Source organism: Passer montanus, unplaced genomic scaffold (genome assembly GCF_014805655.1).
Source record: "Passer montanus isolate IOZ18808 unplaced genomic scaffold, ASM1480565v1 scaffold29, whole genome shotgun sequence".
Classification (NCBI taxonomy): domain Eukaryota; kingdom Metazoa; phylum Chordata; class Aves; order Passeriformes; family Passeridae; genus Passer; species Passer montanus.
The window spans coordinates 1-106,823 of NW_024367596.1; the positions used below are offsets into that span (position 1 = coordinate 1).

The 106,823-nt window shown below is 39.4% G+C and overlaps 6 protein-coding genes across 20 annotated transcripts; 3 read left to right on the forward strand and 3 right to left on the reverse strand.

Moving 5' to 3' along the window:
• Positions 1-18,881: 18,881 nt before the first annotated feature.
• Positions 18,882-36,011, forward strand: GYG1 (glycogenin 1). 5 transcript variants are annotated; one of them, XM_039713524.1, is made up of 8 exons: positions 18,882-19,286; positions 22,637-22,772; positions 24,641-24,815; positions 25,135-25,297; positions 29,129-29,255; positions 32,387-32,606; positions 33,226-33,276; positions 33,499-36,011. In XM_039713524.1, exons 1-8 carry the CDS (start codon positions 19,280-19,282, stop codon positions 33,658-33,660), a joined length of 1,041 nt encoding a protein of 346 aa, XP_039569458.1. In that variant the 5' UTR covers positions 18,882-19,279; the 3' UTR covers positions 33,661-36,011. The 5 variants fall into 5 exon arrangements, with proteins under 5 accessions (XP_039569458.1, XP_039569457.1, XP_039569454.1 ...); XM_039713520.1 differs by lacking the exon at positions 18,882-19,286 and adding an exon at positions 19,293-19,687; XM_039713523.1 differs by lacking the exon at positions 33,226-33,276 and having other exon boundaries at positions 19,129-19,286.
• Positions 36,012-42,403: 6,392 nt separating this feature from the next.
• Positions 42,404-47,293, forward strand: LOC120504435 (tubulin alpha-3 chain). Of its 5 annotated transcripts, XM_039713952.1 has the most exons (6): positions 43,438-43,644; positions 44,022-44,081; positions 44,235-44,457; positions 44,985-45,133; positions 45,464-46,144; positions 46,369-47,293. In XM_039713952.1, exons 3-6 carry the CDS (start codon positions 44,355-44,357, stop codon positions 46,663-46,665), a joined length of 1,230 nt encoding a protein of 409 aa, XP_039569886.1. In that variant the 5' UTR covers positions 43,438-43,644; positions 44,022-44,081; positions 44,235-44,354; the 3' UTR covers positions 46,666-47,293. The 5 variants fall into 5 exon arrangements, with proteins under 5 accessions (XP_039569884.1, XP_039569886.1, XP_039569883.1 ...); XM_039713950.1 differs by lacking the exons at positions 43,438-43,644; positions 44,022-44,081 and adding an exon at positions 42,404-42,809; XM_039713949.1 differs by having other exon boundaries at positions 43,438-44,081.
• A 196-nt stretch (positions 47,294-47,489) lies between these two features.
• Positions 47,490-67,047, forward strand: HPS3 (HPS3 biogenesis of lysosomal organelles complex 2 subunit 1). Its single transcript, XM_039713947.1, has 17 exons — positions 47,490-47,869; positions 48,743-49,237; positions 50,480-50,666; positions 51,641-51,726; positions 53,423-53,615; positions 53,862-53,943; positions 55,712-55,866; positions 57,289-57,397; positions 57,604-57,785; positions 58,147-58,324; positions 58,990-59,220; positions 60,859-61,044; positions 62,216-62,404; positions 62,944-63,051; positions 63,412-63,618; positions 64,924-65,014; positions 66,145-67,047. The coding sequence occupies exons 1-17, from the start codon at positions 47,647-47,649 to the stop codon at positions 66,270-66,272; spliced, it is 3,030 nt and encodes a 1,009-aa protein (XP_039569881.1). The 5' UTR covers positions 47,490-47,646; the 3' UTR covers positions 66,273-67,047.
• On the reverse strand, positions 56,077-85,221 carry LOC120504433 (ceruloplasmin). 7 transcript variants are annotated; one of them, XM_039713941.1, is made up of 20 exons: positions 84,965-85,221; positions 83,113-83,357; positions 81,989-82,201; positions 81,293-81,466; positions 80,464-80,718; positions 79,096-79,261; positions 78,007-78,146; positions 77,312-77,452; positions 76,980-77,191; positions 76,324-76,474; positions 74,497-74,709; positions 73,982-74,189; positions 72,703-72,842; positions 72,138-72,266; positions 71,465-71,571; positions 70,573-70,789; positions 69,786-69,925; positions 69,213-69,375; positions 61,138-61,222; positions 56,077-56,495 (listed from the first exon to the last, which is right to left on the reverse strand). In XM_039713941.1, exons 1-19 carry the CDS (start codon positions 85,117-85,119, stop codon positions 61,152-61,154), a joined length of 3,240 nt encoding a protein of 1,079 aa, XP_039569875.1. In that variant the 5' UTR covers positions 85,120-85,221; the 3' UTR covers positions 56,077-56,495; positions 61,138-61,151. The 7 variants fall into 7 exon arrangements, with proteins under 7 accessions (XP_039569875.1, XP_039569874.1, XP_039569876.1 ...); XM_039713940.1 differs by lacking the exons at positions 56,077-56,495; positions 61,138-61,222 and adding an exon at positions 66,946-68,147; XM_039713942.1 differs by lacking the exons at positions 56,077-56,495; positions 61,138-61,222 and adding an exon at positions 66,946-68,438.
• A 3,568-nt stretch (positions 85,222-88,789) lies between these two features.
• TM4SF18 (transmembrane 4 L six family member 18) lies at positions 88,790-94,008 on the reverse strand. The gene is made up of 5 exons (XM_039713749.1): positions 93,618-94,008; positions 91,912-92,001; positions 91,112-91,254; positions 90,835-91,015; positions 88,790-90,424 (listed from the first exon to the last, which is right to left on the reverse strand). The coding sequence occupies exons 1-5, from the start codon at positions 93,792-93,794 to the stop codon at positions 90,410-90,412; spliced, it is 606 nt and encodes a 201-aa protein (XP_039569683.1). The 5' UTR covers positions 93,795-94,008; the 3' UTR covers positions 88,790-90,409.
• On the reverse strand, positions 90,883-102,221 carry TM4SF1 (transmembrane 4 L six family member 1). The gene is made up of 10 exons (XM_039713747.1): positions 101,985-102,221; positions 100,141-100,230; positions 99,903-100,051; positions 98,344-98,524; positions 95,651-95,736; positions 95,078-95,275; positions 93,606-93,828; positions 91,912-92,001; positions 91,283-91,371; positions 90,883-91,015 (listed from the first exon to the last, which is right to left on the reverse strand). Exons 1-6 carry the CDS (start codon positions 102,159-102,161, stop codon positions 95,257-95,259), a joined length of 702 nt encoding a protein of 233 aa, XP_039569681.1. The 5' UTR covers positions 102,162-102,221; the 3' UTR covers positions 90,883-91,015; positions 91,283-91,371; positions 91,912-92,001; positions 93,606-93,828; positions 95,078-95,256.
• Positions 102,222-106,823: the final 4,602 nt, after the last annotated feature.

Genomic DNA, 106,823 nt, shown 5'->3' on the forward strand with positions numbered 1-106,823 from the left:
AAGTTAGGTGAGCACTGCTGTCCTTACCACGATCCCCCGATGGAGCCATGCTGCAGAAATGAGCAGCAATGAGTCTGCAGATGCCTTCCCAAGGTGACAGAGCTCGCCCTCCCTCCCATCTGCAGTCAGGGGATGTGAAGGTAACCATTGCTGTCCTCAGCTTCATCCTCTACAGTGCAGCCAAGCATAGTATAGACAGTGAGTCTCTGTCAAGTGAGCTGCAGCAGCTGGGACTGCCCAAAGGCAGGGGAAACTCTCAGGGTGGCACCATGAGCCAGACCTGGTGGGATGTTGCTGACAGTTCCCAGCCCTGCCTTCTTCACACCCAGATGGAGGGCAGGCTGCCTGCTGTGCTGTCCTCCATCACCTCCCTTCTGTGCCACTATGAATAGTAGTGTGATAAATATATCGTAGGCTTTAGCAAGATGTTAAAATAGAAACTAAAGTACTTCTATGTAACTAACTCAGAAAATGATATAAAGCAATTATTCTGTTTCTTGTATCTACAGACTGGACTTCCCAAGTGATAAGGTAACAGAGACAGAAACAGATCTGGGATGTGAAGGTAACCATTGCTGTCCTCGGCTTCATCTCCAGTGCAGCCAAGCACAGCATAGACAGTGAGTCTCTGTCAAGTGAGCTGCAGCAGCTGGGACTGCCCAAAGGCAGGGGAAACCCTCAGGGTGGCACCATGAGCCAGACCTGGTGGGATGTTGCTGACAGTTCCCAGCCCTGCCTTCTTCACACCCAGATGGAGGGCAGGCTGCCTGCTGTGCTGTACAGGTGCTGTTCCCAGGATCAGACTGGGTTGGCATGCTCCATGATGATTCCCCATACAACCATAAGCAGCTGCTAAGGGGAGTGGAGTGGGATGGAGACACCAAAACCAGGCCCTGCCAAAATCCTTGCAGGGGCAGCAACCTGATGGTACTTTGAAGCTGATTAACTGCATAGTAGCTGTGAGAGAGATGTCTTGCTGCCAAGCCAGCAACTGTGGCAGAACCACTTTCCTCAGATGAACGTGGTTAATTATAACCTAATTGTAATATTAATGCACACCTCTATCCCAGAATTACCTGCCTCCAAGTAACGACAGCCTCTCACTGGGCATGAGTTCTGTACATTTTTTTGACTATCTTTGCAAGTGAAGTGAGAGGATTTTACACCAATCAGTAGCAAATATATGCATGAGTAGAGTCAGTCAAGCTTCACCTAAATACAAAGAAATACTATAAAAGCAAGCCAAGAATGGAGAAAAAGTTAGTGAAGGCTCCATCATAACTGCTGGGATCAGTCAATGGGCTGAACCTGTCTTCTCCCCCATAGGAATGCCTGTTGGGTTAGAAATGCACTCTGCCTGCTGAATGTTTTTACTGGGGACTACAGCTTGTCTGTATATCCCTTTGAATAAGTTTTTGCAGTCAAATACTATCACTGACAGATACTATCACCCCGAACATTAACCTGTCATAATTTTATATTTATAAAGAGTATAGTTCCATAAAGTTCCAAAGTGTGACTCCTTCATGGATGCTAGCAGGTGCCAGCAGCAGGTAACATATTCAAGTAGGAAGTCCTACTGATGGGTCATAAAGTGGAAAGACCTGCTGAGGGGTCTCCCTTATGCTCTTGGCATCTTTCCCTGAATGTAGCCATGATATTCTATGAAAAATCCTTTCCTAGGATTTTTCCTGTCCTGAGGAGCTGAGAGCTCAGGAAACAAATGTAAACAATAACTATCTGCTGCTGTGGAAGGCCACAGGTGCATCTTCCATTAGTCCATGTAGATTGTTTTCAATTAGTGACCAATCACAGCCACCTGTGCCAAGGCTGTGAGCAGTCACAGGATTTTGTTATTTCTTTCCTATTCTATTCTTGTCTTGGTAGCCTTCTGATCTTCTCTCTCTGTTCTTTTAGTATAGTTTTAATGTAGTATTTTAATATAATATGTAACATAATAAATCAGCCTTCTGAGCAAAATGGAGTCAAACCTCCTGTCCTCACACAAGAGGTCTCAGCCGAAACAAGACCTGAATGTCAGTCTGACTTCCCTCAAATCCAGCAGGACTACTTAATGAAGGGTCCCTGTAACAGGACACTGACAGACTGGTCAGGCACAAGGGTCTCAGCTTTCCTGGGGCTGAGACAGCTGGGCAGCTTGTTCTTCCTGGAATTTCTTGAGCAGCAAAACTGCTCCATAAGTGCTTCTCAAGTAATAGCCTCCTGTGAAGGACATCAAGGGAAGAACTTCTCAAAGTGGTCCCAGTCACAAGTACAGCCAGTTTTCTTTGAGATACATAAATATGCACAGAGAGGCACCCAGCCACACACGTAGATATGAGAGTCCCTGTATTCTACTGCCAAAATATTTACACAAGGAAAACAGCTCACTGGCCTGCAAAACACTGGAGGGTATGTTCTCAGCTGCTTAAAGAGATGTAGTGGTTGCATGTGCTCCATATTACACAGCAGTGCCCATGGCTGGTTCCTCTTGTACTGAGGAAAGCTGATTCCTTAAATTACTCCTGTCAGTCCTTCACTCCTGAGTGTTTACTCCTCCACTCTCAGAACACCAGCTTTATTCTAAACAATTTCCAAACACTGTTTTGGTTTCTTCCCAAGCTTCGGAGGTGGATGAAATAAACATGGCTGTTCAAACAAAGTAAGACAGTCTACCAGTGTTCATCAACTTAAAAGCAACCACCCTCAGTGGCAATAAAGCAACAATTGAGTGCAAGATTTGCACTCTGGAATCATCCCAAAAAATTGCCTTTGTTTTTAAAACAACAACTGATCTGTCACCTTCTTAGCATTCCCCATAACATCCAACTAGTTCAGGAGATGGTGTGTACAGTCCTGCATACTCCACTTTTATTACAGGAGTAGAGAACAAATTAAAGCCACAACAGAGTTGCCAACGTACAAAAAAAGCTGCAGGGTCTCAAGAGTCTCAGTGGGAGGTAACAGTCCTCAGCAACCAGAAGAAACAAAAGACATGCTGTCAGTCTTTTCTTTTTAAAGTCAACTATTTGGGTGAGAGCATTCAGGTAGCGGTAGCACAGTCTCTTCAGAGGCATTCAGAGATTCATTCTATGCCCATAGTAGTATTTTCTGTATTACTGATAGCATCCCCTCTCAGCCTTTAGCTTTGCAGCAAAATTAACACATAAAATTCATGGAAGACCTATTAGACAAATTGGACAATACATTACAGTTGAAATGCACAACCCCAAAGCATTAAACAATTTTTTTCTGCACAGTAGAGCTGAGCTAGTGCAAATGACAGGCCCAGCCAATGAACGGACTTCCTTTGCTGCATTCAAAACAACACGGCAATAGTCCAGTAAACCTTTCTGCTTTTCAAACATGTTAATGATCTCCAGCTTCACATCTCAAGTATCTTCCATGCTAAGATTCCTAACAATGCACTAAAGGATGCTCTGTACCCCAAGCAAGGAACAGACTAGTGCCAAATTGAAGGAACCACGGCATGAATTCTCTCAGGCATACTGGCATGCAAGAGGATATAGCAATTTCAGAAAGCCAAGATATAGCAGGAACAGGAAACATATGCATACCTAAACAGCTGAACTTGGCTGCAAGAACCTTTAAACTTCCCCATAAACCTTTCAGATTCTGGGACCTACCAGGGCCTTGCAGAAAACTTTGTTTAAAATGTTACCGTGGAAACAGCAAGGAGGCAGATTTCCTTGCCTCTAGCAGACTTTAGCCCTCATTCTAGAAATGAGGCTCAGAAAACATATTCCTAGGGTTCATAAAAATACTTTGTGAGAAATAAATATTGGGAAGAAACAAAGATCATTAAAAGGGGGCCCTATTCTCAAAAGCACTTCCGCAAAGGTGCAAAGGAGTCCCCCAGAAGTTTTCACAAAGCACCGAACCCAAGTCTCATGATGTGCCTCACAATTAACTGTGTGCTGCTCCCCCATAAATCCTTTCAGGAAATTTTCAGGCACAAAAGGCTAATACCATTTGGTAGCTGTGCAGTGCATGTGTTTGCCTGCTGAGTCAAAATGGGTTGGAAAGAACATATTTTTGCTCATAAAGCAATACACAACAGCAGATTTTCAGGCCACTGGGGCTTGTGCTTGTGCTCTGCAAGCTACCCAGCAGTGGAAATGGTGACGCCATTCTCTTGTTACACTAGCAACATCACTGTCATTAGGTGTCTAGTTAACAGGATTCCTACTTAAAAAAAGAGTAACAGCAAGTGTGCTGTTCAAACAAAGGAAGAGGAAGAACCACCCCCCTTACTAGTCCTCCATGAAATTCTAGTAAAAATAAAATAAATAGACTGCCTTCTCCATGAAGCAAGGATGGATCCAGCATTTCCATCATCATTCGATTTCAGTGCCCAGCTCCAGCATATCACACTGGGCTAGCACATATGTCAACACAGACATGAAGTCATCAGCTCCATACGGCTTCCCTGGGTTGAAGGGAACACAAGCAGTGAGAGACAAACCACATTTTTTTACCAGTTTCCATGTTCGAAAGGAGAGCACTCTTTTGTGCCATCTCTACCCAGCATGTCTGTATTACTCTAGAACTCCCTGTCACCAATGTGCAGCAAAGAGAACATCACCTGACACTCACTGCATGGGAGACCAGCTCCATTTTGTCCTTCAAACAAGCACAAATCTCAATCCTGTCCTTCAAACAAGCACAAATCTTATGTTGCACACCTTGAGGCATGCAAGGGAAATTTAGAGATGGGGCTCACCCTGGCACCAGCTCAACTGGTGAATTGCTGAAAAGGCTGCCATGCCAGTCTGGCCTGACCTTCACATGCACTGCTATCATTGCCTAAGAGGTGATGAATAGGCTCAGTTTGCCAACACCACAACACTCCAGTGTGGGATCAGTGCGCCAGCAAAGGGCTGGCCTGAGCCCCAGCCTCTGTGTCAGCAGCAGTAAGCAGGTGGAACTCACCTATTTCTACATTCAAATCCCTTTGTTTGTCATTCCTACTTGTTTCTAGGCAACGAAAGCTCATTTCAGCTATTCAGAGACAGCACTAACTGGTCCATGGATTTAAGGATGCAGCCAATCTTTGGGAATGTGTGTTGGTGTTCTAGCCTTGTCCAACAAAGGGGCATAGTGGCAGAGGAGGAGGACACGAAGTTCTCACCAGGCCTGTGCTTGTGGGCTGCAGAGGACATCTGCACTGAGGAGGACATGGAAATGGGAAAGAGAGAAACACAACCTTATGGGACGCAGTTCTGGCACCACATTTCTTCTTGTTCCTGCTGTCATGGAAAACCACAGGTAGAAGTCCCTCAGACCTTGCATCCCTGAACACCCAGGAGAGGTGGAGTTTTACCTAGATCACAGTTCTACCTGCCTGGCTGCACTGACAGAAGCACAGGCCAATCACTTCACCCAGCAGCATCCCTCATTTTCCTCCCATTGCTTCCAAATCCCACCTGCATCTGTACTGGGGCCAGTGCCTGCTCCCAGCCCAACCAGAGGCTGTCACCCAGCCTTGCACCAGCTGCCACCCCTGGGAGAGCTGGGAATACACCAAGAGCTCAGCTCCCTGTGCTCCTGAACCCTCAGACCAGTCCTTAGATGCACAAAATAAGCCCAACCTGCCCCTCTGGGCACAGCCGAACACCACAACACCAAGGAATTCTGGCATTTGCCTCTTCACCTCTGCCCTCTTCCAGCAGACACAGGTAGGACTGGGTGTCAGAAATGGCAGACAGGAAAAGAGGAGCCCTGCATCCCTCTGACTTGCCCTGCAGTGTGGGCAGAACGAGGGGCCCTCCACTGCAGACCTCCGGGGCCAGAGCCTCTTGGCTTCAGCTCCTCAAACACCAAAGCTTCTGACATCACTGGGCCCACTTAAATGGTTCTTCCTGTCCTGAAGGAGAGGAAAAAAAAAATTAAGCCCACTGTGGAAGTCAAAGGATGCCATCTTTCACACCTCCCTTTTGATTGCTCACTACAGGGGTTTCTGCTACAGAAACCACTGAACTGGACTTCACTGAGCTGCTACACAAAGTTGCTCACAGCAGGCAAAAGCAAGAGGTGCACATAGCACTGAGAAGCAGCACCTGAACTTTGGGGAACACAACTTCATCGAGTTCCAGAGCCAGGGGATGACATTTGGGAACATGCCTTGCTGACTGGAGGCAATTCAGGCCCCAGAAGTAATAGGAGACTACGAATGCCTGTCAGCAGCAGTGCCACAGCTGTGCGGTTTGTACTCTGGGCACTGTGGCGCCACAAGGACAGGACAAGCACGAGGTGGCGGCACCCAGGGAAGGCGTGAGGGCCCGGCTGCGGTAGGGCACGTTTGTTACAGCGCGAGGCGGCGGCGCTCCCGCTCCGCGCGTGCGCAGTGCGGCCGCTCCCCGCGCGGGCGGCTCTCTGCCGTCAGCGCCATCGGGCGCCGCGCGCGGCAGCCTGTCCCCGGGGCTGCAGCACCTCCTGTCAGCCAGCAGGCGGAGGCAGAGAGCAGTCCCATACGCAGCCCCCGCGCCCCACGACACCGCTCCTGCTGCGCACGCGCAGTAACTCACTGTCTTGCGCGTGCGCCGCTCTCCGAGTCGTCGCTCGTCCCTTTGCTTTTTTGAGTCCTGCCGCTTATGTGCACGCTTTTTTTGCTGGGTGTTTTTATGTTTAAGTTTTATTTGTCCTTTTTAATTGCGCTTCCACGGCGCTGCTGAGTTCGTGTGCACGGGTAGGATCCTCTGTGCTGCACATGTGCAGCCTTCTTATTTGCAGTGCTAAGAAGCAGAGGAGCCCAGCCCGTGCTCGGGTTTGGGGGGAGCGCAGCAATGCACAAGATGGACGTGTCAAACAAGGCAGGTCAGTGCAGTGCAAACAGCCTGGAAGGTGAGGGTGGCACAGAACAAAAGGCTACTGCACACACAGTAGCAGAAATCCGAACTGTAACGTGGAAAAATGTGCTCTCCCTTCTCACCCCCAACACAGGAGCCCAGGATGGACGTCCTGGAGTGCATCCAGCAGAGCACCAAGGAGCTCTGCAGGAGCCACAGCCCTAAATACTCACGGTGGCACGGAAAACACCTTTGTATCCTGTCAACCTCACAGCTCTTAACTGGCCCCAGGATGGGATGAGGAACTCTTAGGCAAACTAGATTTTTCATGCAATTCTCACATGCACAGCCAGCCCTTTGAGCCCTCGAGGGAGTGAGTCGGGGGCGGGGAGATGGGACTGACCACGCGTCTCAGGGTGAAGCAAGAAATTGGCTCAGAGCACGCTGCCTCACCTCTGCAGGACCCTCTCCTCTGATCACCTTTCCTGTAGCAATACTCAATGTTTGAGATCTGGGCCCACCACTGAGGATCAGGTATGCCTATGAATTGCTAAAACAAGCAACAAGCCACAGATATTCCTTACGTCTTGAAACCCTGGGAACAAACCGGGCACGTGTAGGTGCGGACAAGACAAAATTCATGTTTGCACAGACACCTGCATGGACATGCATGTAGTGTGCTAACAAAAATCCACCTGCATGGACTCACAAGATGTTGCACAGACAGGTGTGCCCAGAGAGAGCTCTCACAGCACAGCTACACAGATGACAACTAGCCTGGCTGCTCCTAGGCTCTGCCCATCTAAAGCTGTGGGGCATCAGGGCTGCAAGGCAGCTCTCCTCTGAGAAGGCAGCTGGGTCTTAAACATAGTTGCACTTGAATCTTTGGTCACTGAAATGAGATTTATGAGGATAGATTCTGATAGCAGCTTGTGACATCATCTTCATGTTCTACAGTCTGCTTTTAGTCCAGCATCAAAATCTTGCATGGGCTTCAACACAAATAAAGCTTTGACAACTGAAACCAGCCAATGGAATCTGTCAACGTTGCACACCAAATCCAATACACAAGGAATAAAGTTGAAGAAAAGAGTCAAATTCTAAATTTCTCAAAGTACATATTTCAATTCTTACAAGGAGCAATGGCTGGGGAAGTTCTGGAGTGGTCAAATGTGTTGTCCAGAACTGGATTGCCTCCTTTGCCTCCACACGGATGGACAGAAGTTACCCCTCTGCATGGGATACATTTTATACTGTGTGTCTAACTACAGGGTGGCTTGAAAGCACTTTTTTCCCTGAATTATTACAGTTCTAGAGGCAGCACTGTTATTGACACAGGACAGCCTCTTCACCAAAATGAAAAAAGAAATATTCAGTCCTCAGTAAAAGTACAATTTTAAAAGTGACTATGTCTCTGCATGTCAGTTTTCAGACCCATAGCTTGGCTGAGCAAATGAACACTTAGGAAAATCTAAGAAGAATTTTCAGATGTTTAAAAATTTATTTAGAGACAGATAAGAGGCATACTTGTTTATTGTTATTTCAGCCATTAGCACAAGAAAGGTAATGTTATCTAAGTACTGAGGGTTTTTAAGCATCATGCTAAAAGCAAGTGCAATGTAAGATGTGCTGTATATAGACCCACCAAGAATTGTTTCAGCTAATTCCATTCCTTTATTGGAAAATGAGAAGTAACTCTGTTAAAGAAAGATGGAGCAGAAAAATCTAATTGAAGCAAAGTGGGATGTAAAGTATCATGCAACCTTAGTGGCTGTACGCCAGTCCAAGCAAAACTGCTGACTGTAACTCTCTTACATATTGCAGTCCAATGGGTTCCTAGCAAGGTCTTGCTATAAGGAGGCTCAGCTAATGCTCTTCTTATTTTCCACAAGTCTTCAGGGCCGGTTTCAAGAAATACTGCCAAATATCCATACTTAAGAAAGCACTCTAACATGTCTTCAGACTTCTGCCCCAAATAATTTGTAGCTTTCTTATTCTCTCAACATTGAAGCCTTTTAAAAATTCATCTCACTTACTGTCCCTGATTTACAGCCAAAGTCCCTGATTTTCTCTCCCCGCTTCACTAGATCATTGTAATCTCCTTGCCAAGAACCCAGAAAGAAACATTGTTTTTATTTTTGCAGGCTTCTTCCAATTCTAAAAACTCTTCAGAGCTGAAATTCTTTTCAGCCTTTTGTGCCTTTCAATTTCACTTATTTATGCTATGCCCTTTTCCTTTTGTCTTTCAAGCTTTCCTGTCCTTTACAATCCTTTCCTTTACAGCTTTTCCTGCATTCTCTCTCACTATATAGATGCAGAGAGAATGGTTTTTGCCCCACCGCAAACCCAGCAATCAAGTCTCTGCCCATGTAGTTCAGCTGAGCTCCATCATTATTTGGTCTGGCTACTCTCTTCCATTCCATAATAAAATAACTCAGGGAACTAGGTGACAGCCTACAGCAACTATTATCTGCTGGTTTTGTTCTCTGTCTTTTCTGAAAAGGAACACTGAGAAATCTAAATAGAGAGTTTCAGCTGCAACTGTAAAGGCTAAAGGTACAACAAGATGTATGTCTCCCTGTGATTAAAACTGGGGTCACATTTAAACCAATAATAAAAACTTTCCTGGTGCAATGTCCTAACATCCTGAGTCATTCAAAAACTGCAACACAGCAATATAACAGATTCTGAGAGGCCTCAAAATAAGGAAACACTCCTGGTTTGATAATGTAAAGGACACATTTATCATAAGTGTTTGTCACTGAATGTATTCTTAGCAGACTCAGTTGAGTGGAACAAATTTTCAAAGAACTACAAGTCCTGCAGTGGAGTCCCAACAGGAAGTTGAGAAAAGCAGATAGAAGAAAAACAACATTGGAAATCTATATGACTTATGCCTTATGCCCACTTTACCGGTTTGGTCTGATACAAAAGGTCTGGCAACAAAGAAGGGCTGGAAACAATCTCAGTGGGGGCCCTCACATGAGCACATATGTTTAGTTGTCCAGGTTTATTGATAATGTACTTGAGAACCGAACTAGGGTCACCTAGCTGCTGCCAGGAGTTGGTGACAAATGATCTGTACAAATACTGAGAGCCTGCCTGGTCAAATGTTAATAAAGGTTTGTTGTTTTACAGGAGGTTTACTCTTATAAATAGTGTGACTGCTTTAGAAAACCTGGGATGGTCAATAACCTTGTTGCTGCAAAGGAGAGAACCAAAGCTGTAGAAATTGCACTAATTGCTCCTCTTATATCCCAGAACACTTCATAAGACTGCATGACAGAAGGCAAAAAATACAAGTTTCAGTCCCACTAAGCTCACCAGCATGCAGCCAAAGGTCTAAGTGTCAATGAATATGCATAAGGAGACAAAAGGTGAGAAATGCACTTAGACCAGAAAGCGATACCAAGATCTGTCAAAAAAGCTACATGGCCCTGGAAATGTTTCTGCCTTCACAATCTGCAGAGTAAGACATTCCTATATTAGGGGCTATGAAGATCAGCATTTCTGGCCTGCTTCCTTATATGGTAAGGAATGGTAAGGCTTTGAAGAGAAACAAAAATATAATAGCTCTTAAATCAGTAAAACTTATGTCATTGCTCTTTTCAGTACAGTGGATCCAGTATGCATTCAAGTTTTTCTTCATTCATGGTCTTATCCCTCAAAAATTAATTGTTAGATTTGCAGATTATCATAGAATGGCTTGGGTAGAAGAGATCTGAAAGATCATCTGGTTCCAACCCCTGCCTCGCATCTGCCATGGGCAGGGATGTCAACCGCTAGAACAGCTTGCTTAGGACCCCATCCAACCTGACCAGGAACACTTACAGGACTGGGACAAGAGGTATTATGCTGCATCAAACCAGCAGCTAAAAAAAAGAAAAAAAACCAAAACAAAACAAAAAACCAAAACAAAACAACAACAACAACAACAACAACAACCAAACAAAAAAACCAAACCAAAACAAACAAAAAAAACTCCAAAACAAACAACAACAAAAAAAAACCCCAAGCTTTTTAAACCATTCAGAGGTCTAGAGGTCTTCATTGGGTTCAAAAATTATGTGGCAGACCTAAATAAAATTCGCTGACCTATATACAACTTGAAGGCAATTAGGTATATATCAGCTAAATCATCTGAAAGAAAACAGAGCGGACAGCTTTGAAGTAAAGGAGGAGTTAGTAAGGGGATGACACTAGAGACAGTGTTAGGGAACAGAAACAGGTAGTTTGCCTTATTAACAGAGAAGTTAAAGTGGAGGTTTATTGTGATATGCCATAAAATGAGTAAGGCTACTACTGAGTCCATGGTTTTATTTGAGACTAAAGAATGTCTTGTGTCCAAAAACTTGTCTACTTTCTTCTACTAAATCAGCTGATCTAGTAAAGACCTCTGCCTGTGATTTCTGTTTCTTGTGTCCTGCTGTATTGTCCATGGTCATGTTTCAATGTCACAGAGATCATACTGAAGTAAGGCGAATTCCACAGCTCGCTCCCCCGTACACTGCAACTGGCACTAAAACTCTATTTGTACCAGCCATGATTAGCTGTGAAGACACACTCAGACACAGGTCTTTGAAGGATATGATGAGCAACAAAAAAAGAATTATAGAGATTTCCCTATGAGAGTTGTTTAATATGAGCAGCTCATAAAAAGCTAGATTAAAAATTGGAAGACCCCTACTTCAATATACAGTTTATGGTCCTGTCCATCTCCATTTATCATCTTAATACTTTAATGGCCACATTCTCCAGCATGACTCTGCATTGCATAAGAGCACTCTTACTGATTATCTGACATCTCCCAATCCTTTCACCTATCACAGATGTCCCAAGTTGCTACCACTGCTGCTGCATCATTTCTTGCTCTTTTGCTCTTCTTTCACCTCTCATCTGAACCAACACCTAGCTTTGATCTGTCTTAACTCTCCAAGTGCAGTTAACAAGCAATACAAAACAGAAGAGCAGTGTATAAATAGTAATTTTTAGGAAAATGCAGTGCTTTTCCCTTCATTTATATTACTTCAGAACAAAGCTCTGCCATCTCTAATACAACTAATCACAGAAGGGTGTCATTACAAGTTTACATATAATATTTGAAGACTACCAGTGGCTCCAGATATACCTAAGATGTTAGAAAGAAGAAACACATGATTTTAAGTGAACTTAAAGACATTAAATGTTCCAGGGATGAAGAAGATAATGGAACCAAAACATTTTCTACTATGCAATCCATAAAAGAGAGAGGTTTACTCTTAAAGAGAGGATTACTCTTTGCTGTACCTTTTGCTTAATGAAACACGTTTTCTCAACATATATTGACATAAATGATTCTGTGCTTTATCCAAATGGGCTTCTTGAACATAACCATGATTGATGTTAAGTGCTTAATAACTACAAGCTAAATGTGATGGTCTCTCAGCTGGACCATTATACCCATTAAAACTTTAAATAAAACAATTTTCAATTTATGTACAAAGTGGGATGTTTGTAGTATTTTTTAAGCAAGAATCATGCCACAAATAATTCTGTAGTATAGCTTTTTTAAAAAGCAAAAAAAACACCCCAAAACATTTAAAAGAAAAATATCATCTGGGGATTTCTACTACAAAATTTTTATTCCTTTTATAATAGAGAATACAGCAATAAAATCCAGAAACTTTGTAGCAGTCATCCCTATGGGATCTAAAATATTCAGAACATCCCTTGATAATGGCTATTAGAAGACTATATGGGATCCCTTAAATAATAAAAATATGCCTTGAATTTTTCCTGAAACACTAAAAATTTCATTTTAATCAGGGCTTCTGCGGAAGATACTGGGGAATATAGAATGAGAAAGCTCTGTAGCCTTGATTTAACAAAATGTTAAAGTTAACCACTGAAGTTCACATCATACCCAAGATGTTATAGTCAGAAGCATTGCAGGGCTTCTAAAAAATTTAAGTAATAATGGAAGATATAAATAATGGAAGATTCAGCCACAAAATTAGTACTGAAAAACTCTAAGGTTCAAAATGCACTCAAATCCATCTGCTTTGTAACTTAAGTGTCACCCAAAATAACTATTTCAGTGTAAACTGCTATACCAAACTGATCTTCATAGGCAATAGCTGCATCAAAATATAAACAGTCACTAGCAAAATTGTCAGAAAAAAAGCAAACAGAGCTTAGGCCTTCTTACTCTGTCACTCATGGATTTTAGAACAACCAACCAAGTGTCCTTCCATCCCCTGTTTGTACTATTAAATTTATCTTCCTATGAGCAACTAATGTAAAGAATGCAGGGCATGGGTAATGTGATTGCTGTTGCCCAGCCCAGTGAACAGAACTGCTGCATCTGCATTGTGAACAATCTGGAAGCTGTGGGGAAACATTGATGAAAATCCTGATAAAAGACAATGAAAAAATAACTGGACTGTACAGTGAGAAAAGCATGAGTGTTGTTTCAATGTTTGCACAGGATAAATAATGCTATGGCCTGTATTAACTATGCTGCTGGAAAATCATCACTGAGCCACACCTGATACACATGGATCAATTAATAAGAGAAGACATTGTCAAAATACTTATGTCCAGCTTCCTAACTTAGTCCCAAAATATTTTTAAGAAACCCATTTCATACAGCATATACTGCAAGGCAGCTATATTTGACAGCTATTGTAACTATGAGAGAGTGTAAAATTAAGGCTTAATCTTTTAACATGTGCACATTTTCTTGGAATTATGCATGTGAGACAGCAAACATACCCAGCACAGCCAACATGACAGAGCAAGAAGTTGTTTTCCACTGAATTTCAACAGAAAAACAATTCTTTATCTCTTCTCTAAGTGAAATACTTCTTGCTGTAAGTGAAATTTACAGCACTACAGCACACAATCAGCGGGATTGAGGCACTCATAAGACTGACTCAGCACTCCTTTAAAAGTTCACCAAATACATTTTTTATGCCCAGCCTAAGTGTTTTTTAGTACTGTGACAAAACCTCTGTCCTTCAGCACGTTTGACATCAGATTTAGCAGAGAGATGGGATTTTATACCTACAGACGATATTGTGCAATGATGGTTTTGACAACAAGGACTTCTGATCAGCATCTTATATCCTAGTCTAATGGCCTTTTTCTAATGCAAACCCACACATCCTAAGATAAAACTCTGCTTAAAGAAGACCTTACTAACTAACCCTTGAGCACACTGGCATTGTTAGGTCAAGAACCCAGGAATCTGTACCTCTAGGTTCACATCATTCAGCTCTGATGTCAGTGAGGTCAGGTGCAGAATTTGTTACACCACAGATCTATACTGCTGACGTTCTGTGGAGTCCTGAGGAATTAGACCAGCGTTACCCAAACTGATGGGGTCATGCTGAAATAATTTCTTTGAGGTCAATTAAAATGACTTCCCAGGCAATGTTGCTGTTGCTTCATGCTAGCAGAAACTGCAAATTCTCTGCCCATTTAATCTGAAAAATGAGACCTATGATCACTTCAGTAAAAAAATAAATGTAGTAATGGTTAAATGCTCAGAGATGGGGAATTAATACTTATGTAGATTTTTGACAACTATAATTGATGAGCATTATTATTAGTACATCATCTCTATAGTAATAGTCTAGTCCTACACAAAGCCTCTGGCTTTGTCTAGTTCAAAGAGGAGACTGAGGAGCAACCTCATTGCTCCCTGCAGGTTCCTGAGGAAGGGGTGTGGAGGGGAAGGTGCTGGGCTCTTCTGCCTGGGAGCTGGGGACAGAATGCCTGAGAATGGCTCAAAGCTTTTCCAGGGGAGATTCAGACTAGACATTTTCTGGAAGCATTTCTTTACCAAGAGAGTGGTGAAACACTGGAACCAGCTTCCTAAAAAAGACGGTTGATGCCCCAGGTACATCGGTGTTAAGAGGCAGTTGGATTGTGCCCTTAATAATATTCTTTAATAATGTTTCAGCCCTGAAGTGGTAAGGCAATTGAACTAGATGAGCAGTGTTGATCCTTTCCAAATGAACTATTCTATTCTAGTCTAGTCTAGTCTAGTTTAGTCCTCATGTTATTACACTTTAGTTGGGAAAGAGGTCAAAGCATCTCAACTCAGTGATACTAAGATTTTTCAAAAGGGAGTACCTGTATTCACTTAATATTAATCATAAATGCCATTCCCAGTATATCACCCTGATTTAAAAAAAAAAAAAAAAAGTTAATTACTTGGCCTAGACTGGAGGAAATATTAGCTTGAAATTCAACAAAAATCTAGCATGGAACAGAAGCATTGCTGTAAGTCAGAGTAACTTGGTGGAAGTACTGCCACTGCTTCTTCTCAAATCCCTGATAAAATTTCTCGAGAACTTTGCATCTGCAGGAATTCTATCATCTGCTAGTTTTTTAAGTATTAAAAGTTGTAGCACTTCCTGTAGTAAGGAAGAACATGCATGTTCAGGTGAGATACTAGAATTTTTCTATTTTGAGAGTTTAAAATTCTGGTTTGTGAAGGTAAGAAATCATAAGAGTTATTGTTACCTACTGAGGTAGAATACAGATAGAATTCAGATACATGATTTCAACTTCCCTGTGCAAATATAGAGCAAGAGAGTGTTTACTGTTTCAAATCAAGTGGTAAGGAGAGCAAACAAAGAGAAATACATAGCTGTCCTGCCTGTACTTATCACCATGGCAAATGACGAGTGGAACTGGTAATAAACCCATGCTTTCTGCTCTCACCCATATGTCCTGGTCAGTAGGTCTCGTGGCCTCCCATCCCAAAAGAATCACTAGAAAAGGAGAGCAGGCAAAGATGAAGCAGAGGGCAAGTTAGAAGAAAAACACAACACACATCTACCATATTTAGCGTATTTGCCAAAGGAAAGGAGGCTTATAAATCAGTTGTACATGGTTCTGTGTTCCTCAGTGATACTTAACCTTTTCATTAAGTATAGGAAAGCAGTGGGAGCTTTCAGCATTAGAACTTTTGAACAGTCTTGTAAAGAGAGGTGAGAGAGGCAACTATTTCTCCAATGCATCAATTTTCTTCTTAATAGATACCAAGTTAATCATTCAACCAGGAGAAAGCTTCTACTGTAACTTGCTTGCATTGCAGATCACTGAGAATCCACCCAAAAGACAATACAAGAGAAACTGAGATCTACTCACTTCCCTGCTTAGAGGAATGTTAATTTTATTGTGCTAGCTAGAAGAAATTACAAGAATTCCTCAATCCACTAAACATCTGTTCACTGGAATGCATAAATAACATGAGCCAAACAAATTACAGAGCCCAGCTTTTTAGAAAACTATCACATTTATCTAGCAGGTGGATTTTTATTTTTTTTTTTAAGAAAACAAGGCCAGAACTATGATTGGCCTTGGGATGGGCAAAGAGAACATCTGTTAGGAAAGCAGAATGTGAAAAGCTGAAATAAGTTAGAGTGACAACATAATATTTTGATTATTCAAATAGAAATGTGAAAGCCTTTTCAGTCCTATTGGAGGAAGTTACATTACATTGAAATCCTAGCACTGGAAAAAAATTGTGCCACACTTTAAAATTCTATGCAGACTACTGTAAGTACTCAATAACTGTTCAGTCTAACTTCACAGTAAGGTCGAAGTGAGAAGGGCTTCAAAAAGAGGAGGGCATGACCCAGAACAGTTTTTGTCATCAGGGAAGTTTGTGACAACTTCAGGGCAAGACAGAGATGGCTAGACAAAAATGAAATCAAATCTCTCAATACCGTGTTGAATTGGGCTACATTCTTTTCACCTATCTATGCACTTCACACCATTGAGGCCTCTTTTCTAACCAGACATATAACCATTTTGATGTTGTAAAAACTGAATTCTAATACTTTAAACTTGGACTGGATATGTCGAATTGATTCTTCTGTGTTGTTTTTTAAAATTTTTCCCCCTGGGTTTTGCAGAGGCAGAAATAATGTTTAATTCTGAAACCATCTCTACAATGTTTTATTAACTTAATGGTTGGACTCACTGTGCACATTTGCAAAATTGCAATTGTAATCAAGTGGCTAATCATGTACTTTAGAAGTTTACACTAAACAGTCCTGTTACAGGGATAGCAGTTTCTCTTAATACTATGTAAATCCTAACTATATTTCAAAGCTAATCCTTAGTACTTGGTGTTTTGAAATGCCTTTTTAATTACATTATAAACAAGTTCCTATTAAAATAACACTATCAGTCATTAAGAATAGGACATTTTATAATGTATAAGGGCAATTGGACTTCTGTGACATGCATGGTGATCAAATTTTTTAATTGCATGATGACAGGATTGTTTTCCATAGGGCTTTCACCTTCTTCAGTGTGCCAGTATTCACTTAATGAGCTGCTATGCAGCACTCAGTCCATTCTTTCTGAATGCTGTCTCTTAATCCATCAAAATCTATTCCTTCTCCCTCCTCACTAGGTTTTTATCAAGTCTTATTGTGTGCTGACAAGTAACAGTTTCCCTGGTTAGTTCCCATCCTCATATGTTACTTATCTTTTACTTACTCTTAAATTTATTCCCTTCCATAGAAACTGAGGCCTAGCTGTTTTTTTTGCTCAGCCTAACCTAGGCGTAGATGCATTGCTATCCTAGTTATCATCTCAGAAGAGCTTTTCCTGAGCATTCTTCTCTTTTCTGTGAGCTTTTTTTCCATCTATCCTCATGATCTTTTCTTCCATTTGTACTGGAAGCCAATGAGATACCTGTTTCTCAGGTTCTTCCTGTGACTTTTCCCTTCAGGTTATGGAGAAAGAAGTATAAACAGTCAGTAAAAAGGCACAGATGTACATGCAATCACGTCTCTCAAGGGAACCATAGAATTTACAGCCTGTTCAACCATGAACATTGGAAAAATCACAAAAGTGCATGTGCAAACAAGTATTAGCACAGGGGTGGATGCTGCGCTTCTCTGTCACACTATCAAGATGAACACTGGCAATCCTAGGGATTTTTTTTCTGATTGTTTAATGTAGAAACCAGAAGGAATTATGCTCTTTTGCTCCACTCTAACATAACACAAAGGAAGCAAGGGAAGGGGGAAGGGCAGTCACCAACAGTGGCTATTCTATTGTTTTCTCTTCAAAAACTTGGCAAAGCAACAAGCTAGACACAGCTGAAATGTGCTAGCTAAAAACTTCTCAAAACTTTCATCTGAGACAGACACAAACCATGCCTAATACCATCATAGAGAAAGTGTGTCAAAGCCACAGATACCTGAAAAAACAGTTGCATTTAAAAAAAAAATAGTAATCCCTATGTAATCCCTATATACGTACATTACCAGCATTGCCTACAATTCTGATTCACATTCTTTTATGCATATGATGCTGATGCATGAATTGCAAATTAATGGTATGCTCTAAATGCATATTTTGTTTTGGGGTTGTTATTCTGTGGCTGGTCAAGGAACACTTCCTTGATTTTGGTATTTTTAGAAGTGAGTCATTTGATTTTGAAACAGATCTACAAAAATTGTCTCAGCTCAAAAATTATCTCCCATACTGGGGAAATGAGGAGTCGGAGTGCTCTTTGTTCATGAGTTTGCATTTGAGTTTTATTTTTTAAATCCGTTAACGGCTCATTTGCCATTTCAAGTCAGAAAGAAATCCCCTTCCTAACGGTCTTCCCTCTGTTTATTGTGATCAAAAAGCAGTTATATTTAATTGTGTTGAGGAAGGTAACGGATCACAGGAAAAGATCTGGGCATCCTGGGGGACACGAAATTAAACACAAGCCAAAAATGTGCCCTTGTTGAAAAGGTGCATGCTATCCTGGGTTGCATGAGGCAGATCGGGGAAGAGGACCCCTGCCCTCTGCTCAGCGCTGCTGAGGCCACACCTGGAGGGCTGTGCTGCGTTCTGGGCTCCCCGGTATGGAAGACATAAACACACTGGAGAGAGGGCAACAAAGGGCCACAAGGATGGTGAAGGGTCAAGAAAGCATCTCTCCCCGGCTGAGGGAGCTGGGACCGTTCAGCCTTGGAGAAGAGGTAGCTCGGCGGATCCCATACACCTGTACTAACGCCTGCGGGGAGAGTGCCAATAGGACGGGGCCAGGCTCTTCCCAGTAGTTTCAGTCCTTCTTCCCGCAGGGCTTAGCGGCCACAGGAGCAACACCCGTCCTGTGTACCACCGCCGCTCCCAACCTGAGCTACAGCACCCTGACACAGTCCTACCCTTTATTCGCGCAGTGGAGTACTTTAAGCATTTTCAAGCTGCGCTTTACCCGAGAGGCACAGGAGCGGCCGGGCGCGGCGCCGGCCCCGGAGAGAGGGGGGGTGACGTGCGGCCGCCGCGGGAGGCCATGGCGGGGCCTCCGCCCGCGGCGCCGCGGGGATTCCTCGGCCAGGGAGGGGCCTCCAGCGGCCGCCGCGGACGCGCCGCTGCTGGCCCCGCCCCTATATAAGGGGCGGCCTCAGCGCGGCCCCAAGCGCGGCCGTCGCGTCTCCCGCACCGAGCTGCGTTCGGGCACCATGGCAGGTCAGTGTGCGCCCGCCCGGCTCGCGCCGCCCTCCGCGAGGGCCGCGGCCCGAGCTCCCGGCCAGGGATCGCCGCGGCCGCGCCTGTTTTTAGGCAGCCGTCCCGGCGGCGAGCTGGCTTCGACTGGCGGGAGCAGGGACTGCTCGCGGGGGCTTCGGAGCCGTCCCGCCGGGCACCGCTGTGCGGTTTGAGAGAACGCGTACGGTGCCGGCTCTTTCCGCGCCAGTTCGGTACGGTGACCCGAGCTCCGTCCCCTAACGGGACGGATGTCGCCGGCATGGCGGGGAGCAGCATGGGCCGGAGAGGCCACTCTAGGGGTACAGCGGCTCACAGGGGAAAACCCAGCCCTCTCCTGAAACGCCGGAGAGAGCTTGTGATTTCTGTGATTTTGATACTTTGCAGTGAGTAGGTTCTTACGGCTTTCCACGTACCTGTCATTTCTTTCTTCCGTTTTTTGTTTTTGTTTGGTTTCGGGTTTTTTGGTGTGTTTTTTTTTTTTGTTTGTTTGTTTGTTTTCTAATTTTTTTGTTTGGTTGGTTTTGGTTTTTCTTGTGGGGTTTTGTGGTTTTTTTGTGGTTTTGTGGAGTTTTTTTGTTTTGTTTTTGTGGGGTCTTTTTTTTCCCCTTTATTCTTTTTTTCCCCGTTTTTTACCTGAAGTTGTCAGCAGAGTCGGTTTCATTTTCAGGTCTGGAAGCCTGTAGGAAGTCTGCCCTCCAATGCATGTCTTGATAAGATGCTCCTGTCTCTCTAGGAATCCTGTGCTCAAAAAAAAATCAGATACACTAGCACCTAACTCAGAGAACAGGAGAAAAGGCAAGCACCTGTGAACTCTGGCTATGCCTAAGAAAATTCTTCCAGGGGAATTTTTAAATGATCGGGGGCAAGCACTCCAGTAACCTCCTGCATGCTATCAAATGAAAAATCGCTTCTAGCTCAGACTTCCAGGATGTTTGTGGGTGTGTAAGGGCTAGCACAAAAACTCTTGCAAAGAAATATTATAGCCTATGAACTGGGCAGCCAAAGAGTTCTCTGAAGTAGCATGGTTTTGTGTGGGTAAGTGAATTAGGAAGCTGTGCAACTGCCTCTCATTCTATGTGGTTTTGAGGACATACTGTCACCAAAAGTTCACTATGTTTCAGGCCTAACAGTGGCTGCTGTGTAAACATGAGATTCTGTGAAGAAAGTGTTAACAGAGAAGGAGAAAAGGATGACAAGGGAGAACCCACACAGCTGAAATACTTGATGTTTAGGTAGAATGGACTGACTAGTCTTTTGCAGATACAACTTCTATAGTAAGCACCAACTGGTCTTGCCCCAGTTGTAGCATGAGCTCATGTACTTAAGAATTATATAGAATAGAACACTTAGATATGATATATAGATGATACTGAACACCAACAGGATGATATAGAATGGATGCAATAGACACTTTAGATAGAGAATAAAACATAGTTTATTAGAAACTTTGGAAAGTTATGCTGCCCTAGATGGTCTCCAGGTTGGCAATATTCACCTCCTGTCAAGCAGTGAAGTTGCGGGATGCAGTAGGGGGCTTCTTAGCCTTTATTCCATCATTAAATTGACCTTATTTCCCTTTGTGTGTGTGAACATTCAGTTTCAAGAAGATGAGACAGAGTAAAAGTGTACCTGCTAACAGGTCAATGAAGAAAAGATCTGTCTTTCAGTGGCAAGTTCACTGTAAGAACTAGTGCTACACTGCTAGGGGGAAAAAACCAAACCCAAACAACATTCTGATGAATATTGGGCACAATCCCACTTCATCTACACTGGACTTTTAGTGAGCTGTTTGAGAGCATAGTGTCAGACTTCCATGTATTGAACAGTAACATGCAAATTACCTAGTGAAAAACTCTGTCCTATTAGGAGGATGTTTATAGAACTTAAAATATTGCACCCTTGCCCTTTCAAAGAAACAAAGTTGTTCTGCAGATTTGCTGAATATGAACTAGTACAAATAGGCAGCTAAAAGTGAATTGAAACAAAATATCTTTATTCCTGGTATTATAGAAGCTTTTTTGATCTTTGTGATTGACCACTATAATCTAAATCCCTTAGGACTAGTTGGTTTTGCTGCTAAGCAAAATAGAAGGTTTTGTAGCTAGTCTATAGATCTTGCAGACCAGGTTTGCAGAGCTTATAGGCAATTACAGTACATGATTGTCTGTTGTCAACTATTAAATGGGTATTACGTTAAAAAGATATTGATGATGATTGCCTCGTGAGCTTAGGTGTTGTGTGAAACAACAATTTTTCTGAAAGGAGTCAGTATTTTAATCTTGCTACTAGGCTTGATAGTAAGCCTTTAAGTGTCCAGAACTGTCACTTTCATCTAACCTAGGTAACACCTTCTGTAAAGAAAAGAAATCAAAGTTGCTAAAATAAATTTGACTCTTGAATTTCTTGGGAAGAAACTTTTGTTGATAGAGTGAAAATAGATTGGTAGAAAAGAGCATGCTTTGTAAAGTGATATAACTTTGAAAGGAGGGCTACTAACAGTGAACTGAAGAACTTCTATAAGTTACTTGTTTGCTTTTGTGAGTCCCCCTCTGGCAGTTTAAAACAACATGAAAGAAGGCAACTCTTGTATAATATGGCTTCAATAAGTACTACAGGGCAAAACAATCTGTCTTAAGCTATATTTAAGATATAGGTGAAGCAGAAGATTATAGTACCTCTTTTTGCTCAAAAAGTAAAAATTGTTCCTGCAAGTTTTAAATTGTTTTTTGTATTACTAGTTACTTCCCATTTAAATCTTGCATTCTTGTGACAGAGCTGCAATCATGGGTTGCAGAACAACTCATCTGCAAAATCCTGAGCTAGCAAAACTTAAAACTGTTGTCTAAGATATAATTCAATGCTTACTTTCATTTGAAAATGAATTGCAAGTTTTACACTGCTTTAGCTTCAGGGCTGAGAGCTGAACCCAGAGAAACTCTAAAAAACCCTACTAACTTTAGGCCAAAAGCAAGCCCACAGACTCCAAACACTTTTTGCACAATAGCATATTAGCGGCCCAAGTACAGCTCTTTAGAATTTTGGATTGTCTCTACTTCTGGCATGACTTATTTAACCTGCGGGCAAATTTGAAACAGTCTTGATTTTGTGGGTCATTTTACTACATTTTGCCATGTGTCAAGTTACCAATAGCAAATATAGCTATGCAAGCAATCTGCTTCACTGAGTCACGTAGGAAGGCCCTATACACAGAATTAAAGGGCACATCTTAGAGGTCTCACAGCAAGATTACCGAACAATACTCCGTTTCTAATGTAGCTGTCTCAGAATAAAGTAGCGGATCGTGCTAACTTGACCACGTTGATTTCTTCCAGACCAGTCTTTTGTGACTCTAGCCACAAATGACTCCTATGTGAAAGGAGCACTGGTACTCGGTTCATCCTTGCAACAGTACAGAACAACAAGGAAGCTGACTGCACTCATAACTCCTCAGGTGTCAGATCTTATGAGGTAAGGTCACTTACATGCTTTGGACTGCAACAGTTCCTGCTGATGTGTAGGTTGAAAAATGGAAGTTAACTTCCTTAATAGTAACCTTTTAAAACTCTGGAAGCTAAATAGCTAGTTTCAGCAGAACTCAACTTATCTGTACTATCTGAAGTTCTATAAGTTCTTCAAACATGAAACTGTTTATGTTTTGGTGTGGTCTTTTTTTCTTCCCTACGATGAGTTAAACAAATAGTCTGCAATTAGAGCTCTAAACCATGACTTGATACTGATATTTCTGATGGACATTTGCTCTTTTGTAGTCCTGCTTAAAATTGTCCAACAATGTGATATTCCCTGTGCATTTGTTAGTGCTATGTGTATGCATGTGGAGGTGGGGGCAGGGAATTGGTATTTATTTGTTTTGGAGAAGTATTCCCATTCCCATAATATAACACAAGCTCTGTTGAAATCTAGCAGAGACTTCAAATTTTATCATGGGAGAAGCGAGCAGAACTGAAGTAGCACCAAGTATGTCAAATCAGCAGCTGAACAGAGGCATCTAACAAGGTCACCACAGTACATCAAATGAAATTAAGAGGCAACTGCTTCCTACAGCCTCCTTAGAATAGTCTCACTATGGAGTGGACTGGATTCTTTCCACATGTAAGAGGGTAAAAAAACAACAAAAGAGTTGATAACTATGGGGAACTACAGATGATAGGTTAGGATTCTCTGCATGGGGAAGTAATTCTGAAAAGAATTATCAATATATAGACACAATAGAGAGGTGACTCAATAAAAAAATGCAGTGACTTTTTCTGGAGTCTCCTGGCAGCTAAACAGTTGTATCATTATTAAAATGCTGCATACAGGAATATCCATTTCAGCCTACTAGGTGAGTGTGCTCTTCTAAGATGAACCTTAAATGTACCTATGTGCTAGTGAAAGCCAACTAGTACTATGCCCTTAGACCAGTGATACCTATGTACCTAAAGGTATAATTGGAACTTGCATTTCTCACCCTGTCTCCACTAACAAAGTATGCCTGAAGTTCAGAAGCACTGACCCACCATCAGTATAAAGACTGCTTTGCAAAGCAGAGTTCCAAAACTAATTTACAAGCTCTGTGGCTTAAATTGTACTAGCAACTGCTGAGCATTCAAGATATGCTGTAGAACAGTAAGACTTTATTGATGTTTCCTGTTTTTAGCAGAATGAACACCTTAATCTCTTGAAATAATGATAATGCTATATTGATGGTAAAGCAAAGGTTGGCTACCTGCCACAAAATTTTACTACACTGCCTGTAAGTTTGTCACTCTGTAATGAATATGATACTGGTTCAACACATTTTGTACCCACAGCCATGACTAAGTCTTGAAAAGACTTTATGGGATAAAGAAAGCTTTAGCAACTAAGTGTAGTCAGATGTCCCAGATGTCACAAACCCAGAACAGTGCAAATATTGCATAAAATTGTCTCAGCTGTTTTGGATTCAGCTACTGCCCTGCTCAAGCTAGTCTAACAGCTTTGCATTTCTTAATTGTCTGCTCAGAGTAGGGTGTTAAGTTGCCAGAAATCAGAGTCTGGATGAAAAAAAAAAGCTTAGTACATGACTTACTGGACTTGATAGCAATCCCAACTAAAACTCTGTGTAGGAAAAAAACAAACCCCAAAAGACTTCTTTGTTTCCCAAAATGTGCACATTACAAACTTTACGGCAGACAGGTATACTTGTGTGTTCCAAAATATGCAGTCAACTCTTACTACTTTTCAACAAGAAATGTTGCCTGGTCGCCTGTTCTTCCACTTCTCTTTATGGAATCTGTCATGTGGTCTGCTGTTGGAGTAACACTAGAACTAAATCTTGCCAATTGACTCTTCCCCAGGAGAGTGCTGGAAAAAGTCTTTGATGAAGTCATACTGGTAAATGTCTTGGACAGTGGGGATTCAGCACACTTGGCGTTAATGAAAAGACCTGAGTTGGGCATCACACTTACAAAGCTTCACTGCTGGGAACTGACACAGTTTTCAAAATGTGTTTTCATGGATGCAGACACAATGGTAAGTGGCTGTGTCTCATGGTATCTCTCAAAGACCTAGTATCAGGGGTTTTGGATTTTTTTCTGTGTTTTTTTGTTTTGGTTTTTTTAAGAGTAGGGGTAATAAATGGACTAGGAACGGTAAGAATGTGTGTGCCTTTTAAACTAAATTAATTGTTATGAAGTCTGTGGGGACTATTTCTGTAAAGTATTGTCTTTTGTAAGATGAACACTGATACAAGAACTTCCTTTCATGTCTTAGTGTTGATGCCAAAATCCATAAAAACATGATACCACAATTCCTAACCTAAAACCATTTTTTTAAACTCCTTTATAATTAGGTTTTGTCAAATATAGATGAGCTTTTTGAGAGAGAAGAGCTATCTGCAGCACCAGATCCAGGCTGGCCTGACTGTTTTAATTCAGGAGTTTTTGTTTACCGACCTTCCATTGAAACATACAGGCAGCTGTTACAGTTTGCCACAGAGAAAGGCAGCTTTGATGGTATGTATTAATTTGTATTTCAGTGTAAGTTAGACCAAAATGGTGACAGTACTTGGGATGGCTCAGTAACTACATATATTTTATGGGGACTCTGTATGATAGAATTCTCATTGTAGCTGTGCAAAAATTGTATCCTTCTCAGAAATAGAAGCTATCATTATAATATGTAGTAAAATTACTTTTTTCAGGCTTAATGAGATAAAAACTAAGTTTGGCCTCCAGACATACAGGTGTAGAATCATATAACAAGAAATCATAAAACAAGAAATGAAACTCCAGTACTATGCTTCAGACATTCCTAACACTCAAGGCTTGGATGTTCTATACTAACTCAGGCTGCTATAGAAAAATTAGTACTGGTCAATTTGAGCACAGCTTCAGAGAATCAAAAATTTGAAGATACAGCTATCTCTTCATATGTTATATGATGGCTTCCTGTCTCTATAGGGTGGTGACAGTCTCTTTCCCAATATCAAGTGCATGTAGTAGCCTTGGCTGCTTCCCACTATAGGTTACTTGGGATCTGCCACTGTACCAGGGTTAAGCTTGAGAAGCCAAGTTGTGCTGTCTTGTCAATCTACTATATCTGTTACTGTTGCAGTAAAAGCATCTGTCCCTTGGAGACGGCTATAGTTAAAGGTTTCTGAGTATCACTGTCTCCTGTCACCCTGTCACTTAATTTCATTATGTAACTACTGTGGTAGAAAACAAAGTCTAACTGAAAAAAAATCAGAAAACTATGTAAATAAGACTACAAAATGAAACTCTCAGATAAAAAGTAATGAGCTAGCCTGTTGACTTTCCTCTCAGTACTTTGTGAAAAGTAAAATACTCAGATGCCACTCCTAATCTGTAGAATAATCCTTGTTACCATAAGGACTCTTGTGTGTGACCTTCTAAAGAATGTTGGTCACAGTTGCATGCTCAATGCTACCCAATGAAAATGAATACTGCCATATAATGAAAGTCAAAGGTGCAAATTGATCACCAGATATGGCAAAATCTGTAGCATAATTCTGAATTGTCGCATTAAAACAAACAAAACCAACCAAACACCTTCCCCTACCCTTCCCCCCCCCAAAAAAACCCCCAACCCGCTCAAAAGCAACCAATCAAAAAAACCCAAAACAAATAAAACTGGTTTTGCAATATGCTTTGACTTGCTAAAGCCATGCAATAGTGAAACTTCCTCTGTCCTAAATGCAAAGCAATTGTTGCAGCAAAGACTTAACAGCAAAAATAGTGGGCTAATTGTTTAGTTATCAAATTTCTAGAACTGTTTGTACTTCAGCTTCAAAATCTACCTAGTTTTTATTAAATGGTAGCACTGATTGAGTAATGACACCATGGAGGCCTAGACCATCTGTGTAAGCTAGTACTGAGCCCAGGAACTTAGTAGGGAGAAAGTTAATTGAAAATTAAATTGATCTAGAGTGTAATAAAAGGGCCTAGGAAACTTAAAAGCACTGACCCTTCACAGGTTTCTCTAATGGGACACAAGGATGCAAACTTAACAACCTACGAAACTATGTGTAGTTGAAGTCACATTGCTGTTGAGGCGGACCATCCAAGTGTGGGGACACGAGGCTTGACTCCATTTTTCTCAGAAGGCTGATTTATTATGTTATATATTATATTAAAATACTACATTAAAACTATACTAAAAGAACAGAGAGAGAAGAAAAATCAGAAAGTTACAAAAACCAAGAATAAAATAGAGTAAAATACATAACAAAATCTTGTGACTGCTCACAGTCTTAAAACAAGTGGCTGTGATTGGTCGCTAATTGAAAACAATCCACATAAACTAATAGAAAATGCACCTGTTGCATTCCACAGCAACAAGTAGTTATTGTTTACATTTCTTTCCTGAAGCTCTCAGCTCCTCAGGATGGTAAAAATCCTAAGAAAGGATTTTTCATAAAATATTATAGCTACACATTGCAAGTACCTTGTTACCAGTAGGACTAACTAGGGAATAGAAGACCTTCCAGAATATTTCTTGTATGTAACAGCAGACAGCTGCCTCCTGTGTAGTACTGTTGTCCAGAAATGGCAGAATGATGGCTATTTATGTAGACATCTACTTTGTCTATCTAAACTTCACCTTTGTAGATAATAAAGAATATGTCAGGCAACTACTCTAGGTACCATCTAAAAGTAGTGGAGAGGAAAGAAAACTTTTGTATTAGAAGAAATCTGGTAGTACTGCTACCTTAAGAATGTTGCTATTGCTTAGACAAGCCTTTTGCTCTTTAGCTCGAGATCCAAAATAGTTGCTTTTTCAGTCTTGCTGCATTGTACCTTGATACGTATCTGTAAATATGTAGCTAATATAAGTTCTGCCTGATTTTTCACCTTATGTGTGAGATCCTGTCTCAGTTAGGACAGGCTAGATGCTGCTTTCATTGTCTGCTTTGGCACAAATGCATGCAATCTGAAAAAAGGCCAAGTATGTTAAACAATCTGAGCGAGAAAGACTGCTGTAGAGTACATTAAATACACTGTTGCTGCCCTTTCAGTTCTTTTATGATGGATACAAGTTTTTCAAAAGTGCTTTCCTTCCTTTATAGATTGAGAGGCAAGTCAGAGGTTTGAAATTGCTGGACTGAGTCTCCAGGCTGTTTCTCACTCTGCAATCTGCATGTATGCTGACAGCTGTAACAGGATACCTAGAATTTATATTTGTCAGTGTACTGTCTGTACATCTAAGTTTATGCCCAGCGTCTAGATATTTTAGCTGCAAAAAGCAAATTCTGCTCAAACAGTACTGAAGGTGTACTTAATACTGCCCTACATCAAATCATAGGCCACTAAAAACCTTTTTCTGAGTCAGCAGAAACTGAGTGCTTAAGAAAATGAAAGATTAAAATGAAACATTGTCTACAAACTAAGCTATCCATTTACCTACCCCACAAGTAATGCTACTTGTGAATGCAGTGGTAGGTGAAAGAACACAGCAAGTGATCAGAGGATTCCCTTCAATCTCGTTGATAAGAGGGATTGTTACCATTTAAAGACTAATCGATAAAGAATGAATGGATATAGATAAATAGGTTTTTACTTCTCAGCCACTGCTTATAAACTAGTCTACTCCGGCCTGAAGGCTATATTTATTTTTTTAGCTAATCTACTACTCAGATACCAAACAACTTCAGATTCATTTAACCTTGTAACAACCTCTACTTGCAAACTAAGACGTAATCCTTCTGAACACAGATTGTTATCCTCATTTAGTGGTTAGTCAGAAGCTTTTTAGTATAGCATTAGGAACACCTATAATCTGTTCAGGAATTTGATGGAGTTTTACTAGAATCGTCAACAAGACTACATGTGCTTTACTTATCAGATCAGTGGGGAGGTAGATGCATCTAGGACTGCAGGTCTAACAGGCCACTGATACCCTAACTTAGTCAGTGAGATTGTTAGTCATGCATCTGTAAGCATAAGTAATAAAACTAATTGTTGCCATTTGATCTTCTGACTTACAGCTGAGCAGTGCTCAGTTGTTCTGTTTTATTGTGGGGTGTTTTTGCTGCATTATACAGATTGAACTTAAGCTGTAAAAGAAACTGAATGGCAGAGTTTGTGAGCGGCTTCCTATCTTTTAACAAAAGTAACCCCATGTAAACTATTTAATTCTTTGCATTGTTAGAATATTCAAAGGCTGCAAGGTTTACAGGGTTGTTCACAAATAGAACTGTAGTGCTCTGTGCCAGACTTCTACAGGACATGATAACTGCATTACCAACTCTTACTTGGGAAAGTGACTGAAAAAGAGCCTCAAACAGCTGTCTGATGCTCGTAGCCTATTAATGCTTTCTCTTTTAGGTGCAGATCAGGGATTATTAAACACCTTCTTCAGCAGCTGGGCAACAACAGACATGAGCAAACATCTACCGTTTATTTATAATTTGAGCAGCACTTCTGTATATTCCTACCTTCCAGCATTTAAAGCGTAAGTTGAAAACTTCGAGGAGACCTTCAGCGTTTACATAAACTAATTTCTTGTAACAGAATGAACAGGCATGATGTGAGCTTACACAGCTTTTCTAGAAGTAGACTGTTCCTGCCACTCAAAATATCATAACTTCTTCTCTTAAAAAAAAAAAAAGGTTGAATTGATAAAGTCAAATTCAGCTGTATCTGTAGCTTAAATCACTCATCCCTGGTGGTAACACTGAAGTTGAGTAAGCACATTTGACAGGTCACTTGCAAAAGGATAAACCACTCTTCCAGTATAGGATACAGTCTAGAACAGTTCTAACCAATGGCTGTAGGCTCTTTAAACAACTTGAGCTGACCTTCAGCATGTCACTGGTGGTATCCTTTCCACTTAGATAACTTGCCCTTTCTTCACTCCGGTTACTTAGGGTATTTAACAACCTGTAGTTACAGTTTCATCTAATCAACCTATACCATTCAAATAAGTGTGGTGAACAAAGATTTGTATCAAGCTAGAATTCTCTCCTAACAGTCTTTCTAGACCTCTGTCAGTTCCTTAACTAACAGCAAGATGGAACAAATAATACAGCCAACCACATATCATTGCATGTTTCCTCTGTGACAAAGCCTGTATCCTCCCTAGCCAGCAACATTAGTGTGGCATGTGAGTAAGTGGTATGTCAGTGGCAGGGTTGTTGAAAGTGTTATAACAGTCCAGGAGAAGTGGGGGGGGGGGAAGAAGGGAAACACACAGAAACTCTTTATAAATTATGAGCTACAGAAGTTGGAGGCAAGGAAGAGGGAAACTGCCAAGTGCATAAAAACAATCTGATCTCTGAATGACATCAGGTTACTAGTGTCTAAAGCAGCAGCTGGCATAAGCAGGGCTTGCTGGCTCAAGATCAAACTATGTCTTGTGATCAGAATACTATTTGGAATCTTGTCATGCTAAAAGTGGAACACTTATTTAAAGAAATATATGCAAGCCTCAGAATGACTAAGTAGCTGGATAGCATTTGATAAACTAACATCTATTGTAAAGTATGTCCTCTTTCCATGGCTGGCTCTTAGTCACATGACCTTAATTTTACAAATTACTTTGTTGCCACAGAATACTAATTGTATCTGGGAGCTTCTTACAAAAAATATCTTTAACTGATTAAATCAGTTGCTTAACTGAATTCATCAGACCTTCAAAAATAAAATGTTGGAAGTGCAGCCCTTGTAAGTAACATTCCCTGCTCAAGAGGTGGAACAAGTTCCCTTGGTTAGATCAGCAATTGCACTCCTGATAATCAACAGTTAGAATATAGTGAAATTTAAGCCTACTGACAGCAATAGCTAAGTTTTTTGCAGCTTTGTACAGCGAGACTGGATTTCACAGCAGTCTCAGTAATCCTTTTTCCAAAGGAAAATGCCAATTCATGACAAATGCTCTCTAACTTTAAAACATTGATGAAGGACTTTTCTGGGAGATGTGGAAAGACAGATTAGTTGCTGAGGTCAGTGTGGACATAAAGCTTCCTAACAGTTGAGCTTAAATGCCAAAATAAAGTATTGCAGGTCCAGAAAATATCTAGAAAGCAGATGCTGAAAACATTGTAGAAGTTTGGCATCTGTTGTTCGGACTGTAATTGGACAGGATACCAAGAGTATACTTCTCCATTTGCAACAAGTGTCATATGATACTTCTTATGCATTCTATTCTTTAGCTTAACTTCCCTTGATTTTTGAAAAATAAGTTTCCTTAGAACAGCAACAGCCTAAGATGAAGAAAACTCATGTTTAGTACTGACAGCTAATAAAAAACTAAGGTAATCTCCTTATGCTGAATCTTGACATTTGGGGTTTAAAGTCAAAGCACAGTAACTGACCTCTTGAAGATTACTTTTTTTCATGCAGTTAAAGCAAATACTTGGCCTTTCACACACACATAAGTCTTCATTCTGCAATAAGATCAGTTGTATTGAAAACATTGAACATGAACATTAAAATATAGTCAAGGACCTTAAAATAGTATGAAACCTACAACCCCATCCAAATGCATACTTGGTTTGAATATTCTATGGCTTTTGAAACACATGCATATTGTCTCCATACACAAAACTCTTTAACACCTGAGTCCTGGTCAAAATGACTAGCATCTGCTTAATAAAACATTTTGCCAGGTACTTGATGTTACTCTCCATTTCAGTCATATTATGTTGACAAGAAAGCCTAATGTGATACAAACTGAATTAGGTGAGATAGTCACTGTTAGCAGACAGAGTAGTATTGCTTGTTCACAAAACTGAATCAAGCTAAAGCCCAGCTCTGAAACTGTAGGAGAGTGACATGAATGTTGTCTCTTTCAGTGTTAAGTTTCTTAGTTGAGAAGAGGTGCATTTCATCTTTACTTTTAATACAGACGAACATACTGGTAACAACTGGGACAAAGCTAGAAGTCCATATTGAAAACAGAGTTTAAATGGTTTCAAAAAGAAATGAAAACAACCCACTATCAAACACACGCATGATTGCCCTAAGGGTTATTTAGGAAGTGAGGGCTGTCTAGCAATACCCTGCTGCACAGAGATCAGGAGTCTTCTGAAATGCGTTCGTTATACAAAGTTATTATTTTGCAGGGACATGGTCTCCTTGCAGCAGAGCCATCCAATGATCCATTTCTACAGGGCTATAAACTGAAAGGGTAACTCTTTAAGACTGACCTTTCTCCAAATAGTACTTTTAATGCTTAACTCTCTGGCTTGCTGACTTTGGAGTAGAATATTTTTCACTTTTTAAAACCAGTTCTGATTGCAACGGCTGCTTGAGACTGCTCTCCCCTGAGCTATGGACATCACCCTAAAGACTTGAGTTGTCTGTAAGTATTTAAATAGCCCAGGCCACTAGGTTTTGGTTGTATTCTGACTAGTGCAATGTAGAATTCAGCTTGCATTTTTCCCGTTGTATCGCAATGCTTTCAGTCCCAATAGGCATTGGAAGTTTGATCATTTAGCATTTAGCCTCCTAAATATATTCATATTTCTGTTTTCTGGACAAATACGGAAATAATAGGTTAAAAAAAAAAGTTATGTCTGCCTGTCAAAACTTGTTTTCTAGAGACATGTACAAACCAACTTCTAAATTTTTTCTGCCCAACAGGTTTGGTGCAAATACTAAGGTGGTGCATTTCCTGGGAAGCACAAAGCCGTGGAACTATACGTATGACTCCAGAACAAAAAGCCTAAAGGGCAACATGGATGACCCTAAAATAGTTCACCCAGAATTCCTCAACATGTGGTGGGATACCTACATAGCTGATGTTTTACCATTACTAGAACAGCATGGAATTGTTAAAGAAATTACTACAGGGGTAAATATGGTACGTGCTCTAATAATCTTGTACATCCATACCTAAGTATGGATGACAGGTTATTTACCATTGCATCAATTTCCCTTCCCTCTGTCCATCTCAAAGCATGGGTGCAGTTTAGTTCGTGGGATGCAGGGTATTTTAATTTTGTCCTTTTAAGCTTGGAATAAATAATACTATAAAAGAGAAGCATGCTAGACAGGTCTTGGACATGATGGTATGCTTACCTAAAACAAACCATGTACATAGTTAATGTAGCACCAGCTCTTAAACTGTAGTAACTTCTTTGATGTAGTAACTTCTTTAATTCATACAGAGAAGGGTCTAAGTCTTAATGTGTTGCAGCTAATAAGGTTCTCAAGCAGAAGAACCCCAGTTCAGCATGCAAATGTGTACATACAGATCTTGCATGGTGAATCACCTTTAGATATGCTTAGGACAACCAAAGCAATGCTTCTAACTCTAGTTCTTATTCATAGAGTTTAGCAGCCTGCATCTGACTGCAGACTTCTTAGTCTTAGCTTAGTACATGGACCAGTTTAAGTTCTCAGCCTAAGACCAAAGTTATTGACCTCTTCAGATGTGCTTCTCTTGGTAATCTTGCATCTTTCTAACAAACTATTTGCAGCTATCGGGTTTGGTCTATACTCTGGCTTTCTCTTGTGGCTTCTGTAGAGAGGTATGAAGAACTTAAATTTTACTTTTTTTCTTTGTTTTTTTCCCTTGCTAACTTCTGTAACTCTGCTTTGTTATTTTGCTAGGAAAGCTGCACAATCCCTGCCCATTGGCAATGCTTGCTACTGCGCATGATAACATCAACTTTGTTGTCCCATTCTATGACCTTTTGATCGCTTTAGCTGTACAAAGTATTTCTATATTTTTACTCAACCTTTCCTTTTAGGCAGAAGTTACAGAGGCAGTGTCCCACGTATCAGTATCACCACTATTACCAACTGAATCTTCAGAAGAACGCAAGGAACGGTGGGAACAGGGCCAAGCTGACTATATGGGAGTGGATTCCTTTGACAACATCAAGAAGAAACTTGATACCTACCTTCAGTAGAAGTGCCTGTCTCAAACAGTGGTGATGCAAGGACTTGTTCCAGAACTAACAGCTAGGAAGGTAGAGATGGTGGTCAGTTACACTTGCTAGTAGCTTAAGGAAAAACTTCTTGGCTGAAGGCCTCTGCAGTGCTACAGATGAAGACTGAGCAAAAGCTAGGAAGCAGAATCCTTGGGCCACCTATTACTGCCCTATTTCCAAATTCTCCATACTAGATAAAACCAGGCATTTTCATCTTAAAATTTCTTCTGTTTTGATCAATTGGCTCAACATATTCTTTAAACTGGGTTTGTTACCTCACCTCATTAGGTGATTAGCATTGATTCCTTTGCTTGCTGTTTTAGATGTAAAATCTAATTCATGGGATTGCTCATACACTGGAGTGGTAGCCATTCTGCTTTACCATAAATATGGGATACATACAGTTGTAACAGTAATAGCACTGCTTTGCTCTTCCAGTCACAATTGCACTGAAATTTTGACCAGGTTCTTACGCACAGTGCCTGCAGCATGGCAGAATGCGTTTTTCAGTTCTGTATACTATGGGACTAGTAAACTGAGTTTTATCTGTTCCTTGCAATGTTGCACTTGATACAAAAATAAAAAGTTGTCATGCATTTCTGTCTTCCCTAAACTCTTGAGCAGTTAAAAAAATGAGCTTCAAAGCAGTCTAACTAAAATATTCAACAGGTATAAATATCCCTTAAGCTTTGCTGATGCTACTCAAGTACACTTCCCAAATCTAAACAGGACATAGCCACATAAATTCAAAGTCTGAGCATCACAGTGAAGGGAGCAGAATGTTAGGTAAACACATATCAGAAGACAAGAATCAAATGGCAAGAAAGGAACAGACATAAACATTCATGCTCAACTGAGATTCTTCAGTGCTTTCATTAGTGTATACAATAATCACCATGTCAGGTAAACAACAAATTTTGCTGAACACAAAACAGTACTGTAGCTGTTAGTGCTTATACTTTGGATGTAACATTAAATGTGAGGATCTGTGAAATGCCAGGTCTGTGTTCTGCATTTTTCCAGCATGTTTCATCTATCCACAAGTACAGTGCTACTAGTTCTCAGAAAATAGATACTTAAATCTACATCAGCTGTAATAATGTTCTGTCCCTTGTAAGCAAGTCTCATGCAATGGGCTCGCCTTGTCATGTCACCCGCATACTTAGGCAGGTTGCCTAAGAATTCTTCTTAATGACTTGTTTTAGATTCTAAGAACCTCTGATGCCTACACACACTCAGAGACATCAAGCTGCAAGATAAAAGCCAAACAGGTCTCGTTTCTCCAACCTATGGTAGTAAGCAAAAGAGCAACAAATTATGTATTTTTCACTGCAAGATGAACATTCCTGGCAAGCCATATATGGCAAACTGTTCTATTATTAATCTCACCGTACGAGAATAACATGATGTCTGGAGGAAAGACCTAGCCCAAACATGCAGAAGTATGTTCTGTTCTATTTTTGCTGTAGTCAAGAAAGACTGAAGTGTACTACTTTCACTCTTATCAATCCAGCACAGAAAAAGTGAATTACAGTACATCTGTACCTTTCTGCAGTATCTCATACAAAGTATACTGTATTTTACATTGGAAAATATTAAAAAACCTGAGCCTTAGAGAAACATCTGTATACTTGTGATATTCTCATATTAAAGGTTCGTATTTCTTCCTAAAGGTAAGAATTCTGCATCTATGATTGTATTTAAACAAACAAGCAATTTTAAAAGAGGGGGGAGAGAGAAAGTAATCTAGTTGGACAAATATTCCTCCCTTGCACCTCTCAGAGAAGGAATACGGCTCTCCAAGCTACAGTTCTACCATATATCCACAGAATTTTAAAAACTGATTACTCCACTGGTATTTCTGCTTCTTAAATCTATTGTTGCCGCTAGTGCACTTCAAGGAATGCTAATGCATGAATGAATCTCATTTGACACTGATTATTCAAAAGTGAGATCATAAAAGATCACATGGACCCACTGCTCCTCCATCAAACACAAGCAGTCAACCACTGCTGCTTGGGCTGGCTACCATCACATGATGGCTACCAGCAGGATGAGAAGTTGCTGTTCAATGGTCTATAAAGGCAGGAATTATATTTGGCTCTGGGTTGTTAGATATACCTATAGACTGTAGATGACTCAGTGTTAGCAATGCTTAGCTTATTTTCTTACAACTGCTTGCCACAATACGATGAATTCATTATACCTCATTCATTATCTTCACAGAAGATTAAAATTATTTTGCAGTTTCTACAATATTTCTGCAGTATTCAGAGAATTGTTGAAAAAAAAAAGCAGTCAGACTTGATGGCAGTGGTATTATGGTAGTGCAGATCCCCTCCAACTGAATGGATCAATGCAGTCCATACACAGGCAATATTTGTGAAGATGCATTGTGATTTATGAAAAAAAAATTCTTTCATTGCAACTTCTCCATATTCTTATTCATACTTAATTTCTTTGATTTATTAAATAAATAGCTTTTGTCTTCATACTGTTACCTGATGTCCAAGCTAGTACTTTTTCTTTACAATTGGTGGTGATGGATGCCCAAGTCCAAAGCTAAACTATCGTTTTAATTTACTCTGTTTCTTTCTAGTGCAGATTTTGTTACAGTTTCCAACTGCCAAAAAACTTGGGAATTACAAGTGAATTACAGTACATCTGTAATTCACTTGTAAATCCCCACATTTGTAATTACTCAGAGGAGTAAACAGGGGAAGGCAGGAAGTGAATAGAAATCCCTTAATCTGGTACAATGACGCAACACATGAATCAGTTTTGCTAAGGAAAGTATTTTGCTGTCAATAAAGGTAATTTACATTTTTATTCTTTACAAATAATTCTGCATTTCTGAGTGCTTTAATGAAAGGAAAAAAACTTCCTAATGCGGGCATTACCAGACTCCCATGGCCACAAAATGTAACTTCAGACTAATGTCTTAATTTATAAATAAATTCTCAGTAATAGCAGAAGAGACTAGAGCAGACAAGTACTACACTAAATATATACTGTTCCTCAAATTGCACTTTATGGCTTTTGAAGTTCATAAACAACAAATAGAAAGCCTCATTTAAAAGTATCAGAAAGAAAGAGCAACATGAAGAATGAACAGATAGCATATGCTACACTGTAAGGTGTCATTCCACTCTGTTAGTAGTACTACTAGCATTCTTCCACTTACAGTAAATAAATAGACAGCACAAAAATATAGTGTTAAAACAAGAAGATGCTAGGGAAACAAAAGAAGTCCTATTTGTCTTTTAAACAGATACTCATCAGTGTCATTCTTTCTCAGAGAGGCTTTCCTTCTGCCTCTTAGAAAAACACCAAAGAAGTTTCACGTAGATTAGGCCGTATCATTATGAACAACCCATTACTCGCAGGATCCATTAAAAACACTAGGAAGGCTGCTGTCACATTTAATCCAACTCCACCCACTTTCAGAGACAAAAGCATTACAGTTCAGGACCCTGCCTGGTTGCTTTGGAAGCAACAAATTGCTTTCATTCTTTTCTTCTGTGCCATTGACCCATCCAAATGAATAAATGCAAGCCCTGATTCTCTAAAGAGAAAGTAAAAATGTTGAATTTAACAATCCATTTTGGGTGACAACAGGAAATAAATACATTAAAATCCTGACCTCTGCATATTTGAAATTCCATTTTCTTTGAGAGATCTTTCTGAAACACCATAAAATGACCTGTTTATTAAAAATAACATCAGTTCTACTTACTTCAAACAGTTTTCTATCAGTGACAAGAAAGTTGTGAACTGAGAAACAACAAGACATTTAGCATCTGGACTTATCCCTCCATAGTTCTACTAAAGCATGCATAAGAGTGTTTATCTGAAATCAAATATTTATCTGAAATGAAAGGAACTTATTTTGACTTGGCTACAGTCCATTCCTACAGATGGCTTTGATAAAGTTCACATCAATTGAGAGAAATCACTGTTCAGTAATACCTTTTAAATGAACTAATCTTGAATTCTGTGAGTAGGCTTTCTTCTAATTTCCACAGGAAACTAAGGGTTCAGCTTTTTTAATAGCCACAAACTAAGGATGATTGAGAGTGCTTTGGGAAGGAGAATTCACAACCAATTTTCCAGACATACTTCATGTGGTCAAAAGTCTGCAAGTCTTCTATCTCCAGGGTATATGGAAAATAAGAACAAAGTACTGGAACTTGAGAGAACAAGGCTTAAGCAATGGACAGCCCCAAGGCAAGTGATCTACCACAGCAATACTCAAGAAGTGAAAAAAGGCTTCCCCCAGACATACTGAGACAAATAAGGTAAGCAAGACCCTTGGCTAGGTATGACAGGGAATAAGGAGGCACCAGAAGCTCTTTTGGAACCAGCATGAGAACAAAAGGAACAAGGAATGGGATTTGAGGCAGAAGAACGCTGCTAGTTTTCTCAGTAAGTGATTCTTTATGTCATCATAGCTAAACCTAACTAGAGAATGAAAGTAACTGCACCAGCTAAAAAGAAAAAGAATAAAAATAATTATTTATTCTAGAGCATGATGTCTGAAACTCATGTCTCCACAAAGAGATTTTTAGGGAACAAATTTGTAACCAGCATTTGAAAGAACATTTTCTTAATTAAAAATTAAAAACTTAATGTTTCAGAAAAGCAATCTCAAAATGAAAAAATCAAAGTACAAGCAGAAAGATAGAAATTCTGGCAGCAAATGAAAGTGAGACAAAGAAAAATGATGTGGCAGACCTTGAGAAACAATTCTACAAAGTAAAATAACAATACTGCAATGTTTTTTTTCTGACAAGTATTGTATTGAACATATGCCCATTTAGTTTCCCCCTCTAGAGCAGAATATATATTGCTTAAATAAGATTTAATAAATTATTTATTTAGATTTCGTTTCCAAAAGTAAATTAAGATTTGAATAAGTTTCAGTGTTTATAAAACTGCTCTATCTTCAGAAACTGAAACAAAAAGCAAAGCTCTTTACCTGAAGTTTTATTTAATTAATGCACATTTATGTACCGAACAATGACCAGCATCAATTTACAACTGCTATTCCTTTTGTCTTGTTTCCCTGCTGCAAGGGAATTGCAGTTTGTTTATGGTGTGATTTTAGTATGCATTTTCTTCTGTGCTGGCTAGACATGCTGGACAGACTTCTAAATAATAACTTGAAGTATGTTATCCATACTTATAACATGTTCAGTATATTTACACAATTATAAAGTATGCTCTACAAAAACGTAATGAAAGCAAATGAAACATAATAGAATTCACCTTTCAGCTAGATATCCACTCCTGATCAGTCTTCTTTCCATTACTGGAGTCTACTTCCTCTTCCAGGGGACCATTCCACCAAGCTGTCTACTTGAAGCTCACTCCTACAGAGAGGGCATTTGGCTGTGCAAAAACCCAAACAACATTAAAAGAAATTTATTAAATCTAGTTATTTATAGTGAATGATAAATACCACCTTTACAAAGCACCTTTTATGCATTTATCATATTGATGTAAAAACATCCTCAAGGATTCATTCTTGTAACACACTTTCTCATTTCTCACATGACAGTCAAAATATTTTATTTGCAAGAACATTAACATGACCTAAACACTGCACATTTTATATATAAATACTCAGCCTTCCTTAAAAGTGAATTGGTCTTCTTTCTGAGCATATTTATATTTAAATAAGTATCTTAAGGTTTTAAAGCAAGGATATATTTGGGCTATGAGAGTAAGATTATTTAAAATATGAGAAAAAATAAACCATCTTTCAAAGACAGTATCTTTCTTAGTTACAAACCTTTTAGCCTTTTTCTTCAAAGCCTGCACAGAAATAATAGCAGTCTGATGAAATATGCTTTGTCAGGACAAGACAAGGGGTATCTTCTCTTTTTCCCCAACAGACACAGGAAATGAGATGTAATTTAAGACCAAAAGCCTTTTTCTCTGAAGTACATTCTAGATAAAGCAAAATTTATACAATAGCACTTTCATAGGACTACTCAGAAAATTTAATAATAGTCTGTGTGCACTGTACAAATAGACAACTTTGTGAGGCAAAAATGACAGACATGAAAAACTTCTGCCTAATGGAGCAACCCTTTAAAATTAGGTATCTCTGTTTATATAGAAATCTGGCCACAGATTTCTATAAAAAGGCAAGGCATCTTTAGAGAGGCTACAAAGCAGACCTCACAAAGCACATGAATACTGGGGGTTGCTAATCTGGAATGAATCGCTAACCAATTAGAGAGACTCGCAGTCACAGTCTGATACATTAATTTATTGCAGCAATAAAGATATCCTTTCAAGAGACAGACTCTTTAACACAAACAAATTGGAAATAACTTAGTGAATGAATGAGCCATTCCTGATTTGGCAGCAAACCTAAAATCCTCCAGTGGCAAGCCAAAATAAATGGCTGTTAAAGTCTATTAAATCTGAAAAATGTTTTCTGGAAAAAATCCCACAACCTCCTAACAGTGGTCATAGACTTTTCTTTTTTTTTTTTAATAAAAAGCTCACATATTTATGAATCCCTTCTCCACTTTGGTACTGTAATTATAAACAAAACACAAAAGTCAGCTGAACATTGCCAACACAGATACTGAAGACTTATGGCAAAAGCATATGAAAATGACAAAAAAGTCTCACAATGAACAACTAGAAGAAGAAAAAAAATGTTTGAATGCATATCTGGCGAGCTTTTATAAGAATGCAGTTGATACACAAAGACAGATTGCTATAGAGATCTTATAGATTTACTGTGGCTTCTGCATAGGATTTTTACTTACTTGCACAACTCTAAATTTAGTCTCAACAGAAGACTGAAATGAAGGTAGTATTAACTCTCAAGTCGTTAAGTACCAAGAAGTTTTTCCAATTTCGGTAAATGCTTTTAGGTGAACATTAGAAAGAAAATTATTTCCAAGTTTGTAACACCATGACATGCCAAACTTTTCACTCAGCAGTTTTATGCTTGCAGCTTCACATCTCATTTGTATTAATAATGCAAACCATTATCTTGCCTGGAAGAATCCTGCTTAAACCCAAGCTGCTGTGGAGAGAGGGTATGCAGTTTGTTGGTCTCCTTTGTTTTCAAGGTGATACCTGAAGTACTTTCCCATGTTATTTACTATAACAGAATTGCATTGTAACTATTCAGGCACAGAAACTACCCAGATCAAATGCAGTACTAGTACAAATACCTATCATGTGGAAACAGTGAATTCCCCAACTTGGGAATTTAGATGCATATCAGAGTCAACTTTGGAATTTATAGATGCACGTTTAGATGTCAGAGTTTTGGCTAAAAGCTGCAAAAACTTCCTTGGCAATCAGGAATCATTTTCAAGGGAAGAAAGCTTATTCACTCACTGTTTTAAAAACTTATGATAGTTCAAAAGTTCAGTTTGACAGCTACTCTCTGCAGACTTCAGGCCAAAAGTTTTTACAAGCCAGATGATAACTAGGTTTACACGCTTCACGATTTAAACGAACAATAGCTTCTGGTGATAGCAGTTCATTGCTTTCAAATTGCTAGTACAATTACTTTTAACCACAGAACAACCAACCTCTTCATTTCTGAGGACTTCAAAAATTGCATGCTTTACAAAACACATGTGCACAGTGTCTTATCACGGTAAGAGTCAGTGTTTCTAAGCAAACTGTGCATTCTTCATCTGAACCAGAGCTCAGAACCAACTTAATTTTACTCACTACTGTCTCACGCAATTCTTCAGGAGTTTTATCATTTGCAAATACAGAAACATACTTAAACCCAGAGATTTCCATACAGGAAACATTCTGATCTCTCATGCTTCAAAACAGTTATATTGATCAAAATGCAATCAGAACACTTAATACACAGTGAGGATATAGCCTACAATACATAAAAACACAAGCTGCCCCATACTACAGAAAATTCTGGCCTAACATTTCAAAATATATTAAGAGTAATCCTACTTGGAAAAGTGGTACTTAGAACTTAAAGTATGCTCAGTGATGTATGCAACACAACACCTAATGGGAATAAGCAATTTTCCTGTGGCAGCTGTTTAAGTAGCAATAATACTATGGACGTGACATTATTTATAGTTAAGATTGCTTTATATTTTAAGTAAAGAAATTCAAACCATACTTAGTTAATAATTAAGCTCTAAATAATTATTGAACAATTAAAAAGAAATTTCCATCCTGTATTCTTTAGGAAAATAAACAACAACCTTGTAAAAAAGATTCTGACCATATCTCATTGGTCTTCTGGATCCTGAAAATCAACAAGGGTGTCCTCCTTGTTGTCTTACAAAAACATTAATGTTTTGTAAGACAACATTAAATAACATTAATGTTCAAAGGGATCAAGATGTTATATTTTGACCTATTTCTTTGGAATACGCTAGTATTCTTATATTTCAAGAGCAATAAATCTCTTTATTTGACACTTCATTTGACATTCTTACTAATATTTCATTCTGAGCATATAAGCAAAAAGGCACCTGTCTCCTCCCTCTTCCTCAGCTGGTTTAAGGACTTAATGACACAATCTCCAGCAGTGCCAAAGTGAATCTACCTAGTCAAAAGCAGGGAATGGAGAGCGCGCTCACTACTCACAGAGTGGCACTGTAATTATAGTACCACTCAGTTTTGTATTTCTATTAAATAAATCTCCCTTGGGAAAGCAGATATGTATCCTTTTACTATCAGGAGAGGCTACAGGAACTTGTACTTGCCTTTCACCTCACCAGTACAGACGACGATGACATAGGAAGACAACTGAGCACTGCGACACCACTGCATCGCTCCGGCAGGCCTCGGCAGCAAGCTCCGGCACCCCGCGGCCTCCTCCCGCCTCCCGAGGGCAGGCCGCGCGCGCCCCGCGCCGGGCCGCTCAAGCCCCGCCCCCGCGCACGCCTCTGCCTCGTGGCCGTCTTCTCCCTCGCCGGGAGAAGAGCACCCTCGGCCAATCAGAGGCCTTCTCTCGCGCGCAGTCCGCGCGGGTAATGGCCAATGGGGAGCCAGCACCTGAGGCGAGGGGTGCGAGGCGGTTAACGGTCGGCAGTTGGTGCTGGTCGGTCGCGGCGGAGGACGTATTGTGGCGCAGTCGGAGTTCGTCACCTTAACGAGGCACCATGGTGGGAGACGGGATCCTTGTGGCTGCGGGGGGAGAAAGGGCGTTTGGGAGACGGATTCCTTGTGGCCGCGGGGGGAGAAAGGGCGTTTGGGACCGCGTCTGTTGCGGCATTTGAGGGGAGTTCATGACTGCACGTGCTGCGGCAGGACTCGCAGGCAGTCTGCTTGAAGTCCCCGTGGTAGCTCTAAGGCAGAAGGGTTGGGGAGGAGAGAAATTAGTATGAAAGCTTAGTAGCTTTAGGGGAGGCTAGGCATAGAAACCGGCCGATAGCTAGCATGACAAGATATATGCAAAGGAAGTCTGTTCGCAGCAGGCACCTCCCACGCGAAAACGCGAGAGACGAACTGGGACCTCTATCCGGGCGGCGGGGAGATAGCGGGACAGGGCATGGTGGCCGCCGGCCAGATCTGTTTGCCGGTTTTGGGCTGCCTTGGCGCGCGAAGCCGTAGGAGGCACGGCGCGTGCTCGAGGGACGGGCCGGGCGGCGCGCGACGGGAGCGGCTCCCTGGGCATAGCCAATCAGAGGAGGGGGCGTGGCCGGCGGCCGTCAGGGGCGGGCCGGGCGGTGCGTGCCGTGCGCCAGTCGCTGGGGGTAGCCAATCAGGGGAGGGGGTGGGTGTGGCCGGCGGCCGTCAGGGGCCCGGTGGTCGCCGCGAGTCTCGTGGTGGATATGCGGGGTTGGAGCGGAGACTGGAATTTGATGAAGCTACCAAGGAAACGGGAAAGAGCAGCCCAAATATCTTGCTGTTTCTTTTCCACCTCTGCTTTTTTCTAGATACACTCTAACAGTAAATTAGAAAACAGCTTGTTTTCATCTCAGGTGTAAGGCAATTGAGGTATTGGGAGGTTAAACATACATGGTACAGTTGCTTAGAATCAAAGGAGCTAGCTTAAAGGGGGCAGATTATGTGTGATTGGGACTCTTAAAATGATTTCACATATGAATATGTGTGAATAAAAAGACGTACTAATTGTTAGGGCCTAGATACTGGTATGCTTATTATAAAGGAAAATGTACTGAATAGTCCTGTGCAGGAAAGATTCTTGAAACAGTTACCCAGTATATTGTGTGGAAACAAGTTAAGGAAATTGGGGGGATATTCTATAAAGAGGTCTTCCAAAAACTAAAAGAAGAGTAAACAGAAACTAGGCTGAATATTAAAGATGGAATATACATGCAGCATTGTAAGGGATAATGAATTTGCGTTCACAGAGGGACTATGTTGTCTTTAAGATCTTCCAATATTCACAAAGTCAGTGCAGGTCAGCAAAGGTGAGTAGTGTCTTGCCAGCAGCCAACAACTTGTTCTCCTAAATTGTCACTTAAGGGTAGCCAGGGAATATTGCAGCAGAGAAAGATCAATGAAGATACAACCCATGGGCAGGCAGCTCCATGATTCATTATCATTCTCTTTTTACTTTGCAGCGTGAATGCATATCCATCCATGTTGGCCAGGCTGGTGTTCAGATTGGCAATGCATGTTGGGAATTGTATTGTCTTGAACATGGGATCCAGCCTGATGGTCAAGTGCCTAGTGATAATACTATGGGACGTGGAGATGATTCATTTAACACTTTCTTCAGTGAGACAGGAGCTGGTAAACATGTTCCGAGAGCAGTGTTTGTAGACCTAGAACCAACCGTAGTTGGTATGTACCCAACATTAAAGATCTTTAGTGAAAAAGTGAGGATCCTTTACAGATTCCCTACTGTCTTTTTTGTTTGTTTAGAACACTATAGATTTTAAAATATGTGTCTGGATGCTGTTTTGACATTTGTGGTTATTGTTACTTGAAAGAAATTAAATAATGATCTACCAGTAACAATATCTGGAAAACAAGAGAACTTTTTTATGATGTGGATCATCTTTTCAGACTGCTGCACTGCATACAGAGTTTTGCTTGAGTGCTATCCAGTATTGTGTCTGTACCTGTAATGTAGTTTTCTGAGTGCTGTCTGTGTTCCTTGAGTATAAATACTGCTTTGTGTGTGCCTGATGTTTACCCTGAAACAAAGGGGCAGAAGTTGTGCCAATTTCTTAGACTAGACAGACAAGCTGTGTGTAGTTAGAGATGCTGTCTACACTTTTCTGACACATGTACTTTGTGTGTAGTCACTAGGCAGCACACACAGAACCGATCAAATTTATGATGTGGTATTTTGGGGTTTTTTGTAGATGAAGTACGTACAGGCACGTACAGGCAGTTATTCCATCCTGAGCAGCTCATTACTGGGAAAGAAGATGCAGCCAATAATTATGCCAGAGGCCATTATACCATTGGAAAAGAGATTGTTGATCTAGTGCTGGACCGCATTCGCAAACTGGTAAGGATTTATGCTGCAAGTTAGTATTTAAAGTAATTGATACAGCTCTATAGCTAGCTGTATTGATGGTTTGCTGGTTTTTTGTTAACCATTTTGTGCATAGTTAATTGTTCAAAATAAACCTTTTATCTCCTGGTGTGCCCCATCCCCCCTTTAAATAAAAACTCAATCAGTTAAACCAGAACCTTTCAAGAACACTGTTTTCTAAATATTGACAATGCAAAACCAGCAAACTTATGACAGAAATACTTTTGAATGTTTATTTTAATACTGATTTCTCCAAAACCATCGATAACTTTTTTTCTCACATTTTTTTCCACCTCGTTATAGGCTGACCTGTGCACAGGGCTGCAAGGCTTTCTTATCTTTCATAGTTTTGGTGGAGGCACTGGTTCAGGGTTTGCATCACTGCTCATGGAAAGGCTATCTGTTGACTATGGCAAGAAATCTAAACTGGAGTTTGCAATTTATCCAGCACCACAAGTTTCCACTGCTGTAGTGGAACCCTACAACTCAATTCTAACTACTCACACAACATTAGAGCATTCAGACTGTGCCTTTATGGTAGATAATGAAGCCATTTATGATATATGTCGTCGTAACCTGGACATTGGCCGTCCTACTTACACCAATTTAAACCGATTAATTGGGCAAATTGTTTCATCCATCACAGCTTCACTGCGTTTTGATGGAGCCCTCAATGTAGATCTGACAGAATTTCAAACTAACCTGGTTCCATACCCACGAATCCATTTCCCCTTGGTAACATATGCCCCCATCATCTCCGCTGAAAAAGCATATCATGAGCAGTTATCTGTGGCTGAAATTACCCATGCTTGCTTTGAACCAGCCAACCAGATGGTCAAATGTGACCCTCGCCATGGCAAATACATGGCCTGCTGCATGTTATACAGAGGCGATGTTGTGCCCAAAGATGTCAATGCAGCCATTGCCACTATCAAGACTAAACGTACCATTCAGTTTGTGGATTGGTGCCCAACTGGATTTAAGGTATGTAGCCTTTTAAGTACTCTATGTCTAAGTGATTAGGAATTGTGTAGTCTTCAGAGGTGACAGTTGTGCTACAATGTTGTAATGTCCCTGTTAAATATTTTGATAAAGTACAAAATTAACTAAGCTTTTTATTTATTTGTAATCATGGTGATTTTTGTTAACAGAAATGAGTCTTTAAGCCTTGACATTCCTAAGGGAAGTTCTCTTTTTTTTTCTTGAAGGTGGGCATTAACTACCAGCCTCCAACTGTGGTGCCAGGTGCTGATCTTGCCAAGGTGCAGCGGGCTGTGTGTATGCTGAGTAACACAACTGCTATTGCAGAAGCATGGGCTCGGCTCGACCACAAATTTGATCTCATGTATACTAAGCGTGCCTTTGTGCATTGGTATGTTGGGGAGGGAATGGAGGAAGGAGAATTTTCTGAAGCCCGGGAAGACCTGGCTGCCCTTGAGAAAGATTATGAAGAAGTTGGCCTAGACTCAGTAGAAGCAGAGGCTGAAGAAGGAGATGAATATTGAGAAAACTAAAGCCTGGAAAAATCTATTTACCAAAAAAAAATAAAAAATTGCAGAACCCTGTTTGTTTGTTTTCAGATGTGCTTCCAAATAAAGTTCTAAAGATTATACTGCTGCTTTTTTATTTTTTTTTCTTCACTATTAATGTGCATATTCATGAAGGAAGGACAATTTGAGATTGCAGATTTTGGTAGCGGATCTGTTACCTGCTTTAAAAGTACATAGTAATTTTTACCTTCCTACATTAGCATTTACTACTATGCTCACATGAATAGAGCTTTAGAAGCAGCTTTATCATAGGACATATGGCTTGTGCAAAAAGTGCTGACCCAGCCAGTTACAGCATGGTGCTAACAACACCAAGGTTGTGGTTTCAGTCCTCATATAGGCCCTTTAGCTGAGTGATCCTTGAGGGAATATTCTGTGAAATAACTAGACTTTTGTTTGGGGGAGGGGGGTGTTGGCTATTAAGAAAGAATTGCTGCATTTAAGTACGAAAAATATCTGCTTTTGATGCTAGGAGACTCGAAGAACCCAGGTTTCAGTAGTCTAATGCATTAGGCACGTTTCTGCTGGCAGTAGCAGCTCCAAGCTGTGCCCAAGCGAAAGCTGCTCTGCACACAAACCATGGACTAAACACCCGCCAGCAAGGTCTTCCATTTATGAGCCACCGTTCTCAGTCCTCCGTCTGACTTCTCATGGATCACTTCCAGTTTCTCTTCCCACTCGACAGCTCCACCAGTGTACGGCGCTGTTCTGCCATGACGGAAGATTCCCGGGGGTGTCACCCAGCCACTGAGTCACGCCAAGGCCACACGGAACCTCGTGTGAGGGTACCTGTGCGGAGGCGGCCACACACTGCCGCCTGAGCCCGCCCCGCGCAGCGCCGCGCGGAGGCGGCTCTGCCCACCGCGGAAGTGCTGGGCGCCGCCCCGGCAGGCTGCGGCTGCTCCGTGCGCGGCTGCGGCGGAACTTTTCGGGACCATGGTGCAGCTTTACAACCTGCACCCGTTCGGGTCGCAGCGAGTAGTGCCCTGCAAGCAAGAACCGGCGCACTTCTGCTGTGGTCAAGACGTGCTGTTCGTTGCCAGCACGGCGGCCAGCTGCAGGGTGGAGGTGTTTACCGTGCGCGAACAGGGCCGCTGCGAGGCCCTGGGCTCCTTCGCCACGCTGGGTCAGGTGCTGCGTATGGCGCACAGCTCGGCAGGTCAGTCCCGGCCATCGCTGGGTCCGTGAGTGCTCGGCCGGGGAGACCGGGACGCGTCAGGTCTGAGTGCGTGGAGCGGCCCTGGGGCTCCGCCGGGTGGGGATGGAGGGCTAGCCGGGCTGAGGGCGGGAGGCGGCGGGATGCGGGCGGCGAACCAAGCCGCTCGGGCTCTGCCGCGGAAGGAGGGCCTGGCCCTCCCGTCCTCGTCTCCCTCGGGCGCTTTCTCAGGCTACTGCCGGGCCGGCGGTGGGGCGCGCCTGCTGAAGCGGGCCGGCCTGCGGGCCGGACCGGGCAGTGCGGGCCGGTCCCAGCGCCGGCAGCGCTCGGGCCTGCCCGGAGGGTGGGAACCGCGTCTCCCTTCCTCGTCTGCCTCCGCCTCGGCTGCGGTCTGTGCTCCCGCCCTGCTTGCTTTGTTGTTTCTTTGTTTCGGGGTTTTTAAAATTGTTTTTTGTATTTTGTTTTTAGAGCACGGAGTGGGGTGGTCGTTCCAGCCCATTCCACAGCTCTTCACGAGTCCATTGCTTTCCATGGTCTGTAGAGAACAAACCGTTTCCTCATTAAAGGATATGAGAAGGCGGGGAGGTGGGGGGAACCTTGTATGCAATCAAAACTTACAGAGAGGATTCACACAGGGCTTACTCTGGACCTACATCTGTAAGTCTTTGCTTTTAGTGGTGTGTGAAGTTTGTGCCACCCAGCAAAGAAATTTCCGCTTTGTATTCAATTAGAGGAATATTGGTGAAAACTGGTTTTGGAATTTTTTGTAAGAGTTGAGACTTGAAGATGTTCTTTGTAAAGTACTACAGCAGATAAAGAGCTCAGAAACTGTAATCTATTTTTAAATTATTATCAGTACGACTGCTTTCTTTTAAGGAGACTATCTGGTGACAATTGAAGAAAAAAGCAAAGCAACTTTCCTAAGAGCATATATGAACTGGAGATGCATGTCTGCAGGGAATTCTCGCGTGTGTGTCCGTATGGTTGGTCACAAGATGGAAGAGTCATACAGTGAAGCCTTAAAAGAACAGATGTCAGTTGTTGAAATGCCACTTTCAGATCCTCCACTGTGCATTTCATGTTGTCCTGTGAATGGAGATCTACTTGTGGGCTGCAAGAATAAATTAGTCATGTTCTGTTTGAAATACTGTGTCATAAACCAGAATTTGACTGTGTTAGATTTTGAACGCTCCTTAATTTTGCACATTGATAACCTCATTCCTGCCGAAGTTGCATTTTGTGCCAGACATATAGCCATAACAACAGAGCTGGATGTTCTAATCCTGAAACTGGAACTGGTCCAGCAAAGTGCAGACAGGACAGAGCAATATGCTCAGGGAGTCAGTGCACCAGAAAAGGCTGTGGATGGAGGTAGGTGCTGAAATAAATTTTTAATTTTTTTTAATCTCCAAGAATCTGCTAATTGATTCCCATTGTTCTGAAAGTAGTCTTGAACAAGGTCTTTGCCCTTCAGAAGATATTTCCAGATTGTCCTATCACTGACTATCAGCTGAATATTCTAGAGCATGAAAAGTTGTACTAACCTGCAGTTGCGGGTAACATTTCAAACAAATATGCCATCATGCTTCATCTTTAGAGCCTCTGCAGACACAGAATTAAGTCCTTGTTTTAGGGTGCCACAATGGGCCAAGTTAAAATAGTAGTAGTAAGTCAGTGTGATGTGTTCAGAAAAGTTATTCTGTCAGTGTCACTGCCTAAGTAACTGGCTTACACAATTAAGAATGTTTCTGATGTGATGTCTGTGTATTTTTTTAACTGTTAGGCTCAGAACCTGCCATAATCAAGTAAATTTTCCTTTTTCAGTCCTTTTTATTATTCAGGGCATTGTCTTAGAATTATAAAATCCCAGAAATAAATGTACTCAGGAGGTTTCATTCCTGTGTATTGCAAGATATCAATCCATATGTAATAAATTATCAATCCCCACTTTTCCAAAAATATATGTATCAGATCAACAAACCTTAGGAAGGTCTTTTCTTTATAATTGAAGAAACTTAAAAGGAGGGTCGTTTAGAAATGAAAACTGCACCTAGAAAAAATTTACAAGTAAATAAGACTTGGGACAATACAAATGCAGTGTTCTTCACTGAGTGAAGATGGGTCTGTACTCAGACAATGGTGTCCTCCCCCTAGATTTTTTAATTACTAAAAACTACATAGAAAAGTTCAAGTTACTTTCTGAGTGTTATTAGGATTTGCCTTCCAGGACTTAAGTGAGCTAAAGATAAGCTATCATAGCTTCCTGTGATAGCTGCCTTTGCCTTCTCAAAACCTCTTCAGCCAAAAGTCAACATTTTTTGACAACCAGCCATTTGTGGCACCGGTTGTCTGTGACTGACCTTCTAGTGAACAGTTTACCTGTTAGGGTTTTTTTTTCCCCAGAAATCTTGACTCTTAAATATTCAGAGTGTTGATGGTTAAATAGGAATTGTTCCCATCCTCTAGTATGGCTGTTTTCAAAATCTTGTGGTTTGAGGAAGCCAGTGCTAGCAGGGTAGCTGTAATTGGAGTATTTAATTGATATTGTCATACTATTTTCTTACTGCTGCATGGAATGGTTTGAACAATTAAGATAGCATTTTCATTGTTCAGGTGTGAAAGATGAAACTCCTTCAACACATCCTTTACAGCTTGAATTAGATGAGTTCATCATATGTCACAAGCCAGTGGAACTGCTTGGGGAAGAAAGTAAGCTATGTGAGATACCTGTCACACTGGAATCTACAGAGTTACCTACAGAAGACACAAAGCACTTCCAAGTGCAGTATTTGCTTTTCAGGTATTACAGACGTGTTTTCCCTTTTATGGGTTAATTTACTACAAAAAAACTAAACTGTGTTGTGTGTTTTGTCTCTTTGAAAGGAAACTCCTGATATTTTGACTTCTGGGGTTTTTATAAGGTTTGGTGTTTCTTTTGAACTGAGAAAATCATGGGATACTGAGGAAAGTCCATTTTTAGTATCTTGGAATATTTCACTTGGAAGGGAATCTGCAGCAATCATCTGCAATTGCCTGACCACTTCAGGAGTGAGCCACTGTTAAAGTGTATTGTTAAAGGCACAGTCCAAACGCTGCTTAAACAGTGACAGTTCTAGGGCATCAGCCATCTCTCTAGGAAGCCTATTTAGTGTTTCACCATTCTTGGTAAGAAAATGGTTCCTCATGTCAAGTGTAAACCTCCCCCTGGCACAGCTTTAAGCCTTTCCCAGGATCCTATGGAGAAGAGTTCAGCACCTGCATCTCAAGGTCCCCTCCTCAGAAAGCCGATTTATTAATAATTTTTCACCAAAATTTCTATCAAAAGCTAAGGAAGAATTGATGCCAGGATCCAACAGTGAATTCCAAAGCAAAGCAGGGAAAAGGATGACACATAGTAGAAATAAAGTAGTGTTGGACATGGCATGGTGTTCCATATAGCTCAGTGGAGTAAAAAGAAAGAGGAAAAAAAAGGTTAAATTGAGGTCAAAATCAGTTGCGGGATTTCTTCAGTGATGTCAGAGGTTGACATGCATCTTGCAGACAAGCGAAGAGAGAGGATTTGGGTTGCAGGAACTCTTATTAATAGATTTCTATCTAGCTGTGCCATGTGCTTCTTGGCATTGGTATAAATGGCATTGGTAGTAGGAGTGTGCATTGTTGTTGAGTGTTAAAACATGAGCTTTGCCTCTTGTAGCCAGTGCTGTTTACTTGTCCAAAGTATATAATAATAATAATTTTTCACTGCAGTGCATGTTTTTTTTTCTTTTTTCCTAGACGTTTTGCACCCGACCAGTCGCCTTTTGGGTTTTCTGAAGAGATGAAGTTGCACTCTGTTCAACTGCTTCCTGTATACCAGACAGGTAAATGGATATGCATGAGTACACCATGGAGCGTGTCACAGGAGGCTTGCGAAAGGCAGGAGCTTCATTGTGTATCCTCTTTCATACACTGTGTAATTTCTGTATGATTTGTTTTTAAATTGAGATATTTTCTCCCTTTTCAATGATTTAAACTGAGCTTCTGTTAACAAAAAAGTATTTTAATTCCTCCAAGTTCTACATAAACCTTGAACTAAAATACCAATTCAACGCCCCGTAAGTGTGACTAAATCAGCTAGTATCAGTTCTTTACCAATACATTTTGTGTTGCAAAACAGTTACTCTTTACATTACATTAATAAAATTCTTCTTAGTGTTACAAGATACTAGACTGCCATTCAGCCAACTGAGGATATCAGAGTAGTAAACCTTAACAATCACTAAGATACTAGTTACCTTCTGAAGGGCCTTAATTAAAACTGGAAGGGATGAATACAGATTTCAGGGGTTTACTAGCTCAAGCCCCAAAAGACCCGTGGAAGAATTTAATTCTGTATGTTTGCAGTCAGATTTCGTAGAATCATAGAATGTCCTGAGTTGGAAGGGACTCACAAGGACCATCAAATCCAACTCCTGGGCCTGTGCAGGAGAACCCTAAGAATCCCACCAAGTGTCTGGGAGCATTTTCCAAATGCTCCTTGAGCTCTGGCAGGCTTGGGCCATGACCACTGCCCTGAGGAGCCTGTTTCAGTGCCTGAAAACCCTCTGGGAAAAGAGCCTTTTCCTAATAGCCAACCTAACCCTCCCCTGACGCAGCTTCATTCCCTCAGGAGCTTCATGTGGAATGCTCTTAGATCTCTACTTAATGTCCTCCAGGCTGAACAAACCAAGTGTCCTCAGCCACTCTTCCTATGGCCTCCGCTCCAGACTCTTCACCATCTTTTCAGCCCTCCCTTATTCTCTTGTCTAATAGGTTTATATCCTTCTTGTATTATAGTGCCCCAAACGGCCCCCAGGACTCAAGCTAATGCTTCCCCAGTGCAGAGCAGAGCAGGACAATCCCATCCCTGCACCCCCACCAATGCTGTGCCTGATGCATCCTAGGATATGGTTGGCCCTTGACTTTTACTGACTCCTCACTCAGTTTGAGATGGTTTACTGTCTGCTAAGTAGCAATGCCTCATTTAACTTGCAGCTGACTGAAAAGAATGAGGTACTTGCCATTTAATTCCAGCTGTCTTATGCTCTTGTGTGATTTACAGGCTTTGATAAGAGTGTCTGTAGAATATGATCACAGCTGTTACCTGCTAAAGTGGCATACTATTAAATTCTGTAATTTCCAGCCTTTCCTTCCCTTTAGCAATACCTGCTTTTTTGTGAGCTGCAGCTCTGGATGAGCATTCATTCCAACTCAAAAGTAATTGTCTAAGATCAGGCTTTCAGTCCATGGATGCTTAGTTCTGGTGACTTTAGAACTCTCTAATGCTGTTACATCTATAGAATTTCTTCACTAGGTGCTACGTACATATTTTTGTGAAAATGCTTCCAAATGAGGTTACATGTCATACAATTTTTTGACACTGAGCTTCTTATAAAACTTCTTATTACTAGCTACTAAGAAAACTAGTCTGCAACTTGGGCAGGTTTGATTCTGTCTTTCAGGCATCAGGCTTGGAATGGAATTGCCAGGTTTTTATTTATGAAATACATAAAATGCCTTTCTCGTTGTTATATTTAGGAATTTCTGCAACAGCCTATGAGGAAACTGAGAACAAGAGAAAACTTCTGAGTCTCTTCTGCTTTTTCTCTTTACCTCATGTTGGATATCTCTACTCTCTTGGGAAGTTAGTAGAACTAATTTCTACTTACCAATATTCAGAGAAGTCAGAGCAGGCAGTCCTCACTCCGCAATTCCTGCACGTCATTACCAGGTACTAGGCTTATGGTTTTACTGATAGTATTACTATGTTTCTCTGTGCTGCTGTCTGATACATTCTTCTTAGCCTCCTGGAAATCTCTGGTCAGGCTCATGTGCTAGTTCAGCATACCCTCCTGCTTGGGCTTTTAAGCCCATTTCTTCAAAAGAAAAAGAGCTGATTAACTGTAGTCTTGGCTACCTGACTTCTGCAAATCTTAATTTCTTTTCTTCATTGTTGTGTTTTCTTCTTTTCGTCTAGTCAGAACCTGCAGTGCTTCACAGTGCGATGCAGTGCAGCAGCAGCTCGTGGTGAGGATCCATATATTGACACGACCGTGAAGGTACACCTCTCATTACCTCACTAATAGAATGGGGGTAGTGATACGGCACTTAAGGTTTGAAATCCTGTTTGTTTCTGGTGGCTGAACCAATAAAATAACATTCAAAATTAATGGCATTTGTATTCTGGTGGTCTACAGATGTCTCAATGAAGCAATCTATTATTGCCATGTAAAATTTTAAACATTATAGAATGTTTTCAAAAACACGAGAAGCTATAAAATCACTTATTTTTAAAACTAAATTCCATGCTTTTCTGTATAAAATTGAACAAAGAGTGCAGAGTTTTCTTTTATTGTATGATGTTTCTCTCTCTTAGGTGCCCTTGAAAAACCAGTTTGTCTAAGAGGCCTGTAGGCAATCGAACAAGTCTGCTACCAGATACTTAGGGCATGTTTTTTAGGAGGAGGGCTTTTGATTCTTGGAGGTCTTAACTTTTCCCCTTCCTTAAATTGCTTATCAGTAAAAATCTATTGAATGTAAAGATTGTGATACACATTAATAAAAGTAGTAGGAAAGATAGATGGAGGTATATTTTAAGGTAGCATTTAAGGAGCATTTCTTCTGAGCTTGTAGACAGCAGATATAATGAAACCATAGGACAGCAGAAGTTTTATAAAATTTTCAAGAGTCAAACATGTATTCCCTGCTCTGGATAGCTAATACCAGCACGTGACACAATCTCTCCTGTTCATTCCCTAGTCTCAGCTTTCTGCATTTTCACTGTGGGTTACATTCAAATCCATCACAGTTCCTCCAGTCAGTCAACAGGCTGCCTTCTGTGTCTGTAGGAGTTTTGGAGAGGTGTGCAGGCTGTATTCCTACACAGATTTCCGTGCTGCAGCTTACCATCCACAGTGTGCCCATCAGCTTTGGCATGGATCCTTCCACAGGCTACAGTCCCTCAGGGGCATCCCTGCGCTAGTGAGTCCTTCATGGGCCAGTTCTCTCATGGGTGTCCCTGCCCCAGTGTGGAATTTGAAGTGTCATGGTGGTTATTTTTATTATTTGCCATTACTATTTTTCCTGCTGTTTTTTTAAACCAGGTTTACAGCTGCCTCATTCTGGGTCACACTGGCCCAGGGCAGTCTAGAGCCTCCAGACCACCACTGTAGGCCTCTACGTCTTACAAGAAATGTTGAGGTGTCTTCAAAAAGCAGGTTACTCTTGTAGCGCTGTGTTGTCTTGTTTCACTATGTATGTTAATTTGTAAGTGTAGTATTTTTATCTTTTTCAGGCTGTAAATTTAGAATATTTCTGTGCAAATGAGGCTGCATTTTTTAATTTTTAGTCCAGTGTAGATGATAGCATATGTTTTACGTGAAAAGTGTATATAGAACAAATCAGGAAAATAATACTGGCTATGTAAGGTAACAATAGGCAAGCAAATATAATACTTCTATCTGTAATTGCTTTTTATAAGCAACTGAAATCAATACTTTTATAACTAGTGGCCAAATTCAAACTAATCGGGATAAAGTTTTCTGCATTAGGCATCTACCTGAGGTTCAGTTATTTTAAGAAGCATAGCTGAAACTGTGCAGTTGTTTTGAAGAGTGAAATATTTTTTTTTCATTCATTATTAAATTATTCTTGTCAGGTCTTTATGAGTATTTTTATTCTTGCTTAAATGAAGCCCTCAAAGTTAGGCAAGCCAGTGAATGTTTTTAATGTCAGATCATTGTACAAAGGTTACTTTTTTTTCTGATTTATTTAAAAACTCAATGTACATACCAAGTGAAATTACAGAACAGTCACTTTCCTTTATAGGCTTGTCCACCTGTCACACTGGATGTCTGTACATTAAGAATGCAGCTTTTTATAGGACCAAGAGCTATCTGTCATTTCAAAAACCATATAATTCTTTTGACTAAGGCAGACACAGAAGATATTACTGAAAGAAGAAAGCCTACAAGAAGGATGCTGTAAGGATTTGTGTCTTTTAGGGAGCTGGTACTTACAGATCTGTGTACAGTGCTGAACTTGTGGATATTGCAATTTAAGCGTGGTTCCTCTCTTGAAAACTATTGAGAAATAATTGCCTTCTAAGTGACTGAGAAGAGCTATCAAGCTTTTTTTTTTTCAATTCTATTGTATTTACTGACATAGAAGAAATAATGTAAGTAAAAAATGTAGAATACCAAAAATATGTAGTGCCAAAGCTACAGGTTACAAAATATGTTGTAGCACAAAATTAAATGTCTTATCTTTGCCTAAGGGTTCTTGCCAAGAAAGTTGTGAACGTCAGTGTAGTTATCCATGACAAAGTTGGTCAGACTTTGCCCCAAGTTAGAGTTATAGCATGTGTGTAGCCAGAGGTATATGTGACTTTTTACAAGTTTCCAGGGAAGCTGCTATTGCCTTTCCATTTTTGAAGATTTTTCATAAAATATTTAAGCAGTTATTGTAAGCAGTTACTCAGAAACCACATTTATTAAACTCAGTTTAAGTTTATTAATGAGAGTGGGACAGCTTTAGTTGATTGAGGAGTTAGTTGACCCAGTATTTCCTAAAGTCCAGAGCAGACATTATTCAGAAGAAGATAAGGAGAAGCCTGTCAGGAAAAATGATAATTCAAAATACTGTAGTTTTCTTGTAAAAAGCACATTTTCTGCCGGTTGCATTGTTTCAAGTATTCAAATACTCTATCAAATTGGCATTTGAAGAATATATACCTTTTGCATTCTGTAAAGAATATAATGGACAAATACTAAGCTATGTAGCACGATCATTTGAAAATAAAGATGTAAACAGGTTTACAGTTAAAATAAAATTTAAAAACAGAACAAAAAGAGTGTTTTCTTACAGTATTTTTAACCTTAGGGCTTTATTTACCAAGCCAAAGTTTTAGAATAAAAGTATTCTGATACCTCTTTATGCCATGTGTTGGCAAACACTGTGATAGAGCTGCAGGGGCAACTATGCACTAAGTCCTTACAGGAGATTAAACAGCTAATTTAAATTACTTAACTGTTCAAGGTCTGGTTGGATAAGGCCCTGGTCAGTCTGACCTGTTCAGTCGATGGAATCCCATGCCTATGATGGGGAGGTTAGAACTAGATGATCTTGAAGGTCCAAGCCAAGCCATTTGATGATTCTATGATTCCTGATACTCTCTGGTGTTAAGCACAGGAGAAGATGTAGAGGACAGTTCTGATGATGACTCTTATGTGTTAACATGCCTATCCCTATTCTGTTATTAGCCAGTATGACTTAAATTCACAGCTTAACTCTCCAGCACTGGTCTGCAGACATATCTATTTATGCATTTGAATTACAAAATTAGTGGGGTTTTTTTGGTTGCATAGTGTTTATTTCAACACTGACAACTCAACTCTTTTCTCTAGTTCCAGAAAGGCTGACAGCATCAAATCCAGAACAACTTCTGAGTCAGAGCCTGGTTGGAATTTATATATTATAAACACTGTTTCAACAATTCAGCTTTACAGAGAAATGGTATTGCCCAACTCCTGCTTTTGTTATTTGCTAAAAATAAGTACTGCTAGTTAATCTCTAATGTACGTCATTGCTGAATATGGTGTAATACATTTCTTGTAAATAGCCCATAATTCTATTTCAAACACATGCTGTCTTCATTAAAATTGTTCCTGTATATTCTTAATTTTTGTCAGCAGCCTAAGTATATGTTCTGTCTGTTCTAGGTAGAATATAGTAGAACTTATGAAAATGTTAAGACTGAGAGCTGCATCCATCTTCTAAGTGAGGCTCACTTACTGGTCAGAGCAGCTATAATGGACCCTCATTTCCTTAAATCAGATGAGAAGGAAGATCTTCTAAGAGCATTCAGAGAAAGTTGTGCCTTCTTAGGAGACTGCTACAGCAGGTATGTTTTAGATATCAAAGTGGCATAGGTGTGTGTTTTCAGTGGTGTAACTTTAAAATGAAAATCCATAATTCTTTGCTATTCTACATTAGTATTGCATATGTCATACAAACCTTTCTGTTTTACAAAACCAGCTTAGTCTATTCTTCTCTTCTGGTTGTCTTTATTGTCATTAAACAGAATTCAATTATTCAGAATTATGTTGAATTCAATAGAATTATGTGGAATATGAACAATATATGCAGATAACTATGTGCCTGCAACTTTGTTTTATGTACTTTTAGTTCTTACAAAGAGTGATGGCAAAAGCATTGCCCTTAGTTGTTTTGTTACTTTTATCCTTCCTCTCTATTTCCTTCAGGTTTGACACAAAGGATTACCACCTTGCTTTGCCATACTACAGAATGTCAGGTTTATCCATGACTGAAGTTTTAAAGAGACAAGTTGCAGAAGGTGATGAAATACAGACATATGAGAAAGGATTTATATTTTACTTAACTCATTCTCTTAATGAAGACTCAAATGAAGAATTAAGTAAGGTAGGAGTAAGTTGGTTTATTTGTAGTCTGCTAATTTAGTTCTGACTTTAAGAATTGTGTATCAAATATTAATCACTTTCCCTTTGAAAATGCTGAGCTGCTTTTTTTTTACAGGGGGGTTTTTCAGTTTTACAGGGGTTTTTTTCACATTATTTTTATTTTCCCACTGTTGTTGAATAGCAAGCAGTGCCTGTGATGCTTTGGACTGCGTTCAAGTAACGTCTTACAGGTTTGGCTATCATTATTCATGTTGCTGCGATGTGGTTCTCTTGCACAGAGACACTTCTGTTTTAGGAAAGCCCTGCCTCAAATTTCTGTCATCTCCCATTTCTGTAGCAAAACAAGCTGTTTCTTTGATCATTGCTAAATTGTACAGATTGCTAAAAACAATGGATTTTGTTGGTAGATGTTCTCCTACCAGAATATGCCAGAATATGGGTTGAATCACTACCAGTTATAAATCCTTTACTTTTAACAGTAGGGAGGAGAGAAACAGGAAAGGTGCTGTGATTTGATACCTAAGCTGAACTTGCCAGTTTTTAAAAAATACAAACAAACCTGCCACAAAAAAAAACCAAAACAGCAGAACTGCACTACTTTCATATGCCATAGAAGAATGTACATCTGCAAAGGTCTAAACTGTCAAATGGCTTTTATTTCAATAGGAATCAGGAAATAAAGTTCTCCAGATATTCTATCTCGCGGACCCTGTGCAGCTGCCTGATATTCTTTGCAGTCCCAGCATGAGGAACGTATGTCCTTTGACAGCTGTGAAGTATCTTCAGAAAGTAGAAAAGATGATGCCATCAGTGGTCCTGACACTTACTAAGGCTTTCTTGGCTCTGAAAATGGGAGACCTGGCAATGTATGAACATGAAATGCACTCCTATAAGGAGGTAAAGTATGCCGAGAGCATGAGCAATTCATGCTTTACAAAGTCCAGGGTAATAGTTTGACTTATAGTTGCATTTTACAGTAAAAGAAGCTTCCAGTCACTCCTCTTTCCCCGGATAGGCTGTGTAGGCTCCACTAAATGTCTGCAGTAACAGTAGAATGGAGGGCTGACATACACTGTGACTGTACAGTTTGCCCTGCAGATAGGGTAGTCGTGTCTTGGTGAAGACTTACAAAATAAGCAAGTTTTGAAGCTCTTTATTCTTGATCAATTAGATGTTGTTTTACTGGGATATAACCAACTCTGCCAGTGCTCTTCAGCTGCATGGGAGGATTGTATAGTAGCATTTCTACACCTCTCTACCTGAAATTAATATATGCCCATCAAGACACCATCTGTATGCAAACAGCCATTATAACATTTTTCTTGAACAGAATATTTTCCATTGTGCTTACAAACTAAAGTTTCTGTATACAATTTCACATTTTATGTGGAATCAAAGCACTTAACTCTTTTAAGACCAGATCAGAACCTACTTCAGAGCTATCAAAGTAAGAATTCATCATCAATGGGGGCAAAAATGTTAGTGGAGCTGTCTCTGCCACAGATGTTTACATTGTGTGAGACCAGTCTGTAAATTACTTCTTGTTGAGTTTGATCAAGACTGTGGAATATTAAAATGTGATAGAGTTTGAAACAGAAACTGAATATTGGGAGTCTAAACATTTTTTAAATAAATGGATGGCTGATTCAAAGTTAGATATTGTGCTTTGGTGGAAAAAGTCCTGCAGAGTTTTTAAAGGTGGCTGGTTTTGAGTTCCAGGGTTGGAGCTGTGGGGAGCTGTTTCAAAAATTATATTCAGCACCACCTGCTTTTGCAGCACGATCAAGTGAAATTGCCATGTTGTGAGCAAACACATTGCCTGGATGTTATTTTGAGAATAAGGTGGTTTAAGCTTGAGTGGTTTTGGTTGGATTTTCTTTCTTTCTAATCTGATCCGTTAAATATGTTCTATTGCTCTTCACCTTTAAAAAAGCATTGTATTTCAAAGTAGGAAAAAACATTTTCAGAAAGCTAATCTTAATATTTCTTCTAGGTCTGCCTTATATGTCTTGTGCAATTAATTTAATTTACTTAGGCATTATTTTGCCACTGTCTTTAAAATGGGAATAATATATTATACTCATCTTTGTAAGCACTCACATAACTCAAAATAGCTTCTTGTTGCGCAAAGTGAAGCACATTTTGATCATTGTTTCAGGGATATTTTCAAAATAAAAATCACACTTCTGCAAAGTAGCCTCTTGAAAAGTCAGCCAGTGATTTTACAAACCACCCTGTACATCAAATGTCTTGGATTACTTAGTGAAATCCATTTTATGTGCACAATAACTCCATCTTTCAATTGCATATTACTTTCAGTGTTTAGGCACAAGGCCTGTTTTTCAGGAGTCACTGCTCCAGAATGTGGTTTGGATCTGTCTCTGGAGAGCTACTCTATGAATTGCAGAAAGGATTTGCTTTCTTCCCTGACTACTTCCATCTAAATTTCACTGCCTGAGGAAATACTGAATTTACTGAGTAGAATAATCTGTATATTGAATTCTTTACCTGATTTATATCTATTTATGTTTGTAGACAACACTGGCTTGTGGCTTCATTGGGCAGCCACGGCTCCTGCAGCAGCGTAAGGAAGGAATTGTTATGCCAACTGAGTTTGCTGTTCACCTGAAGGAGATGCAGCCTGGTTTACTGGTGGCTGCCACTGTGGCTTTACATGAGAACAGTAAAATTGAACTAGAAGAAGCAGATACCTTTTTCAAGGTTGGCCTGTGATACTGGTTTTGCTTCTATTTTTTTTTTCATAATGACATTGTTGTGGGAAAGAAAAGCAGCCTCAATTGCTCCTTTACTCACATTTCAGCATTTCTTCAGAAAGAGTGAGATGAGGGGTGGAGATAGTCTAGTCTTGATAGATGGTTAGAGTCAGAAACTGGATCTTCTGGAATGAAATACTGGTTAAGTGAAGCAAAAAAAGAAAGCAAAAGAAACAACCCGTTAAGTTCTTTGTTTTTAACCTGTCATTTGGATGGAAAATACCCTGATCTCAGAACACTTTCAGTAGCTTCCTAGTAATTGAGCTTCCTAAGGCCATGGAAATGTCACAGAATTTAGATAAATTAATTCCATAATCTCCTTTTAAAGAAATCTTCAGAATTAAAACATACTTCTAAAGAATCTGGCTTAAATACATAACAGATATATAGTGTTCTGATGATCTGTGTAAATTCGTGAAAGAAAAGTATGTGTCTGCACTTTATAAGAAGAAATACTAATAGTTTTTCTGGTGTCCCTGAAGTTTTCTTTCTTTCAACTGGGACTAGACAAACGTTTTTTTCTTTTTTCTACAATGAATAGCAACACTTGGGTTAAAGCATGTTCTTCAATGTACGTGTGTTGCAGTCTTAAGTATATCTGTTACTGTGAAAGACCTGTATCAAAAAGAGCAAGTCATGAAGTTCCAATTAGAACAAGTGTTGTTGTTTAAAACCATTTGGAAACCAAGTAAAAATTCTTTTTGCTGGCACAGCAGATCTTAAAACATCCTCCTTGTGGGTCCTACCATGATACCCAGCTGAACTGCACAGCAGATCTTATCATATAGAGACTTCTTTTCAAAACACTTGTCTATCAGCATATGTAAAAATCCTCTTCATTAGCAGTCTAAATACTTGCTGACAGTTGTACTGACATTTCTAGCAGTAGAGTAAATCTTGAAGAAGTCAAATCTTTTGGTCAGAATTTATTACCTTAAAATCACCTGATGAACTTTTTACTTTGCATAGGAGTGTATTACATAGAATCACAGAACAAAAATTAAATCAAAATTCTGCTTCTAGTAAAAGTGAAAAACTGTTCCTCCTGTCTTTTCTAACTTTTTCTACTAATAATCACTATAGTCTAACTTGCTGTCTTCTATCGTATTTATTCTTAGATGCTGTGTAATAGCAGTGAAAACACTGTTCCCCAGCTCCTTGTGGATTTCTGGGAAGCTCTTCTTGTAGTGTCCTCTCAGGAAGAAATACTTCAGGAGCTCCTATTGAGGGTTACTTCTCAGTATGTTTGGAGAATATCAAAGAAGCAACTTCCTCAGACTAAGCCATTGAAAACAACAGAGGATCTAGTAAGTTGTAAACCACGCAAAGGAAGTTTTAGGACTGCGGTGTTCCTCCACAATCCATCCAAGTACCATCCTTAATATTTTAATTCTAGATAGTTTATCTCTTAAAAGAAGCAAGAGTGAAATAAAATAAGGTGATGTGCAGTTACAAATTAGTATTTCTGGCTTTGGCCAGACTTGCTCCTTGGGGACATCTGCAAATATACTTCCAGCAGGAGTCAGCTCTGCATAGAAATAAGGTTTAAAACGAAACAAGAATTTGTCAGGTGCATTATTTACAATTTTACAAAGCTAACTAAATGAGGAAATCGTGTGAATGATGAATTTTAAAGAATTATGAACAGGAAAGCTAAAATACAGAACTAAATAGAAATTTCCAGTTTATTTGTTATTAAATTGCATGAACCAGGAAAGAAGGGGTAGGTGCTCTTCTAAATTATGCTATTTGAGATTAAAATTTTCTTTACTCGCAATGAGTTTCATATGGAACTGTCACTAGCAGAAATGTTTATTTTATTGCAACTTAATTCTGTCTTGTATAGATAAATTCCTGTAGTCATTTTGGGTTGATTGTCCCGTGGGTAGCTTCCATAATGTCAGTGGGATGTTCATCTGACAAAGATTACCATGAAGATATCTCAAGACTACAGGTATGAAACATGTATTACATCTTACTGCTTTATATCTTAGATCCATTCTTCAAATATTCATGTTTGTGTGAACAGCTTTCTCCAGGAGACTCCCCTTCTTCCCCCCTAAGCTATCCAAGTCAAAATAAAAGGTTGACTGAAATGATGGAAGAAGAAAATACTGAAGAGTGAAGAGCTGTGTTAATAACAGTATTTACATTTGTATCTACTCTAAACTTGCTTTCCCAGTTTTCAGCAATATTTATTAAAGGAAGTATTATTTCAGGATTATTCCAACAAGTAAGGGCTTTTCTTCTAAGGCTATGATTAGCATTTTTTGCCGTGTTTGTCTTAAACCCAAACAATACTTCTTGTCTTCAGTCTCTTTTATGCAGTCAGTCAATCAATATAGCTTCAGCTCTGCCTGTTTTGGAGCCCCTGACAGAGGCTGACAGCATCGGCCTCACCATCCGTGTTCTGTGCAATACCCGTCTGGGCAAGTACGAGGAAGCCATTGACCAGCTGCTCACAAGGTGTCCTGATGCAGCTGTGTTCTATGCTCAGCATGAGCTGAAAGGTGACAATCAGGTGGGCTACTTTCAGTACAGTTGTTCACTATCATTTGGGGTTTTTCCCAAACTGAAATGCTGTATGTACAGATGGACTCTGGATGGATCACATAGCCTAGCTTTCAGGCAAAGTAAATTGCTTAGCTTCCACCTCTTCCTTGGTGTTTTAATTTCTTAACTCAGTCCCCAGTAATTGTAATGGAATATTTTTTCCTCCAGTTTCTTTTGCCACTTACTCTATTCGTTGTGGTAAATGTAAAGCATAGCCTTTTAAATGGCAGAGTTCTTCAGAATAAAGAATGATATGTTCTTTTTCTTCTGTAAATGAAAAGCTATCTAGTTTCTCACTAACTGACTATGTTCTGAATTGTTTGTCAATGTTTATAATGTGAAATCTTAGTAATAAGCTAACTGACAAGAGAACATGGTCCCTTGAATAAAATTGCACTTAAATGTGTTCTTCCTGTGGTCTAGTGACATCTTCTGACCTTCTAGCGATCAGAATGATGTCAGTACACTAGCAGAAAGATTATGTCCTTGTGTCCCATTTTCCCATTAGGCCTCTGTACAGTTTCAGTGTTGGAACTGATTTTATTCTAGTGTTCCAGGACTGTGGGAGTTTATTTCCATTTCCCAGCACAGCAACTCAATTAATTGCATGGAGCTCTGCTGACCAGAGTCAGGAAATGTGGTCTCTATCAGACAGATGTACTAGAACTCTATTCAGAACCAGATTTGAGCTTTTTACTCGTGTCTGAAAATAGTTTCTGTGATTGTTCCCACGTTAGAGTAGAATGTGAGGTTGCAGTACTGCATCTGAACACAAGTGAAAGAAAATAGTTACCAGTTTTAAAGGAGGAAAGAAATCTTTTTCCTTCTCTCCATTCTTACCTACAAAATTGTGCACAAAACCTAATTTACTACTACGGCTGTTGGAATGAGACAGACCAGGTCAGGAGACAGAGCAGTGCTCTTCACCACTGTCCATCAAGCTGTTTTGGGAGAAAAAAACAATTCTCTGACTACATTGGTATTGCTAATTGTGTGACTGTTTTTGTCTTCTAAACTTTTTTCTATACAGCTATGAGGGACACTGTGTAAAGATTTTTGGGCAGAAAAAAAGTTACACTGAAGATTGAAAAACAGTGAATATGCAAAATCACTGCATTTCAAAGCATTATATAAACAACTTACTGAGTTCATAATAACTGACCTGTATTGGTACACATCTGAGCTTAGTTCAGGTTATTTTTAGCAGGTCTTTCGTACTCTTAATTTCAGTTCTTGTTTATTTATACGTTTGCTATTGGGTTTTGTGGCTTAGGCTCTGTGGTGGAACAAGCTGCTTCCTGAACTTTGCAAGAGAGCTAGACTTACTGGAAAGGACTGCCCTGTTCTTATTTCTTCACTCAAAGGTAAATCAATTGGTTGTAACTCAGCTACAGACGGCTTTGTTCATCAGCTAATATTGTTAATAAATGTTCAGACTAAGGACTATTGAGATGATAATTTGAAAAAAAAAAGGGGGGGGGCGCTTTTTCTTTAGTTAAAGCTAATGCAGTTTAGCAGCCTTTTTGGTCATTAGCACAGAATTCTGCAATGTAGGCAGTGTAGCTTCATAAAAATCAGGACATTAATTTTGTATTGCAATCAGGTAAATTGTTGTAATCATACTCTTTCTGTATTGGTAAGGAATAGACACCATTAAAAACCTACTAAAAAGAAATAATTCTGATTCGTTCTTTTCTAGGCTAAATGACTATATGGTTCTTAAATACTAGGCTGTTAGTGATAACACAGGGGAGGCTTAAGTGTATATTGATGATTAAGTCATAGACTAAAAAAACCAGTATGCTAATACTAAAAGTAGAGAAATCTATCCTAGTAGTTGTGTAGTCCTATTGTTACATGTTTGTAAGAAATTATAATATTGTGTATAGCTGTGGAGCCAGTGTGATTGTTTTGACAAATTAGGAATATTAAATAAAGCACATATATTGTTCAAAGAATGCCATTGGAATGCCTGAGAAAAACAGCATTGTGGGATTGCATTCTGTAGCACAGTTCTTACAAAGTTCTAGTTTCGGGTGCCAGCAGTTTTTCTTTGGATTTATTTTCATGCAGTAACTGTGTTGTAGTTGCATAAAAACATAACATTACACAGCTTGGTCTGAGATGCTTCTTGCAAAGCATCCAGTTGTAGTGGATGAACGAGGGTACTAATAAGATTTCCAGAGCTTGCTTTGCATTTCATACAAAACCTGTGAAATACTAGATCAGACTTCATTAATGTTAGTGCCATGTGTAGACCCGATATGTCAAGATAGAGGCTTGTTTTTGGTTGAAGTCATAATTTCAGTTTCCTTTTTAGATTTCCCATAGTTGTGTTTGCACACAAATGGCTATGTCTCAAATGTCATTCCAGTTGCAATATTTAAATAATTTGATTACTTTAATTAATAATTACATTGTTAATGCTTTGTGTTTTTTTCTTTGTTCTAAACTCAAAATGCCTAAACTATATTTTCTCCCCTGCTCTGAGCAGAAACTTTATCAATTGTTGCAATGGAACTGGAGCTAAGGGATTTCCTCAGTCTTCTACCAGAAGATGGAACTGCAGCATTTTTTCTGCCACATCTTCTTCACTGCAGCCAGAGGAAGCTGCTGACCTAAAACAATGACCTGTGGACCTGCTGTCCACTCAACTACAATGTGCTGTAATAAAAAAGTAAATGATACAAGCAGTAGAACTCCTTATAAGGTACTGCAGGCCTCCCTTCACATACATCTTGTGATGTCAACTGCTAAAGGACAGCTGTTTACTGAGGCAAGGCATCTGTTTTGAAGCTAATTCTGGTGCCTAAGCAGCTAGGAAATACAGATTCTACAGTACAGCTGAACATACAGTGTTCACTGAAAGTAAAGTAGAAAGTCAGTCTTCAATCTTTGTTAGCTAGATCACTGACTTAGGGGGGAATTCAGGCTCAGGCATGTGTCAACTGTACGAGTAAAAGTGAGTACCTTACTCTTCCAAGTGGAATTGGGCCCAACTGACTTGATATGGCAACACAGACATTTCCTTGAATTTCTTCTAGGGTTTTTGGTAAGCATCTCAGGTGCTTGTGCACGTGTGTACTGATGTTTGTCTGTCTTGCGAGCAGAAAGCATCTTTCTGCTCCTTCAGAGCTGGAATTCAGTCATAATAAGCAGTCACAATGTTTATAACGTCCTTATGAATGTAGTTTGTGGTTTTTGACAATTACCAAAAATACAATGACTCCCATGATCCCATAACCATCTAAACCATCTAAAGGCCTAATTAGCTGACAGTGACGCTATAAAAATGTTTTCACTGGAGTTGCAATGTTATTTGAACCTATAGAAGTCAGTCAGAAGAGACCATCTATATTTCAGCTAAAATACATTAACAAAAAAAAAAAAATCAAAAGTAGTTTAACTTACTCGCGTAGCATTCCTGCTACAGGTAAAATGAATTATCTAATTTACTGGTAGGTATTATGTTGGTTTCAGTGTAACCTTTAAAAAAGACCAAAGCAATTTAGGCTTGTTAAAGAGAAGCAATTTCATTCTTGCAGGCATAAAGCCTAGATGTCTTGCTTTCCTTGCCTGTCCCATACATCTTTCCTTCTCATTTGGCACAGATCTAACATGAGGAGTTGGGTTATTGAAACACAACCATATCGCTGTTACTCATTTTTGAGTAGCATCAGCCATGCTCTAACACTGATGCTTCCACCTGTCAGGAAACTTTCTTTTTCCTTCACCAAGAGCTGCAACAGCAAAATGATTCCACTGCAGGAGTTGTCAGAGCAAAGCTTTTCAGTACCATAGTTACCAACTTTTGGCCTTCACTGTCTGCATTTCATCAGGCTTATTTCAGCCTAATTTTGCCTTGGAATTATTTTCTTAACAGAAAACCAAATCTTTTAAATGCATATTCTTGAGAGGTACTACTGAATAAAATTGTAAAGTAATTCAACAGAAATAATATAACTGTTTTGTTAACTGCTTAATTATACAGTACTATATATCTTTTCAGTGTGAACCTATGGATAAAGTGATAACCAAATTCCTGTTTTCTAAGCATTTACTACAGACATACGAGTAAAATGTGACAGTATGATGACTGATACCCCAAATTTTTCTGTTACTCAGGGTTATTTGCAAACCTCAAAAAAAAGTACATTTCATTAGTTCTTCTGTGTTCCTCAGCTGCTAAATAACATGCAGTAGCTATCACCTAAAATGTGTTTCATTTGCAAGATACTATTTTCATTTACAGAAACTCATATTTATAAGCTGTAACATCCATTCAGCTGTCTTAGTCTGTGGTTCTTTTCTTAGCCATGGCCACTATGCGAAATCTTCCAAACTGTGTAGAGATGAGTGATCCAGAAGAATATTTTCCAAGAAATTAAGATAGACCTTGGAGGATCGCTGTGTTAAAATGCTTTCATCATTCTTGAGTGCCTGGCATGCCTTTGCACTTGAACTGATTGAATAATCTTGGGAACAGAGACTGTTTGTCTAGAAGGAGAAAAATAGCTTTATTGTACATTTCATCAAAAGAATAGTCTGTGCATGTGGCCAGCAGAGTCCAAAATGAGCACAGAGGATCCAAGTACGTTCTGGACATTATGAGTTAGGTTTAAAAACAGCTTTAAGATGCAATGAAGGTTACATTTTAATGCAGTCTAGATGGTTAATAATAAAAAATCCGATGTACTGCTGATCCAAGTTGAAAGTCTGTTTTTGCATGTCTTTCTGTGTACTCTTAAATTAGCCTTGTTATTGTCTGGACATCTGGCATAACATACTCTGTAAATCAGTTTTAGTGTTTATAAAATTGAATTAGGTTCTGTTTCATATTCCAGTGCTTTATCAAATAGAATTAGATTTTCTGTTTAACACTGCATTCTGTATTTTTTTGTATAGTTAAAATGTAAATCATATAGTTGTGTATATATACATACATCACATATTTTGAATTATTTCTACTGTTCTGTTTCTCTCAATACCTGTTATGCTCTGTCTTTTGAATACTGAAAAATGTTGGTTTTAAAATTGTATTAACTCTTTAGAAATAAGAACTTTTCTTCAAAATTCAACATTTTTCACTGGTGATATTGCTAGTGCAAGGTAATAGTGTCTGTAAAGCTACAACATGCCCTTGAGAAAGTAAACACTATTTTAATTTTTCAGTACTTCAGCTGTATGGGGATCATGAATTCAGCTGTATTTATCAGCTGTGCTTGTTTTGAACAAAGATTGAAATGAAGTCTCAATCAGTACTGACACTTCTTGGGTACAGAAGTACTCTGTCTCATGAAGAATTCTTTTTAAATAAAAAAAATCTGTCACTTAGATTTCATGGATGGTAAATTGAAGTAATAGTTATCATCCAGTCCTTTAACTACTTCATTTTCCTGAGGAGTGCTGAGGGAAGTGTGATCAGGTTGCCTGCTACATCTTGACTTCCAGACATGGAATATTGCTGGGTGCCTGAACTGGTTCGAGGTATACTGGCCTGTCTGTGAGCCCCATTGTGCATTTTAAAACATAGCAAACACTACTAAGCTAGGTGGCTCTTACCTTCCTTTGGGAGCACAGTGTAGGTCGCTTCCATGCCTGCGTGGATGTGGTCAGTAACGTGACAGTGTAACAGCCAGGTTCCAGGGTTCTGTGGGGTCATTTCCACAGTTTGAGATGTCCCAGGGAACAGATCAAAGACATCTGCCCGGTAAACGCCTGTTTGCTTCAAGACAAAAAAAACCAACAGTTAAACTGTGTTAGACACATTTTCTATGTATCATTTCTACCGAAGCATCACTTTGTACATCCACTTCATGCTCCAAAGTTTAATAAACTAGCAACTAAGTGGAAATGAAGGAAAAGTATAGCTTTTTTTCTTACCACAGCCACGAAAAATTCACAGCTATCTTGTTGAAGTAACTTCTGAGGTTACCAGTGAGCGAATGCTACTGGCAGATATTCTCTGGCTCTTGTATGTTGATCAAATATAGGTTTGAGGCATAAAACCCTTATCGTCGAAGTACAAGCCCTGCTTAATATTGCAAGATGACTTTTCACCATAGATAACAGTCCTTGATATTTTACTTACCTCATTCTTAACACAGCAAGAAATAAGTGAAAAAGACCTGATACCTTGTAGTCAAAGCTGTGGCCATGGAAGTGTACTGTGTGAATGTCTATCTCATTGCCCATTCCCATCAGATACCAGCTGACATTATCTCCAACGTGCATAGTCAGGCCATGCAAATTTCCAAACACCTTTCCATTAATGGCTAAAAAGAAGGAAAGTAAGACAGAGAAAACAAATAAGATTCTGTGTATTGTTATCTCTAATATAGTACAGATTGAAAAATTTGAAAGCCAATGCCAAACAAAAGTAATGGTTTTGGATGGTATGTGATGAACGGTTGTGTTTATATTTCACATTAAACTAGAAAGAAAGACATAATAAAATTTCTTTGCTGCACATCACTGCTAATATTGCAGTTTTAAAAGAGCTGTGGGAATTGCAGATCTTTTTCTTAAAGTTCTGCAATTCCTGTCAATCTTTGTTGAAGAGTAAGCTTTACAAAGACATGCTTTCAGGATGCACATAGCTTTTCCAAAATATCCAGAGCAGTTGTTTACTGACATCAAATCAGAACTTCAAATTTGATTTTTATTCTTGCTGTACTAAAACTTCAACATGAGAATATACCATGGGGGCTTTGTTGTTGTTAAGGGCTTTTTTAACTTGTGAAAAAAATGTCATTCACTGGCACGAGCAGTGTTTTCAAACAGTTTGAGTAAAGTTTTTCCGGCCTTCTGTCCTGAAACTGGAAATGCAAAGGGCTGAGAAAGTTGAATTTATATGCGCTACTTTCAAATACATAACTTTGTAAAATTCGCAGAGCTATATGAACTAAATTGGGAAACATACCATGCATTTTATTACTTTCAAGGAATCCCTCATCCTCTTTGTCAACAAGGTGTGGGTTGGTAGAATACGTTTTAATGTTTTCATCCAAGTACCATGACTCATTTTCATCAAAAACCATAAAGAGAAGAGCAAACTGAACTTTCTTTTTAGTATGAAATGATGGCAGGTAATGTCTATGACACACAACAAGTGTGCCTATTAATCCGCTGTAAGTGTCCTGAAATGACAAATGAAAACCCACAGAATTGCAAGATGTAATTAAACAGAGTTACTCTTAATGACATAAAGGAATCTTTTTACTGTCTTCACAGCTGTCAGTGTCTGGGAACAAGGGCAGCCAATGACAAACAAAGTTAATTCTCTGTTGTTATATGCTATCCAGGAATCAATTCATCTCTTGTTATAAACATTTCTTCCATATTAATTTACTGCTCTTTTTTCAAACTATTTTTATAATTTTGAGCTTGATTTCCATTCAAAATATACATCTTGACACTATTTGTATTTGTTGAGACAGTGGCAAGAATATATTCATTACCATAAAGATACTATGTTAAGCTAATTCATGCTTGGTAAAATATGGCAGAGTTGTGTCTCACAGTTGCGTTTTAATTTTCCCACAAGTGGCTGATTAGATATTGAGCAAGCTATAAAGTGTTAGCTTCTCACATTAGGGAATGTGAGAAGATCTATACCGCAAACAAAACCATGAATGTCTAGCCTTGAATTTCTGCCCTGATGTTCTTGCAACTTGCCTTCAAGAAACATATAAATTCAAAGGTATGGTAATAGGGGAAATAACTTGGTAGAGAAAGCAGAAAAAGTTTCAAACTCATCTCCTTTGACTATATCTATGTTGGAGACACAAACAAAACTGGTATCAATAATGTACCTTAACAATGTCCACTGTTGAATGGTATGCCCATGCAATACAATGTGAATCTCCTCTCCCAGGACTAGATCTCTCTGGGATTTTCCAGACATATATTTTTGTATCACCTGAATTAAATAAGTATCAATTAATTTTTGAAGTTTTAGGTGTGCTGATCCTACAGATGGTCATTGTGAAGCACATGTTATTTCCATTTACAGCTTGTATTTGTCTTGAAGTTCTCCTTCCCATTTACTGCTCTGGCTAGCTGATGGCCCCTTCTGCATATCCCTGATCCTTCTTGACAATGATTTTGTGTGTGTGTAAGTGTGTCTGCACTGTCCAGTTCACCATACTTAACAGCTGATTTTATATTTTGTAGAAATCACAGAGGAAATTGAGAAATGATAGCATAAGCCGTGCTTTCCCAATGGAGGCAAATCTGTTTGCTTTCATGAAAGGTGCAGCCACATTGTGTCAAAAAATTACTGATCAGTCAAGGACTAGGATACACAGCAATAATTAGGAGGGGCATTTGAACTGTAGAAATATTTGTCATAATCAGCATCAAAAATTTTAAGATTTTGAGGCAAGACAAACAAAAATGATGTTTTTCCTGCTGTCTGGAAGCTTGCTAAATCTTACCAGACGTCTTGATGTTACCTGCTGGAAATAAAAGAGGGTGGTTTGATACCTGGGTTAGTTACATCAACAACAGAACTGTCTGTTTTCACTCCATGGGCATGGATAGAATAAGGTCTTGATGCTAAGTTCTTGAAAACTATTATAATTTTATCTCCAGTATTTGACACAAGCAGCGGCCCTGTTGGATTGAAAAAAAAGATCAGAACAGACATAGAGCCAGCTTGTTGTGTTCAAATTCACAACATTAACTTATAAGTCAGAAGCAAACTGGATAATGTTCATTATGACATGCCAACTTGAGATGTTAAAGTTAGGCCTCTACGTCTCAAGTTCTGAGCACCTACAGAAGTCAGTTTGAATGTTGCTGCCCAGTTTTATGCTGACTTAGAATCTCTGACCAAGCAGCAAACCAAAAAGGTTTTTTTCCTTGTAGAGCAAGCAATGTTATCTTGCAGGGAAAGCACTACAGTAAAAGTTGCAGTTCCAAGTAGGTTTTCCATTTAGACTGGGGCAATTTTTTGTGGGTAGAACTGTACTCAGTATTATTCAAATAGTATCTTTTGATTTGTGTGACTGCAATTTTGCATTTTCAAAACTGAACATGATGACTTTACCTTGAATTTCCAGGTGCTGCTGCTCCTTTGCTCTGTTTTTGGGAGTCCTGAATGTCTGATCAGTGTACTCACGATATACCACCTTTTTGTACTTTGAGCCAATGAATTTTTCATCTTTATTTAAAAATGGATTGCCAGGGCTGCCAGATGAAGAAAGAAATGCATTCCTTCATGTATTTTAGAACATCTTTTGCAGGTGTGTCAATTAACTATCAAGCAAGAATTTGGCTCAAAAGAAGAAGTAATCTCATAAACTGAAAGAGTAATCTCATAAACTGCTAGTATCTTCAACATGAAAACATTCTTGTTAAGGTGGGAGGTTCCCCTTTAGATAGTTAAAAACCCTACTATAAATAGATCAAGTCTAGGGTACTTGGAAAAAATGCTGAGCGTTTGGCCTGGCAAATGCTGCAGATTGCATGAAGACACAGCAACTTGAACAAACAGAGCCTTTGGCAACTTCAGTGTACATCTGAAATGAAGCCTAAAACTTGTAAAGCTGAAGTGCCTTGCTGACATTAAATGGGAGGGATTCTCTGCTGAGATAATGGGGGCTGGACACAATATGGGGGGGGGGGGAAGTCTGGTAACAGCATAGTCCATATTACTTGTGCTTAGAATTACAGAGTCACTGGTTTACAGGGCAAGGAAATGTACTATCAACTGAGGAAAAAAGAAAATACAATTAAGTTAATAACAAAATACAGTTATAATCTGCTACTCAAGTTATTCAGGTGGAACACAGAAATTAATCATTCTTGGCATGAGTTAGTTTATCCAATCAGTTCTCTCTCATTGAGATTCAAATACTGGAAATAAAACAACAAGCTTCATGGTAAGTGAATTCAATCATGGGTAAGCTCATGAAATTGAGAGGGGTCAAAAAGAACCTTATTCAGACTACAAATAAACATGAGACAAAGACCTTGTTTATCAGGACATAGTCATCATAGATAAGATGACAATGAATATTTTAAGCTTTCCACGTTGAGGACTACCAACATTAGTAAATAACAAATGCACATGCATTATCCAGGATCCATTAAAATCTACACCTGTCCCACAGAAGATCTGTGTGATTTCTCAACCATTGTGCTGTCTGGCTCAGTTACATGGCAGCACTGCTGGGGAAGGAGAAATTCAAGTAAGCCCAAAATATATTTGTGAAAAGAAAGTGTGTCTAGAAATGTCTGGAAGAGGAAAAGGTTCAGAGAGAAGCAACAGGAGTTGCTCCTTTGCTTTTTTTGGTTTTTTTTCCCCTGTGTGTACTCTGAAGTACCTTTCCTTATGGTATTGATGCCGCTCGAATTCCCATGTCCTGTTAGGAGAATAGTCCCATTCAACTTCCACTGCAGCAATGTAGTAAATCTTTTCATGCAAATATGTAGACAAATCTACATTCCACCAGTGGCATTTTTTCACTTTGTAGTTCTGTTTCATGCCCCCAGTGTAGTGGTCTGCTGTCAGGCAGGACACTTCAAATACTCCTAGAGGTCATATAAGAAAAAAAGACTTGAGGAGACTGTGACACAGGTTATTGCTCATATAAGGTCCAAAATCTTTGAGCAGTGTGGCTACTTGTAGTAATAAAATTCAGCATACAGAGGAGCTAGGAAAATCAAGAACTTAGCATTAAGAACATACATTCTTACAGTTTGCTGCCCTTCAAACACACCTGTACACAGTTTTAGCAGCAGGGTCAATATACCAACTACTTAAAGCTTGTCTCTGCACAAAGCATTCATAAGTCACAGTTTCTGCATTAGTAACAGGATTTTTAAATAAGACATTTACCTTCAGAATCAGGCTTCATAATAGCTGTAAGAACTGTATGTGGAAACAGATTTGCTGTATCCCTTCTTGTTCCTTTAGTTACAAATGTGTTTTCTGAGAAGTATATCCCATGGACATCAACTTCTGAACCCAAGCCCATCAAATGCCAGGAAACAACACTTCCTTTACACATCTCAAGACCAGGCTGATTTCCATACATATAACCATTAATAGCTGTAGAAGATTTGAGAAACCAAAAGCCACCTTGATTAGTATATTACTTAATTCTGCAATAGGGATTAATTAATTAATAAACACTTCAGATGTAATGTCATGCCTTAGACTGACAGAAATATCAATGATAAAATACTTTATCACATCAAGAAAACTAAAGAATCAATTCAAGCAAAACAACTTTTAAACCCCAGTGTTTAAAAATAATTTCCAGCTGTTTCCCTTTTCAATGTCCACAGCACATATTGCTACCTTGGCCAACTGGAAATTTCCCTGCTTTCTACTTGTCACTTATACAGGATGCATAAAGGATCCTGTTTTATATCCAGCAACACCCTCCAGCTGTACAGTGGAGGCAATCAGAAGGGTTTTTTAGTTTGAGTTACTAACACTTTCTAGATAGTCCTTTGCAAAACTTTCAAATCCTGGACTTCTCAGGTACCACTGCATGCTCAGCACCAATAGTCTGTAAACAGGAATGGTCCTGATGGGAATTTTTTTCAAAATGCATAAAACAAATATGCTTAAAGATTAGTACTTACTGGCAGGATTTGGGCCTGAGGGTAAAAATGTCTTTTTCACATGAAACTTGGAAAACATTTGTGCAGTACTAAAACATAATCAGTGTGAAACTCAGTTCTGCCCTATTAAAGAAGCAAAGAGCCATTCTGAGGCAAAGTCCAGCTGGCAGATCGGGGGAGAGGACTCCCCTCTGCTCAGCGCTGCTGAGGCCACACCTGGAGGGCTGTGCTGCGTTCTGGGCTCCCCGGTATGGAAGACATAAACACACTGGAGAGAGGGCAACAAAGGGCCACAAGGATGATGAAGGGACAAGAAAGCACTTCTTCCTGCAGGGAAAGGCTGAGGAAGCTGTGATAACCCTTCAGCCTGAAGAAGGGGCAGCTTGAGGGATCTCACCCACCTGTACAAACAGCTTCAGAGAAAGTGCCAAGAGGATGGAGCCAGACTCTTCCCAGTGGTACCCAGTGATAGGGACAGAAGCCCTACTAACACTAACAGACACCAAGTGACACACAGGAGGTTCCCTCCAAACATCAGGAAGCACTGTGAGGCTGACCAAGCACTGGCAGAGGCTGCCCAGAGAAATGGTGGAGCCTCCATCCTTGAAGGTATTCAAAAGTCATCAGGACATGGTCTTGAGCAAGTGGCTCTGAGTGGCCCTACTTGAGCAGGGTGTTGGACCAGGTGACCTCCAGAGGTCCCATCCAGCCTCAAGTTCTCTGTAACTCTGTGAAAAACTTCTTTTCAGCTACACGATCTGAAAAGCAGAGGTCAGTTTTGTCTTGCTGACTGGTTGCACTCATAGTCACTGCATACAGGCTGAAGACCTAACTCCTCCTTCTATCTGCTCAAAGTTGTACATAACCATGCTAAATCCTCAACTGCCATGCAACACATTGAGCAGCTGGCATTATACTTTGAACTACCACATTTGGTTGAAATTGAATTGCACTGAAATATTTGGGGTTTTTTTCCACTGGAAAGGAATGAAATGTCTCTGCACTATACAGCTTTCCTGCCTCAAACATGAAAACATTAAAGTAAAAACCTTACTGCAGAAATTAATATTTCACTAACTTATAGTTTTCTTACAGTGCATTTTGTTAGATTCTTGGAAGTCTTCATCCTCTTTGTCAATTTTATCAGGACTTAGTGTAAACATCAAAATATTATCATCCAAATACCAGCTCAGATTCTCATCAAATACTGTGGCAAGTAGAAAAAACTCCATGTTCACATTTTTCTGTTGAGAAGAAATAGAAGGGAAAATAGAAATGAATGAACAGAAAATGTCAGGGGAAAAAAATCCTATGTTGTAATAATTTATCAGTACAAGTCACAAAATAGATTCTTCATTCTGATAATCTTGATACTTCATTCTGATAATCTCCAAGCTCTGTAATTGCTGTATCTGGTAACTAAGTATCTACTGCTAGTGTTCATTCTATCTGCAGGGACCACCTCTGGAAGTGAGATTGTATTTGATCTTTAAAATCTCTACATTTTTCTAGAGATTCTCATCATAGCTGAGACTTGAATGCCAGCAGCTGCTTATGACAATGGTGTTTTCACATAGCAGTATCTGTCTGTCTGGAGCCAGATACTGGAAACCCACTTTCTTCATGTTGTTTATTCCCCTTAGGACATCAGTGAAACTGTAATGTGGAGAGGAGGTGGTGCAGTCTGGGAAGAGAAAGCAGATTCAGCTGTGACGACGCATATGTTTCCATTTTTCTTCTTTGACTGACCTGTTTCCCAGAAGAAAGCAGAGCTCCTTTCCTGCACACTAGGAGAGGACCCACAAGGCCAGAACTGGTGTCTCTGACTGCATCCACAGCTGAGTAATAAAGCCAGGTTAAACAGTCTGGGTCTTGCTCTGTGGGACCCACATCTTCTGGCACATCCCATTCATATGTAAATGTGGTGCCGGGATTCACGTGAGAGGCTGGAGATTCGGTACCTATTACAGAAATCAGCATTAAGAATTATGCCAAGTGCACATTCTTTCCTTTCTCACCTGTAAGACGTGGGCAGGTAAGGCGGTGAGCGCTCAGGTGCGGCAGCCCCGTCCGCGGCTCACCTGCGGGCGCGGTGCCGAAGCGCGCCCCGGCCGCGCTCCTGCGGTAGCTCACGCCGTGGGGCTGGATGCTGAACGGGCGGCTGGCATTGTTCCGGAAGGTCACCCTGATGCGCTCACCCACTTCAGCCCTGATCACAGGTCCTGGAAAAGTTTACACGGTCTAATTATGGGATATTTCTATTACATGGTCACCACAAATTTATGGCATTCAGTGGCTGGCTGCTTTTTCCCTTACATGAGGAATGCCCCTGGGCCTCTGTGGCCACAGACCAGGTCCCTGGCACGTAGCCTGAATCACACAACAGCCCAGCAGCAACCAATCCCAGTTCACATGGAGGCCCAGTGACTTTCAGGACAGTTTCTTCCCTTTGGAAAGCGATATACAGACATTAGCACCAACCCATGCCAGGAGCAGCAAGGTTATCAATAGAACTAGATCTGCCTAGCCTGGCCTGGTAATTAAGAGCCTGACCTTTGGAGATCATGGCATGCTCCTACAGGGAAGCTGGATACCATGACAGTGTTGCATTCAAGAGCTTCATAACAACTTGGGGGAAACCACAGGCACTAGTGACTGCTGGAGGCAGGGAGAGCTAAGGGCTTCTCCTTGGAGGTGGAGGCACTGCTCACTAACCAGTGGAAGTGACTATTTACTCTCATAAATCTTTGACATGAAAAAATTTTGACTCTCTTACCTAGGAGTCCAAGGTGAGCTTCCTCTGCAAGTCTTTTTTTATATTCAGTGAAAGAATCATCTGTGTATTCTTTGTAAATTGCTTTTTTGTAGGAGCCACCAATTCTTGTCTCACTTTGTTCAAAAAAGATGTGAGATTCACTGTGTAAAAGAAATTGCAAGAGATGCAAATGCTTCAAATCAAAATGCTCAATTGTAAAAAAGCAGTCAGACCTCAACCCTGTTTTCAGAGCTATGGCATGCTGAGTTTGTCTTTTGGGTTTCTTTTCAGTGGTATGGTCACACACTTATATGCAGTGGTGTAGAAGATGTGCAGGAATCCATTATCCTTCACTATCTTCTCATTAAGAAAAAGCCACTGCTGAGTTGCCCTTACAAAGATTAGAGACTCATTAACGATGATTTCTAGTCAACATTTAATAACCTTGGATTTACTCTTCTTCTAATTAGAAGTTACAAAAATTCAACAGGAGCAGATACGAACGCCAAGACTATGTAACATCTATAGACAAAGTGAGAAGATTCAGTCAACACTTCTAGTCTTTAAGAAAGGACCTTTCCGTGTTTTCCAAGCACTATTCAAACATTGAATATTCAAACTCTGCCTCATTGCTTGTGGAAGAGCAAGCAGATGAAAAACTTGAGGAATCAACGTATTCAGTGTATCCAGGTCTTAAATATGGAAGCACAGTGTAAAGGACAAAGCTATCTCATGCAATCTGTTTCCTAGATGAGATACGGTTAGCATGAATTTCATCATCTAAGGCAATGGTCATGATCTCCTGCTTTGTTCCCTAACTCAGAATAATCAACCATCTTGAACAATCAGGAGTCACAGCCTATATATGACATAAAAAATTAATCTTAATCCCAGTGAAATAACTAACATAGCAGCAAAATTTAAGGAAAGATTACAAGGAAAACAAATTACCTAATTTGGGCTGATATTTATTCTAGCACTAATATTTAAGCACAGATGAGGGCAATGAGCAATTATGCTTAAAAGTCAGCTCTACCATATGGCTTACCTTAATTAGCATGCTTAAATCAATTCTTGGAAAATAAAACTTCTTTAATTAGAGGCATTTACCTGTCAACAATTAATTCTTGTCCTGTAAAATGGTTCACTGCAGATGGGCCATAATTCCAGATGATCTCCTCAGCAGCAAGGAAGTACTGTCTTATCTTTGTACTCTCACTGTGACCTGGTGTGGATTTCTTACAATCTTCTACTTTAAAAAGGGCCTGCATACCACCTGGAAAAAAAGAGGTAGAGAAACCTAGGGAGAAGGAACTGCATTTTGTTTTCTCTTTCCCTGCATCCAACAGCTCTTCTGTTGTCTGGACAATCCCCACACCATTGATGGATATGCAAATCACAAAGTGGAAGATAAATGCTATAGATGGAGGTGTGCCAGCTGAGCTAGGATATAGAAACACAGCCGTGGTATCCACAGCAGGCAGACAGGTGTGGTAAAGGGCATTCTGCTTGTAAAGCTGCAATGGGCATGGCAGAGAAGATTAGGGTAGAGTGGACACAGTGCTGTCCATGAACCATTCAGCCAAGGCTGGACGTTACCAGAATGAACATTCTCTATCTAAATATAACCAACAACTTACTTGTGGAACTCCCAAGTCTGCATCCTAAGGGAAGCAGTTAGCAAATCTGCTTGCTGGAGACACAAATAATATAATGAAGAGAGCCCTTTTACAGCTATAAATCAGGCCAATTTGTGGGGTTTAAGTCTTGGCCAGAATGCCTCGGCCATATCAGGATATTACTTGATCTGATAAAGCTTGGAACTTCTGTGTAATCGAATCTGTAGGTTACACACTTCTTTTTATTTTGGAGTTTTCAAATAATGGAGAATGATTTTCAGTTCCGTGTTCTTTCCCACTTCTGTGACAAATCACTTCTCTCACTTCCATTCAAAAGCCTGGAATTAGCTTCTAAGCATTTAATATGGCTATTACAACTGAAAATACAGGATAATACAGGGAAAAGAAATGAACACCTCTGCTGATTCATGAATGCATTCTCCAGAACATGTATTTGTCAACAGGCAAGTTAGCCTGCCTGTTCTGTGCCCCTTGTCAAAGATGGAATGAGCCCCAACTTTTTTGTTGTCAAACAGAAAATTGTGGTTAGTTATCTCCAGCAGGAGGCAAATGACATGCCGTTTTTTTGCCCAAAGGCGAGGCTTGCAAAAATGCAGCTGGTCTAATTGCTGCCAGCTGATGATGGTGTCCATTAGAGAAAAGAATCCCTTGATTCCCATGGCTACAGGCTCAAATCCATCTAATGCACTTGTAGGTATTTCAATTACTCTGAGAGGTTTTTTTTACCTAGAGGAGAATACTACCTGGCATACCACCAGGTCAAGAGCCCTGCAAAAGTGACTCAATAAACTCTTAACTCAAGCTAAAGAAATTCTGATCACTGAACCTTGTACTGTACCTTCAATGTGGTCATTCACTTGGCAGCTGAGCAGCCATTCCCCAGGGCTCCTTGGTACCATGACAGCATCAATGAATGTGGCTGGGAAGAGGCTGATGGTGTCAACTCGATGATGTCTTTCTATTAAAGTCTGTCCATGAAAGTAGGCTGAATGGATATCAGCTTCATTACCCATGCCAAAAAGATGCCATTTTATCTTATCTTCCACACACATTGTGAGGTTTGGGAGGTATCCATACATGTACCCATTGATTGCTAAAAGAAATGTTATTTGTTAGAGTTAACTTCACAGACCTTAGAAGTTTTCTTCAAATGCAGGTATCATACAACCAATTTCTCTATTCTTCAAAATAGAAAGAGTTTCAAAAGAAAGTTCCACACCTTTGAAAATCACTGCCAGCATCAGACACACGCTTCCTCTACATAGCTATGATTCTGGAATACATGCCGGAGCCAGAGGTATCTTATTTGTTTATATTAACAGTAAGAACTGTTTTTCTAAACTATGAAATTATAGTACAGAGCTCAGGACTGAGAAGCAGAACAAAGTAACACATCTGTGTTTAGAATGCCTGGGAAAATTACACTGGCAAAGACCTTTGTGGCCCTAAGAATTTTATATCACAACTCCAAAGATTTGATTGTACAATACTTGCCATCATTTTTTAATTTTTAAATTTTTATTTAAAAGAATATGTCTTAATCCTCTAAGAAAAATCCCTGCTTTAAAAAAAAAATAATTCTACAATTCTTCTTTAAAAGAGACAAGACAGAAAAATATTACTTCACGAAATCAGTGACAAACAACATTGATATAATGTTCTCTCACAGTGCATTTTATTGCTTTCCTGGAAGTCCTCATCATCTTTGTCCACTTTGGAAGGCTCAAAACAATATGTTCTGATATTGTCCTCTAGATACCAACTGAGATTTTCATCCACCACAGAAAACATAAGGATAAATTCAGCATCAAAGTGTTGATCAGTGTCCCTATTCATTGTATCTGAAAAATAAAGTGGTATATACAAAATCTTTGGTAACTGACATTAATTTTTTTTGTCAGTTTTAACTCTAGTCTCAATAGGGTTGGACCCTGTTTACTTCATATTTTGACACTTTTCTTGAGCATGACTGTATACATAAACTTACAGACACACTTAAGAAACAAAAAATCCCCTTTGATAGATTCAACAAAATTACCAAACATAAATATTGCATATTAATCTCTTTCTTATATAAGTATTTATGATTCCTTGCACATTGCTAGCAAAGCACATCTCACTCATACAGATTTGTGAACAAAGTATTTTGCAAATTACATTGATTCTCATACAGAAAATCAAACTACTTCCTACACTATTGAAGGCAGCTGATTGAAAAGACCAAAAGCAGTTATTTCAAAATCAATTGTAATCTTCTCCTCTTCAGGGAACTAATTTCACTGATATTTATCAATGATAATTATCAATCACCTTGCATATGTATTATATTTACTCATTTATTTATGGTTTACTTTATGGTTTACCTTTCCTGCAAATTATTAAAGGCCCAACAAGCCCTGAGGCAACATCTCTTGGAGCATCTATGTGGGAGTGGTAAGCCCTGGTTATGCAGTCTGCATCTGCTTTAGCTGGACCTTGATCTTCTGTCACATCCCATGTGTAAGTGTACTGGCCTCCAGGCTCTACGGCATCATCTTGCTTTTGCAAATCTTTGGTAGTGTCAGGATAAAAAGCACCTGAAGAATTCCACACAGTCAACATTAGCACAACACATTCACAAGAGTGTGTTAGGATAGCACCTGCCATGCTGAAAGTTGACTACATGCTGCAGCAAAACGGAATTAACATCTGAATACAGGTTAAAAACCCACAACTTTTAAATCAGATGAGTAGATATTTTCTTTCTCTTTGGGAATCTTTTGAAGTCTATAAGAGTACTTCAATTAATGGCCCATTAATTTATTCAGAGGGGATTTTGTGCTTCTTGTAAAAAGATTACAATTCAAATATTTGTAAAACATTTGTTAAATATTAATCTTGGAAACTGCTTTAAAAAAATGCATATGCCCTGAAGGAATATAGGTGTTACTGGAATGATAGCAACAGAAAAAAATTCTGAAAAATATACATACTGTTACATAACCATACACTGTTTTGATCTGACAGAGTGTGTCTCTATCACAGCACATGCTAATTGTAATGAAAACAAATTACTAAGCAGTATCTGTTTACCCATTTTAAGAAATTCTTGTGTATCTTATATACCATATACATGAATTTAGTGTTAAGAATTTGGAGCAGTACATTGTTACTGTTAACAATGTCTTCCTCGCAGCATCACATTTTTATATATCCTTCATACCTGAATCTTTTATATAACTTTATACCCTTACTTTGGTTGAAATACAAATATTCTTATTTCAGGTAAAATGTTGATCTAAAATTGCCTCATTCACAAATTCCACTTTTGGCTTTGTATTCTATTCTTGAAAAATTATCAAATTTAGCTCCTATTTTAAATTGATTGTGTCCCAGTTTAAATCTCTTTTTACTTGCCCAGTCTTCTCTCTGACAGAAGAATACCACTTACACTCAGAGGGATGATTAACTTTTGATAAATTCTGGTCCAGAATGGAATCAAGCTTACCTTCATTTTCTTTTGTGTATCTTACACCATGTGGATGCAGTGTGTAGTTTCTGGAAGCAAAGTTTTTCAAGTGAATAGTAATGGAATCTCCAACTTCTGCCTTAATTATAGGACCTAAAAAACCCAGCCAGGAAGGTTTGTCAACTATCACGTCATATAAATGATTGGTATACTGAACGTAGATAGCCTTCTTGTAAGTGTTTCCTATCCTGTGTGGTCCTCTTTTGAGAAAGACTTCAGCCTGCCTGTAAAGAAAATACACAAATGCATCTGCCATGTGGTTTTTAATTAATAGTCTAAAATAAAGACCAGGTCTCTGCAGTGCTGTGCACAACTACATGCAAGCCTTGTGGTGAAATAAGTTAATACTGCCCAAAAATGCAAAGCGTTTTCTACTAGGTGGAGTATTGTTTGAGCACATGGGGAAGGAATTGTAGGTGCATTGGCAAGTGCAGGTCTGAAGTGTAATTCAAATGCAAGTCCAGAGCTCCACTTGGAGAGAAAAGGCTCAGTTACTATAATTCTGAGTGCAGGAGGCTCTTGAGCTGCAACCTAAATCGAACATGTATGGTATGGCTCTTCTTGGACCATTTAAACAGCTACCATTTAGTTGTAGATTCTTCCTTCTGCACTGTGTTTTTCCCTGCCCCTATAAGCATCAATCTCTACAAGCACACCCTCAAAAAGCATCCAGGAGGAGAAGGGGAATCAGAGAAGCTGAAACTGAAAAGTATAATACAAGGGACTGGCTCCATTGCAGGCATACAACCACTGAAAACCTGAAATTAATGTAGCGTGCTGCACGTCGCCACAGACAAGGGGAAAGCAGTGAAAGTGCAGTGAACAGCAGTGGTTTGTTGTATTACAACACAGCTCTGCCATTCTCAGACAGGATGCCCTGTTTCCACCCCCGATCAGAATTACTAGCCTGCTGAATGCCTGGCAGTGTCTTACGCCTCACAAAGTTTGTGAGTGGAAAAAATGAAAAGCTAACTGCTTAATCTCACACCTGATTGAGTGGCTGGTTATGACTGTGGCTCTCACTAAAGAAAACAAACCACAGGAAATCTTGTAATCCCTCATCCAGAAATGCATTTTTGATATTTCTGATTTTCTAATTTCTGATTTCTCTCATCATTGTTTCTGCTTTGATACATTCCCATATAATTTTAAAGACACTGAAAACAAAGAGAAGAAAGGAACGTTTTCTTCTCTCAAATATTTTTCTGATGCCTTTTATATCTGGATTTTCTTTATTGATTATTCAGACCTCCAGAATGCATCCCCCCTCCTCACCCTACATATCTTCAGCCTACTTACTGCTCTCACTCTGCTCAGGACCCTCTTTGCCTTGTAACAAGCAACCCAGCTCCTCCACTGTGGGTGGAAATACCCAGCTGTGCTTCTGCACCAGTGAAAACCATCCCTGCTGACAATGAATAACTAAAAAGAAAACCTGTGCTCAGTAGGAATGTTTTAAATTTGTAATTTGTTTTTAAATTTGTCAATTCTGCATTTGAAAGCAAAAATAATCTCTTCAGCACTAGCACCTTATACATTCAAAATTATACACCATTAGACATTCAGGGTCTTATTCTAGCCTCTACTTAGTAAATATTTCATTACAACAAATTCACACTCTACTGCATATTTCAATGCTTTGAATTAGCAGAACATTGGAATGCTATTCTCAAGCAAGCCAGGAAAAAAAATCAGAATTCCCTTATATGTTTGATAGAAAACCCACTGACACCAACATTCATTTCACTGCCTTCACCAGGTTTTCAGCCCTGGTGTCTAAACCAGATGAAGTTGTAAAATAAAACTCACCCAGTGACATTGCTTTACTTACTCTTCTTCTGCAAAAAGCTGTCCAGAGATGGCACTGGTATTGCCAGGTGCATAGTTCCAGACAGTCTCTGTAATGCCAATATAGTACTCCCGGTTCACTGCCCCAGCGCGGCAACAGCAAGAAACCAGCAAGCAGATTAGGAGGAATAGCTTCATTTTGCATTCATGGACCTTGTGGAAAACATGGGATGAAAACACATAACAGGCACATGCAATTTCCTTTTATATGTTCCTATCTCTCCTACTCCCCACATCCTTACCTCCCCCTCCCTGCTCCTGTTTGCTTTTGTAGAAACAATAAAAGCAATTGCACAATGTCTGTGTGACAAGAGCAAACAAAAGATTCTGGTAACTTCCTCAGTTCAGAAAAGCAAAGAAATTTTTTCTATATCTGCCAACCTACAATCACACAAAATAGCATTCAGATTGTCTTAGAGTGCAAATTTTGTCACTGAAGTGAAAGGAGATTTAAATGGATTTACAGACTTAAGCTTCATTACATTCTTCACTATCTTCATCACTCTCTCTACAGCTTGTTTACTACTGAGAAAATAAACTTATGATATGTGGCACAAGAACACAATTTCTCAAGCAGACTGAAAAATGCTAAGTGACACTTTTTCCTTATGTATCTGTTCTGCATTGACACAGGGAGCCCAAGCCGTGCCTATACCACCAGTCTGGCGTGGCACAAGCAGAAAAGGGAGGACTGAGATCGCTGGGACCAGTGTGCCCACCATGCATGCTTGGGTTAGCTCTGCTACCCACCACAGTTCCCTTAGAGATGTAACTTTAGCACAGTGTGGCACATATTGCTAGAGAGGGAAATGACCAGCTATTCATGGATGGAGGTAGGGAGGTTTGCATCCCCTTTCCAAGCAGTTTTAGTATTGAAGAGATGAGACTCAGAAATTCCACAAAATGACTCTGTTATGTTATCTTCCTCCTAATCTGTTGCTGGACAGGATAAGCCCCATTCTTCAATGATTAAAACATAACATCCAGATAATCTTAACTAACCGTTACCATTATCTAAATGCACTACCCAGTGCCAAAGGCTTCTTTTGCTTTATTCAAGTTCTGTAAATGTTTTGGTCTCACTGAAAAATAATAACAAAATTGGATCTTAAACATGGAACACTTAAAAACCACCTAACTAATGATTGCAATGGCACTTTTTTTGAGGATACATCCATCACAAGGTGGTTATGTCTGAAGCTTTAGGCATACAAAGCCGCCTGCAAACTTCTATTAAAAAATATGTGTTTTCAGTCACTTGGGAATTCTCAAAAAATGTCATCTGTAGTCTGAGCAATGACACAATTGCACTCATTCTAAATTAAAATTACAATTTTCCATTGTATGGCAACTTAAAATTATCTGTAATAAGCAGGATATCCTTTGCAGCTATTCTAATACTGGGCAGAAAAAATATTATTATTTTGGATAGAAGACTAAGATTCAGAATATAACCAAAATATAGCAGTTTTCCTTTAATGACATAAAAATCTAAGTCTTGTTCACCAGGATTACAATATAAGATAATTCACAAATTTTAATCACTATTCCTATCAATCACTGTCAGAATATTTGATTTCTTCATATTTCTACACATCTGGATTAAATGAAGGATTCTACTTCTCTCTAAATGACAAAGCCAAAGCTGAGATTTTGAAATCTGCCCGAATCTATGATGAAATTCTGGAGTTTCACAGGTTGATGTCCCATGTTCAAAATTATTTCTGTGGACTTTTTTTCCTTTGCCACAGATGAAGATAAGTAGTGCAGTGTAAATATCAGCTAATTGGGGTTGCATATACCCCATCTGTAAATTAAGTGAAGCAAAAACAAGAAAACTTTTACCTCCTGTTAAAATACCTTGATTCAAAGTCATTCATTCATAAATAAATTGCTCATTAGTATGTAGGTTTTTTTATATATTTTTGTTCAGATTTCCATTTGATTGAGGAAGAGAAAAAACACAAGCAATACCCTTGAAATCTCCAAATTTATTTGAGGGTAAAAATATATGCTTAACTTTGCCCTACACCCCTGAATATTCTAAGTTACTGTTCCTTGATTTGCAAAAGAACTGAATATTTTTCTTATGTAAAAATATAACAAAAACTTCTGACAGGCAATATTTCCACTCCTGCTTTTAATCGTACCTCCCCCAAACTTTCAGATTATCTGTATGCCTAAACACACTCCTCTTATCTTTTTCTTAAGGAACTCAAAAGTACCTCAGCTTCTGAAGTCTGTTTTATCTTCAGAAGGTGTCTGAAAAGCAGGAGCTTCTCTCAGGACCTAAATAAAAAGACCCTATTTAATTTCTTAAATTATGAGTCTGCAGTTTCATGTCATTAATATTCCTTAATTGTTTTAAACCATAGTACCTAATTTCTCATATTGAGGATGCTAACATACTCTGACTGCTTTTGAAATCCCCAAAATTGAATTGAAAAATAAAGCAAATATTTTACTTCCAAAATTATCCTTGAAAGAAAAGAATAAATAACCCCCCAAATGGAATATTCTGACAAAAGGTCACACATATGTTCATATTCATAAGCTATGCATATCATATATAATCATATAATATATATAATTCATAAGCTCACACAGTGAGACTGAATTGAACCCCCACCATTTCACAATTCCCGCATGTGAATGATGTGTTGCCTGCTGCCCAGGCTGCCTGTAAACCTCTGCAGTTAAACACTATTCAAAGAGCTGGTGCAGCTTCATTTGTCCTTTGCTGCTCTATGTGGAAAACCTCTCTATCCATAATGGGAACAATCAGGAAATTGCAGTTTAGCAAGAGTCACCTTTACCTAAACAAATATTAATATACCTTAAAATGCAAATGTGTGGATGAGGCTCCACAATATTTTACTACAAAACTGAATATCTACTGTGAATTCCACCAGCAGTCTTTTGAATGAATGGCATTACTGTCCCAGACACAGAATCCTGGTACTCTGGCAAAATGCACTGGCTGTGGGGAACAAATAATGCTTGAACTCTTACTGCAGATTCAGCACTAATTCCTCTCTGCCAGGAGCTTATGAACTCATATCTGCAGCTTTCTTTCTCCTGTGCCTGGGGTGTTTTATGTGGGGATTTCAGCAGGCAGGGTGTGCATTTCATGTCCAGGAACTCTTGCGCAAAGAAGGGTTTCTCCACATTCCAGCATGGCGCAAGCCTTGTCCTGGCCCGAGGGCCACTTCTCCCTGTTGTTGAGTGAGGTCTGTGTTCTGCAGCTGGACAGTCACATTGCCTCAAACACCACCATCAGGATCATTGGTTATGTCTAGATTTCAAGCCAGTTAATTAAAATTCTTTGCAGGAGTCTTGGTTCTGCTACCAGACACAGCTCATAGCACCACTTTTTAAAGACAAAATACTTAGGATTGAATCAGGACTTAAACTGATTAGATCAAGGTTAGCATTGCTTTACATCCAAAAGCCTTGTGTGAAACTGGCTGTTAAATTTGGAAATACAGCCCACTGTTAGCCTTTAGTATTCTTAACAATTTCAAGTCAATAAACTGCATCTTTAAAAGCGGAACCACCAAGCTGCAGTTGAAGCTGGCTATGGTAATGGAGATGCCAGATTCTGGATTATGGATAAAAAGGGTTGCAGGATCAGGAAGCCAAGCAAGAACTACATTACATGTCTCTTTATTTAATTTAAGGCCCAAAATTAAGAGATGTCTGTGATAGAGTGGAAATGTAAATTCACCAGGCACAATCACACAAAAATTGATAAAGACAGATCCAGAGTTTGTAAGCAAGAAATCAGCAAGAGTCTCTGAGATGTTTGGTAGGAGTACAGGTTGATTTTTAAGTTTTCTTTCTTTTCCTTCTGTCCACAAACAACACCTACAAATCCATAAAAATTCAGGATTATAATTTAAAGTAAATGATATGTCACATATTTAAGTCTAGAGAAAAACAAGTGTGCAATGGCACTGTCCTTATTTTATGATCATGCCTTTGTATCATGCACCCCTGATAATCCATGCCACTTTGAACCATCTCCCAGAAGACTAGCCCCATTCTTACGTATTATTAATTACTTTATACTTCTTGCAACTTAAAAGAAACTAAGCAATTAAAATTTTAGATGCATTCTTGAAATCCTACAGGAAGAAATCAGGTATTTAAAACCATCTGACAAAGGAATATGAAGGCAAAACCTCAATATCGTCTTGAAATAGAACTAAATGACTGATATATTCTATTTTTTCCTAAATAATTTACTCAAAGCTGACACTTATTGTATAGTTTGTATTTAGTATTTGATGACAATGCACCTGAGTTGCATTAGTTCTGATGTAACAGGCATACATGCGTTACTGCAAGTGTGAAGTACATAGTTCTCTTTCCTCTTAGTGTTCAGAGGAAAAAACTTTAAAAAAACCAAAATAGTGCTAAATACAGCCAAATGCTGCCATTGCAACTGCAAATGAGCCAGGTGTCCACTTCATTATGAATCCCTGAATTTTCACTGAGAATGAAAAAAATAATTCCCTGAGAAAGTAAAAATACCTTTTAGCTGCTAATTTAAAATAGATTATTCTTTTTCATCTAATCAGTATTGTCGAGAATGTTAGCCTTTCATTGTAGCAAGGTCAGGATACTTGGAAGAATATTAATAAGCTAGCACTGGGTGCTCACAAGGTTCCCTCATTTATTCCCTCAATTCACATCATACTTGACTAAAAGGAAAAAAATTGCCCCTAAGTGTAAAGAAACCCAGTGCAAATATTAGCATGTACCAGCTAGCACAGCTGAGTTCAGACCTGTGTGTCTAATATACCAATCAGGCCCAGGTGCCTTTTTTACCACAGAAAGACTTGATAGACTTTTTTCTGTAATTGCTTTTTGCAGTTATGAACTTCTAAGATGGAAGGAGAAGGGTAAGCTCTGCCTACCTCCTTCCATGATTGCCATCATGGTCTGTCTGTAACCAAAATTCATTCATTTAGAAATCATGGCTTCACTCAGTGCACTAACAATCCCTCTTGATGTACTAGGCTTTGAACCAGGCCCTTTCAAAACAACAAATAGTCATATGGTCTAAGCAATGACAAGGGAGTACATAAGCAGTTCTACAGCAGCTTATTAAGAAAAAACAATAAGGTGATTTCAATACAAAAGCAGTTCCATTATATTAAAACATCCCTACTGTCACAACAAGCTGAAGGGTAAAAAAATGACGTGTCCCTGCCAAGTGCAACAGGACAGGTGAAGAAAAATGTAGATGTCAGACAGCTCAAATATGCTTCATCCAAAACAGAGAAGTTTGATGGACAGAGATTTAGGACAAGGGTATCATTTTTCATTGTAGCACTCAAATCTACTGCTATGGATTATGGAGAGGCCATTTCTCTCTTCTTCTGGGGATGGGGGAGAAGCAGCAACAATTTCTTTGCCATTTTCAGAGAATCCGAGCCTGCAAGTAAAAAAAAAAAAAAAAAAAGCTAATCTTTCTCATCCTTGCTGTGAAAGCCACACATTAGTAAGAATGTCTGTAAATTGAATGTTAGAATAAAGGTGTTCAACAACCTCTGCTGACATAATAGTAATGGGCTTGGCATCTATGTTAATTTCCTAACCACTTTTTTTTCTTCTCTGTACTAGTCTTAAAGGTCAGAGTGAGCAGCCACCAGCCTCTGTATACCACAAAAAATTAATGGATGAATCAAAACAAACATATGTATTATCAGTACATATTCTCTGGAAAACATATGCTGTAGCATAGAGAATGCATAAATCAAAAGGGTAAGTCCCCAGCTGAGAGAAATTGCTGAAGCTACAATGACAAGGAGATGCTGAAGAAATAAACCTCAGATGTTTTGTTACCTGCACAAAAACAGAATAGGTCCCACAGAGCGTTCGTTTCAACTCAGCGGCTACTTTGAGAATGCAGATGATCAGCTGCAATCCACTGAGAGCTATCAAAATCGAGAGTAAAATGATATTCCACTCCACTATGTTTGCAGGGTTTTTGCACTTAGACCAGGAAGGATAATCTGTGAGGTACCTGTTAGAGAAATACCAGGCTGAAGTAAGAAGAATGTTTCTGACTACTGATTTGGTAAACAATTTCTTTCAGAAGAGTTACACCAATGTTTCTTACCCCCCAGCAGTGTCTTTGAAAATATAATTCCATCCACTTGATGAATTGCAGAAAGGGCCTTGAATCAAATGTAGGGTAAAAATGATGCAACTGTATCCCGAGAATGCAATTCCAAGCAGGGCTAGCACAATAGATATAAAACTCTGAAGTAAAGAGAGAGAGAAGTATTACCTTGTGGGAATAGTGTCAACAGCAAATATGATCATTCAGTCTGTCTAGCTACTTCCTTGGGGCTGAATTTCACATTTGATTTTCCCAGTCTTCAAAACCCAGAAAGAAAAATAGCAGGTAAAAAATAGTAAGAATACACATACAAAATAAAGATGAAGACAGAGTTTAAGACAGTTCTACAACTATAAGTTATATATTATTTGGGTGTAGTTTTTAAACTTGTGTTTTTATAAAGTTGTTTCCCAAAATACCAGAGGAATGCAGCTGTGTATTAATTATGTCTGCATCTCAGATAGAGTGTATTGAGTGATTTTTGAAAAAAAAAAAAAAACACTTCCAAATAATACAGGTGAAGGGATGAAGCTATTTAGCTGGTATGCTTCATTCTATGTTCTTATTTTATTTTGCAAGGATTTGGGGGAAGTGTGTGTCTAATTTTCTTTCATCCTGCTTATGCTTGAGTTGAAAGAAGCTACACTTTCTGTGACCTTGCAACCCAATTTAGAATCCTCTGTGAAAGGAAGTGAAAACAGAGCAGTGGAGAGGGCAGCAGGATGTGCTGGAGCAGGAGCAGGAGGGCATTGGAAACAAATACTAAGGTGATGCACAGAAATAAAACACAGACTCACCCTGTAGGTTTTGTTACAGCTCTCACTCTGGCAGCATCGATAGAACACACTACACTCCAGTGTTATTAGAATTACTGCCAAAAGAAGGATCTGTAAGAGGACATCATAAGGTCAGTGAGATAACTGGAGATACTAAGCCAAAGTCTCCTTCATCTTTGGAAGGTAGGGACTGGCCTCTCTTCTGCTGTCTTGATATTTTAAAGCTGATCCATAAGACAGCACAATTACTTAAGGCATACATGGAACTGGAATGGTTTTAGGAGGCTGGTGGTGTACTTGTGTCTTGTACTTGAAAGACAAGAGTACAGTCTCTACCACCACAGTAAAGTGCTATGACCTTGGGCACAGCTACACCAGTGAAGCTGAAACTATAAAACCAAAGTCACAAACAAAAGAATCAATACCAATAAAAAGAAGGATACTTTATTGATACAAACACATCAGTTCAACACCTTCTTGCTGACACACGCACACAAATCAGAGTACCGCCTTCCTTACCAACACATTCACTCTAGAAAAAGTCAGAAATGCAAACTTTTGATTAAATTCACCCAGACTTTCATTTGTCAAGTATCCATACTGATTTCTTCAGACTATTGGGTTATTTAAGCCTGATCCTAGAATAATTTTTATACATAGGATCTGGGCTCCAGAACCACAAACTGCCATTCAGAGAGGCATAGGTTTGAAAAGGGAAGTATGAGAAGAGAATATTCCTGAATCACAGCACTATCCTCTCATATACTGCTGACTGGTTTATAACAGAACGATACATGCATTTTTAAGGAATTGGTAATAATCTTAAGGCTAAAAATGCTTTAAAATATCATTGCCATTGTTGTAGTTAACTTTTTAAAATACATTTGCCACTGTTTTTCTGTTTGAATCCTCTGTGTGGTAGTTTTTTTCTTCTGCTAGAACTGGAGGTTCTTCTTTTGCTTGAAAGAGAATATACAATTTCAAAAGAATGTCTAATGTTTTAAAAATAGTTCAGCACCTTCATATAAACACCTCACTTATGCAGATAAACCCTTGAAGTACTGACTGTGTGCAATGCACTTTGGTCACACAACCGCTTTCTGTTCCTGACGCTACAGCGCTTTACGAACATGGTAAAGAGCATGAACAGCAGGCAACTCCATGGTAGTTTATTACTGCAGATGAGCATATTACAAATGTAACAGAGAAAATCCTACTATACTAATCACAATGAGGCAATTCTCTCTATTTAGTCTGACAACAGTAGTATCTGATGCATTGTGAAATCTATTCAGTCTTCTAAATTCAGTTCTAAATTCAGTTTTAAGAGCATACAGCTCTTAAAAACATTTGAACCATTAAGAGAAGCTCTTTTTTTTCATTTGGGTAAAAGAGCTCTAGTTCAACCTTCACAGGTGATTAAGTCAACATACTGTTTTCCTCCATAATACAAGCATAAATTACATATAAACAAAAAGACATCAGAAAAAAAACCTCAACACACCCTGCAAAATCATTTGCATTTAATAACATACATAACTTGTCATTCAGTATACTAACTTTTTTCAGTTTGATTGAGTTTTCTGCCTGCAGAGGTTTTTGTTGAAGTAATCCATATAGTCTTTTTTTTTAAAGCAATTACGTTATTGAAGAGTAATCCACTATGATTTGCTGTAGAATGCAATTCATTAAAAATCCATAGACTGAGCACTTACCATCACACTTACCATCACACCTGAGAAGCAGATGCCTTCAAAATACCACTCATGGCTGGGGAACTGGTAACTGGCAGCATGCAGAGCTTTCCCATTTGGAAAGTATAGGAGGATGTTCACAACAATACTCCAAAGTGCAAGAGGTACCAGCAGGCAACTCAAACAGCTTCCACATGTCTCCAAAGCCATCTCTCAAGAACTCTGGAAGTTTTGTTCTTCTAAGCTAACAGAAGTTTACAAGACCTTCAATATAAGAAATGTTTTGACCTCTCCAGCTTGATTCAGTCATTACATATTCACAGGAACTAGTGACTGGGGTGTGATTCCAGGAACAGAAGTCCTTAACAGTTAGCAGAGCAACACATGAATATCACTGTGTAAACTCACTGTCCTGTGTTAAACACGTCTTAATGTAGTCATTTCCCTTCTAAAAGATCCTCCTTTGTGATCTTCCAAATGAAATTTGTCTAGGAGTCAGATTCAGGAAGGAACTACAAAGCTCTCATTTCCTAGTGACTGCTGAAAAATGTCCTCCTCCATACAACACAAACTACAATGTAGTTTGTGACAGAAGCAAGGTTTTTCAACCTTACTGCAGCATGGGGAAGGGGGCTGTAAGAATATAAATATGCCCAGTCTCTGTACAAAAGACCACACTTTGCCTTATACTACAGAGATTTATTAAGAGGACCCTAAGGGGGAAACAGTGAGTTACTGACTTGCAACAGCAGGCTGAGTCTGGGCCATCTTGCAGAGACTGTAGAAGCCCAAACAACACTGGTTAGAAACTGTGAGGCAGACTTATTTTCACACTTTTAATAATCAACTACTCTTTCTCACGGCAGTGGTTCCAGTGCTTTGCAAATTAAATCCTGCTATTTCTCCAATTGTTTCATTCTGTGCTTACAGCTGAGCTTGCACAGCTACAAACCTGATCTATGAACATGTGACTTCTTGTGCAGGACAAAAGGTCTGGCTGCTGTTTGCACTGTGCAAAGCCAAAGTCAGACAGCTTTCCCATAGTCAATGTCATCATTCCCCAACCTCTGAGCATCTAAACACTATCCCAGTAACACAGAGCCAGGGCAGTTTGAACACTTGCAGCACACCCCAAGCCTTCAGTCTTATGCCCCTTTGAGTCACCAGAATGACCTTATGCTTTACTCAATAGCAAAGCTGCAGCCAGAGGACCAAAAAAAAAAAAAAAAAATCACCACAAAACAAACAAAAAAGGGGCCTCTATCAAAAGCAGGAAGGCTGTTTTTAGAAGCAATGACATCCCAACATATTTTCCTTATGTTTCCTTGTGAGCTGTTTCAGGCTCTTTACACATGAGGTTTCTCTCATTCTCTCATCCTCTCATATAAGCTGTTTGTATTGCATGTTGTAACTAATTCCATACCATTGCTTAATATGAGATCACACAAGGAAATGGGCAGGGTAGTACTCACACAATTACACCATTTTTCTACCTGTTCTCTGCTGAGACTCTCCTCTTTTCTTAGGAGGCTTCATTTTGAAGTCCTAATTCTTGATGTTCTCATATTTCCTGTTTTACTTTCTCACCACTATGGATACTTTCTTCCAGGTCTTCCTCTAATCAGAATTAGTAGCAAACCTGCCTTTCCAGACTGATAGGCAGAGACAGAACTCATGTCATCAACACTACGCTACAGAGAGCAGAGAAAACAACTGCATTAAAATCACACACATCCAATCCCCATGACTGATTTTTTTAGTACAGAACCCAAAGATCATAGAATTGGCTGAAATATTTTCTTAAAAGCAAAGGCCAAAATTAGTAGCAAGCATCTTATTCTATAATCAAATTCGATGCCATTTCCATTATAACCTGTTCTGATTAGAAGAAGCTAACTTGAGAAATGATGACTGAAGTAGCATTTGTTCTACAGTACAGCAGTCTGCTTTATGACTTTGTTTTTAAACTGAGCTCTGCAAATACCAGTTTACAGTGTGGTTATTTTTCTGGCACACAATGGCACTAGAACAGGAAACAACTACTTTATACTAAGAATTAAGCAAACCTGTAAGCCAGTTTCTCAAGCATCTTGCCAAATGTCGCAAACACTGGTTTTCCATTGCTGTCATTGTTCATGAACTGATTCCAAGCCTGTTACAGAAAAGTCATGTTTACTCTGTGTGACTTCTCTGCCAGCTGATATGAATACAACCTAAACCAATCACTCCTTCACAATGTGACTGATAAATATCTCAAAACACTGTCTTGTGCACCAGACAACAAAATAATCCAGCATTTTTTTACATGACAATATAAATAGTGAGCAGAAATGCTGTGCATTAGGGCTACAGGAATCTATTGGTGCTGCATGCATTTGTACTGAAGTTTCAAGTCTAAACCCAACCTAATCATCTATATATCAGAATTCTATATATTGCAAATTTTTTTTCAGTTCTTTAAGTAATTGTGTGTACCAGAAAAGCAGATAACCATTATGCAAGAATAAAGGCAAAAATCCTTAAGTTACATAGTAGTTATACATTATTCCATTGAGGACTTTCTTTTCCACTTTTTCTCCTTCCACACCCCATTTAAATTTGCAGATATTTTTTTCAAAACTGCATCTTCACACACAAAGACACTGTATCACACAGCTGCAAGGAATTTTGTGTGTATACATACGCACATGCACACATTCTCCTTCCTCCCTCCCATAGCAGGGCAGGAACAGGGATAGACACTACAAAGAAATGGCATTAAATGACATTAAAGTCCTTCAACTACTTCTATGTATTTAGGTATGAGTAAGTACTCATGCAAAATTCAGGTATCCTGAGATTCTAGATACAAACTCTTTTCATCCGAGAATTCTTTTGCTGGTGTAGATATACATAGACAATTTTGCTTTCACAGTTCACTTCTTTTTTCAGGTATGTATTTGTGCAGGGCAGACTTAACCGTGCAGACAGGCTGAGATAGCCAGAAACTTCAGGTGTATCTTTAAGGACCACTCTCCTAGTTACAAACAGACTAAGCATGCACTGACACCCATTGGAACTTCTTTTTCTCCCATGAATAGAAACTAACTTGCTTGTTTTCAAAGACAATATGAACAGCTAAATTCCAAAACTGAGCCTCATTCCTTTGAGATAAAGATCATGTCACATTTTGGTTTTCACTTGAGAAATGCCATTGCCAGCAGCAATGCTGGCATGCTGGTTTTGTCAGCAATGCTGTTGGCAGCACATTATTCAGATGTACTTGTGATGAAACATTCACTCTAATGTGCAACAAGCTACACTTCAGAGGTCTTACCCATGACCTTACAGTAATGCCTTGAGCCTGATAACTGGTGAAGTCAGGTATTTCAGATTAATCTGTCTTTACTGACCTGAATTTGGACTGTATTCCTTGAACGCTGTGAGGCCTGAGGGTAGCTGAGGCAAAAAACAAAGAGTCATGCCCACATCTTGTTTTATCTCAGGCCTGTCATGGAGCAATCAGGAGGTGATCCCCCTTGAGAGGGCAGGAGGGGCTAAGCTGGTCTCAGATGTGCAGGGACCCACTCAGCTCCCTGGCTGAGAACTACCAGCCCTGACCCAGGACTAAGCCTCCACATGTGCTGCTGTATCTGACCCAGAGCTGTTGTTGAACCCTTGCTGATGAACAAACACCTGTTTCAGTTAAATGAGCCAAACCAAGCAAGGAAGCAGTTCCCACTCTGGCAGAGCCTGCTAGAGAGGAAAAACCTGACTGCATTAAATCCATATTCTCATGTCACCACTGTCCTTTACCCCAAGACCAGGTCAGGCACACAGTGTTTCAGCATGGGCAGGGAAGGAATCACTGACACCTCCTGGGTATTTTTAATACAAATCTTTATTTGCGAAATAGAGGGGAGGTTCAGAAAAATCCTGAAAACCCTCAATCATCCACATTTTACTGCTGCTTTGGTTTTGGTCCAGCTGACCAAAACCTTTTATCCAGGCTAGGCTGGATTTGGTTTGTATTCATTCCAAGATCGGAATGAAAGATCAACTTTATTGGGAAAACAAGACAAAGTACAGAGCTGTTGTGTCAGTAGAAAGAGAAAAATAAATAAAGCCACTTTAGTGACATGTGTTAAGGCAGTTGCCTGTACCAATATGAAATGAACCAAAGATATTCAGGATACATTGTGCCTTTCAGTTCAGGCAGGTTAGTGGAAAACCTGCATATGACTTCAACAACAGAGGCCCCAAGTCAGTTAAATTCGTGGTAACAGCAGAGTTTGACAACAATGTGTATTTCAGTTTGCCTGGAATATTTTAAAAAAATACACAGTATATTCATTGCAGCACACACATGCACCGATGTCAATACATTGTCAGGTTTTCTAGCAAACATATGTCTGTGGGGGGGAACAAAAAGAAAGAAACATATTAATGGAAAGAATGATTTAGGCAAAGACCACAACCACCAGGAGATCCATATCTCAGTTATACCACCTATGCAATGTGGTGATGATTGCATGTGTCATTGGACAGACAAAAGCCCTCTAGCTCCTAGCTCTCAGGCAGATTAACATCACTGTGACAGTTGAGGAATCAGCTGAAAACATGTGATCCAAAACTACATGAAAGTTCTAATCACAACTGGACTATAGAAACAACTGTAGAAGGAATTGTTGCTCAAAATACCTATAAAGTAACTGCTGAGTAAAACTCTACAAGTTACATGTTCATCTGAGAAGCATGAGTATATCTGCAAACTACTTACCTCCTCATGACTGCAGCACAATCCACACAGTCCTCCAAGAATGCCATTGATTATCTGTATGAAGCACAGAATGAATTCTATTCCTCCCAAAACAAGGAGGATGGAAAAGAGGGTGACATTCCACTGTACGATGTTTTGAGGTTCCTGACATTCAGACCACTTGTTATACTCAAACAAGTACCTGTACACAGCAATTAAAAGCATATTAACATTGTGTCAGAATAGGATACTTACCATATACTATAACCATATTATGTCTAGTCTGTAATTGCATTGAGGATATTCACTCTATGGAGTCCTAATAGGCTAGGTTCCCTTAGAAATAGATTCTTAAGGGAATAGAAAAAGCAATGGTTTATTCCATGCAAGGTTTGTTTGGTTTAGGAAGATGTTGAAATATCAACCACACATTTTTGCTAAATCTTAATTTCTTTTTTAAAAAATAATCTAAGCTATAAAGGCAGAACTTCCAATGCTGGTTAAAGTGACACAAACTCAAGAAAGCTGAAAGAGCAAAGGTTTTTCTCAAAATGATCACAAGAGCTTTGCAGGATTGGCCCTTTTTTCTAAAGATAGCAGTCACTGATCTGAGGCAAATGGGTCACTTTCTCTCCTGTGTTGCCGTCTTTGGGCCCTCATATGCTTACTTGGATGAGCCAAACACAGAACAAATTTGGTGAAGTACTGCACTATTTCAGCTGTTACTGCCCACTTACATCTTGAGAACACCAGCACTTGCCTTCAGCGAGGACTTAGACTAGTTCTTCTACACTCAGTAGCAGTCAGGAGGATAGAGAAGGAGGAATGACACAAGTGAAATACAAGAGATACAAGTGAAATATGAAATTCAAACTCTGCTGCAAAGAGCTTTACGTGGCTTCTTAGTACTCCAACTCTCTCTAGTCTGGCATCAGCCATAAGCTGTTGCTAGATACACCTTCGAGTTTGCCAATCATACAGACACTTTAAGTGCATGCCATGATAGGAACCACATCAGAATTTATATGCATTAATGGAGAACAGCTCACTGAGACTTTTTTTGCAGGGGAACCTTAATTAGGGATAATTAGGAGCTTCTTGCCCTCTCTGCTCTGCAGTATACAAAGATTCTTATAAATCTTCTCAAGTTTCATTTATGAGATTCTATGCCATTGTCACTAATGTGAGCATTGTGCCACTTTATGCTGGTGCAAAGCATCTTCAGAAGCATGACTGAAAAAACAGACACTTACACAAATGATAAGACAAATATCTTAACAACCACTATTCCTAGTTTGTAAATCCTTCAAAGTCCTAAAACTTTATATTTTGTTAGAGATTTTGTGGACATGAACAGTAGTATATGATGTATCGATTTAATCACCTCTATATTTTTTTATGGCTTTGGTTTTATACTCTAGCAGTGAGGGTAATTGATGCCATTTGTTACGTTCTAAGTGGGAAGGATAAAGTTATGAATAGATTTTGGTATATGGTTACTGAACATTGCTGAAAGGTACTGGAATAAAGCCCATGTGTATATTGGGAAGAGATAACATCCTCATGAACAGATTACTTACCCTCCAGATGAGTCAGTGAAAGGATAGATCCAGTTTCTTTCTAGGGGGGTAAGGCAATACGGTCCTTGAGACAAGCCCAGTGCTGAAATGATTATACAGTATCCAGAGCCAAGGATCCCAACAAAGGCTGCCAGAACTGAGGACAGCATCTGCAGAGCAGACATAAACATGAACTTTCAGCACAGCCATTGCCTTGTCTTTGGGATTACCTGGGACGGGGATGTACAGGCTCACTTACCGCACAGCTCTTTCCACAGCCCTCATGGCCAAAGCACCCACAGCAGTCGTCATTGTGAAGCCCAATGAACACTGCAGCTGGAATGAGTACCTAGGTATGGAGCAAAAAACCCACACTGTTCCTTTTGGTTGTAAAGAGAGGGCAGATATAATACAGTCTTCAAATTACATTCATTTATGTTGCTTCTTGGCAGTCAGCTGTACAGGTGATTCAGCTCTATTCCTATTTAACACAGTAGGCATCTCACTACTGACATCACCAAACCCAGGACAGATATATTTCTATTGCCACTGTAGCAATATTGCACTTAAGCACAGAAAGAGACTGTTGGAGTATTGCTACATTTAAAGTATTTCAGATTTAAAAATTTCTCTTTTCATTAAAGGCTGTATTTGCAAATGAAATGCTTTGCAAAAAAGAAAAGAAAAAGAAAAAGAAAGGACATTAACTTTATTCTAATGAGGACTACAAAATAAATATTTTTGAAAAACAGCTGCTGCCAATATACATGTTACTTAAGCAAAATCATCATTACTTGTGTGACAAACCAGTCTGACTAGAGCAGAAAGTCTAGTAAAATTTGTTCAATTCAGAAAAACATCTCATTATAAAAATCTACTTTTTTCCAAGATTTCACAACCAGTGACAGAAATGCAAAATAGCAAAGCAGAAGCTATCCATGAGAAGCATAAACCATCCATACTCCAGAGTTTTTAGCATAAAATCAAGAATGAACTGAAGGAGCTAAATGAACAAGAAGCAGCTGATTAAAAAGAGGATCCTCCCACTAGCAATAATAGCAGTTTATAGTGCCTACTTATAAAGACTCTAGACCAAGAGAAGTCTGGAAAAAAGTAAAGAAAGGATAGAGAGTTATTTGCAAATGCCACAGACTTACTTAACATGAAACTAGAATAATAACTATCCTGTTGAACAGACACATACTTGTCAACCTTTACTCAAACCTGATTCTGAGCCCCAGTGCTTCAAATCCAGAAGAGGTTGTACAAGTGCACTAGCGGAGAAGTTCCATTGGTTCTATTTGTATTATTCTTTGTGTAAAGCTCAGCCTTTGCAAATCCCACTCTAGGTCCCAATGAGACTGCAATATAGCTGTAACACCTCTCACAACATAAAACACCTTAGCATGCAATAGTTTTCAACCTGTGATTTGCAGACACCTTGAAATCATAAAATCAGAGTGTTAAGAATTGGAAGGGACCTATAACCTACTTCTAAGAGGACTTCTAGAAGAAAATGAAAAGGGAAGCCTGGAGTTAGGGGTCTTAAATATGCTGCAGGGTGGTCTACAAAACTGAAAAGGTAGAAAATAAGAGCTTCACATTAATGACATCCTATAATGAACACACTCAGTCCTTGTATCCTGTTATTCAAATGCAAACCTTTGACAACTACCACTCAACTCCTCTGAATAAACAGATAAGGCAGAGAAATACCTGTCAGCATGTCAGATAATAGAAATTAAGGAATTGTATCTAAATGCTCATTATTTAGGGACATTTAAAAGGAAATACAACAAAAATTTAAGATTTAACCCTTTATGCAAACTGTGACCTACTGAGAGGTTTGGTTTCACTTTTGCATTTGGATTCTGTGCCCTTGACCCTATGATTTTTTCAGTTTTAAAGTGACATAATGTTGTAGACAAGATAATCAACAATAATTAATTGTAGCTATGGGATAATATAACTCTTTCTTTTTTTCCTACAACTCCAGAGACACCTGTTGACAAGATATTTGATGAATAAATTCAGGTAACCAGTAAGAGCAGTACCAAGTACCTCTAAAATAAACTTGAAAGAAGACACTAGGCTTTTACTTACCAGAAAGCCTCCACCTAGAATGCCATGAAGGCACTCCACGTATTTGCTGAGGTGATGCTCTGAAGCAAATCTTGTTTCGCCATTGGGAAAATAAAGTAAAGCGTTGGCCACGATGCAGAGGAGGGCAAGGATGAGCAACTTATAACCAACACATCTAGCACACCTTCCAAAACACATATTTTCAACTTTAAAAATCCTCCTTCAACTTGTCCAATTCAATCTATCTCACACCTGTCCACACCTAAAAGAAGATCAGTGTTCGTTCTCACCTCCTTAAATACCAGGAGTTACCTAACTACCTAGCTGACGTTTACAACCCTTCCTAACCACCATGTCCAATTGCAGAGTGAGAGAGCAGGGATGGCAGAACACCACCGCCCTTTTAAAATGCATTAATTGTAGATTAACTGAACGCAATTAAGGAAATACTGAATAATAGGGGATTTCACGCAAACATATGATGCTTGGAATAGTCACTGGTGAGCATGATTAGATGTGAACAACAGGCTTAAACCACAACATAGGTTCTCTTAGAAACTGAAGGAAAAATGCTTTGTTTTCTTTGTTAGAAGCAGCTTTGAATTTTAGGTTTATAGGCTGATTCAGAACAACCTGAAGCCAGGGAGAGACTTAGCTGACTTCAACAGCACTGAGTCAGAGTTTTGGGTATAAACAGAAAAAGGTCTACAGCAATGAGAAGTATGTAGAGCAACCTCTCACTTTGCTGTACTGTTGATGGAACAACTGAAAACCTTACCAGGAGGATGGAAAACAAATAAAAGGAACTGGTAAGGTTCTTAGGAGTGTCCTTGTTCTTTCCATTATAAGAAAACAGGATTTTAGATTAACAGTCAATAAATGGTTTGGTAACAGCTAAACCAAGCAAACACTTGTGAAAAATAGTGCTTAAAAAAAGGATTGTAAAAGAGAGTCCTTGCACTGAAATATCATGTATAAAAACACACACAAAAAGAAAAATGCCAAGAAAGAAACAGATTATATCCAAGGTTTCCAAATGGTGTTTCATGTACCAGTAACATTAATTTCCATAATAAATGGTGACAAAAAGTGCACTATAAAAATTAAGATTAAGTCTTTTCCCTCACAAATTTTTCTAAAAGAGCCCAGAGCCTTTTTCTTCAGATACAGCTCAACACAAAGGTGTGAGCTGCCATGCCTACTGCCATCACATGACAGGAGGTAAGTAAAATGCACAGGTCCAGACTAGATCTAGGTGGTGCTACTGCTGCCATCATCACAGTACAATGTAATTCTCATTGCAAAACCAGAAGCTAGACAAATGGACTTTGGGAATGTCCAGGATATTAGAAGACTATAACGAAACTTTAAAAAAACACTCAGGTTTCGTTTTTGAAGGTGGGGTGTGTTTAATAGCTAAATAACACAGTAGACACAAGCCCAAATCAAAACCATGGTATTCTTGCAAAAGATGTGTGGAACACTTATGCTGAGAAAGGGTGTGCAAAAATAAAAGGTGGGGGGTGAAGCAGGGGAAGAGAGCAGGCTGGTGCAGCTGTGGCTTTGTGATGTAACTTCTCCGGGTATTGTAGATGCTGACCTTGGACACTTCCTTCATTATGAGAAATATCCTCCAATTGTACAAACATAGGCTGGCCATTATTGTGCTTCACCTCTTATGACTAAAACGACCTTAAACATCATTCTGCAAGTTTCCTCTGCAGAAGAAGACAGACGCTCAACTGAAAACTTCCTTTATTTTGTTGGGCTAAAAGCCCAAACCACTCCCTCCCCAAAACTCACCACACAATACCCTTCCCCCCACCTCAACAACCACACCAACATATCGCCTGTGGGACATGGATTTAAAACCCTAGCCCTAATAATATTTTTGAAAACTTGTAAATTTGTTCTATTTGCTACTTAAATAATGGTTTTCTAAATATTTCATTTAAAAAATTGCATCATCAAGAACTCCCTATATTTAAAATGTCTTCTAATAACCTTGAAAACAGTGTAAAGAAAGAAACAAAACAAACATTATATTTGATGCAAATACCATTTCTTTACATTGAAATACCTGGTCAGGTGTGAATCAAGGGGGCTTCACTAATGCCACTGCCATTTGGACACCCTATGGTACAGCTTCTAGCAGAAAGTCTAACCAGAATATAACTTTTCTTTGCAGAATTTCTGGTGGTCCCTCCCACCATCAGAAAAAGGTTAGTGGAGGAAAGTGACTCTCATGGAAGCATTGACAGGATGTGGTAACTCTATGGCATCTGCAGGTGAGACACAGCAAAGGAAATAATGGCATGGGCTTCACAGACTCATTGGGAAAGACTGAGCAACACAGCATATGTATTTACACAAGTTATTAATTCCCACTTGTATTGTCTTGTAAGCTGTTTTCCTTTGGTCTTTTACTGTTTAATAGGCTGCTGCTCATGGAGGTCAATGCTAGTTCAGATAATAGTTGGGAAGATAGTGGGAATGTGTGGTCACCTGTTGGCCAAACTAAGGGCAGACTCTTGGTCAGCTGTGCAGACAGAGCTCCTGGTGACCTTAGGACAACTCCAACTCCCTTGGACCCATCCATGCTGCCATCCATTTCTCAATGTCCAAATGGTGCATTACCCATGTTTTCCAGTAACCATCCACAAAAACACCGTGATGCAGCTATAACTGTCCTCACCACCTCTCAAGTGTATGTTGGTTGACAAACTCAACCTGGACAGTCACAAGAGGAAACTGCTCATAATGAAGTCCTTGGTGTCTATGGTGTCCTTCCCACAGACAGAAGAAAGTCTCCAGATTACTTTTATTAATTAGATCACAACTCCTCAGATGAACTAATGAGCTACTTATGAGCACGAGCAACTACCTGTTGTTATGAGAGCAATTGCTCCTAACACAGCTGTAACACACATGCACGTGCTTTGCTTGCTTGTTATCTCTGTCATCACTTTGAGACAGAAATCTGATCTGAACCATAGAAGTCAGAATGGAGTGAGTGCTCACACATTTATGTGACAACACACACTGACACATACAGAGAGCATTTTATTTATTAGTAATAATGCTGACCTAGGAAGGACTCAGCAACTGTGCAACAAAAGTAGTTTTTCCATTTAACCTACCATTTTGGAGACTGAAAAACTTACAATCAGGGCAGAGCTACCACTAAATGAGTGTACAGAAATCCATCTCTTTAAAGAAGAGCCCATAAACCTTACTTAAGAACAACTATTACTGACCCTGGACTTGCAATACCACAATCAAATAAACCACTTCAAACACTGCTTTCTGGTGACATACAAAAACCATGCTGTAGCCTGCATTCATTAATTCTTCCAACAGTGTTATTAAGATAAAAGTAGTATGCAATAGGAACACACACATAGGACAAACAAATCCTTTTTCTATTTCTGCAACAGCCTGTAGGTGAAACCTTGGCCTTGCAAAATGACCAGCAAAAGTTTCTTTCCCTTGGACTGCACTATTTACTCACAGGTTTGCATTTTAGATTGCTAGTTTATCCCTAAAAATGTGATGCTCTTGCAAAAGTTAAACGAGCATGAGGTATTAGCATCACTATACTATAAGCATCTTCTCTTCTACATTGTGTGTTTGTAATGACTGTATGGATCAGAAAACTGGCATCAGCTTCGCCTATAAAGTCTGCATAGCACAGTACAAGGAACAAATGGTCTTATGGCTCGCAGTGTGTCACTGATATCTCCCCTTCCTTGCAGCAACCACAAAAAACAGATGTTGAAAACATGGAACAAAAATTATCTGTGTTATGGCTTTGGGTCTTGTGGTGCAAAAGGCAGTCATTAATTACCTTTGTCTTTTTCATAAAGTGATCCTGTTGGTAGTGAACTTCTAATCGAGAAGAAAAAAACCAAAAATACAACCTCTATCCTACCAGGTATTTTAGACCTGTAAGCTCAAAAAAAGAATAGAAAATTGAAAAGCACCAAATTATTTGCCTGGTTTTTTTCCTTAGCATATGCTTCATACATTGCTCATGCAGTCTTGCATCTGGAATTAGCCATTAGTAAGTTCATGTCAATTAAATGTTTTAATTATACTTGCTGAACAATCCCACAACTGTTGCTTTGGCTGGGAACAGTCTACATATTGATCCCATAGCAGCAGGATGGGAAATGAATGTTTAAATTTAACATGTCTTTCACATTACCATGACTGATATTCCAGCATGTTGTCTTTACTTGCATATCTTTCAGCATCAGTAGCAGTTGAATCAGACATCACAATCAGAAAAGCATATCAGACATGATCACAAGACTCTTAAAAGGTGATTTCCTAAACTGCAATCCCACCTTTCCATCAATCTTTGCTATCATTATTCAAACTGGAATCCTGAAATCCATTTAACAATATACACTCAGCACACAGAATCTTTGCTACAAAATGTTCCTTAAAATGGCTGTCAATGATAAAACAAACTATTTAACAGTCATGTTCCTCCAAGGGGTCTCAAAAATATTATACAAAGGTAGCACACATTTTTAGTAGGATGGAATTTTTAGGAAAAACCCCAAAACATTATTTTTAGAATATTTTTTAAAACAATTAAAAAGAACCAAGTAAAAACCATCATTAAAAACTATTAAAAATTAGTCTACAGAGGATCCTTTTTCATCTAAGCAACATTTAAGGGAGAAAAGCAGAAGAAAATAACTGATTATTTAATGCTGACTATAATTTAATTAATTCTTAATAGTTTTTTAAGGTAACATACTGGAATAACACAACTGAGACCATATGCTCTGTAAATCTACAAAACACATCTACCATGTGGTACTAGATACAGCACTCTACTACAGCTGC

What these genes read in the sequence shown, in the direction of transcription:
- GYG1 (XM_039713520.1), top strand. Translation starts at nt 19,564, where the DNA reads ATGGCGGGGAGCAGCATGGGCCGGAGAGGCCACTCTAGGGGTACAGCG. An exon ending in CAGGTGTCAGATCTTATGAG is followed by an intron (nt 22,773 to 24,640) that starts GTAAGGTCACTT and finishes ACTCTTCCCCAG; the next exon opens with GAGAGTGCTGGAAAAAGTCT. An exon ending in TCATGGATGCAGACACAATG is followed by an intron (nt 24,816 to 25,134) that starts GTAAGTGGCTGT and finishes CTTTATAATTAG; the next exon opens with GTTTTGTCAAATATAGATGA.
- LOC120504435 (XM_039713949.1), top strand. Translation starts at nt 44,004, where the DNA reads ATGAATTTGCGTTCACAGAGGGACTATGTTGTCTTTAAGATCTTCCAA. An exon ending in GTCAGTGCAGGTCAGCAAAG is followed by an intron (nt 44,082 to 44,234) that starts GTGAGTAGTGTC and finishes TTTACTTTGCAG; the next exon opens with CGTGAATGCATATCCATCCA. An exon ending in TGGACCGCATTCGCAAACTG is followed by an intron (nt 45,134 to 45,463) that starts GTAAGGATTTAT and finishes ACCTCGTTATAG; the next exon opens with GCTGACCTGTGCACAGGGCT.
- HPS3 (XM_039713947.1), top strand. Translation starts at nt 47,647, where the DNA reads ATGGTGCAGCTTTACAACCTGCACCCGTTCGGGTCGCAGCGAGTAGTG. An exon ending in AAGCAGATACCTTTTTCAAG is followed by an intron (nt 61,045 to 62,215) that starts GTTGGCCTGTGA and finishes ATTTATTCTTAG; the next exon opens with ATGCTGTGTAATAGCAGTGA. An exon ending in AGCTGAAAGGTGACAATCAG is followed by an intron (nt 63,619 to 64,923) that starts GTGGGCTACTTT and finishes TTTGTGGCTTAG; the next exon opens with GCTCTGTGGTGGAACAAGCT.
- LOC120504433 (XM_039713941.1), bottom strand. Translation starts at nt 85,119, where the DNA reads ATGAAGCTATTCCTCCTAATCTGCTTGCTGGTTTCTTGCTGTTGCCGC. An exon ending in CAAGAATTAATTGTTGACAG is followed by an intron (nt 78,147 to 79,095) that starts GTAAATGCCTCT and finishes TCTTTTACACAG; the next exon opens with TGAATCTCACATCTTTTTTG. An exon ending in TATGAAGCCTGATTCTGAAG is followed by an intron (nt 74,190 to 74,496) that starts GTAAATGTCTTA and finishes TATGACCTCTAG; the next exon opens with GAGTATTTGAAGTGTCCTGC.
- TM4SF18 (XM_039713749.1), bottom strand. Translation starts at nt 93,794, where the DNA reads ATGGCTTTGGAGACATGTGGAAGCTGTTTGAGTTGCCTGCTGGTACCT. An exon ending in TCTGCTTCTCAGGTGTGATG is followed by an intron (nt 92,002 to 93,617) that starts GTAAGTGTGATG and finishes GTCCTCTTACAG; the next exon opens with ATCCTTCTTTTGGCAGTAAT. An exon ending in TTCAAAGACACTGCTGGGGG is followed by an intron (nt 91,016 to 91,111) that starts GTAAGAAACATT and finishes TTTCTCTAACAG; the next exon opens with GTACCTCACAGATTATCCTT.
- TM4SF1 (XM_039713747.1), bottom strand. Translation starts at nt 102,161, where the DNA reads ATGTGTTTTGGAAGGTGTGCTAGATGTGTTGGTTATAAGTTGCTCATC. An exon ending in TTCACTGACTCATCTGGAGG is followed by an intron (nt 98,525 to 99,902) that starts GTAAGTAATCTG and finishes TGCTGTGTACAG; the next exon opens with GTACTTGTTTGAGTATAACA. An exon ending in TGTGCTGCAGTCATGAGGAG is followed by an intron (nt 95,737 to 98,343) that starts GTAAGTAGTTTG and finishes TTTCTGTAACAG; the next exon opens with GCTTGGAATCAGTTCATGAA.